This window comes from Erythrolamprus reginae, chromosome 1 (assembly GCF_031021105.1).
Source record: "Erythrolamprus reginae isolate rEryReg1 chromosome 1, rEryReg1.hap1, whole genome shotgun sequence".
Taxonomy (NCBI): Eukaryota; Metazoa; Chordata; class Lepidosauria; order Squamata; family Dipsadidae; genus Erythrolamprus; species Erythrolamprus reginae.
In genome coordinates this window covers 99,354,653-99,498,831 of record NC_091950.1, presented here as the reverse complement: position 1 = coordinate 99,498,831, position 144,179 = coordinate 99,354,653, and the positions used below count along the sequence as shown (strand labels likewise).

At 41.1% G+C, this 144,179-nt stretch overlaps 2 protein-coding genes across 2 annotated transcripts; both read left to right on the top strand.

Annotated features, from left to right (window-relative positions):
• The first annotated feature begins 3,288 nt into the window (after positions 1-3,288).
• On the top strand, positions 3,289-24,968 carry API5 (apoptosis inhibitor 5). The gene is made up of 14 exons (XM_070760746.1): positions 3,289-3,549; positions 6,793-6,954; positions 7,293-7,386; positions 8,156-8,221; positions 9,503-9,654; positions 12,652-12,858; positions 14,694-14,798; positions 15,258-15,347; positions 16,859-17,040; positions 18,622-18,715; positions 19,544-19,600; positions 19,890-19,966; positions 21,412-21,548; positions 23,132-24,968. Exons 1-14 carry the CDS (start codon positions 3,292-3,294, stop codon positions 23,209-23,211), a joined length of 1,761 nt encoding a protein of 586 aa, XP_070616847.1. The 5' UTR covers positions 3,289-3,291; the 3' UTR covers positions 23,212-24,968.
• A 4,008-nt stretch (positions 24,969-28,976) lies between these two features.
• TTC17 (tetratricopeptide repeat domain 17) lies at positions 28,977-85,008 on the top strand. The gene is made up of 25 exons (XM_070760735.1): positions 28,977-29,186; positions 46,558-46,647; positions 47,554-47,723; positions 48,013-48,124; positions 48,620-48,751; positions 50,126-50,235; positions 51,802-51,946; positions 52,229-52,368; positions 52,704-52,864; positions 53,785-53,897; positions 55,599-55,745; positions 56,522-56,637; positions 57,029-57,203; positions 58,085-58,162; positions 59,065-59,289; positions 60,573-60,759; positions 62,352-62,522; positions 63,621-63,886; positions 64,317-64,482; positions 66,795-66,915; positions 71,453-71,612; positions 72,787-72,870; positions 79,581-79,700; positions 80,411-80,554; positions 83,961-85,008. The coding sequence occupies exons 1-25, from the start codon at positions 29,025-29,027 to the stop codon at positions 84,090-84,092; spliced, it is 3,627 nt and encodes a 1,208-aa protein (XP_070616836.1). The 5' UTR covers positions 28,977-29,024; the 3' UTR covers positions 84,093-85,008.
• The last annotated feature ends 59,171 nt before the right edge of the window (positions 85,009-144,179 follow it).

Genomic DNA, 144,179 nt, shown 5'->3' with positions numbered 1-144,179 from the left:
CAATACTGCGGCAAAATTCATCCAATAACTAACATACAACAAAACAAGTGGGTGTGGTAATAATATGAAGAGGTTCCCTGAGTCACGCCGCTTATGCGACGTGTTTTATGTGAGGCAATGTCTTATATTGGAAAAAAAAACATTTGCGCTCAACACAGGTTAGCCCTGCGCACGGCCCTTCAGCCGTGCACACAGCACACCCTACTGCCGAGGGTCAAACGGAGGACAAAATATACGTGTCTCTTATGGCAGTAGCCTGGACACTACATTACAACAATGCGCAGGGTGGAAATGCACACAAATGTGCAGGGGGTCGTGAATGCATACAGGGGGTGGGAAGCATGGGGGTTATGACACACACACACGCACACACAGACTCTTTTGGTCTCAAGAGAGTAAAGGGAGGCCTGCTAGGCCCAAAACAGGGCATGAGGGTCTGGCATTTCCCCCACGGCCTGTTTTTGGTCCCAAAAGGCTGCAGGAGGCCTGCTAGGCCCAAAATGGGGTTGGGGGTTACACATGCATGCAGTGGGTGGTGGGAGCAGGCATGCATATGCGCAGGGAGCATGGTGGGGTCATGTGTACCTGTGCAGGAGGAACACATTGCATTATGGGTGCCGGCACACATGCATGCTATTGCACGCACACATGTGTGCTATTGCGCTTTTGGTACATTTTTGTTTGTTTTGTCAAGTATGTATTGGTGGTATACAAAGATATAATAATATTTATATACATAATACTAGAGAAAAAGGAAAAAAAGAGACATTAGGACAGGGGACAGAAGGCACGCTGGTGCACATGAGAAGAAAAAGGTTAGTCATCACTGTGCTAGAGGTTGCTGTCTTGTTTTCTACATAGTCTCATCCTTTTTGTTTGAACTAAAAGAATGTTAAAAAATGGATATTTTCAGGTGAAACAGATTTTGAAAGGTACCAAGGGAAGAATTGCCTATGTTTGATGTCCTTAGATACCACACTGTAATGTTTGTAGAGAATGCCCTTTCCATGCCCAGTGAAACATGATTTTTCTTTACCTCATTTAGATTTTAGAAAATGGATTTAATTTTCTCTATTAATTGCTCATCGTTTGTGTTTTCAGAGAGAGCACCAGCTTCAAGATATGTGTAAACGAATGCCCACCCATGGGTGATCATGTTGACCTCACTGTGATTTGCTACAGGGAAATAACACATGGGTGAAACTGCATGTATCAATCAAAATAGAGCTGGAAGGGATCTTGTTCTAGTCTGGGGCTCTCCAGCCCCAGGCCATAGCTGACTACCAGGCTGTGGCCTGCTTGAAACTGGGCCACTCAGGGCAGAAGGTGTTTGAAGCTTTGCACACTAGCACCCTCTGCTTGAGTAAATTGAGCTTCACACAAGAACACAAGCACCCTCCATTCATGCGCAAAGCTACATTCACACAAATGTAGGGCGTGCATGCCAGCCATTCATACAAATGGAGTGGTGTGTATGTGCGGTTGCCTGCCACTCACATGCCCAGCCCCGCCGGGTTGGACTGTCAAGCTGGAAAAGTTGGGCACCGCTGTTCTAGTCCAACTCTGGTTCAAACAGGTGACCGTATACCTTTTCAAACAGATAGTGGTCCAATCTCATATTAAAAACCTCCAATGATGAAGAACCTACAACTTCTGAAGGCAAGCTGTTCCATTGATTAATTGATCTCAGTGTTAGAAAGGTTTGCCTTAATTCCATGCTGCTTCTCTCCTTGATTACTTTTAAATCATTGATTCTTGTCTTGCGCTCTGGTGCTTTGGAAAATAAATTGACCCCCTTTTCTTTGTAGCAGCCCATCAAATACAGGAATACTGCTATCATGTCACCCCTAGGTCTTTGTATCAGACATCTTGGGGAAATACATAGCACATCATTTGTACACTGTCATTACTCTAACACAATTTATTGCAAACACTACTATGTGAGCACTGTATGTTTTCTGACCATCAACACAGCTAACAGTGATTGGTTTTTTTTAATGTGGGAAATTTTAGTCTAATTTTAGACTAAAATTAGTGTAACACTTGGGTTTTAGACTAATTAGTTTTAAATTTAAATGGGATTTCAGATGTTTTTATTGTGTTTTATATGTTGTAAGTCGCCCGAGTCCTCGGAGAGGGGTGGCATATAAATCCAATCAATCAACCAATAACAAAGCATACCAACAGAGATAGATATAAACAACAATACATTTATTACAATTGAACAACAATAAAACTTACACTAAAGTTTTTGCAAAAGAATGAATACAACCGCTGCTACAGAAAGTGTATTGAAACATTAGGATGGTTCTATGATCAAGGGTAATCAGAGCAAAAGTGACTTCTTCCTTATGGCAGGACCCGTTTAAAAATAGACCATTAAAAAGAGATAAAAGAAACAATTCACCCAAAATGCAAACCGGGAATTTAACCCCCTTATACAGTATATTGAAAAAAAAACCTCAGTACCATAGCATAAATAGCGAAAATGTGTAGAAAGATACCATAACAATCCTATCAAAAACATCCAGAGGGAAGGACTTGGGGTTTTCTTGACTTCCCTTCTTGGTGGGTCTTCCATCCAGAGATCGAAATAATGCAGAGCGATTCTCTACGTACATAAACTCCAAAAGGTAAAAAAAAAAATTCAAAATTACGTAGTGTATAAAACGAACAACGCCTCGGCTTACAGCTTTTAATGCCAGTTTCGGGGCTCTCGTTGCAATCCTGCAACCAGTAAAGCAAGGGTCCCCAAACTTGGCACCTTTAAGACTTGCGGACTTCAACTCAGAATTCTACAGCCAGCTATGCTGGCTGGAGAATTCTGGGAGTTGAAGTCCGCAAGTCTTAAAGGTGCCAAGTTTGAAGACTTCTGCAGTAAAGCTACCGTATCAGACGTCTTCCGCAATTTTTTTTTTTAAGTGGTGCAATGAGTTTAAAAAAAAACGAGTAAAAAGCCCGAGTAAAAAAGTGTAACGAGTAAAAAAAAAAAACCTGTGCCTACCGTCCTTGTCCTACTGTCCTCTTTTATCGTTACTTTTTACTTATGCTATTTTTATACAAATATCCATCCCGGCCATTGGCGATCATCCGCGTCAATCCAACCTGGTAAAGCGAAATAATGCGCCGCGCTTCTGGACGACCACCCACCCACCCGCTCCTCTCCTTGGTGACGTCACTCGCGCAGCGCCCAACTGCCACCCCACCACCAGCTGCGGTACGGCTGCACCGTCACCTCCTCTGCGACAGGGGCCGCTGTCAGTCGGGATGAATCCTGCCCTCGGCCGCCGGATGTTGCGTAGCTACTCGCGGCCTGCCTTGGCGGTATCGCTGCCTGGGGTTTGCGGTGTGGAAGAGTGGGGACTGGGGGAGAGAGAGAGAGGTGGTGGTTGTGTTCGCCGCTTGAAGCGAAGGGTCATCGGGGGAAGGAAGGAAGAGAGGGGAGGGGGCGGCCGGAGGAGCAGACGCCGAGGAGGCACGATGCCCACCGTGGAGGAGCTGTACCGCAATTACGGCATCCTAGCCGACGCTAAGGATACCGCTCCGGAGGTGAGACGCGACTGGGGTTTTGTTTTGGGAGGGCTTCTTCGGGCTCTGGCCTAAGCGGGGCCGAGAAGGGAAGCCCCCCTTGCCCGTCTCTCTTTTCAAAAGCTCCGGGAAGCGTCGCCTTGGCCACCAAAGGAGCCGTTAGGTCGATCCAAGTCACCGCAGGCCGGGGGGAAATCTCTCCTCCTCGGTGTTCGTTTTGTTTACCCACGTCCAGCTTCTCATTGCCAGTTTACGAAGGCGAGCGCCTTTGGAGGCTTATTCCCAAGTGTGGGGGGGGGGGGCAGCTGATGGAGATGGCTGCTCTCGTTTCTTTCTCCCGCGCGTTGTGCCAGAGGGATAGGATTCAACTTAAAAATATATAAATAAAAACAGTCTGCCCAATTTTGCATAAACTTCCCTATTAGCAGAGACCCTAAAATCCTGTCTTCCCTCAGTCTTTTCCCCCTTCCCCCATAAGAAAGTTGCTGTCTCCGTCTTTAAATGGTTAATTAATTAATTAATTAATTAATTAGAGTTGGAAGAGACTTTGTAGATCATCTAGTACAGAGACAAATTTCCCATGGCGTTCAGAACTAAAGCTTCTATTCTGGCACCTTGGAACATATTTTTACAATGGGACCAATCAGGCATTTACAGTAGGGGTGTCCCTCTGACCTTCCTGCCAATCATCTTAAAAGCTCTGTTGGGAGAACTGGTGCTAGACTGATGGTGGGCAGGGGCGGGGGTCGTCACAACATGAGGAACTGTATTAAGGGGTCCCGCACGGAAGCAAAAAACTGAGCCGAAAAGCGGGCACATCTGAGCCTCCACGCGCAATTCTGCTACCTGCCCTTGTGGACTTCAACTCCCAGAATTCCTGAGCCAATCGTGCTAGCTCAGGAATTCTGGGAGTTGAAGTCCACATGTCATAGAAGAGCCAACTTTGTCTACCCTGATGTAGTCCAACCCCCTGCTCAAGCAGGAGACCCTATACCAGAGGTGGGCTGCTAAGGTGGAACGGTGGTGACGTGTGCTCACCCCTGTGGCTCTGAGTGCCAGCGGAGTCCAGCGCAATTCAGCTGTGCGGAGTTCAATCGCGCACGGAATTCAATCGCGCACGGAGACTCAGATGCACCCGCTTTTCGGCTCAGTTTTTTGCTTCCGTGCGCGACTCCTTAATACAGTTCCTCATGTTGTGGCGACCCCCCCCCCCCGCGCCCACCATCAGTCTAGCACCAGTTCTCCCAACAGAGCTTTTAAGATGATTGGCAGGAAGGTCAGAGGGACATCCCCACTGTAAATGCCCGATTTATCGTATTGTAAAAATATGTTCCAAGGCGCCAGAATAGAAGCTTTAGTTCTGAACACCATGGGAAATTGTCTTTTCCCATGGCCTTAGGTCACCCCTAGTCATTTGACTCCCAAAAGAGTCCCGACCCCGTGGTTGAGAATACCATTATACCATTTATATCAGTGACCGATTAGGTCCCACAGAGTTGGCCTTCTCCAGGTCCAGGTCGACTAAACAATGCCATCTGGTGTGACCTAGGGGAAGAGCCTTCTCTGTGGCAGCCCCGGCCCTCTCGAATCAACTCCCCCCTAGAGATCAGGACTGCCCCCACCCTCCTTGCCTTTCGTAAGCTCCTGAAAATCCACCTATGTCACCAGGCATGGGGAAATTGATATACCCCTCAGCTATTATGATTTATGTATCATAATTTGGGTTGTATGATTGTTTTTTATTATAAGGGTTTTAAATACTGTTTTTAATATTGGATTTGTACTCTGTATATTGCTTGTTGTGAGCCACTCCAAGTCTTCGGAGAGGGGCGGCATACAAATCTAATAATAAATAATAATAATTCTTAACTGTATAAAGGCAGCAGACATTTTCTGGTTGCTTAGTACATAGAGAATGGTAAAAACACTGCTTATGGAAAGATTGCATTAAATTGCTTGCATACGTATATTCATTATTTCATAAGCTAACACTTTAATATGCTATCATGAATGGGAGCATATTACAGTATCAAAAGTACAGTATCAAAAACCATGACTAGCAGTAGAGCACTTAATCATAAAATGTGATACTTTCAAAGTACTGTAATATGTCTCTGTTATGGTAAATGTTTAGTCAGAAATGGCATAATCTATAAATTGTTAATAGATCATTTGCTTATGAGAAAATTTTCAGGCAAATTTATTTATTTATTTATTTATTTATTATTTGGATTTGTATGCCGCCCCTCTCCGAAGACTCGGGGCGGCTCACAACAAGTGAAAAAACAATCCAATACATAATCCAATTAATTAAAATATTTCAAAAAAAATTTAAAAAACTCTATACTAACATACACACACACAAGCATACCATGTATAAATTCAACGTGCCCAAGGGGAGATGTTTAGTTTCCCCATGCCTGACCGCAAAGGTGGGTTTTAAGGAGTTTACGGAAGGCAGGAAGAGTAGGGGCAGTTCTGATCTCCGGGGGGAGTTGGTTCCAGAGAGTCGGTGCCGCCACAGAGAAGGCTCTCCCCCTGGGGCCCGCCAACCGACATTGTTTAGTTGACGGGACCTGGAGGAGGCCCACTCTGTGGGACCTAATCGGTCGCTGGGATTCGTGCGGCAGAAGGCGGTCTCGGAGATATTCTGGTCCGATGCCATGAAGGGCTTTAAAGGTCATAACCAACACTTTGAATTGTGACCGGAAACTGATCGGCAGCCAATGCAGACTGCGGAGTGATGGTGAAACATGGGCATACCTGGGTAAGCCCATGACTGCTCTCGCAGCTGAATTCTGCACGATCTGAAGTTTCCGAACACTTTTCAAAGGTAGCCCCATGTAGAGAGCATTACAGTAGTCGAACCTCGAGGTGATGAGGGCATGAGTGACTGTGAGCAGTGAGTCCCGGTCCAGATAGGGCCGCAACTGGTGCACCAGGCGAACCTGGGCAAACGCCCCCCTCGCCACAGCTGAAAGATGGTTCTCTAATGTGAGCTGTGGATCAAGGAGGACGCCCAAGTTGCGGACCCTCTCTGAGGGGGTCAATAATTCCCCCCCCCAGGGTAATGGACAGACAGATGGGATTGTCCTTGGGAGGCAAAACCCACAGCCACTCCGTCTTATCCGGGTTGAGCTTGAGTCTGTTGACACCCATCCAAGCCCCAACAGCTTCCAGGCACCGGCACATCACTTCCGCCGCTAATTTTAATTTTTCATTGTTTACTTTAGCTCTGCATTCATAGAATTCTCTCTTTTCTAGCACAAAGATGCTTATCAAATTATCTTGGACGGTGTTAAAGGAGGTGCTAAGGAGAAGAGATTAGCAGCACAGTTTATTCCAAAATTCTTCAAACATTTTCCTGAGTTGGCAGATTCTGCTATAAATGCTCAGTTGGATCTTTGTGAAGATGAAGATGTTTCGGTAAGTGCCTTTTTCTTTTCAAAAGGGAAAATGCAGTTGTAAAATCTTTTTAGGTTATGGTGTAGCTGTTAAGATTGTTAATAATACTCCATTCCCTGTACTATTATTTCTGCTTTCTGTTATTTCTGTTTATTTCTGTTTTGCATAATTAAAATATATACAACAGTTGCTGAATTACATCATAAATCTACTAATAGTATAACATGCTAGTGCTGATTCATTAAAATCCTAAATATTATTCATGCTGGATTTTATATTGTGATGATCCTGATGCTGAATCTTCTGTAATTAAACATGTATTATCCAATTGTTCCATGTATGTGTTTTTTTGTTTATAGATCCGGCGCCAGGCAATCAAAGAATTACCTCAGTTTGCTATGGGTGATAACCTCCCTAGGGTAGCAGACATACTTACCCAGCTTCTGCAATCAGGTGAGAAAGATTATTGTATTATTTTTAGTAAAAGGCATGGTTAAATATTCATTGCTATAGCTTTCTTGCTTCAGCTTTCTTACTGTTTTCTTATCAAAAGTTGTACTGTTATATTTTTGAAGAATTTCTCTTCCCTTTATTCTCATTATTTGTCACATTATTCCTGGGTATTATATTTTCCCATAGAAAATATGATATAAGGGATATTGTGGTCTAAAAGATAGATGCTAATTTTGAGTATTAGCACTGCTAACACTAACTACATAATGGAGAAGAAACATTTGGATAGAGGACTCTTTACAGCTTTAAATTCTTTCTTAGGTATTATCTATATAATTATATGGTCACTAAAAATCAACATCAACTTGATAGAATATAACCAGTTAAGAAATTGTGCTTAAGAAACTGTCTTGGAAGTGCACCACAAAAGCTAAAACTCATATTAATAGCTGCTTATTTTTTTAAATCATGATGCCTCCAAGTTCAGTTCTATGTTTGTGCCTGGAACAAAATGAACCTTTTTCTTTTATTCTTATTGCGGTCATATACTTATATACTTGGTGTGTGTGTGTGTGTGTGTGTGTGTGTGTGTGTACATGCAAATACAAATCATTTTTCTCTGAATTTTGTATTTTCACTGGCTTGATTTCTTTGTAAGGGTTTTTCCTGGAAAACCCTTTGTGTGAAAATTCTTTATTTCCTGAATTTACAGTATTTGGCTCTATTTAACTTAAAAGAATTTGTGATATTTTGTTCTCTTTATTTTTAGATGATTCTGCAGAATTCAACTTGGTTAACAATGCTTTGCTCAGTATATTTAAGATGGATGCTAAAGGTAAAGGATGTGTTTTATATTAAAATATTTAACGTTATCTTTTTAAATACAGTGGTACCTCAGTTAACAACCACAATCCGTTCTGGAAGGTTGGTTGTTAACCGAAATGGTCGTTATGCGAAACAATTTTCCCCATAAGCAATAATGAAAAGGAATTTAATTGGTTCCCAGTCTTTATTTCTTATGGGGAAAATTGAAAATTGAGGATTTTTTCTCTCCCCCCCCCCAATTGTCGCTCACTCCCGCCCCCCTCTCCTTACCTCTTTACCTCTTGCCTTTCTGCCTTCGTCCCCTCGCCAGGGGAGCAGCAAAGCATCACTTCAGCTATGACAAGGCAGATGCTGAGTTTGCTGATCCCAGCGGCGACTTCTCTTTGAGGACACTGGCTGTGGCGGCAGCTTCTTTTCGGGGACAGCGGCGGGGGCCTGGGTATGGACATGATATTCCCACCAGTGTCCTCAAAGAGAAGCTGCTGCCGGGACCAGCAAACTCAGCGCCTGCCTTGTCATAGCCGAAGCGACGCTTTCTGTTCCCCTGGCGAGGGGACAAAGGCAGAGAGGAAAGAGGTAAAGTGGGGTTGGTGAGGGACAATGGGTGTAACATTTCGAATAATAACCGAAAATTTCTGTTCGGTATGTCAATTTTTTTTCAGTATCCGAAGCAAATTTTTGCCGAAATTTTTGGTTGTTATCCGCAAAGTATGCTAACCAAGGCGTTTGTTAACCGAGGTACCACTGTATTTTGAAATAAAATACATGATTGCGTGTACTTTGTCTCATAAAATAGGATAATCAGAAAAAAAAGATATGGCAACAATGAACAAAATTAATTGCAAGGAAAAGAGTTCAATGCTTGCACTATGATAGTTATTTAGAAATATAATACAAATCAGCTAGAAAGTTATACAAATCTTAAAGCTATACTTTCTATATTATTTCAACTTACATATAATGTAAGTATAAATAATGGATTGCATCCAATTGCTATGTCTCCACAATATTCAACTCCACTTCAACAAAGGTGACTCGGATGTTTACAAGAAAAGTCAACAAAATTATTCTATTTCTCCCATATTCCCCTTTTTAGAATCTGCTGAGCAGATTTAGGATAAAAGCAATGGGCCAGGCCAGCAGTTTTAAAAAGGGGAAGCTTGCAAGGAGAGAACTCTTTACATAAGCAAGTGCCCTCTGATATTGTTGGATGTAGCTTTAAATGTTTAACAAAAAGTTCAATTTCTTTCAGTTGTAAACAAATGAATGAATGTCTTTATCATTGTTTTAGGAACACTCGGTGGTTTGTTCAGTCAGATTCTTCAGGGAGAGGATATTGTGCGAGAAAGGGCCATTAAATTCCTCTCCACAAAACTCAGAACAATACCTGAAGAGGTGCTAACAAAAGAAGTTGAGGAGCTAATACTGACAGAATCAAAAAAGGTGGATATGTTAATCTTGTTAAATGATTGCAAAAATTTTATAAGCAGTATGAACTGTTGTACTGCATTTTGAGTGGAAAACAATTAAATTAACGATAAGCCATTCTAAAAAAACAGTTGGTGTTAATAATTATATTTTGACATTGGAAAAGAGATGTTTTCTTTCCTGAATCATGACTTCCTCCACTCAGTTACTCAAGGCCTGTACATCTCCCATCTAGACCATTGAAATCCATTCAAAAGCTTCAGCTGGTGCAAAATGAGGCAGTGACAGCAGTCTTTGGGGGCCCTAGATTGGTCCACATTACACTTCTACTCCATGAACTTCACTATTGGTCTGCTTCTGAGTGCATTTCAAGATGTTGGTTATGACCTTTAAAGCCCTAGATGGCAAAGGTCCAGGTTACACGATGAACCACATTCTGCTGTAACAAGCCAGGCCTTGTGCTAACAGAAAGATCCTATTTTGGATCCCATCAGTCAAAGAACTCTATCAGGATCCAGAGGCAGTGCCTTCTCTACTGTAGCACCTGTCCTTTGGAATATTATTATTATTATTATCATTATTATTTATTAGACTTGTATGCCGCCCCTCTCCGAAGACTCAGGGCGGCTCGCAGAACACAATACAAAAACAATATGTGTAAAAACTATAAGCTTAAATCCCATTACATTAAAAAGCAGTCAATAACTCAATCACATCCACACATAACATTTAATGGTCAAAACATTTAATGGTCAGAAAATATCTTACCCTCTAAGGCAGAGGTAGGGACCATAGTCTTGGGACCATAGTTAGGACTTGTGGACTTTCAAATCCCAGAACCCCTGAGCCAGCACCCTCCTATCCTTCCACAAGAGCCTGAAGACTGCCAATTTGCCTGGGGATCAAATGAGGGACTTACACACTGGTGGTAGCTGCTGGATTGATTGCAGACTCCAACTCTCCCTCCCCCCCCCCCCTTGCTCTCTGCTCTCTACCCATCCATCTTTTTATGATCATATTCATGTATACTCATTGTGTTGTTGTTGTAAGCTGCCTAGAATAGCACCACAGCAAAATAGGTGGCAAATAAATTTAACAAATAAATAAAGCCTACGGAGAGGGGCGGCATACAAATTTAATAAATAAATAAATAAATAAATAAATATAGCATGCATGTGTGTTATTTTTACAAATGTTGAGTACAATATAGGTGAACATGATTTTTTTCCCCAATGGGATAAACTTTCTGTTCTTTTGGTTTACCTTGCAGTTTCCATATGAAATTCCATTGTTGCAGAATGGCATAATACAACTTAGTTAAGCTTATATTGATTATTTTACCACATCAAAGATGATATGCTATGTTATCTAAAATTAATTCCATACTGTATCAAAATAAGATCTGGCGGGTTTTTCTTACTTGTATTATAATTATAAATAACTTATTCCAAAGACGGAATAGCATGATTGCTCGCATATGTATGTATGTAACATATTTTTGCTGATAATGAAAAGAGAGACTAGTGTTGAATTACCCTGATATACCCAAATATGGGAGGGAGCATATGCTTCTTTTTTGCCTCTCGTCCTTTTCAGGGGTCATATCCAAGGCAGTTAAATTTTTATAGCTGACAAACTATATTCTATATGTGTAACATATTTTTGCTGATAGTGAAAATGAAGGGAGACTAGTGTAGATGTATTTCAAGCTATTTAGCTCTCTTCAGCTAGCCATACCCTTACTGGGATTTGAATCTGGGCAGTCTCCTAGGTTCAAATTCAACAGAAAATATAAAAGAAGACAGTAGGACAGGGATGGTAGGCACAATATATATATGGGGCGTGCATAAGGACCATCCCTGTCCTACAGTCCCATTGTTTTCTTTTATCATTACTTACTACTTATGTTATGCTTATACAAACTACAATCCTATACTTGTTCAACTAGATAAATAAAATAAAAATAAAACATGTGTTTTCGTAGATTTTCATGAGTATGGGTATGTAGGTCTTGGCATATTCGGGTCTTTTCCTGTGTAATCTTACACGGGAAAAGACCCAAATATGCCATATACACATGCACCCACACACACATATACCAATTGTTTCCGTTGTTGTGCAAAATATTTCAGTTTCAGTATCCCCATTTTGTTGAATAACAGTCCAGACCTTGTTCTTATTGTTGCAAGCGTATTCAGAATCAAAACAAGACCATTCTGAGGTCAGAACACTTTTCAATGAGATAAAAATCTTGCAAATTCTTAAGGTTTAGAATTGAAAAATGTTGGCACACTCTAATTATTATAGTTTATATAGCATTAGTTCCCCTCTTAACAGTATTACATATTTCACATTGAGACGTGCCAATGTTTTTTCTTTTTCTGTTTTGGTTAACATCTATTCTGAAAAAGAATCCCTTGAATTTATTACTTTTGTGAGACCCTTAAGCTCTCATAGGATTGTAATTCCTATGCCCTATAATTCTCTGTGAAATTAACAGAGTTTTTTGTAATACTAACACGTTTTTCTCAGTTTGACTCCATGCAATTTTGAGTCTAGTTGATTCTCTTGATCATTAGCCTTTCATTGGAGGATACAGTTGTTTTAGTTGAGCCTAATAAAAATATTACCATAATTTAATACTACTGTTAAACAGCACAACAGTAAAATTACCTGCCTAAAGGTAAGAACTTTGCTTGCCAGCACTATCTTTTGCAAATTGCTTTCTCATGTTGTAATGATACTACTATTACTTGTAACCACTGTAATCAGACATTCAGTATGATATGACAAGAATATAATTAAAATTAAAATCTTTGCTTAGTTATTGACTGGACTTTGAATAAATTAACATTATGCAAGAGTACTATTAGGCTAAATGAGCAGCCATTTAAATACTGAGTACATTGCAAGTAATTACAAAATCACTTATAGGATAAAGAAAAGGAATGTGCAGATTTTTCCCTTTCAAGTGCTATGTCCTTTATTTCCTGCTTTCTTGTATTTCTTCAGGTGCTTGACGATGTGACAGGGGAGGAGTTTGTCTTATTCATGAAGATACTTTCTGGCTTAAAAAGCCTTCAGACAGTAAGTGGGAGGCAACAACTAGTTGAACTAGTGACTGAACAGGCTGACCTTGAACAAACCTTCAATCCATCGGACCCTGATTGTGTGGACAGACTCTTGCAGTGCACCCGCCAAGCAGTTCCACTGTTTTCTGTAAGTATTCATGTTAAGGAATGATGTGTCTTTCATGCCAAGTCTAAATAAAACCCTAACTGACATAGTTGGAGTGAATGCAGATAATCCTCACTTAACAATAGTTTGTTCACTGGCTCTTCAGAGTTACTCATGACCATTACTGTGACAACCCATTTGGGTTCTTAGCAAATGGCTTGCAATTACAACAATTATAGCCTTTCACAGTCACATGACGGCATTCGCAACCTTCATTGCCAGCTTCCAATAAGCAAAGTTAATGGGAAAGGCAGCAGGTCACAAATGGTAATCATGTAGTGTGCATAACTACAAGAGGTTCGTTTAACAGCAGCAACCATAACTCTTGGTGTGGCCACGTCAGGCTTTGTGACCAGATATCTTAAGAGACAGAAAAAAATGTAAAGTGGGGACTACCTGTATTCTATAAGGCAGGCCACAGCTATGCATACATTTCTTTGGGAAAAAATGATTTGTCGCTGAAAGATGTAAAAGGGTACATGGGCAACAAAGTATACTGCTCAAAAAAATAAAGGGAACACTCAAATAACACATCCTAGATCTGAATGAATGAAATATTCTCATTGGATATTTTATTTGCACAATTATTCCATTTGCACAGCAGCATGTGAAATTGATTGCCAATCAGTGTTGCTTCCTAAGTGGACATTTTGATTTCACAAAAGTTTGATTTACTTGAAATTATATTCTGTTGTTTAACTGTTCCCTTTATTTTTTTGAGCAGTGTAGTACACCTTCTCTACTAAGAAAAAATACCAAGTGGAAAGTGGAAAATATAATCGGTAAACAAGAATAAAAGATTCAAACTAAATTAAGATTGAAGAATAACAAATAATAACACCTGGGCTGTCCATGATAATAATTACTTCTACTCTTGTGGTTACAGAACAGTAATTCTGTAATATGATAGCAATTGTCCCAGATCAATAATGCTGTAATGGGACACTGCAGGTGGCCATAAATGCGATCTGGTTGGCAAGTGCCCAAATTTCGGTTTTGAGCGTGGAGCAGAATGACCATCAGAATTTAGAATCCGGCTTATAGGTATCCCCACAATATGCAAGGATTACCAATAAATGCATTCCATCGAAAATGCTAAATATTAGTAGTACCATAATACACCCATTCTTATAAATATTTTCCTGAGGGAGAGTCATATTGATAGTGTTGCTGAAAAGTCTTTTAATATTAAATATTTGCATATTACTCACTTTTGGAATCTGCTTACTTATATTACTCTGCTTACTCTTACATACAGTATTTAGGTGCATTTTATTAATTGTACCTGAACTAAAATGATTTATTCTACAATACTTTTATTTAAAATAGTTTCAATTAAATTCTTTACAGTTTTATGGGATCTAGCATACAACAGCTAAAAGAGACTTGATACATTCTTTTCTTAAATGTTCAGCTTTCAACTTCAAAATGTCATGTTTTCCTTATACCGGTAGTTATTTTACTTTATCAAAGTTTGAACTTTATTATAGGTCTGTTATTCGGTTTTATAGATGAAAATGAATGAAATATCAGCTAGCATTTTTCCCCTCCAAAATACAGTACTAATTTACTGGAGTATGAATAAGTAGTTTACTTGCGGGTGATTTTTGCCTAGAGGGTGGTTAAGTGCAATAGCGTTATAACTGTGCATAAACAGTAATATCAAAATAAGTTTCCCAAATGTTGAAGTTAATTCATTCATCGGGAAAAATAAAGCCAGGCTTACTTGGTAATAGAGAGTTGTAACAACCATATTCATACATTTTTCCCAGTGCTAATATTTTTGCAGTAATAAATGCTGTTCTGATTTGCCACAGAAAAATGTTCACTCTACAAGATTTGTGACTTACTTCTGTGAGCATGTGCTGCCAAATTTGAGTTCTCTGACCACTCCAGTTGAAGGCCTTGATATCCAATTAGAGGTAAGCTAATCTGAATATATCTGACATGGCTAGAATTAGTTAAGGCTCTCCCCAAGCTTGAAAGCCTTTCTAGGAGCCTGGGCAGGATGAAAATGGCCTTTCCCACCCCGGAGGCCAGAAATGTCCCGTTTCTAATTTCTTCAAGTGACCTGAGTTCACGTGTCTACTGATATAACTCTGCGTGCCATTTGTGGCACGTGTGCCATAGATTTGCCATCACGGATCTAAGGTATACTGCATTCAGTAAGCAGGCTTTTTTTTTTTAACAAATCAGTGTTTTTATTTATTTATTTATTTATTGGATTTGTATGCCGCCGTTCTTCGAGGACTTTTATCAGCTTCACTTAATTTACATCATAATCGAGTGAGCAAGATTTGTTTTTCAATATTGTCATCTTAAACAGTTAAAAATCTTCATTTTTACTTCATTTTCTAAAGATAGAATTTTTCTTTTTTTAGGTACTAAAATTACTTGCTGAGATGAGTTCCTTTTGTGGGGACATGGAAAAGTTAGAATCAAATCTAAAGAAACTTTTTGATAAATTACTGGTAAGTATATTCATAATCTTAGATACATTATATATGTTCATAATTAAACTTAAATTTATGATTGCTGTTCCAGAAGTGCTTTTTTTCAAGAGGCAACTGAGCTTCCTAGGATGTTGGGTTTTTTTAAGATTGGAGATAGGTAATGTCATATCCCTCCCCCTCTGTTGAGAGAGAGCTGTTCAAATTTGACATAGGTGACCTTTTTACCTGCTCTGATTTTGGACAGAGAGGATGCTATTTTGAAAGAGAGGTTAAAGAGGTCATCTATGTTGAAATCGAACAGCCCTCTCTCGACGAGGGTGGTGGGGGAGGGATATGACAGCTCCAAGAAAGCTCCACACCAATTTGCACCACTTAGGTGACCCCGATGACACAGATAAACCTCCAGATGACCTTAATGGCCCCCTAAAAGAATGCAAATGTCCTTCTGTCTGCAAGGAATATACATCCTTCCATTCCCCATCATCCAGTCAGAGATGAAGAAGCTGCATGGATGAGAAGCAAAATGTCTTCAGAGAAAAACTAGAAAGTCCAGTTGCCTCTTGAAAAAAGCACCTTTGGGACAATCATGACCTGGATGACTAAGAATCTCCATAGACATTCTGATTGTTATATAAACATTTCAGGAATTAAAACAGTTCTTGAGGTGCTAACTGGACAATCAGTGTTGAACTGTGTCATAATAGCTAATTATTTTAGTGGATTAGTTATATATAAGATGTGTGTATGTATAGAATTTTTGTGTATAAATTTATAACTTGTATAATACATTTATATAAAGTTAAATAGTAAAATATCCTGAATTTCAGTTTTCTGTGATAGTGCAGCATCTAAAAAGTAAATGATTGGCAGCTTGTAGGACTTACTTTTATATTAAAGGGTAGTGGTCCATGTACTGCGGTAATACACAGTGACCAAAGTATTGATTCTATTAGTCACTTCTACTACAGAGTCAGAATTTTAAGCAACTTTTAAAAATACATACTGGTACATAAAGGTATGTTGATATAGAAATAGCAAGAAGTGAGAATTAAAGCAATTTTCAGAAATTGGAAAGAAGAAAACTGCATATGAAATATAAAAGAATTGAAAAGCCTCTGCTACTCAATCAGACAAGTAGGGAAGACTAATAAACTACTAGGAGAAATGCTGCCAGTTATTGTACAAGGATGCTGGAATGGAATTCTTTATTACCATAGCAATCTTATTTGTAGATATTTGTTTAAAAGTACTTTCAGATGGAATCCAGGATGTTGTTCTTTTGACCAGTGCTATTCTTTCAATAGAATTAAATCCCTTATGCATTTGTGTATTCAAAACTCTGCTTTTTGAAATTTGGTATTTTTGCTCTTAGGTGGGAGAGTAAGAAAACAACAGAAGGTTCAATTTATAAATGAAAATGTCAGATAATGTTGGAAATAGCTCATTGCATATAATTTATAATAATTTGAAATACGTGAGAACTATTCGCTGAACATAAATACTATATAACTTGCATTTCTACTTCTCAGGAATACATGCCACTTCCTCCAGAAGAAGCAGAGAATGGGGAGAATGCAGGCAATGAAGAGCCTAAACTACAATTTAGCTATGTGGAATGCTTGTTATATAGCTTTCATCAACTAGGACGAAAACTTACAGATTTCCTAACAGCAAAGTTGAACACAGATAAAGTGAAAGACTTTAAAATCAGGTAATACTGTGCAGGCTTTATTAGAAGGAAAATAGTATGTCCAGATTAAAAATATGAACTATTTTTCTGTGTTGCAAACAAATTATTTTTATTTATAAAAGAATGGTCAAAGTATTTGAAAGGGAAAGGTAAAAAGAGAAAAGTATAGTACATAGCCCAGAACTACAAATTACAATTTTAGATGTAATTGGTTTAATTGTGCCCTCTGAAGAATCAGTGTTGTGATTTTACCTGTGAAGAAATGCTATTGAATTCTGAGAAAAAATTAATGTAATTATGGTTAAAATTATTTCAATAGCCTTTTCTCCACTGTAAGCTTGAGTATTGATTTCATTTATCTCAGAATTAATTATCACACATTCTAGGTCTGGACTTCTAAACAGCAAAGCTGCTGCTAAAGATTTGGGTTCTAAATAATACAAATGAAATACCTTTTTTTCTTTTAAAAAAATAACTTTATTCTGTTTAGCACCCATTAAATAGTTAGCAAACTGAAAGCAATAGCCAATAGATTTTCTGCAAAGTATTCTCTGTATGTTAATTTCCCATAACTTTTTAAGTCAAAATTGTACTGGACTAATGCATGTGGACTGTCTCCCTAAGCCTAGTTCCCAAACCTAATGCTGCTTTTATTAACAAGAAGAAAAATTAATCTAGTGGACATAAAAAATATAGCCAGCAGGTGAAGATACAATGTCAAAGTTCCTATTAAAAACATTTTTGTAGGTTTCTCAATGACAGACTAATGTTTCTGGAATGCTATTATTGCCCCATTACCTTTAGAGTACTATTAATGTCTTAGTAACTTTTTATATTCCAAGTTAAATAGTATGACTTGTGAATGTAATAATATGATAATTAAGTGGAAAAACAAAAAAAGAAAAATCTCTAGGTTTGCCTCGTCATGGATATAAAAGACCTTTGCGCATTCATATTGTCAGTAAGTTAGTAGTCAATTTCATTTGATTTATTCTTGTTTTCCATAAATATTCTAATTTAGCTGAGTCAGTGTCTGCAAAATAGCTGAGTAGACTAAGATTTTTGCCAGGTGGTGAACTAAGATGTTCAATATGGAGATTTGTGACTTACTGCCAAGCCATAATCAAAGGAACTTAATGGCTAGTTTAACTGTTTCTTTCCAATATACATCCAAAATTGTATTAGACAAAGACAGAGACTATATAAAAATAATTTATCCACGTTCCCATGATGATTGCAGCCATTCTTGATTGTCCATCGAATATGCAGAAAAACTAGAATTTCAGAATTAAAGCTAAGATATTTCTATGATAAAATAATGTGGCTGCACATTATTAAGAATTCATAAAATTCTTCTTTTAATCAGCCAATTTTATTATTGAACAGCATTGGACTTCATTGTTTAAAATGTTGCATACATTTATATCTTTGTACATGTTTCCTACTACTACAAATTCAGTGTTCAGAGGTTTTTATGACAGGCAATCTAAGTTTCTTTTTAGGTGGTCAAGTTTGTTGTTCTTTCTTTCCTAAGATTAAGAAGGCTGTAGGTTTCACCACGTAGTCCTGCATAGTTTTATATTAAACATTTCTCTCTTCTAGATTACAGTATTTTGCTAGAGGACTTCAGGTTTATATCCGGCAACTTCGTTTGGCACTCCAAGGCAAAACAGGAGAGGCACTGAAGACAGAAGAGGTAAGTCTTTGAAAACTCTGACCTTAAATGAGTCAATGTGCATTGTAAAACCTGATGGACTCTTATGTTACTTTCAAGTTCTTGAGTTCCTTATTGTTTTATCTGGATCAGTAGTCACAATTTGTAAACTCATAACAATAAAAAAGATATGATGTGTTACTCCAAATGACAATTACTTGGTTCATAACACTAGTATATGAATTTTTCTCTGTTTCCAAAAGTACTCCAAAAGTCTACTTGTTAAAGAATCTTCTGCATAATAAGATATTAAAATCTGACCAAGAACATTGATGCAGATCAGGACCCTGTCTTTCACTGATAAAAGAGTCACTCAGGATAGCAAGATGGGTGGCATATAAATTAAATAAATGCACAACTGAACTGTGAATTAAAACAGAATTATCAAGGTTAGATACTCAGAGGGAGGGAGGGAGGAGGAAATTTTGTTGATTTTACCACCATAGCATGTGGAGAATCTTCCAGAGTACAGCAGTGTGTTGTTTTCTTAGTTTTATCATTTCAAGCAATTCAATCAATGTCAAGAACTACTGTAAAGGTTGTAAATAGCAAGCTTCTTAGCACAATATTTTATAGCTGTTAGATAGCCATATCATAATTACATATTAGTTGCAGATTATTAACATGGTTTGTCAAGACTTCTGTGAGTATGAAAGCTTCCAACTAAAATAAAGTGTTTTATTCCTATTGATAAATAATTAGTACCTTCAGTGCCAAAAATTGAACTGAGGAAAATAGCAGAGGGTATTTCAATGTTTAAATCATATAGGTGTATGATTTCATAAATAGTCCCTGTTCTTTTCTTTTCAGAATAAAATTAAAGTGGTTGCACTAAAAATAACAAACAACATCAATGTTTTAATTAAGGTAAGTGTCAAATGTTGGGACAAAAATATTGACAAGCCTACTTTGTCATTCTATTTGAGCAATATGCAAAGCCTGTGACAAGTATTATGTTTATGACTTTGAAATCAACATAAGGAGAAAATGAGGTGGTTACATTTTTTTTAGATGTAGACATTTTCATCATTCTAAAATATGAGCCCTTCAGAAATCAATTGTGCTTCTTTTTATAATGAGACTTTTCCAGAAAAGTTTTTCATCATTCAAGAAATGTGATTTCAGAAAATTCAAAACAGACTTATTTTGCTTCTAGGATCTTTTCCACATTCCTCCTTCATATAAGAGTACAGTTACACTCTCCTGGAAACCTGTACAGAGGTCTGAAGTTGGGTAAGATAACAGTGCATGATCCAATCTTTTCCTTACAGTCCAGAGAATCTTATTGTCTTTCATAATGCTTTTGATGAGCAGAGAAAAGAACTTACCAAAATATGGAGAAATGAACTAACTTTTGTGCAAGATGAACCATCTGATGTGTTGGTGTAAAATATGGGTGGCAAAGTGTAAATGCAAAATTGTAGCCCAATGGGAGGGCATCAGGAGGTGTTCTGTGTCTTTGTGGTGTTGTGGGTAGAACAAGTGTTCAGACTTTTTAGGAAATTGGGAATTATAGGATATGGAGATCTGTAGTAGGCAAATTGCCTATTTCCATTCTTAAAACTTAAAAAGATCCTGGAAAAATCATGTCTTCAGATTTTGGTCCATTTTTCAAGGTCTCCTGTGGAAACAGTTTGTCTCCCCAACACAATCTATTCTATTCCCAGGTTTATTTTTTTACAGGAAAATAGCGCCATTAAAATTCAACTACAGTGATACCTTGTCTTACGAACTTAATTGGTTCCAGGATGAGGTTTGTAAGGTGAAACGTTCGTAAGACGAAACAATATTTCCCATAGGAATCAATGGAAAAGTGATTAATGCGTGCAAGCCCAAACTTCACCCCTTTTGCCAGCTGAAGCACTCGTTTTCACGCTGGTGGGATTCCCCTGAGGCTCCCCTCCATGGGAAACCCCACCTCCGGATTTTGCGATGCTGCAGGGGAATCCCAACAGTGCGAAAATGGGCGCTTCGACTGGCAACGGAAGTCCGGAGGTGGGGTTTCCCAGCAACGGAAGCCTCAGCGAAATCGCATTATTTGCGATGCTGCAATTTCGCTGAGGCTTCCCTCGCTGGGAAACCCCATTCACAGGCTCCCCTCCACGGGAAACCCCACCTCCGGATTTTGCAATGCTGCAGGGGAATCCCACCAGCACGAAAACGGGTGCTTTGGCTGGCAAGGAAATCCGGAGGCAGGGCATCCCAGCGATGGCAGCGGGTTCGTAAGGTGAAAATAGTTCAGAAGAAGAGGCAAAAAAATCTTAAACCCCGGGTTTGCATCTCGAAAAGTTCGTATGACGAGGGGTTCGTAAGATGAGGTGTCATTGTATTTTGTGTTACAGAAGAAACATAATTACTGTACACCAGAACTGCCTTTTGTTTTAAAGTAAACATGTTACTGTATTGCTTTACATCTTCTAAAATAATTTTCCAAGAAAACTGGTGATGTAGTCACTTTCTCTCAGCCCTAGGAAGGAGGCAATATCAAATCATTTATGAAACAACCTTGCCAAGGAAACTTCAGGGACTTGTCCAGGCAATCACAAAGAATCAAATATGATTGAGCTGGAAAAAAATATACTTTTTCATTGTCATTGACATATTCCAAAATTGAACATTAAGAATCTTTGAATTTTTATTGTCCTCTAATTATATTGGCCCTGACTTTTTTTTTTAAGGCAAAAACGAGCCAGTGAAGATACATCTTCAGACTCACCAGCAAAAAAGTCTCAAGCTGGCCCCAAAAGAGATGCTAGGCAGATTTACAATCCACCCAGTGGGAAATATAGTAGTAACCTGGGTAATTTTTCATATGGTAAGTATTACAATCTTAATACTATTAGAGTTCTGTCTAATTGAATGTAACATCTTATCACGTCCGATTTTGCAACTATGTGGGTTCGATTGGATACTTCATTAGGGTTTTTGTTTTGGTTTTTTAAAATATTTTTATTGATTTTATACTGTAATATAAAACATACAACATATAACAAGTGCTCAGTGATTGTGCCCACCACTAGACAAACATTCATTAGGGTTTATTATAGGTTTTACTGTTCTTATTACTAATTATTTGACTTGTTTATTGTATGTATTATTTATTGTTGTAAGCTGCCCAAGTCTCATTAGGATTGGGCAGTATAGAAGTCATAAATTAAATTAAATTAAAATAAATTGAGAACAATCAGTGTGCATCCTGGAGCTGACACAGGGCAAAGTCTCACGTGCCCTCTGATATGGCTACGTGTGCCACCTGTGGCACATGTGCCACAGGTTCACCATCATGGGTCTAGTCTGAAGCAGAACAGACCAGCTGTTTTTTAGACTGGAGCTAAACTTTTAAACTCAGTAACCATTATTACTGAGTAGAAGCAGCCCAGTTTACTATTACAAACTAATGTTTTTTCACAGCATATTAAAAATAAAACATATACAGTATATTAAAAAATACCCCATTAATGATAGGTTAATTTTATCACATTTCTCTAGGAATGGCTTTACAGGTAGTCCTCAATTTATGACCATAATTGAGGCCAAAATTTCTGTTGCTAAGTGAGATAGTTGTTAAGTGAGTCTTGCCTCCTTTTATGACCTTTCTTGCCATAGTTGTCAATCACTGCAGTTAAGTTAGTAACTTAAGTGAATCTGGCTTCCCCAGTTTATAAAATGGACATAGATACGTTTCCCTGTTGCTTGTCAGAAGGTTGCAAATGGTGATCACCTGATCCTCAGACATTGTAACTTTTGCACATGAGCCAGTTCCCAAATATCCAAATTTTGATTATGTAATTATGGGGATGCTGCAACTGACATGTGAACAACTATCATAAATCACTTTTTTAAGTGCCATTATAAGTTGAGGACTACCTGTACTCGGAGCTGTTGTGATTCTTATTAATTTTATTAGACATTGCTGTGTTCCCTGCACACAAATTGTCCTCATGTAACAACCAAAAGTGGGTCTTTGAAATGTGCTGTGAAACAATGCACTTGTAAAACAATAACAATAACAAAAGAGTCATGTGGCCGTGCCAACTTATGTTACAGTTCTGGTTACCATTTTTTAAGTAAATCAGATGTGACTATGATTTTCAACTTCCCACTTATTTCCCCATTGACTTAGTTGAAGCCAGCAATGAAGGTTGCAAATGCTTGCTGCAGGGACATCTCAGCTTTGAGGATTACTTGTATGTGGCTACATAAATGAATGTAACAGTGAACTGTGCATAGTGATATTTGTTTTGGATTAAATTGGATATTATTTGAGTTGTTCTCTGAGAAAGAGGGGTGGTTTCTAAATATGGTACATAAATGAAAAAAAAATAGTAATGCCTGCTATTCTATGTCAAACACTTTAAAATGCACTGGGACATAACTTTTTATTTTCTTTGATTTCAGAGCAGAGAGGTGGTTTCCGTGGTGGACGAGGAAGAGGATGGGGTGGACGTGGTAATCGCAGTCGTGGAAGAATCTACTGAAAGCATTTCCAAAGTCATTACTATATGGCTAAAGCATCTTTCAAGTTTGAAGGATTGTCTGTAGGGGGCTATGTTGTCTAAAAGACTTGCCTTCTGCAAAAGACTGGTTTAAATGTTCTTACACCTTTGTATGTATGATCTACTTTTCTAATGGACAATAGACTCGGTGAAACAACTGTATTTTTGGATGTTTAACAGCTGGTATTTTGAGTTTGTGTTTGTTTTTAAAGCGTCTTCAAGATTTATTCAGGAAAAAGCATGGGTGTTCAAGCTGAAGCTGCTTCCATACAGATGTTACATTCATCTATAAATGTGGCTTATAATACAAAGTGGAGTCTGTATAATAATAAAATACTAGATAATGAGTGGAAATGTTCTAATTGAAATGAGTAGGAATTTCTCTTCAAACTGAATCATATTTCCATATCGGAAAGAATTATATTGCAAAAGAGTAGTACTATAAGCCGCCAAAGGCATGGTTCATTGACTGAATTATAAAGTGTGCAACAAGATAACATGCTGTTATCTTAAACAAATCCAATCATTTCTGGAGAAACATGTTAATTTTAACATTATCCTGCTCTTCTCCATATATGGTTATACAATGTGTATTGCAAATTGATTTTTTTTTTAAAGTTTTGTACAAATGTGTCTGCAGAGACAAAAAAAATCCAGTGAAAAATAAAATGCTAGAATTCAGTCCAGGCAAGATGAATTCTGTAGCAAATATTAAGGTGGCTAATTAGTAAACTGTCTCCTGTTAATAAGATGGGGGTTTTTTGGCCTTGAACAGCTGTTTCTTTTCAAGACAGTTAAATGAGAGTTTTAAAATAAGTAAAATTACAACTTATTTGTACTTTGGTTTTAAAAGAATCCTTACAAATATCTTCCAAAATAAAAACCTCCTTATGATAGATATCTTCAAAACTTTATTTAAAACATTGTACTTTATCAAATGCAGTTGCTTCAGTGTTTGACATTTAACCTTTAGAGAATTTTTTCCAGTTTTGTTTTTGGACTGAATATTGTAAGATGCAGATGATGGTATAAATGTCTGAAAGGAGTAAAAACATTGAAATCAATCCAGCTAGAGCTGGATTTAAAGAACTGCACATTCCTTCTTAGACCCAAGCCCTTTTTTGGAAAGCATAACAGAGTCAAATATTTGTACATAGACATTTCTGACAACTTGTAATGTGTATTAGCTAAAATTAGTTTATAAAATGGACAGATATACATTTCTTTAGGTTCTGATGATTCATTTATCCTTCTCTGATATAGAAGTGTTGAGCAAAATGATACAAGTTAAGGATCTGCTCTACATTTGTTGTATTCATAAAGCGATTTTAAAATTTTCAAGTTGGATTGAAAAAAGGATTCTAATTTGAAGGGATAATTTGTGTCTCCCACTAAGCTATTATACTAAAAACTGACGAGTTCAAATCACAAATAGTGGATTAGACTTTGAAACATTTTCTATTAATTCATTATATTGGTTATTTGAACTGTCAAGTTTTTAGAAACCTAGCTTTTATGGAAATTTAACTACTTTTACTACATATAGTTTAGGTAGGGGGCTGTGTTGAGTAATAGGTTGACACTATAGGTCTCGAAAATGATGTGCAAATTGTCAATTAGAAATAGCTCTCATTTTGTGTTCAAAATGCAGTGAATTATTTTGGAGACACCCTTTAATTACTTTTTATTTGTAAAATTTCCTTTATTCTTTTGCAATAAATCCATTTTGTAATTTTGAATTTTGTTAGTGATTTGTGGTTGTTTATTTTTTAATGATATTGATAAACCCTGCAGAACAAATTATGAAGCCCTTGATCTCTGCACTTTCAAAATAGTGTAAATGTTAGCAGTGTTTAGGTTTCTTATGAATATGTGACCATGTAAAAATACAAATTATTTAGAAACAAGCACACTTCGATGTTTCTGCTTTTGTTATTGAATTCTTAAGACATTTCACAGTTCCCTTCTGAATAAAACTAGGGGAAGGGGCACCTTTACCAAAGTTAATTCTTGAAACATTCATGGATTTCCAACTGTCAAGCAGAAGCAACTAATTATTTTCCTCACACAATCTACTACTTATTCTTATTCTTATTTAGATTTGTATGCCGCCCCTCTCCGAAGACTCGGAGCAGCTCACAACAGCAAACCACAGTACAAATCCAATGATTAAAAAACAGTTAAAACCCTTAGTATAAAAACAGTCATACACCCCAAACCATACATAAAATGGAACAGCCAGGGAGAATCAATTTCCCCATGCCTGGCGGCAGAGGTGGGTTTTTAAAAGTTTGAGAAAGGCAAGGAGGGTGGGGGAAGTCCTGATCTCCGGGGGGAGTTGATTCCAGATGCCGCCAGAGAAGGCTCTTCCCCTGGGTCCCGCTAGACGCCATTGTTTCCTCAACGGGACCCAGAGAAGGCCAACTCTGGGATCTAATTGGTCGCTGGGATTTGTGCGGCAGAAGGCAGTCCTGAACGTGTTCTGGTCCGGTGCCATGAAGGGCTTTATAGGTCATAACCAGCACTTTGAATTGTGACCAGAAACTGATCAACAATCAATGCAGACAGTGGAGTGTTGATGTGACATGTGATATCTGGGAAAGCCCATGATTAGTGATGGGTGAACCGAACTCACACAATTCGGGTCCATACCGAATTTTGCGGTGTTCGGTACGCAGAACACGAACACAAATTTTTTTGAAACTTTGGGCAAAGTTTGGGGTTGTGTTCGGCGTTCGGAGCTTTGACATCACCGGCAGGTTGCTAAGGACACCAAGGTGATCACTTCCTGGATTCCATGGAATAAACATGTTTATTTTTACGTGAAAGGACCACTCTTTGCAGCGCCGCTGCGGCGTCCTTTTTTGTAAAAATAACGTTTATTTTTACGTGAAGACCTCCCTTTGAAGGAGCTGGGGAATCCCTCCTACGAAGAGATTCAAGGGGCAGAGCCTTGACATCACCGGCAGGTTGCTAAGGACGCCATGGTGATCACTTCCTGGAATCTCTTTGTGGGATTCCCCATTCAGGTTTGGTTCGGGTTCTGCCGAATTTTGCCTAAAGTTTGTCCGAACTTGCCGAACCCGAACACCGTTGCGTTCGCCCATCACTACCCATGATTGCTCTTGCAGCTGCATTCTGCATGATATGAAGTTTCCAAACTCTCTTCAAAGGTAGCTCCATGTAGAGACCGTTACAGTAGTCGAACCTCGAGGTGATGAGGGCATGAGTGACTGAGCAATGACTCCCGGTCCAGGTAGGGCCACAACTGGTGCACCAGGCGAACCTGGGCAAATGCACCCCTCGCCACAGCCAAAAGATGGTTCTCTAATGTTAGCTGTGGATCAAGGACACCCAAGTGTCTCTGAGGGGGTCAGTAATCCCCCCCTCCTGGGTAATGGACGGACAGATGGAATTGTCCTTGGGAGGCAAAACCCATAGCCACTCCATCTTGTCAGGGTTGAGTTTGACACCCATCCAGACCCTAACAGCCTCCAGGCACCAGCATATCACTTCGACTGCTTCGTTGACTGGACATGGGGTGGAGATGTACAGCTGAGTATCATCAGCATACTGATGATACCTCACCCCATGCCCCTGGCATTAACTTGACAAGCTAGTTAATATTTGCTCATTTGTCAGGGATGGACCTCAACAGGACTTTTTATTTGGTTCCAGTACTCCACAGCTAATGTATAGACATCAAAAACAAAAGGCAAGCTGTAAAGCATTTGTTTATTGTAAATCTGGTCGCTATCTGGTGAGGGAAGCTATAAGTACAAAGGAATTTGAATAGAGTTGGAAGGGACCTTGAAAGGTCTTACTCCAGCCTCCTGCTCAAGCAGAACATGTACCATCTCAGATAAGTCCAGTCACTTTAAAACCTGTAATGATGAAGCACCCACGATTTCTGGAGGCAAGTTGTTCCAATGGTTAATCGTCCTTACTGTTAAGGAAGTTTCTCCTTAATTCCAGATTGCTCCTGTTTGATTAGTTTCCAACCATTATTTCTTGTCCTACCCTGTGGTGCTTTGGAGAATAATTTGACCCCCTCTTTATGGCAGCCTCTCAAATACTAGAATACTGCTATCATGGCACTCCTACAGAGCCTCCGTGGCACACTGGTCAGAGTGCAATACTACAAGCTACAAGGGTCGCCCAGAAAGTAATGCACCACATTTTTTTTCTTCAACATTTATTGAACACAATGAAACTTATACACAAGAAAGAATGGTGTTTCTTCTACACTCCCTATTTTTCCATGTAATCTTCATTCCATTCTATGGCCTTCCTCGAGTAAGAAACAAGGTCATGTATGCCCTATCGGTACCACTCCATGTTCTGGTCATGAAGCCATTTCAGGCTTCTAATGGCCTCACCCTGTGCCCAGCAACTAACCGTACGTCTGTCGACTGCAGACTCCATAAATTTTACACAAACATTTATGAACGTTTCCAAGAGTTTCTTTCTCTAAAGTGAGAAATTCAATGACAACACGCTGCTTGCAAGGTCCATCATTTAGACACCATTTCAAAACACTGCTGTAGCTACGCTATGTCTGAAGAAACAAAATTTACACACATACACTCCTGACAATCCAAATAATGTACTGTATATCTAAAATTTCATATTTGCACCATTATTGTTGGCTAAGGAAAAAAATGTGGCGCATTACTTTCTGGGCAACCTCTTACTTCCCCTGATCACTGGCTGCCAGGAGTTTGGCAGGTCGAATCTCAGTAGGGTCAAGGTTGACTCAGCCTTGCAAGGTCGCTAAAATGAGGACCCAGATTGTTCAGGACAATATACTTAACCTCTATAAACCACTTAGAGGGCTGTAAAGCACTGTAAAGTGGTATATAAATCTAAATGCTATTGCTAAACCTTTTCTTTAGACTAGCCCAGGAGTAGGCAAAGTTGGCTCTTCTATCACTTGTGGACTTCAACTCCCAGAATTCCCGAGCCTATCATGCTAGCTCAGGAATTCTGGGAGTTGACGTCCACGTCATAGAAGAGCCAACTTTGCCTACTCCAGAGTTAGCCAGACCCAAAACCTTGCAGCCTTCTTCATATAGTTCAGTCTTCAGGATACATATCAACATTCCTCCGCCAAAAAAAAAAATGAAAAAAAGGAATTGGGCAGGACTCGTTTCCAAAACAATCCATCGGCGCTTTTTCCCCCAGCAGTTGCCCGATAATTACTCGCAGTCCGAAAGGAGGCCAACTCCCTTGGCTGAGCCAACGGTGACTGCGCGTTTTCAAGCGCCGCAGGGCGGGTGCAACGCCGGAGTTAAATTCCCCTCACCCTCCGCCAACAAAAAGGGGCGTGGAATCTCGTTGGGCTTGAGGGCGCCAAAGAGCTCCGGATTGGCTGCTGCCTCTGAGCTGCACGTGGAACCGCAGGACGGGCGAGGAAAACAAGCGACAGACCACGCCTTCTCCCTTGGCGGCAACGCCCTCTCTTGCCACATTCTTCCTCCCGCCTCCGATACTCCTCTAGAGATTTTTTTTTTAAAGCGAAGAGTCGCCATCCTACTGCCATCATACACGTTACACGGAACACTCCCGCCGCAGTTTTTCATCCTCGCGTCAAAAACAGCGTGCGACCCCTATATGCATACATGTCTGCTCCCCAATATCGCGTCGCTCGAACTCTTCCTTTTTAAAAACAAAAAGACCCTCGTTAGGATGTTGACAGAGTGCGTGAGAGAGACGGATGCATTAGCTTCTCCAAAATGGCGACTTGAGCCCTTCCGGTTCCGGGTAAAGGCGGGCAAGGCTTAAGGTTGTGGAAGATGGCGGTGTCAGCAGGAGCGTCCGGGTGGAGCGGCCGAAGGCTGGCGTGCGCCTCCCTGCGCTCGTACTTCGGTCTCTTTTTGCTGCTGGGCTTGGCGCCTCGTCCAGGCGCCGCCACAACGCACTGGGTTGTCACCGAAGACGGCAAGATCCAACAGCAGGTGAGAGGGAGGGTTTGGGGGCTTTCCCCCCCCCCCAGGTCGACGCAAAGAAGGTCCCTGTGAAAACATTTCGCCCTTTCTCCCGTTCTTCTCGGGCCGGTGGGAACAGCCGAGGACTGCGCCGTCTTCTAGGCTAGGAAAAGCCTGAGCTGGGGCAGCTTCCCCTCGACAGTTGCCAGGTAGGTAGGTAGGTAGGTAGGTAGGTGGCTATGTAGGGAAGGGCTTGCCCACTTCAGGAGGACGGTTGAGGCGAGAGTTCCGAGCCGAAAGTTTTTCTCCCCTCGCGAGTCGAAATACCCTTAGAGCAGAGGTCTCCAACATTGACGATTTTAAGCCTGGCGGACTTCAACTCCCAGAATTCCCAGCTTTGCTAGTTGGGGAAATCTCTCAATTTCGCTGGCTGGGGAATTCTGGGAGTTGAAGTCCGCCAGGCTTTAGAGTTGCCGAGGTTTGGAAACCCCTGCCCTGGAGGGTATATTTTCTCTACACCCCCCCCCCTCTTTTTTAAATTCTCGAAAGAAAGAAAGCTTGCCTAGTTTTTCTGTGAACAGTTTGGCTGGATCCATCAAAGCAGGCAGTCCCCAGTTTCCTCCCATGGGCCAGAGTGAATTCACAAGGAAGGCAGGATGGCATCAAACGGGCATCTCTTCTCCTGCGTGTGGTTGTCCTAGCCCCTAATGCGTGAAGGTTTTGTTTGGCTATTGAGATACAAGTAACTCTTATTGAGACAGGAGTGAAAACACAGAGCTTCCCCCTTTTTTTTCCCCCGTGGTTTTTTTGGGGGGCGGGGGTAGTAAAATGCAAAAAAGATAGAATATTAAGTTTTCTGTATTATTTTAGAAAACTCTTGAATCCTTAATAATTTGCTGCTTTTATGTGTGCCATTGTCTACTTATAATTATTTGATTTCTTTCAATTGTTTTCCCATTATTCCATCTTGAGGTAATGGCTAAAGCTAAATATTTTTCCCTATTATGTGCTTGGTACCCACAACTGCCATTCAAGTCACCTAAGAACACTTTTGCAGACTTTTTCTATCTTTCTTTGCTGAATTAGACTACTTAATTGCAAGTGCAAATCCTTAGTAATTGCAAGCTAACATTGAAAGGGAGGGGGAAACCATCTAGCAATACAGTTGCATCTCTGGAAATTTTACTGCTTGCTTCTTATGCATTTTTATCATTACTTTGCTTAATAGTTTTATTCTTTTAAAGCCTTAATCAAAACACTATTTTTTTTACATGAAAAGACAATTCTGACAGGGGAGTGTAAATTAAACATTTACTATATTCTCAGCTGTTCTCCATTTTAATGACAAATTATCCAGGGGGGAAACTACATTCTTCAACATAAAGTTTACATCTCTCATTTTCCTGCCTATATATGGCAGTGAGAAGCTGTTGGTGGAGAATAAAGTTTCAAATGCTGCTTTCTGTTCTCATTGCAGTGAACCAGATGCTTATGTAATCTAATACAAGCATGACATCTCTTTGCAAAAGCCATTCTAATTCATTTTTTTTTAAAAAAAAACATCTAGGTTCAAGAATAATTTCTATCTGATAAACTAATTAGATTGAACACTGTATTTTCTCAGATTTCCTTTGACTGTTTCATTCAGATGATTCAATGAGCAGCATTGTCAGCTTTACCTTTGCCCCTTTCATTCCATTTGCTATTTAGTGCCAGTAAAATTCAGTAAAAGATGGAGATTCTTAACAAAGTTTCAGGAGTTTTGCCATGCAGGGACAGAACACTCTGGTGTTTACTGTTATGAATGCACAAAATCAGATTGCTTTGTCATTTTTAAAATAAATTTAATCAATAATAGTGCAGATAATAACCATCAAATGGCATTTGGTCCTTAACAAGTAATGATCTATAACATATTATTTATTCCCTAATGTCCTCGTATCTTTTTGTCATACTGCACATGCGTTATATGGCTTTTTAAAAGTAATTGAGAAATGTATGTAGAATAGTCTTGCTATGGGTCAATCCTGTGACCAATAGCTATGAAAATTTATGAAATTTCTTAATATAGGAAGCTTTGAAGATAATTCTATATTTTATTTTTCTTCCATGTTTCTATTCTCTTGCTGTCACCTGGGGGTTTTTGTGCCTTAGCTCAGATTCAATAATATAAAAGAACCAACGAAAAATATTTCAGTTCCTATATTAGGAGGTATAAATTAGCTGTTGAGTTAATAGAGCTACAGCTGATGATCTAATTCATATCCCCTATTCGGTAGCTCAAACCTGAAGAAAAAATTGCATTTTAAAAAATGTTGCCTTAATTAATCAGTTTGTGTTGTAGAGAATACAAGGGACAGAGTATTTTAATCCAGATCACTGAATATTGTTTTCGACTTTTCTTTTTACAGTGAAATACACTGATCATTATGGAGAAATCTGCCTCTTCTGAAATTTTTAAAATTGCATTTCATTAAGCAATTACTAGATGATATATAAATGCTGATACGCATGGATAAATCTATTTTATTGATGCAGATAACTAGACATGTGATATAAAAACTAATGTCATTACAGCTTTTTCTTCATTTTTCCCATGTTTAGTGTTTGGCAGCAGAAGGGACCATTATTATCCAAGAAAGAGTGTTCATATCTAGGTTTTGCTTTGTGGTGTTTGTGAGCATTAAGGGGCTTGTGGACATTTGGGGGATTTATCACCTGTTCCCTATTCAGATAAATTTAATTTTAAATGAAATTTATAATTGTGCTGCAAAGGATTCCCCATATAACTTTATTTATTTCCAGCAATACCCCTACAGGCATTAGAAGGCAGTAACATTAGTGGGTGGTAGCATTTTGTTGTTTTCTTTGTAATGTGTTCACATTCGACATTGACCTCAACACCTAGTAACTATACAGTGGTTCCTCTGCTTAAGAACTTAATTCATTCCCTGACCAGGTTCTTAAATAGAAACATTCTTAAGTAGAAGCAATTTTTCCCATAGGAATCAATGTAAAAGAAAATAATGCGTGCAAACCCATTAGGAAAGAAATAAAAGCTCTGAATTTGGGTGGGGGGAGGAGGAGGAAGAGGAGGATTGTCGCTTCCAAAGGAAGAAGGTGAGGGGAATAAAAAAAAATCCAAAACTTTAAGGCTTAAAAAAAAAAGGGACTATGAGGTAGCGAGGAGGAACATGCGCCTCCAATATACCCGGCGCGAGGCTGCCTCCCATATACTGCGCCAGAGAGAGAAACCCAGGTGGGCGAGAGGAGGGAACCTCCACTGCTTTGACCAAAAGGCAGCGGTGGCGGCGGCGGCTGCTATCTGCTGCCTCTTCCTTCCCATGCTGAAGGGCTCCTCTCTCCTCTCGCTCGTTCATTTTGTAGCCGGCACCTTTCCTTCACTGTGGTGACTCCTCAGTTTAGGAGAAGCCGAGTTGATCTGGCCGGGTGAAGCGCCCCCTTTTGCCTTTCCACGTTCCTTATGACGCTCCGGGAGGCAACCTCGCGCCAGGTGTAGGGGAGATAGCGGGAGGGAATCACCACAGCAAAGTGGTTTATTCCCTTCCCAAGCGCTCAGAGAAAGGAAAATGCTCCGTTCGCTCTGGGCTGCCAAAGCCTCATTAAGTGCCACCAAAAGGCTCCTCTGGCAGCCCAGAAAATCCCGAGGTGCCCGGGATTAAAAGGGGAACGGCAGGAAACTGGCCTGGCCTTTGTGCCGCTCTCAAATTTCCTGGGAAATTTTTCCGAGCTCAGGTTCTTAAGTAGAAAATGGTTCTTAAGTAGAGGGAGAAAAAATCTTGAACACCCAGTTCTTATCTAGAAAAGTTCTTAAATAGAGGCGCCACTGTACGTATATTGTCTTTATAATGATATGCTATTAATTGGAGATATGAAGGGAACATTTCATGCAAAGATGGCCATAATAAAGGACCAAAATTTATTTATTTTTATTTAGTTATTAGATTTGTATGCCACCCTTCTCCGTAGACTCGGAGGTAAAATGGTAGGGACCTAACAGAAACAGAAGAGATTAAGAAGAGGTGACAAAATTACATAGAACAACTATACAAGAATGAATTTAACATCCATTATAACCATAATGGGATGGTCACGGACCTTGAGCCAGACATTCTGGAATGTGATATCAAATGGACTTTAGGAGGCCTGAGCCACAACAAAGCTAGTGGCATTCCAGCTGAGCTATTCAAAATATTGAAAAATGATGCAGTAAAAGTGCTACACTCAATTTGCCAGCAAATTTGGAAAATTCGACAGTGGCCACAGGATTGGGAAAGGGTTAAGATTAGGGTTAATTCCAAAGAAAGGCAATGCCAAAGAATGTTCAAACTATTACACCATTGCACTCATTTCACATGCTAGCAAAATTATGTTCAAAATCAAGCTAGGCTCCAGCAGAATGTGGACCAAGAACTACCAGAAGTACAGGCAGGATTTTGAAGAGGCAGAGGAACTAGAGTTTAAATTGCCAATTTACACTGGATCATGGAGAAAGCTAGGGAGTTCCAGAAAAGCATATACTTCTGCTTCATTGACTATACTAAAGCCTTTTATTGTATGAGTCACAACAAATTATGGGAAGTTCTTAAAGAGATGGGAGTACCAGACCATCTTATTTGTCTTGACAAACCTATATGCAAGAAACAACAGTGAGAACTGGACACTGATTGTTCAAAATTAAGAAAGTAGTTTGGTAAGGCTGTATACAGTCACCCTGCCTATTTAACTTATATGCAGTGCACATTATGAGAAAGGCAGGGCTAGATGAATCACAAATTGGAATTAAGATTGCCAGGAGAAATAACCAATGACCTCAGATATGCAGATGATACCATTCTAATGGCAGAAAATGAAGAGGAACTAAAGAGTCTCTTGGTGTGGAAGAAGATGGAGAATGCAAAAGTTGGCTTGAAACTCAACATTAAGAAAACTAAGATCATGGCATCCGGCTCTCTCAATTCCTGGCAAATAAATGGGGAAGAAATGGAGGTAGTGATAGAATTTATTTTCCTGGGCTACAAGATCACTGCAGATGGGGACTATAGCCAAGAAATTAACATACTTGCTCATGGGGGAGAAAGCTATGGCAAATCTAGACATACTAAAAAGCAGGGATCACCTTGCCAACAAACGTGTATAGTCAATGCTGTGGTTTCCCCAGTTACAATATATGGCTATGAAAGGTTGCCCATAAGGAAGGCTGAGCGCCAAAGAATTGAGGCCTTTCAACTATAGTGCTGAAGAAGACTCCTGCAAGTTTGTTGGACTGCAAGGCGATCAAATCGGTCAGTCCTAGAGGAGATCAACCCTACTGCTTTTTAGAAGGCCAGATCCTGAAGATGAAACTCAAATACTGTGCCCACCAAATGAGAAGGAAGGACTCGCTGGAGAAGAGCCTAATGCTGGGAATGATTGTGAGCAAAAGAAGAAGGGGACGACAGAGTAGGCTGGATGGAGTCACTGAAGCAGTCGGTGTGAGCTTAAATGGACTCCGGGGGATGGTAGAGGACAGGAAGGCCTGGAGGAATGTTGTGCATGGGGTTACAATGAGTGGGACACAACTTTGTGACTAACAGCAACAAATGGTATTATATTCTTATAGCATTTAATTTTTAATTAATTCTTTATATTGATATAATATTTTCTTATGATCTTCCATCCAAATAGTAACAGGTCTCACCTTGTTGAGTTTTATCAAAGCCAGACAAAGTCATAGGGAACAGTTTTGCCCATTGTTGCATTCAGTTTGTAAATGGACAGACTTTCCCCTTGCAGCCATTTTCTTTCAGCACCCAAAATTATTTATACAAACAATTCTGTATAAAATTATTATTTTTCATCTATCTAAACTAGGTGTTTTTCTTATGTTCCTTTTATGTTTTCTTTTTTATTTTAGATGATAAATTTTTGATTGTTGCTGTTCCTTTTCTTTTTAAAAAATGTTTTTTTTTACACCACAGCTTTTCTTAATATAATCTTTCTGTTGATTAGTGAACTAATTTCCAAAATTCTCACCAAAAGCCATGATTGCTCATTAATTCTGAAACTCAGAAACTTGGATAGACAAAATATATTTCATTATACATAATAGGTAGCATGTGTAAACTAGGAAAGTTTAAATATTTTAAAAATTGATGATTGAACATAGAAAGCCAGAACTTTTACCAGTGACCAGTTAGGTCCCACAGAGTGGGCCTTCTCCGGGTCCTGTCAACTAAACAATGTCATTTGGTGGGACCCAGGGCAAGAGCCTTCTCTGTGGCGACGCCGGCCCTCTGGAACCAGCTCCCCCCAGAGATCAGAATTGCCCCAGACTCCTCGCCTTTCTTAAGCTCCTTAAAACCCACCTCTTTCGTCAGGCATGGGAGAATTGAGATATCCCTTTCCACCTAGGCCTATACAATTTATGCATGGTATGTTTGTATGTATGTTTGGTTTTTAATAAGGGTTTTTAGTTATTTTAAATATTACATTTGTTATATGCTGTTTTTATTATTGTTGTTAGCCGCCCCAAGTCTACGGAGAGGGGCGGCATACAAATCAAATCAAATAAATAAATAAATAAATAAATAAACTTTAATTGATATTTTGGTCACAGCTTTCCTACTTGCGTATCAGCAATTCCAATTATTGTTCTTATGTTTCCAAATTTGTTACCTTCCAGTGAAGAGAGTTTTTGCTGACATAGAACAAAAGTATCCAAACATTTGTTTTAAGAAAATGCAAATATGCCACAAATTCTATTAATTTTAACTTGAAAAATAATTAATTCAAACTGCAATGCATTTTAAAAAAATAAACACTTCAGTGGAATTGAGGTAAAAACTGGAGAGGATCCGATTTGGAAACATGAAGATGGAAGAGAATATTCAAAAATTGTCAACCTGGATCTAGGTCAAAGATAACCAGAAGGGCCCAAATGAATACCAAAGAGCCAGAGAACCTTGGTATGGCTTTTCCTGACCACTGGATTGAAACTTCAATGCTGTACAGCTATTTTAAATTGTAGCTCTTGAGAAATTTCAGTTCTTTAGGAACCCTGGTAAGGAAAAACATAATCATCAGTCTCTTCCACAATAAGTATAGTGTTGGCAGACTCTGTTGGCTTCAAGTTCTTAATGCCAGCCCAGAGGGTTGGCATTTTATTTTGTACTTGACCAGGAAGTATTAGGATCAGAGGCTGGCTGGAGTTGAGGAAAAAGCTTGTGAAACCGTTCTTCAGAAGGTTAAGGTCTGCTTAAGCTTTTCCAAGAAGCACGGCTAAAATAGTTTATTGCAAATTTCAAAGGAACATATGTTGGTGACATAAGATTGGCTTCCCTCAGGAGATGTTTGCAAGCAGCATTTACGGATCAGATTGTATACTGTCCTCAGAACCAACAGTACAAGTCATTTTTCCTGCATAGAGTGTTTTTGTTCTTTGTTTTTTTAAGAATTACTTTTGATTTAGAGAGAATTAAGACTTCACAAGGTTTGCCAGAGTTTACCTGAAACTTGTCTTGACAAAAATAAAAACATATTTCAACCTACTTCTTTTTTAAACTTCTCTTCTGAAATCTTTATCCTAGAACAGAAGCAGCTGCAAGGCACACACTCACACGTCTCATTTATTTATCCAGACAAGAGGCAGGAAATAGCTGTGCGAAAGAAGATTTCCTCTTCAGTTTGCAAGACATTTATCCTGCTTGGATTCAACAAGCTCAACGGCCTTAGATTTTATCTTTCTAAACTTACAGTCTCTGGTTTCTCTGAAAATAATGAGAAACTATATAAGATATGGGAAATGCTTTCCTACTTTCATTTGTCTATGAATAAGGGATTAGTCAGATAGGCCAGGTGAATAGATGACAGTTTTCTGGTCATGGAAGACCTGAATTAGGCAATTCAAAAAATATTATTGGAATGCTATATATTTTTCTAAGATTAATTTTATCTGCATTTACTTTATATAATAACTCAAGATGACAACATATATAGCGCTGCTGCTTCCTGTTATATTCCCACAAGAACAAGCCAGTGAGATGACCAAGTCTTAGGCTTCCATGCCTAAGGTAGAAAAAGAGCTCACAAGACCTAGTTTCAGGAACATAATAACATGCTGAAGGCAGGATGATACTCTCAGGAAAACAAAAAAACAAAAAAATTTAACTATAGTTTGAATGACATGTTGGGAAAGCAATGCTTGAGTGTTTTTATATATATATTAGAATATTAATAATGTTAAGATAAGGATTAACTTTAAAATGTGTCCTTAGAGCTATGCTAGGCATTCGGCAATTTATAGTTTTAATTATGATTAGATATTTTCTGAAAACCAGTTAAAATTTCTTTAAACATAAAATTAGGAGGATGATCTTCAAAAAGACACAAATTGTCTCTTAGTAGTGAGATTTATATTTGCATCTTCCGATGACCTTTTCCAGAATCAGGATTGGAGAAATTACTGTTAATAATTCAAATTATTCAAATGATTTATTATTTTATATTGCTTATTTGTTTTATTGTACACTATCAAAAGAGATGTAATATGGGCAATGATATAAATTTAAATAAACGTCAATGGTAAATGGTATTGTAATTTTTATTGAAATGTTGTGAACCACCCCCAGTCCACGGAGAGGAGCAGCATATAAGTCCAATTAATAAATAATAAATAAATAAATATTATTAAAACAATAATATTGTTAAAATTTATTTTTAGAGTTGACCAAAATAATACAATTTTTTTTTATGATCTAAACTCCTCATAACATAATCATTAAATAAAATTTTACAAAAAGGGGTGGGATAGATGAATCAAAGAAAGTCTGAATATTATGCAAAACATAAATCATGAGTTTTTGGCAGTTCACTCAGAAGGTGGATTTTATAAATTGAGTACAATCGTTTTTTAAATGTTCCTTATGGACACGGTGAGTTACTCATGTCTGTTGTATTTAAAGAAAGTGGAGATGATTGGATTTCTACTAGGTAGAGATAGATAGGGAATGAATCTAGTTTTCCTATTATAGAAGTAATCACAACTTTTGTAAATTATAATTCAATAATAATATTTTAACTTTAGTGGGAAATTAGCTGAAATCTCCTCATTTTACCTTGTATTGAAAGTTACCTAAGAAGAAAATACTGATGTCACTGCTATGGTTTTGTTAGCTAATGATTCTGTTTTTATGCGGATCCTAAATTCCTTAAAAGTAATATTGCAATATACAGTCATACCTCGTCTTACAAACCTAATTGGTTCCAGGGGGAGGTTCGTAAGACGAAAGGTTCGTAAGACGAAACATTGTTTCCCATAGGAAACAATGTAAAGTCAATTAATCCGTGCAACCAAAAAAAACCCCCGCAAAAAAACCGCTGTCACCTTTTAAAACACCCTGGGGGCTTTTCAGCGACCTCCCGAACGCCGAACGCCAAACCCGAACTTCCGGGTTCAGCGTTCGGGAGGCCGCCGAGAAGCCCCCAGCCTGTTTTAAAAGGTGACAGCCGGGCGGCAGGGCTTCCCAGCAGCCTCCGAACGCCGAATGCGGAAGTTCGGGTTTAGCATTCGGCTTCGGGAGGCTGCTGGGAAGCCGCGCGGCTGTTTTAAAAGATGACAGCCGGGCTGGGGGGCTTCCCAGCAACCTCCCGAACCCGGAAGTTCGGCAAAAGTTCGGGGTTCGGGAGGTTGCTGGGAAGTCCCCCAGCCCGGCTGTGACCTTTTAAAACAGCCGCGTGGCTTCCCAACAGCCTCCGAACGCCAAACGCGGAAGTTCGGGTTTGGCGTTCGGCTTCGGGAAGCTGCTGGGAAGCCACCCGGCTGTTTTAAAAGGTCACAGCCGGGCTGGGAGACTTCCCAGCAACCTCCTGAACCCGGAAGTTCGGCAAAAGTTCGGGGTTCGGGAGGCTTCTGGGAAGCCCCCCAGCCCGGCTGTCACCTTTTAAAACAGCCGGGCGGCTTCCCAGCAGCTTCACGAAGCCGAACGCCAAACCCGAACTTTTGCGTTCGGTGTTCAGAGGCTGCTGGGAAGCCTCGCGGCTGTTTTAAAAGGTGACAGCCGGGCTGGGGGGTTTCCCAGCAACCTCCCGAACCCGGAAGTTCGGCAAAAGTTCGGCGTTCGGAGGCTGCTGGGAAGCCCCCCAGCCCGGCTGTCACCTTTTAAAACAGCCGCGAGGCTTCCCAGCAGCCTCCGAAGGTTCAGAAAAAATTTGCCTCTTCTTACGAACTTTTTTCGTGTTACAAACGCCAAACCCAAACTTCCGGGTTCGGCGTTCGGAGGCTGCTGGGAAGCCCCGCCGCCCGGCTGTCACCTTTTAAAACAGCCGGGGGCTTCTCAGCAGCCTCCCGAACACCGAACCCGGAAGTTCGGGTTTGGCGTTTGTAACACGAAAAAAGTTCGTAAGAAGAGGCAAATTTTTTCTGAACCCCGGGTTCGTATCTCGAGTTGTTCGTAAGATGAGGGGTTCGTATCTTGAGGTACCACTGTATAGTTCTTTTTGAAAAATGTTGCTTATTGGCACAGGTTTTGAATTTCAGTGAATATAATATCTAATATCCATTGACAGTTATCAACAGTATCTTAAGCTAAGCTACTGCTATTTAATCCAACATTTTCTCTTTGGAAAAGAAATCATATTTTCTTATATGATTTATAATATGTAAATTGGATTGAAAGTAAGGATGATATGGATAAAATTCTGAAGAGACTGTAAAATATTTAATACAAAAGAAAATCTAGAAAAGAAGTTACATGAAATGTATGCCTCTTTAGTTCTACAAATATATAGATTTGAGAATGATTGTTGAGTTAGCTCAGTGATCGTCAAATAGTGGGGGCGCCCCCCTAGGGGGGCGCAGAGCAATGCCAGGGGTACATGATTCCGGGGAATGTGCTTTTTTTGCTGCAGGGAGTAGGACATGCACTCTATCTGACACTTTTACTAGTACTTCTGTTGTGTTGTATCCAGGGCAGCCCATTCTAAAAGAAAACATCTTGCGAGTTCAATCAAACTTCTTGAACTTGTGACATGTTTTCTTTTAGAACAGACTGCCCTGGACACAATGCCGAGGAATGCGACAGAGGTAGCAATACAAGGGTCAGGTAGGACGCATGTCTCACAGTGGGGTGCAATTTGGGGAGTGACAGATCGGGTAGGGCAGGCTACAAGACGCACGTCCTACATGGGACTTGTAGCTCCATCACATTCCTCATGTTGTGTCCACTGACCCTCCTTGGCCTACAGCTCTCGGGTTGGAGTGGTGAAATGTCTAGGAAAAACTTTCCTAGAGGCGGCATAACAGAAAATAATAGAGAAGCACTGGGTTAGCTGAAAGTGCTGATAACTACTTGAAGCACAGACTAATTTCCCTCCCTAGTGCTCTGGAAATCTCCAATTCCTTGTTCCAAAGCAGAATTATTATTTTCTCATACTTTTCTCCCTTAGCTATATTATCTATCATGTTAAGGTGACTCTGTTTCTTCATATGAACAGTTTATTTTCATGAAATGCTTCCTTTTCTAAATATGCATCACCAAAAGATCCTATTTCTTCAGGACCTTGGTCAGCTCACTTGTTAAAAAAGCAATAGGAAGGCACTGCAAATACTCCCTTGACTTAAATTTAACCCACGTGGGTTGTTCCTTTGTTATCAAAGCATGTTCTCATGTGTGTTTTGACTTTAAAATAATTATGTTATTTTATTTTTGTTTCCTTGCTTCCTTTTAGGTTTCATTCTACTTCCACATTCACCTGTTTATTGGTTTTTAATCTATTCATGTCATTGGTCCTCCATGTACATAGTCACTGTAGAACTAACTTAATTACTGCTTTTTATTTAAAAAACCCTCTTGGGATGAAAACTTTTCTTCACTTTTCCATTCTGTTGCGTAAAAAAACACTGTTCTGTTCCTGAAGTGTTAACAGCTTGGCCAAAACACTGTATTTTAATTGTAAATGCAGAATTTGCAGAATTTTTAATGGTATTTTAAATAAAAGTCAGAAATTAGATGCCTCTGAAATTAGACTTTTCTATCAAGTGTATCCATTAATTTTTCCTAAACGTTTAATTTTTCGCACAATTAAAACTTTTGAATCCTTTGTAATGTTTCTTTTTTGTTTTCAATGGAACTTATTCTGGGAGAGCCTTTGCCTGCGTAGACTCGTTGCTCCAGAGATTGCAGGTTGTGAGTTCCTCCTGGTGAAGTTGGACTTAGGGGCTCAGGTGGGCTTGTTGCTCATGTACCTGCCTCCCAGCTGCGTGTCAACAGCCCTACCTGTGCTGCTCGAGGAGGTAGCTGGGCTGGCGGTGGGGTTCCCCAGATTTATTGTCTTGTGGGAACCCCACCTACCGTCGCTCGGTGAAACCTCTGGGCTAGCACAGGAATTCATGGCCACTATGACACCCATGGACCTGACTCAAGTAGTACAGGGTCTGACTCACGAGGGAGGGCACACACCCGACATGGTATTCCTCTCTGAGCAATTGAGTGATGGTCTGAGACTAAGGGGCTTAGAAGTGTTGCATTTGTCACGGTCAGACCATTTTCTACTGCGGCTCGACTTCCTGGCTCCAATCCTTCCCCGCAGGGAGGCAGAACCGAGTAGGTGGTTCCGCCCCAGACGCATGATGGACCCAGAGGGCTTTCAAAGGGCGCTTGGGGTTATTCCAGATGCACTCGTCCACAGTTCGTCAGAGTCTCTTGCTGAGGCCTGGAACAAGGCTGCAGCAGAGGCTCTTGACTGGATTGCGCCGTTGCGACCTCTCCGTGGCATTAGACCCCTTAGAGCTCCATGGTTCAACGAGGAGCTCCGGGAGTTGAAACGCCAGAAGAGATGTCTAGAGAAGCGATGGGGGAAGAGGAAGTCCGAATCCGATCGAACACTTGTAAGAGCTCATATTAAGACTTACAAAGTGGCGCTCAAAACGGCAAGATGCGTGTATCATGCTGCCTTGATTGCATCAGCAGAATCTCACCCGGCCGCTCTGTTTAGGGTGACCCGCTCCCTTCCTAACTAGGGGGGAGTTGGGGAGCCCTTTCAGAGTAGTGCCAAGGATGTTAACACATTTTTCACTGATAAAGTCGCTCGGATCCAAGCAGACCTCGACTCCGATTGGATAACGGAGTCGACTGACGAGTCAGTCGAGGTGACTGGAGCTCGTACATGTCCATCTGTCTGGGAAGAGTTTGATCTGGTGACACCTGATGAAGTGGACAAGGCCATTGGAGCTGTGAATTACACCACCTGCTTACTGGATCCGTGTCCCTCCTGGCTGGTCTCGGCCAGGAGGGAGGTGACACAGAACTGGGTCCAGGAGATTGTCAACGCTTATTTGGGGAGGGGGTCCTTTCCGGCTCCCTACAAGGAGGCACTTGTGCGCCCCCTCCTCAAGAAGCCTTTCCTGGACCCAGCCATTCTTAACAACTATCGTCCAGTGTCGTTTGGCGGGACCCAGGGGAAGAGCCTCCTCTGTGGCAGCCCTGAGCTCCCCCCGGAGATTAGAATTGCCCCCACCCTCCTTGCCTTTTGTAAACTCCTGAAAACCCACCTCTGCCGTCAGGCATGGGGGAATTGAGACATCTCCTCCAGGCCTATGCAGTTTATGCATGGTATGTTTGTGTGTATGTCTTGCTTTTAATAAGGGATTTTAGTTACTTTTAAATATTAGATTTGTTGTATATTGTTTCATTATTGTTGTGAGCCGCTCCGAGTCTACGGTGAGGGGTGGCATACAAATCTAATAAATTATTATTATTATTATTATTATTATTATTATTATTATTATTATTGATTATTTATAATAAAGATTCTTAAAATTAAAAAAAATTAAATTAAAAAAACCTAACTTTTTCTATCTATAGTGCATTCAAATAAGAATTTAGCCTTTCTGCTGACATTTGAAACTGTCTCTTCAGAGCCAACTGAGCTAGTACAGTTTCGTTTCTGAACAAATACTTTTGTTCCAGTCATTGATCAGAAACACATACAGTAATACCTCATGATACAAACTTAATTGGTGCAAGCAGGAGGTCCGTAAGACGAAAGGTTCGTAAGACGAAACATTGTTTCCCATAGGAAACAATGTAAAGTCTATTAATCCGTGCAACAACAAAAAAAAAAACCCCAAAAAAAACGCTGCCGCCCGGCTGTCACCTTTTAAAACAGCCGGGGGGGTGGGGGGGCAGCAGCTGCCACAGCCGCCGGCTTCCCCGCCGCTCGCCCACCCAGGATGCTGACCTGCTGCCTCGCGGAGAAGCCGGGCAAGAGCGATCTTCTGCCCGCCATGGGCGAGCGGCGGGGAGTCGCCCATGGCCGGCAGAAGATCGCTCTTGCCCGGCTTCACCGCGAGGCAGCAGGTCAGCAAGAGCGATCTTCTGCCAGCCATTGGCGACTCCCCGCCGCTCGCCCATGGCCGGCAGAAGATCGCTCTTGCCCGGCTTCCCCGCGAGGTTTCCCCAAAGCCGCCGCCCGCTGGCTGCGAGCGCTCTGCCAGGCGGCCAAGAAGCATTCAGGGCGAAGTGACGTGGAGGAATGGGGAGCTGAAACCGGGCGGTTTCAGCTTTCCATCCCTTCACGTCACTTCGCCGCTAAATCGTGTGGCAGCAAACATGCTTTGGGGTTTTGGCTGGGGGGGAGGGAGTTAGGAAGGTCCTACTTCTCCCCCCAGCCAAAACCCCAAAGCCTGTTTACTGCCACATGGTTTAGCCAGGACAGGAGCGAAGTTTGGGTTTGGCGTTGGGCTTCGGGAGATGGCTGGGAAGACGCGCGGCTCTTTGGGAGGGGCTGTCGGGACAAGGAGCGAGGGGGCTGCGAAGGGGCGCGCGCAGCAGAGCTCCGGCGGAGGAGCCGCGCACAAAGGCTGAGGCGAGGCTGAGCAGGAGGCGAAGCCAACCAGCGAGGCGGTGGGCTGGGAGCCGCAGGCGAAAGGAGCTCGGGCATTGTTCTCCGGACCCCGCCCGCAGCCTGGAGAGGGAAAGAGCCGCCGCGGGGCTGAGCGGGCGGGGTCCGGAGAACAATGCCTGGCGCCGCGCTCCGATGCCCGAGCTCCTTTCGCCTGCGGCTCCCAGCCCACCGCCTCGCTGGTTGGCTTCTCCTCCTGCTCAGCCTTGCCTCGGCCTTTGTGCGCGGCTTGTCCCGACAGGCCCCCACCCCAGCACTTTGAATCCCGCCGCTTCTGCTGGATACGGGCGGTGGGTGGGACAGGCGGCGCGGAAGCCAGGGGCTGTGGCAGCTCGCCCCGCCCACCGCCCGTATCCAGCAGAAGCGGCAGGATTCAAAGTGCTGGGATGGGGGTGTCCCGACAGTCCCCATCCCAGCACTTTGAATCCAGCAGCTTCTGCTGAAGACGGGCGGCGCGGAAGCCAGGGGCTGTGGCAGCTCGCCCCGCCCACCGCCCGTATCCAGCAGAAGCGGCAGGATTCAAAGTGCTGGGATGGGGGTGTCCCGACAGTCCCCATCCCAGCACTTTGAATCCAGCAGCTTCTGCTGAAGACGGGCGGCGCGGAAGCCAGGGGCTGTGGCAGCTCGCCCCGCCCACCGCCCGTATCCAGCAGAAGCGGCAGGATTCAAAGTGCTGGGATGGGGGGTGTCCCGACAGTCCCCATCCCAGCACTTTGAATCCAGCAGCTTCTGCTGAAGACGGGCGGCGCGGAAGCCAGGGGCTGTGGCAGCTCGCCCCGCCCACCGCCCGTATCCAGCAGAAGCGGCAGGATTCAAAGTGCTGGGATGGGGGGTGTCCCGACAGTCCCCCACCCCAGCACTTTGAATCCAGCAGCTTCTGCTGAATACGGGCGGTGGGTGGGACGGGCGGCGCGGAAGCCAGGGGCTGTGGCAGCTCGCCCCGCCCACCGCCCGTATCCAGCAGAAGCGGCGGGATTCAAAGTGCTGGGATGGGGGGGTGTCCCGACAGTCCCCCACCCCAGCACTTTGAATCCAGCAGCTTCTGCTGAATACGGGCGGTGGGTGGAACGAGTGGCGCGGAAGCCAGGGGCTGTGGCAGCTCGCCCCGCCCATCGCCCGTATCCAGCAGAAGCGGCGGGATTCAAAGTGCTGGGGTGGGGGGTGTCCCAGACCTGCTGCCTTTTCCCGTGCCCGCCGCCGGCCCGATCCTGCGCATCCTGCTTCCCTCCCCAGCCAAAAATACAAAGAGGTCTCCGGCGGCAGACCGCCTTTGTGTTTTTCACTGGGAGGGGGGAGCAGGAGGACCTTCCTGACTCCCTCCCCCAGCGCCGGACCTCCTGCCCTCCCTCCCAGCCAAAAAACCAAAGCGGCCTCCCAAACGTTTTCAATCTTACGAACCTGCCGCCGCCGCCGAGAAGCCCCGCCGCCCGGCTGTCACCTTTAAAACAGCCGGGGGGCTTCCCAGCAGCCTCCCGAAGCCGAACGCCAAACCCGAACTTCCGGCTTCGGCTTCCGGGAGGCTGCTGGGAAGCCCCCCAGCTGTTTTAAAAGGTGACAGCTGGGCTGCGGGGCTTCCCAGCAGCCTCCCGAACGCCGAACCCGGAAGTTTGGGTTTGGCGTTCGTAAGACGAAAAAAGTTCGTAAGAAGAGGCAAAAATTTTCTGAACCCCGGGTTCGTATCTCGGGTTGTTCGTAAGACGAGGGGTTCGTATCTTGAGGTACCACTGTATTTTTGTGACAGATAGATTCCATTTGATTATCATACTATAAATAAGTGTTGAATGTGGTACCTGAAGTATCACTACAAAGGGGGAGGGGGACTAGCATGTTTTAAATCTGTTTTAGATGAGCCTCTCACATGTTTGTTTGTTTGTTTGTTTTTTGTTATTAATGTCCAGTGAATAGTGTTCTCTATTATGTAGTAGAATATTCTTTTCTCTGCTTTTGAACAATTGGGAAATTTGATCAATAGTTTACATTATTTGAAATTGTTTCCCCTCTTACCAGAATATTCTCTAGAGATATTTTTATTTTTTATTTTCTCTTGTCTAGACAACAGCACACATCAGTTATCATTTTGCATTTTATTTGTTCAGTTGTTATTTTTTTTAGTTTGTAGCAATGGCAAAAAGATACAAGAAGTAGGGATGTGTGTTTACTAGTTTTGGAATCTTAACCCTAAGTAGTTTAAATTGCAATTCTTTGTTAGGTCCAGAACTGTGCTTAATACCAATTTTCTAACTAGTAATATAAAATGTGTCAAAATTGAACACACCATATCTTTTTCAGCCATATAGAAACCATGCTTAAACTTAAGCTTAAATAACTGAGATGTGAAGTCCAAATCCAACAAATAAAAAGTCTTTTGTAGAGGTCCATGAGTGTTCAATATTCTGAAAATATTACAGTGTGATTTACTAGACTAGGGTAGTTTATTCAGAAGGATGCAAGAAAGTCAGTTTGAAGGAAAAAATAATGATTATTTTGGACTGTTTTACAGGTTGACTCACCAATGAATCTTAAACATCCTCATGATTTAGTAATATTAATGAGACAAGAAACAACTGTCAACTACCTCAAAGAGCTGGAGGTGAGATTGATATGATTGTATTACCAAAATTGACTTTTTGGCAAACAAAAGTAGAAACAATTTTCTTTGTCAATGTGAATTTATAGTCTTAAAAATATTAAGTTTATGTTTTAGCCTCAGTTGTACATTTTTAGTAGTGTACATTTACTTTGTTATGTTACTTTGTTCATCCAGAAGGATGCATGTCCTTTTTGAGAGTTTAACTGAACTGGACTATAGTTGTATAATAAGTTACAGGTGGGTGGTTGTTAACTTTTACACTTACGGTTCTTCCTTGTGCCCATGTACCAAATAAGCAGAAAGTTACTTTTAAAAAACAATAGGCCAATTCAATTGCTGATTTTTGATGGAATGGTTTAGGTGCAAAATATCTTAATTTTCAGCAGAATTATCTTTGGCATTTTTTTCTTTAAAACAAATAATAACACAAACCTAAGATTTAATGCTTCATTTTAACTTTTATAATCATAACCATTGACGATCTCAAAAAATAGGCAGATGACTTTCAGATCATTAACTACTACCCTTTCCCTGAAAATAAAACATTCCCTGATAATAATAGTGAGTGCATGCACTAAAATAAGCCCCCCTCCCTTGAAAATATTAAAATGCATGCACAGGCAGTCCCTGCTATTTGGTTAGGTTAGGGAGACAGAACTGGAAATCAGGTAAGACAGTGCCCCAAAATAAGTGCTTATTTCCGGGGTCAAAAAAATGTAGGACAGGGTCTTATTTTCTTATTTTCAGGAAAACACAGTAGTAATATCACTGGGCATGAGGCTAAGGAACAAGATATAATTGCCATGTCACTTTCATATAAACATAAATGAATATTTATTTTGGTGGTGTTTGTATTTTCAACAATGCATTTTATTTTATTTTGCATTTTTTTAATGTTTTTTGTAGAAACAATTAGTAGCTCAGAAGATCCATATAGAGGAGAATGAAGACAGAGATACAGGATTGGAACAAAGGCATAATAAAGAAGATCCTGATTGTATTAAAGCAAAGGTGCCCTTGGGGGATTTGGATCTCTATGATGGCACATATATCACCTTAGAGAGCAAAGACATCAGGTACTAAGAGAGCTAATTGCATTTAAAAAATAAAACAGCTGTAATTTAAGAAGGGAGGGCATATCCCAACAATTCCTAGCTGGTAACAAGCTGCTTCATTAATTGGTCATTATGTTAATTAAAGCTGTTTTGGGAGATGAAAGAATGAATAATGAAGTGATATAGAAAAATATGTTTTAGTAGAGTTATTTTTGGCAGCATTCCTACATTGATTTTCCTGATTAGTATTTTGAAATTTAGTTTATTGCACCAAAACTCTGTTATTTATTTATTTATTCTTATGCTTTAGTCCTGAAGATTATGTAGACACAAAGTCTCCTTTACCTCTAGACCTAGAAGAACCAGAATGTACTAAAATTTTAGATCTACCATACAGCATTCATGCATTTCAACATTTACGAGTAAGTAATTGGTTATATTAGTATTTGAAATACTGCAGACTGAAAACTTTACAGTGGTGTTATTAGCACAGTAAAAAAGAATTCAGAAATCACACAACTATTTTGATGCAGATCTTTAATTCTCTTTAATTTTTTAAACAATTATCCCTATTTTTGGTATTGTGTTATATTGTCAATCTCTTCTTGGTTTTTGTATGTTTATAAACACTCCTGTGCATAAACACAATTAACTTTATATCCTTCTGAGTTATTGAAAGAGCAATGCGTTATGTAGAATAATAAGCCTAAATTTTTAGGATTTTCTAATTGGAAACATAATTTCCTTGGCACCATGGTTCTATGTAACTCAGTTACCTAATATCGTTAGGTATTTAGCACATCAATTGTGCCATAAAGTCTAATTAGATTTAAGGGAACATAGAATTTGGGGAAATTGTTTTTTCAAAAAGTCATCTTAAGAATTCAAATGCTAATACTTTTCCCCTTTTCATCTAGGGTATTCAAGAAAGAGTTAATCTTTCTGCACCCTTGTTACCTAAAGAAGATCCTGTATTGAATTACCTATCAAGACGATTAGGAAGAAGTATAGAAGAGATAGGACATCGCATATATGAAGGTCTCTTGAAGGTATTAATACAGTCACTATTTTGTCTAAATCAGCATCATCTAGATGCAGCTTTTCAAGTCTGGGTAGCCTGAGGCCTGATTCATCTTTCTATGTCCTTTTGACCACAACTGCTAAAACTGATACTATAGTTTCTCATCATTTTGAGATGGGGAATTTATGAAGAGAATGGAATAACTCTTATAACAAGGCATATCCCAGTTATAAAATAAGTCCTCTCACAAGGACATACAGCCTGGGAGATACCCCACTCAGCAGTAGTGACTGCGAAAGAGATCTTGGAGTCTTGGTGGACAATCAACTAAACATGAGTCAGCAATGTGCAGCAGCAGCCAAAAAAGCCAACTCAATCCTAAGCTGCATCAACAGAGGAATACGCTCCAAGACCAGGGAAGTACTAATACCACTCTACTATGCCCTGGTCAGACCCCACCTGGAGTACTGCATCCAATTTTGGTCACCTCACTACAAAAAAGACATCGAAACTCTGGAGAAGGTGCAAAAAAGAGCAACCAAAATGATTAGGGGACTCGAAACCAAGACTTACGAAGAGAGATTGAGAGAACTGGGCATGGACAGCCTAGAAAAAAGAAGGTCTAGAGGGGACATGATAGCAGTTTACAGATACTTGAGGGGTTGCCACGGTGAGGAGGGGGTCTCTTTATTCCCCAGGGCACCAGAGGGCCGGACGAGGAACAATGGTTGGAAGCTGACCAAGGAGAGATTCAACCTGGAAATAAGGAAGAACTTCCTGACGGTCAGAGCGATCAACCAATGGAACTGCCTGCCAGGGGAGATGGTGAACTCCCCAACTCTGGACACCTTCAAGAGGAGATTGGACTTCCATTTGGCTGGGGTGCTGTAGGGTTTCCTGCTCAGGCAGGGGGTTGGACTCGATGACCTAACGGTCCCTTTCAACTCTATTAATAAAATTAAAAAAACAAAGCCTAACATGTATTTGTGTATTATTATTATTATTATTATTATTATTATTATTATTCATTAGATTTGTATGCCGCCCCTCTCCGAAGACTCGGGGCGGCTCACAATAGTAATAAGAAACAGTGTAACAATGGGACAAATCTAATAATAAAAAATATATATAAATGTGCTATAACTCCCTCTAGTTTGCAGTTATCATTCTCATCACAAAGCGCAGCTTTCAAAAATTGCTTTACTCTTTAAAAGGCCTGATGCAGTACATACATGCAACAGTATGATATCTGAAAAGTATTTGTGGGGGGGGGGGGAGCTCCAACAAAGTTATAGTCATATACGCAAAGATTATAAGCATGGAGTGATGTATAAAATTTGCTTGGGCCCATATTTAGCTAAAAGAACATCGTTTCTTTCCACGTTGTTTATTCCTTTTACAGAATTCTTCATCTTGGGTGTTATACAATATGGCTTCCTTCTATTGGAGAATAAAGAATGACCCGTATCAAGTGGTAGAATGTGCAATGCGAGCTCTCCATTTTTCTACAAGGTAAGATACATATAGGGAAGTGATAGATAGGGAATAGATGGGAATATTTTGAATATATTCAAAATATATGCAAATTAGGTTAATTGAGTGTGGTTTTCATATCACTTAGAATTGATAGGAAATGCAGTTACATAGACTCTCATATACTAACTTATTACTAAGCCTAAATATGATTTAATTTCTAAAATACAATATAAATGGGGAAACTGAGAATTACAGGGCTAATTATATATACTATTGCTGTTTGCTCTTGTTCGGTTTCAGTTGGAATAGACAAATATCAAGATCCTGGAGGAAACGTATAATATAAATTGATCAATGAATAAATACAACATTTACTACATTTCAGTAGTATTACTTCATCTATATAATACATTGGCTCAATCATTTTTTATTAGCTACTTCTGATGTACAGTATTGCTATTAATTATTTTGAACCAAATTATTAAATATAAATTATATGCCATGATACTTTTACATAATGCTATCTTTCATACTACTCAAAGTGAGAAGTCTTTCAGTGCAGCTGAAAGTGCAGTCCTATTAACTTTAAAATGTTTCCTAGGCTAGAACATGTAAATGAAGGTAATTATAACGTACTGTATTCTGCCAGTAGGGTAATTTTTTTAATTAAAGTTATTGTTATAATTCAGATATATACAAACTTACACAGATTCATTCATACTTAAATTTTCATTCTGCTATTAATTGGAAGTGTTAGCTGTATTGTTGCCTTCTTAGCCTCGGATTAAACAGGTAGTCCTATCTACAAAATATCTGTTCTTCAATCCATGTGCTTAAAGTTACTTTTGAGATAGCAAATTATATATAATTTGCAATTTGCAATAAATCCTTCATATTGGGTTGGACCATCAGTTTATCCAGCCCTGTGTATAGTTAACACTACCAGTTTGAATGAAATGCATTTCTCCATAGTTTCAGACTACTTCTAACTTCTGTTTTATATACAGTGATACCTTGTCTTACAAACTTAATTGGTTCTGGGACGAGGTTCTTAAGGTGAAAGGTTTGTAAGACAAAACAATGGAAAAGTGATTAATGCGTGCAAGACCAAAATTCAACTCTTTTGCCAAAGTCCTTGAAACCCCACCTCCAGACCTCTGTGTTTTTGCGATGCTGCAATTTCACTGAGGCTCCCCTCGCTGGAAAACCCCACCTCCAGACTTCCGTTGCCAGCAAAGTGCCCATTTTTGCGCTGCTGGGATTCCCCTGCTGGGATTCCCCTGCAGCATCACAAAAACATGGAAGTCCGGAGGTGGGGTTTCCCATGGAGGGGAGCCTCAGGGGAATCCCAGCAGCACAAAAATGGGTCCTTCGCTGGCAACCGAAGTCCGGAGGCGGGGCATCCCATCGGCGGCAGTGGGTTTGTAAGGTGAAAATAGTTTGTAAGAAGAGGCAAAAAAATCTTAAACCCCGGGTTTGTATCTCGAAAAGTTTGTATGACGAGGCGTTTGTAAGACGAGGTATCACTGTATTACAAATTTATTAGCTATTTAGAAAGAAGAAAACCAATAATCATAATTATTTGTCTCTTTAATCTTTCAGGCATAATAAAGATGTTGCATTGATAAATCTGGCGAATGTATTACACAGAGCACATTTCTCTGCTGATGCAGCTATTGTAGTCCATGCTGCTCTGGATTACAGTGATGTCTTCACCAGCTATTATACTTTAGGAAACATTTATGCAGTAAGTAAGACCTTAATTTCAGTTCTCTTGAATAATAATATTGCATTATTTTACTCTGTTACAAATTATTCTGTCTTAAGTTAGTGGATCATTTATATTCTATTAAGGAAGGGAAACATAAAATTCACTGAACTAATAATACAGTAACCATAACTCTATCTCCCACACAGTCACATTGTTAAAGTAGTAATTAAGATAATAGTTGAAATTTCATAATTGATTTGTCTATTATAACTTTTATTTCAGCTGACACACCTTTTCCCCTCTCAATCTTTTTTTCAGATGCTTGGGGAATACAACCACTCAGTTTTATGTTATGATCATGCTTTACAGGCCAAGCCAGGGTTTGAGCAAGCAATTAAAAGGAAGCATGCTGTCCTATGCCAGCAAAAGCTTGAGCAGAAACTTGAAGCTCAACATAGGTAGGCCTTTCTCCATTCTGTAGTCATCAGAGGAAAACTAATGGGTTTTTGCACGTACAGTATATCATATTTAAATATTCTTGTATCAGTTATATATTGTGATTTAAAATATTTTTAACCTTATTTGAAATAATCATTTGAAATTCATTGTTGTTTCTTGGTTTCCTTTTCCTTTTAATACTGTTAATTTTTGAGATAATAAAATTAATTTAAAAAATGAAAAGCAATATACAATTGGGTCTAGTAACAACAATCAAAAGCAATATATCAAATTAGTACCAAAGTTCATTTAAATTTAAAGCAAGCTGAATGGAATTTTCTCCGATGTTTTTAAGATCTCTTCAGCGAACATTAAATGAATTGAAAGAATATCAGAAGCAACATGACCATTACTTAAGACAGCAGGAAATCTTAGAAAAGCACAAACTAATTCAGGAAGAGCAGATCCTGAGGAATATTATCCATGAAACACAGATGGCAAAAGAGGCACAATTAGGTATCTGTTTATATAACAAACGTTCTTAAAGAAACATGAAAAATATGCAACACCCATATCTATTATCTAAAGAATTTCATTCTTTCAGGAAAACCAAGGTTTCTGTATTCAAATATACATTGAGCAGAGTACTTTCCACGTAAATGTTAGCATGATTTTAAAAAATTGTTAAGTTCAGGTTTATCAAAGTCAGCATTTCTTTACAGAAAAAAATTGGAGAAATATGAAGGCTTTCAGAATCTCATTTCAAGGATTAAGTCCTCATATTCTTCCAAGAAAGCCACTGTCAAGGCTGACTCGTCCATCTCTACTCACAGCTTGACATCAGAAATGAAGGGAGGCTGGGAAGAGAATACTTGCAATGTATTGGGAGAGGCGGAATCTATGTGAGCTGTTTGCAGTTGAGAAGAACCTGATATTTCAAGGCCATGTGATGGGAACAATCCAAAGGTGCAGACTGTTTTCCCCAAATAAAAAGAATATGTTGAATTGGTCAACAATGGACAACACAGGGGGAAATTAACTATGCTGTTTTTTGCATGAAAACCTCACAGTTAGTTTTACGTCTTCTGTGCCTGTATGGATCTATCAGTAAAGTTATACTCTTAGCATAATAATTTCCCAGGAGTTTCTTTTGCTGCCATGCCAAAGGAACAGTTGACATCCATCCTTGCAAGGCGATGGGATTATTTGTAGCAACATTGCCTAAATTGTGACTTCCTTCTGAAATAGGTAACTACATTTAAGGCAGAAGTATGCAAATCTCTATAAAATCAGAAGTTCTCTGAATTATTTAACGAATTCCAGAGAAACCTAAACTATGTTGCAGATTTTTGTCCTGTAGCTCATTATAGCTGTAGTCAAACAGATATTTCTAAATATTTTGTCTGACCATATATCTGCATGTTTTTATCTTTCAGGAAACCATCAGATTTGTCGTTTGGGCAATCAGCAGCACAACTTGCATTGCCAGTGGGACCAACCAGTTCGGTATCACCGTGGTGATATGTTTGAAAATGTTGAATATGTTGAGGTTTGTCTACACTGAGTTTGTATATGTGAGCCATGATTTCTAAAAGTGAACAAAAGCCATCATGTGTGTATGTGAGGGTGGGGGGGGTGAGAGGTGTTAATTTGTTTCCATGAAGCTACCTGTCAAAATTTAGGAATGCCAATGTCTAAACTGCTCCCTAAAACTCTATTTGGATTCTAAGTTCCATTCACTATTAGATTCCTGAACACTGCAAACATACAGTTGAATCTGATGGGATTATTCCAGAGTATCCTTTAATGTAATCTTAATCTCTGTTGGAGAAAATCCTTTCTAGTTCTCAATTCTTTATATCCAAATGAAGCATGTTGATCAGTCCTTTTGAAACTAGTGGCTTTTTCTGACAAACTTTCTCTTTCCACACAATATTGTCACATGTTTTTAACTCATAGAAAAATTGAGTTTCTTCAGTACCATGATGTGAAGATAGGCATTTTTCTTTCCAAGATATTATCTTTCTTGAAGCTTATGTAAAGATCAGATGCCAAGCCAAAAACACTTTACATTTTATTTTCTTTTTAGATTTTTAGCTCACCCCCACATTTATTATTTTATAAGTAACCCAAGGTAGTAAACATACATAATACTCCTTCCTTCTCTTATTTCCCCACAACAATATTTTTAGTTCTGGAAAAGAAATGTAAAATGTAGCACACCCCTTGACTTTTCACTTTGTTGTTGTTGTTGTTGTTGTTATTATTATTATTTATTTATTTTTTTATTTGTTTGTTTGTTTATTTATTTATTAGACTCGAGGCGGCTCACAGCAATAATAAAAACAACGTACCATAGCAAATCTGATATTTAAAAATATCTAAAAACCCTTATTTAAAAACAAGACATACACACAAACATACCATACATTATAGAGATAATTATAGAGATAGAATTACATAGAGATAATTCTCAGAGGCCTTCCATAAATTTCCATCTATTCCCCACTCCTTCCTAACAACCTATTTCTGAAATACTGAAGTTGAATATTATTAATATTTAACTAATATATCTTTAAAAGGACTGAAGAGAAAAATCACTTTTAATAAAACAGTTCTATCTTACTGTTAAAAATCATCATTCTCCTGTACTTATCAATGTCCTATTTAATGTTAAATTTGATTATTTCAACCCCAAATTATGGATTAAGGAGTTGTATATTACTCAGATTTTATTACGATATCCTATAGTTTCTTTAAGAAAGTAAGAAATAAATGCCATATTCTTTCATGCTATCAATTGCCTAGAAGACTTTCATATTTAGCACTTTAACATTTCTTTTTTTAGCACTTATCTGCCTCTCCTTAGGGCTTCAGAAGCAAATTCAGTGCCTAATTGAAGGAAACAGAGTGGGAGAAGATTATCTGCTCCTAGATCCACAATCCTCTACCAGACATAGGTTCCCTTGTTTGCTTGAATATGCATAATAAAATTTAAAAAAAGTACATTCAACAAGTGTTTTCAGGAAATGTAAAAATCAAGTGATACATGTATCTAAGGAATTTCTTTGCCTCCTAAGCTAATTCAAGAACAACCCCCAAAATCATATGTATTACTTGTTAGTTTAGATAGTTTGTGAATGTTCCAGAATTTCCAAGCATAATTGGATCAAGTTAAATTATTTTTTTAAGTTTTCAATGTCCTTGAGGTGTCCTTCATTCTATCCTTCATTCTCATTGTTGTTTGCAGTTTGGTGGTGATTCTTCAATTGCTACAATGGCATCTGTGAATTCTGAACTTCAAGTCAACAGCAGTGACTTCAGCCATTCCTTGGAGTCCTCCCCTTGGGTCCATTCTGTATTCTCATTATGGGGTTTGGAAGCTGATGATTATAGGGTAAATGATAAAATGGCAATGTTACTTTTCTTCTGGCTTAGACGTTGTGAAAGCTTTTTATATTGTACACAGTATTTTGAGCATATAGTACACATAATACAATAGTAAGATTTCAGTTAGTCTGGCTTTCCTTTCCAGTTTAGATATTTTAAATTTGTTATAATGTGTAATATAAATACACAGTTTTAGGCTGCCTTAACATGGAATTGGGTATGTCTAGTTTAAGGAAAAGAAGGAATGGGGTGCCATGATAGCAATGTTCAAGAGTTGCCACAAAGAAGAGGGAGTAAAACTATTCTCCAAAGCACCTGAGGGTAGGACAAAAAGCAATGGATGGAAACTAATCAAGGAGAGAAATTTCCTGACAGAACAATTAACCAGTAAAACACCTTGCATCCAGAAGTTGTTAATGTTCCAACACTGGAAAAATTGGTCAACCAGTTATCTGAAATGGTGTAGGATTTCCTGCCTGAGGAGGGGATTGGACTAGAAGACCTCCAAGGTCCCTTCCAACTATTCTATTTTATTCTATTCTAAATAAGAATTAAATTGGATAGTGATAATGGTGCCTAGAGCTTCGTAAATTGCTACTTGATTTTTGAAAATATTAGCCTGCTAGGAACAGGAATCGAGCTAGATAAATTGGAATCATTATCATTGGCCACATTTAAGTGAAAAATTTTGTTCCGTGTTTTATTATGTCATATCACAAGATTTATCTAATATCAAATAAATGATTATTAACAAAATCACATGATTTTTCCCCCTTTGATTAGGATAAGCAGAATATTATGTGGCCTAAAAGATCAGATTGTGTAAAGTCTTATCCAGCTATCCCTTCCCCAGAGGACTTGCCAACTTATATCCTACATCCAGAAAACAGGGATCAAAGGTAAAAAAAAATAATACCTTTTTATCTGCTGCTTTGTTGTACTTGAAGCAGTTTATATTGCATACTTTAAAACATCCTAATGTGATTATAAAAATATACAACCTCTAAATTGCTGTAAAGCACAAACTGCACCATAAAATAAACAGTTGTGAAATTATGAATCTTCATCAATTATGAAACTGCTGTCTTATTAATTACATAGATTTTATTATCTTTTTCAATTTTCCATTAATTATGTGACCTCATGGGAGAGGTCAAACTGCTCTCTTGATTATTTCTAATTAAAAGTTCTGCCTCTGCTAGTTTCCCTTCATGGATTTAGCTAAACTGTCTGGGATTATTACTCTGCAGTTTGAATCATGTGGTTATTCTACTGTGTTTTGATTGTTAGAATTCATTCATTACTTGGCAGTCCAGGAGAAGATCTCACACAGACAGAATTTAATGAGCCAGATTGTTCTTCCATTACTGATATTCCTAACAGTGACTCTGTGTATTTCTGGATCAAAGAACTAAATAGCCATCTAGATCTAACAGAAAAGATGCCAGATGATTATGCAAAGCAAGTAAGTTTATTGATTGTGAACATATGTTAGTTTGTTAGCATGCACATTGTCCATGTTTTCACAGTAATATCTTCACATAAAAATTGAATTTATAAATAGATCAACTATTAAAGAAGGAAAACTATTACAAAATTGGTGTTATAGTTGATAATAAAGAATAATCTGCACTGCAATTCTGTTGTTTTCAAGGGGATTTTGTATACTTGGCATTTTTCAATTGTTGCATGATGCATGCAGCTATTGAAACATGTCCTATATATAAAAGGATGGCAATAAACTATGAGCCAGTGGTAATTTACACTTTGTATCAACTATAATGTTGTAAACTTTGCTGATGGTTTGGCTGGAGACAATGAAACCATTGGTTTGAAACATCTTTACCAACCTTAATGCTCTGATTCCAACACCTACCATTCAGTGATAATAGTCTCCTAATATTTAAATACTTTACATTAGGTAATAATTGTCAGTTCATTTTCTTCTGCCTGTCTATTCACCATGAGAAATAGATGTAACTGAAGTTTTGGGGGAAGAGAATGCATGTAATAAATGTTGCATTGGGCACGAGATAAGGGCATACATATATTGTGCAATATTAGATTTGTACCCCATTTTAATTGATGCTTTTACAGACACATGTAATATATAGCTAAGGCAAAAAACAAAAAAGAGAACCATATACCATTGCACAGTCTCTGCCCTACTGCCAGGCCCTGTAAAAGGCTGACAGATTCAAAACCAATGTAATATCTGGAGACATAATGTTCCAAAGAGTGGGCACCCCAGCATTTAAGATTTTCAATTAGTTCTATAATTTATACAAATCTTTTCTTCAATAAATGTTTTTTTATATTTTCTGTTTAAAACAATTTTTCATGCAGATCTTATATTCTCGTGTCAACAATCAATCAATTACACAACAGCAAATAGGATCACTCATCTATCATGCCATTTTAAAGGTGAGTACAATTCTTTATAAGGAAGCCTTTGAGTTTTTGTTTTTAATTAATGGTGTGATTTATAGCAGTAAAGCAGTACAGAATGTTGATTACTTCCTGACTTAACAGTAATTAGAAGGATGTTTATGCAAAATAATTAATACTATTATGTTCTGAGCTTCAAGCCAACAGAGGGCACTTCTGTTTAATGTACTTCAGTCTTATCATTTTCCTTGCCTTCTGGGCTTTTCCAGGTCTGTTTTTACATCTGTTTCAAGTAAGGACCATAATGTACACAATGCTCCAGGTTCTGATGTATGATAGATTTATATTGGCAGTTTTAGTTTGTTTCTATCCCTTGCATGGAATATACAGCCACTGCATACTGAATTTTTGTCTTCATTTAGGAGAAAAGGTTATTTTTGTTTTCTCACCTCACTAAAAAAGTTTTTCAGGAATACAAAGAAAATAAACAATGTGGGGAAAAAGGTTATTCTCATCTGAAAAATGCAAGTCATGCTGTTCCACTCAATTTTAGTTTTTACCTGTTTTACAAATAAGTGGTTTCTTTAAAAAAAATCTAGCTTGTTCACTATTGTAAAATTAAACCTATCTCCCTTCCTAGTCCTTACCCTATTTTTCTTGTTATATTAATAAATGCTACTTTTAATGTAAGGAAAATCCAAAACATATTGCTTTAATCTCTCTCTGGAAAGCAAGGAAATGCCTCATTCCTTCTAATAAAGGAATTTTGATTGTATATGCAACTTTTTTTTGTAAGCAAGGACACTTTGTTAATTAATGTAAATGCTTTAGACCTGTATTTGCAGCTAGATTAACAAAGGATAAACACTGCAACTAACAGAATATAATTAATAAGGGGGATGTTTCCTCTTTTTTTCTTTTTTTTAATCTACTTTTAGGCAAGGGAACCCTTATGGCTGGTACTCAATGAGGCTAGCCTTTATTGGCGTGCACTTGGAAATGGCACCTTTGCCTTCACCTGTTTACGAAAAGCATTTAACTTGACCCCTCATGAATATCAAGATATCCCTTTAGTCAACCTCGCAAACCTTCTCATTCATTATGGCCTTCACCTAGATGCCAGCAAGCTTCTCCACAAAGCTTTAGCCATCAATGATTCTGAGGTAAGTTATTTTTCTCAGCAGAGAAAAGCAAGATTTCTTGTCTCCATTTTTGCTCTTTCATAAGAGTTTGAATTGGAAATGTGGAAGTACTCCTTTTATCCAAACTTTGAAAAGCAGGTGTTGTACTACAGGTAATCCCCCTCTAGGTATGACCATTCATTTAGCAAATTTTCACAAGAACAAATTTATCCAGACAGAGTATTTGCCTTAGAAATCCAAAAAGAGGCCTCTGTAGCCATGTGATTAAGATTCAGTCACTACTACAGGAGCAGCTGTTTTTATTTCTATGACTTCCCTTTGCCATTCAGGGTTACGGCATGCAATTTCCTGAAGCTGGCAGGGTTGTTGTTTTTTCCCTGGTCATATGGCCAAAAAAGATCTGGTTGTCGAGTTTGTTTTTGGTTTTTTGGCTACCTGGAAACATTTGATATGACTAGCAATTAAACAAGCAATTACAAGCAGAGAGCTGTGGGAGCCTGCTTGGAGGCAATTAAGCTCCTGAGATAAAGGCCGAACAGGAAACAGCTGACAGGTAACCAACAACAGCAGGGAAAGTCTGTCCTCAGTTAAGGATGGCAGTGATCAATTAAATTTTTTTAGGAATTAGTAAGTAAGTCAGATCTTCATTCATTTAATGATCCTTTTGATTCAATTAATGAATTTGATTTTAAAAATTCATAAAATTGAGTGATTCATATGACAATTTTTTTTACTTACAATCCTTGTGGGTAAGCTCCATTAGTGTGGTACCTTGAGGATTACCTGTCTTTTGTACTAAGAAATTAATGTTTGTGTGACTCTCACTTCTTATCTAGTGTAAACCAGGAAAACAATGAAAACTAAACTTTAAATACATAACATGAAAGTAGCTATTTTCTAATTTTGGCTTTTTTTCCCTCGTCCAGAAGGTTTTGAATTCCCTGGAAAGATTAGAGTTAAAGATGGTTTCTGAACTGTACTTAGGATCCAATATATATTCAATATACATCCAATATACATCCTATTAGTTTGCCACTCAATATTTTTAATCTTTATTTGAAATTGAAGTTATCTTAATATAAGAATGCATATAGTCTAAAAAAAAGAATGTCCAAGCAAGTAATTACTGTAAAAATTTCAGTTCTTTTTATTGCTTAACAGTAGAAGAGTTTTTGAAAGATTGGGAATTTTTTTCCTGAATCGCTTGGAAAAGTTAAAGCTACATAATTAGTATATGCAAGTAAAATTCTGGCCTTTTCTCCCATGTTTTCATATTGAGAAAAGGTTTTTTTTTCTCCTTTTAGCCTCTGACTTTTTTGAGCTTAGGAAATGCTTATTTGGCTCTGAAGAATGTCAGTGGGGCTTTACAGGTTTTCAGAAATGCCCTAGATATTGCCACCAAATGTCTTGAGTGTGAGAGGAACCTGCAGCTGATCCGTTGTTTGCAGTTCTATCCATTTCTGTACAATATCACGTCTTCCACCTGCAGTGGTAAGCTACTATTGAAAATATTCCCAAATTAATATTCTGACAATGTAATGCTCAATAACATTTTTTCAATAGTTTCTAATAGTTATGTTTGGTCACTATGTTTGCCCAGTGTTTCTCAAACTTAGCAACTTTGAAATGCAACTTTAAAATGTATAGATTTCAATTCCCAGGATTCCCCAGATAGAATGACTGGAAGGAGAATTCTGGGATTTGAAATCCACTCGTCATAAAATTGCTAAGGTTCAGAAATATAGTATTATGCATAGCAATAGCTCCTGCAGAATTTTTTTCATTTAAGTTTTGTTAAGAATAATCGTTTCTCTTCTTTTTTTTACCAGTTTCAGTACCTGTGCACTATAGCAATAGCACTTAGATATATATACTGCTTCACAGTGCTTTACAGCCTTCTAAGCAGCTTATAGAGTTAGCATAATACCCCCAACTATCTGGATCCTTATTTTACTGATCTCAGAAGGATGGAAGGTTGAATAAACCTGGAACCAGTGACAAACTGCTGGCAGTCTGCAGAATTGGTATGCAATACTGCATTCTAACTACTGCGCCACCATAACTTGTATGTCTTTTTAATTGCTTATATGCCAAGAAATGGCAGAAAATCATACCTCTAGTTCATGATTTCCATCCAAAATTAAGCAGCATGATTTATTTAGTACAAAAAATAAAAAGTTTGTTGCCAAATTTCTCTGCAATTTCTAGAACCTCTAGTTAAACTGCCAAAAAAGAGAAGATTTGGCAGCTACATGTGATATGAGTTGTTCATCCCCATCGTCATAGAAAGCTGCCAGTACCTGTGCTACATCCTACCAGTATTCTTTTCCATAAACATGCATATATGAGTGTCGCTTGCAATGCCTTTTGACATAATTGCTTAAAAGTGCTGTCAGATTGGCAGGAGAGACATATTATGGATCTTGTCTCTCAAGACAGCTTTTTCTGCCATAGCATCTTTAGAATGTTGTCATTATCCTCCATTGTGTGTAAAAATGATTAGTTTTGATTATACCATATTCCTTAATTAAAGTTTTGCATAAACTAGCATCAGATGCTCCTTTTGTTCTATAACTAAATGGAGGCAAAGATATTAAACAGCATATTAAAGTAGAGTTTTAATTTAGTGTATAAATCTTAGATCTTGTTTTAGTTTTAGCTTTTCATAATGTATTTAATTTATATGGCATGTCAAGTTTTTCACACTTTACGTTTTTCCAGAGATGGGTATGCCATCCTCCTGAAATGCTATTTGATTCGTAATGGAGTTCAGCCTTGAATATTAAGGAGGAATGGAGAAATATTTGCCTTTTCTTTGTAAGAGTTCCTGGATAGGCTGTGGTATCACGTCAATGCCATGAGAAGCTGTCATTGTGCTCTTAGCATGGTAAAGATGTTAAACCACCAAGGAATCTATCCAAACAGTGCTGTAGGTTGACATCCATTAATCTCACATCATTGTATATATTTATTCTTCCCTTTAAGCCTTTTACTCCTGTATATCAATAATTCAAGAGACGTAGCAAGTGGTTTGCCCTGAGGGAATCATGTCTACAATCTCTCTTTCTGTGCATATCTCACAGGTTACTGTCATGAGAAGAGTCAAGATGACAACCGTGCTAAGCAGAAGTACTTTAACCCACAGGATTCTGATATCATATTAATAGAAGAAACTCTTAAAACAGCTGCTGAAGATGATTTGACAGATCAGGTTCATGGTTCAGCAGGGGATTCATCCTCTTTGACTTTAGAAAGTAAGTGAATACTCAGAACTAATATAATCTTTAGGCAAAGGCAGCCATGTCTGGCAGTGGAGTTTTAATGACTTAAAAATAAATCTAATTCATTTAATATTTGTATATTTAGTGTTCATAAGTAATCCTGCTAAACTTTCTGCTTTGGTATAAAATAGCTTGAGCCGGTGATCCAGGTCCTAAAAAGTTCGTTTAAGTTTTAAATTCACAGAGACCTAAACCACTGACTATTTGTCAGAGTAACTCTGCAACACCTATACAAACAACTAGATCGCAAGTTACAGTGTTCCCTCGATTTTTGCAGGGGATGCATTCCAAGACTGCCAGCGAAAGTCGAATTTCCGCAAAATAGAGATACGGAAGTAAAAATACAATTTTTGGCCATCCCTTAATACTTTAAACCCATAAATTGCCGAAGCCATCATTTTGAGTTGGAGACTTTGGCCTGCCACAGGTAGAATAATATTGTGGGAATTAGGGAGGGGTAGTTGTATGCGAGGGAAAAATAATGCACAATAATTAAAGGTAATCGTTTAAGAGAACCCAAGTGGTCCATGTGATGAACTTGTGGTTGTGGAGACAAGGGATGAATCTTAACCTGGGTGGAGAACTGTAGGAAAAGTAGAAGTTTCTTGAGAGAGTTAGAATTTCTCGTAATGTATTCATTATACCTAGTCATTTTTGTTTGAGCTGGGTTGATCTGTTTGTTTTCTTGACAGTCCATACTATTTTCAGTTTTCTCCAATGTCAAAATTAAAGCAATATCTTTTCTAACTTGTTTCTTCATAGTCCACTGTAACCTTCTGTACACTATATCATCACTATAAAATAAACTATTTTGTGTTTTGCCTTTTTATTGAAATAATATTTATTTAGCAGACCAATACTGAGTTTTTCAGAACAAGAAAAAGCCTTTACAATGCAAATGGCCTTACTTAAAAATAAGTCTTGAAGCTTTAAGAATGCAACATGCTTTTCTACCGACCATTTGGTTTTGAAGTGGCAGAATTATCACACTTTTTTAGCATAGCACTTAAACATAAAAAAAAACTTTTGAACAAAACTTTTCAATATATTTTGTTGTTTCTGCTGTCATAGGTACTGTTATTGCAGAAAACAATGACTCAGAAGAAATAGAAAACTTGGGAGATGCTCAGATGTCTGAGGAGATGCTAGCATTAGTGGATGAGTTTGAGAACTCTTGGCCCCTTGAAGCTTTTGAAGGGGCACTGGAAGTAAAAGGCCATCGGATGGACTTGCAAGGGATCCGTGTCCTTAAGAAAGGTTCTCAAGATGGACTTGCCAGCTCCTGTTTGGGAGATTGTGGAGAGGATGATGATGATGATGATGGTGAAACTGAATGGGTAGGGACTCTTAATATCTGGCTAAAGGAATAAAAGTTATTATAATCTTAAAGATAACATTTATAAAATGACGTACCATTAGCATATGTCACCAGAGAAATTTCCTAGAATGTATAAATGCACTTCAAATTTATACTGAAAAAGTGAACAACAAGAAAGCACATTTTATCAAACTTTTCTAAGGAACCTTCCCTACCTAATGTGTTATTCAATTCTGAGCTAAATAAATTATTGTTATATGCTTATGTTTGTATGTTTGATGTATTAAGATGTCAGCAGAATTAGAGTAACCAGAATTATCAAGAAAAAGGAAACAATCTGGAAATTGCCCTTGAAAATCAACTTTGTCTGAAAGGAATCCATTCTTCATTCTTATCAGCCTGCCTAATGCTTTTAGTTTTGTTACATTCACCATTTTTACTTTTGACAGATCACATTTCAAGTAAAACGTGTAAAGAAACACAAACCAGAAAATATAGACCCACAAGAACCTGCTGGAAGAAATGAAGAAGAAGGAATAGTTGGAGAAAATGAAAATCTTTACCAAATGGCACTGGAAATCAGTGGGCCAAAAATACCTTCCCCTGGGCCACCTGGTAATATGCTTTCTTTTTTTAAGAACAAGACCAGTACTTTTTCAGAACATCAGGATACACTTGATACGTACGTTAAATAGGTTGTGATAAAAGCATCCTATACACATTGTGCAATAAAATCCTTTGCATATTCATTCAGAGATATGTCCCAGAACATGCAAAGGACTTACCAACTATATGTGTCTAGCTTTGCAACCTTGGGCTTTTTGACAAAGAAAAAAGAAAAACACTCTCCTGGGAGAACACACTAGCATTTTGTTATAAACAGTATGTATTTTTGTATTATGAGATGCAAATTTTCCAAATACAGTGGTACCTCGAGATACGAGTTTAATTCGTTCCGGACCTGGGCTCTTAAGTCGAGCAGCTCTTATCTCGAACGACTTTTCCCCATAGGAATTAATGTAAATAATTTTAATTGGTTCCAGCCCTCAAAAAACTCACAAAGTTAGTCTAAATTATGCAGAAAGACATGTTTTTAATGAAGAAATGTACATGTACATATAAATGAATAATGAAGTTTCTTTCACTTAACTTGTAAACTTTCTTAAACTTTTAAATTTACATATGTTCAAATTCTCTGCCACCCAATCCTGTAGGACAGAGGTCCCCAACCCTTTTTGCACCAGGGACCGGCTTTAAGCGATCAAGAGAGGAATGGGTGAATGAATGGACGGAGGGTGGGAAGGAAGGAAGGAAAGAGGGAAGGGACAGGAACAGAGGAAGGAAGCAAGGAAACTTATGAAAGGGAAGAGTAAGAGAGGAATGAGTGAAGGGAGGGAGGGAGGGAAGAAGGTGGGAAGGAGAAAGAAAAGAAGAAATAGAGGAAGGGAAGGTAAAAGAGAGAAAGAAAAAGAGCAAGAAAGAAAGAAAGAAAGAAAGGGGGAAGGGACAGGAACAGAGGAAGGAAGCAAGAAAACTTATGAAAGGGGAGAGTAAGAGAGGAATGAGTGAAGGGAGGGAGGGAGGGAAGAAGGTGGGAAGGAGAAAGAAAAGAAGAAATAGAGGAAGGGAAGGTAAAAGAGAGAAAGAAAAAGAGCAAGAAAGAAAGAAAGCTGCAAGCACCTCCCCCCCCCGAGCCCCCCAGGCCGGCTGCAACCTTTTAAAACACGCGCGCCGCTTCGCAGCTGTCTCCTGAAGCCGAACGCGGAAGTTAGCGTTTGGCTTCAGGAGACAGCTCCTTGGCGCTTGTATCTCGAATTTGGGCTTGTAAGTAGAACAAAAATATCTCTCCCCTCCCAGCTCTTATCTCGAGTTGCTCTTAAGTAGAGCAGCTCTTATGTCAGGGTTCCACTGTAGCTAAAATAAAAATAATGTCCATAAAATTAGCCAGAATTGAAGTTATTCAGGTTTACCAGATAGTTGTGCATTTAATTTGAAAAAAAGACAACTTCAGAAGTTTTATATAACAGATGTACAACTGATCCTCAAAGTTCTGGCTATCATAGCATCGTATCTCACAATAATCCCATTTGTGACTTTTCCTCCCAACTTTCCACAAACAAAGTTAATGGGGAAACCAGCTGGGAAGGTTATAAGTCGCTCTTGCTTTTTTTAATGCCCACGGCACCCCACTTGATTGACCCTTCCAAGGCATTCCCTCCCCCCATGGCACTCACACACACACACTGCCCCATACCTGGGACTCCCACTTCTTCCTGCAAAGGCTCCATGCATGTTGATGTTATGATGACAACCTGGAGTGCTGGGATTGTTAAATGGGGCAGTCGCATGTGATCACGTTTTATGACCATATTGCTTAGTGAGAACAATTCCAGTCGTAATTGCTGCTAAAATCCAAGTGCAACCTATATGGCATGAAGCTGTGAGGAGATAGGGCCCATATGCTGGATAGCTGCAGGACAGATCCATTGGGTGAGTGTGGGGAAGCAACATAGAAAGAGAGCAGTAAAAGGGAGGAAAACACTGGAGAAATTGGAAAATAAGGTATACTTTATACCAGGGTCCCCAACCCCCTGGAGCCGTGGACTGTTTGGAACCAGGCTGGCTAGAGCAGCCATACACACAGCTTAACTTGCACAAGCAGCGGGCTGGCATGTAGCTTGACTGGCAAAAGCAGAGGGCCACTGTATGCTGGCCCACTGTGTGAGTAGACTGGTTCCCCTCTCCGGCCTCCTGCTTTTTTATTTGTTTGCTTCACAATCCAATACCTATTCTTTTGATCCTGATATGGTATCAGGTAGTTTGTACTATTCCAATAATTGAATTTCTCATTATACGTAGAAAAAAGAATTTTTAAAATTGAAATGGTGGCTCTTTTTTTTTCAAAAAGTTGTCTTGCTTCTTTGCAGGAAGAAAGAAAGACTATCGCAGCTTGGGCTGGCCAAGTCCTGATGAGTGTATTAAGTTCCGCAGGATGGATCTTACTACTGTAGCCAGCACATGGCTAGCTGTTTCTGCTAAAAATATTGAGTGAGTATTTTTGCTCTAAACAAAATTAGGTCAGTACATAACTGGGACAGATATGAATAGCTTAAAATATTCATCTTAATGGGCTGGTACATTAAATTGTGAATGTATTTATATCCTTTCACTTATTTGATAATGCTATTATTGGAGCTAATAATCCACAGAGGTCTGAGCTTTTGAGTATCTTTGTTCTAATGTCAGACATGTCATCACCAGCATGATGCACTGTCTTGCAGAATATCATAATTTATTTCCTAATGGCTTCAGAAATGAATGGAAGTTAAGGGTGAGCAGTAATTTAATCAAGTTATGTCCAAAACAAAGTTTGAATATTTACAGGAATATCTTTCCAAATGAGATTTAAAAATATCAAGTGAGATTATAAAATTTGCAAGGAGATGCAGAAAGGATGCTGGAGGAATTGTAATTTTACATCTATTTTGAATCAGTTATGACAACCAAGAAAATATAGTTTAGGTTTATGTTTGATGCTGCTTTAAACCTCATTCTGAGGTTTACCGCTCTCTCAGCCCACAATATCAGATTCAGACAACAAGCCAATTAGTCCATTCCTGTCACAACCAGTGGCTCAGCACTTGGTTAATTAGGGGTGAAGAGGGCTGTCCCTGCACTTCCAAAAAAAGAGGGGGGGAAAACTGCCTATAATAAAGCATGAGTTCTGTATCAGGCTGTGATTGTCTTATAACTGGCCTAAGATTAAGTATTACCATCATTGTCCAGTGCCTCAGATTTGATACAGTCCTATTTTAATATGAAGTCCCTGAGGCATCTGTAAAGCATGGAACCAAATATTATCAGTATAATGATGTCACTCAGTTTTATATTTCAGCTCCAAGGAAAAAATGAAATGTGTTCCAATAGGCTAAATCTCAAACCTAACAATACAGAAGTTCTTGGATATGAAATCCCACTAGCTTCAGATTAAATCAGATTTATCATCTTTAACTCTGCATTGGCTCATGTTTCCCTATGTAGAGTTAGTCCATAATTTAGCAGTCATAGGAAGCTGCCAGAAGTCCAAAATGTGTGGATTTCTCTTTTAACTTACATCTACTGTGAGGATAGAGATAGAGTAATGTTCTGCTCAGCTAGCATTTATTGTTTGCTTAATTTGTTTTATCTACAGGTAAGCATTTGAGTCTGCGAAGAGGGGCGGCATACAAATCTAATAAATTATTATTATAATTAAATTATATTATCATTAAATTTGGTGGGTAAATACAAAAATGACATTCTCCAGATGGCATCTGTAGAACCATATTAGGAAGATGCCTCTGGTGGAATACAGTGTTTAAATCAGGTATGTCTTTCTACTAAAATATGCTAGATATTTGTGGCGGAAGCATCAAAATCTAATACCGTATATACTCGACTATAAGTCGAGTTTTTTAGCCCAAAAAAATGGGCTGAAAAACCCGACCTCGACTTATACTCGGGTGACTGACAAGTCACCACAAGAGGGCGCAAGCAGCTTAGGGAAAGACAGCTGTCTGCCTTTGCTTCAGCTTGAAAGAAGCGGCAACTGCCCGGTTAAGAAGCAAGAATCCACCCCCTAGCCAAACGGCTTTTTTCCTGTTTAGCGCGGCGTTCGAGCGCTAAACAGGAAAAAAGCCGTTTGGCTAGGGGGTGGATTCTTGCTTTTAAGCGGGCAGTTGCCCCCTTTCCCAGAGCGATATCCTTAGCGGTCTCCAGGAAGCGGCTTAGGGAAAACAGCCGTCTGCCTTTGCTTCAGCTTGAAAGAAGCGGCAACTGCCCGGTTAAGAAGCAAGAATCCACCCCCTAGCCAAACAGCTTTTTTCCTGTTTAACGCTCGAACGCCGCACTAAACAGGAAAAAAGCCGTTTGGCTAGGGGGTGGATTCTTGCTTCTTAACCAGGAGCAGTTGCCCCCTCTCCCAAAGCGATGTTCCAGGAAGAGGAGAGGCAGGCGCAACCAAAGCAATGTTCCAAAGCAGTCTCCAGGAAGCGACCAAGGGAAAGGCAGTCGTCTGCCTTTCCTTCAGCTCTAAAGAAGCGGCAACTGCCCTGCCTTCCCCCAGCCGAGCGCTTCAAGTTAACTGGCTGGGGGAAGGCGGGGCATTTGCCTCCTCTTTCGAGCTGAAGGAAAGGCAGACGACTGCCTTTCCCTCGGTCGCTTCCCGGAGACCGCTTTGGAACATTGCTTTGGTTGCGCCTGCCTCTCCTACAGCGGAGAGAGGCGGCAAATGGCCAGCCCTTCCCCCAGCCGCTTAGCTGAGAGCTTCGGGAAGGTGCCACCTCTGTAGGAGAGGCAGGAACATCCGAAGCACGTGGGGAAGTGGCTGTGGGAGGCAACGATGTTCCTAAGCCAGTGAGGTGGGGGGGGGTGGCGAGAAGATAGAAGCAAGAATCCCCCCCCCCACTTTGCCAGCTTTTTCCCCCTCTCCCCGCAAGCAAAAGAGCCAGCCAACCACTCCAATGCGGCGCTAGAGGGGAAAAAAGCCGGTGTGTGTGTGGGGGGGTGGATTCTTGCTTCTGTCTTCTCAATACCCCCCCCGCCCCACCTCTCGGGAAGAGAGCGACAGGAAAGGACGCGGTTTTCTTCTGCCGGGTCGAGGACAAAGCGGGTGTTGAGGGCGGCGGGCGAGCAATTTGTCAGTGGCGAGAGAAACATTTCAGCGGGGAGAAAACCCCAAGCTGAGAGTGCCTTTTAAAATCACTCTCCTCTCAGCCTCGGCAAGCTGCCGAGAAGTGGGGTTTTCGGAGTGGGGAGGCAAAAACGCTCAGAATGTCACCACCGAGGCATTTCTCCAAGGGGCGGGGGTCCCTAAACTTTCCTTTAACCCCAGCGGACACAAAGATGGGAATGCGTGGTCGTCGCCAGCCACTCATCTGCGGGGGCTGCCCCACGCCAAGGCAGAATTAAATTCAACAACCAAAATATTATATTTTTAAAAAACATACTTTTTTGACAGTTTGTTTGCCTTTTAAGACATCTGTCTGGCTGTGCCTAATGTCAACAATATAAAGTTTTGCCAGGTGAAAAATCTTTTGCCAGATTAGCTATGGATCCCACTGAAGAAATTTTAAAGAGTACTCAAAAATGATTCTTCATTTGCTTTGTAACCTTAAATAAAAAAAACAATACAGTATTGACTCTGTAATTTACCCGGGGAGGGGAGAGGAGGGGGGCACAGACAGACAGGAAAGGAAGACAGACAGACAGACAGACAGACAGACAGACAGACAGACAGAGACCTATGACCACAAGTGAGCTCAAAATTTGTTGTTAAGCAAAAGCATTGTTAAGTGAGAATCACTACATTTTACTCAATCCATGACATTTCCTAGCTCTAACAGTGATGTGCAAGCTAGGGAAGTACCGGTACATCTGAAGACATGTGTAATGTTCTGGTTATGGTTAACTGTGTGGCAGAAAGTGGACTCTGGGTTTGTTTTTCCTATTACAGTAAGTGAGGTTGAATGTACCATATATAATTTTACAAGAGCTCTCTCTCTTTTTCTCTCTGTATATACACATCCAGTTTATATAGTAGATAATGTACAGTATATTTTTGTGTGCCTGTGTGTAATATTTATTTACACATATGGCATATATACATAGAATTAAGTATATTTTGGATGTTCAGTAATAGTAAATATAGAGGGAAATTGTATCTCTTTGAGGGAAGGAGAGGTCAAGTATCCTAACCCTAACCCAAACCAGCAGGAGCAGGGGATTGAGGTAAGTACCTAGGTACTTGCATTTTTTTTGCCTATACCTGCCTTGGGGGAATATATACCTGTTTACCCTCTTTTAAACTTACAGAGCTAGTTTACTGGCTTTCTTTGAAATAAATATTCTAAAACATTTAATCTACTGATGCCTCAATTGATGTAATTTTATTGGTTTCCATTTTTATAAGTTACCAGTAGCCGCTGCAATTTCCACCCTCGACTTATACAGGGGTTTATAAATTTTCCCAATTTTTGTGGCAAAAGTAGGCGCCTCGACTTATAGTCGGAGCGACTTATACTCGAGTATATACGGTAAATATAATACAGTAATAAGTTATCAGCAAGGATGTCATACTCCAGGAGAATGTATTAAATCTGGAACTTCTTGCTCATCCACTGGAAATCCATCCTACATTAGAAAGCAGAGTGTCATGCTAAAGAGTACAATATTCTTGCATTCAGATATTGCTGTTAATCCATCCAGTTTTGTAGTAACACTTATCATCATTCAGTGTTCTTGGTATTTGAAGGGGAAATTCCAGTTACCAGAAAACCAAGGCTAGCTTAGGAAGTGGAAACTATACCAAATCAAATTCATGTATAACAGTCTTTCCCTTCCCTTTAAGAGTGAACTGTTCCATAAACATTTTTTGTGTAAGCGAATATTCCAATATGATAGAAACATTAGAAAATCTTTTGCAAAATGTGAGTCAGGTATACAGCTTCTGAAATAAATCTCAGTTAGAAATGGTTTTATATATTCATTTAGATATGCAGATATATCTTTTTTCTTTAATATCTTAATAATTCTCTGTCTCTTGTAGCATCACAGAGCACATTGATTTTGCCACTCCCCTGCAAGAGCCCGCCATGGAGCCTCTTTGCAATGCCAACCTGCCTGCCAGCATGCATACATTGGATCATCTCCATGGTGTTGCCAGTCGAGCCAGTCTTCATTATATGGGAGAGAGTCAACTGAAAGAGGTAGGGTTGTGCTCTCATATGGGCTTGGGGTCAATCTAAAAACCGCATCCGTAGAACAGATTCACCTGAAATCAGTATTATTTGATTTATTCACGGAGTTGATGATTTCTGTACATCCATACGAAGTTCAGCTGATAGGAAGCTACAAGTCTTTTTCTAGATATACCTTCACTTATGGTTAACAATTTCTGTGCCACTAGTTGCTGACAAGCATGTATGCATGTTTGGAAAATAAGATTGCATCATCAGATTTCACAGAACAAATACTGTATTTTTTGAAGTATAAGATGCATCTTTTTCCTCCCTAAAAGGGGCTGAAAATTTAGGTGCATCCCTGATTCTCAAAGTAGCTTTTTGAAAGATTTTTTTCCAGTCCTAACTAGGTGCTAATAATATTCCCAGCTCTTACCTTGCATTTGTTACTCTCTGCAAAGAATGTTTTCCAAACCCTAAGTCTTTGCAGTTTTTTTTCATTGCTCCACTTGCTCAGAATGTTTCTTTCCAGCCCTAACGAGGTGCTAACGATGTTTCCAGCTTTTATGGCTTGCAAGCTCTTTCATTGTTACAATCTCCAAATAAAGTTTTTTTAACCAGGGGATAAAATAATGTGCTGAAGCTGACCAGACTAAGGACACTACCCAGTAGGCAGGGTTTTTTTTTTCCTATTTTCTTTCCCAAAAAATAAGGGGTGTCATATACTCTGGTGCGTCTTATACTCCAAAAATATGGTATTTGTTTAACTCTCCTATTTTTTGGCATGAAATCTATGATTTTGGAAAATTTAGTTTGGAGAGAACAACATTATATTGGGCACGTGAGGAAAGAATTAAATTACTTTGTGAATTACTGATCCATAAAAATATGTACCCAATTTAGACAAAGATGTACTATCTAATTTCTGAAAAATTCACCATGGTTAATTGATTTTATCATGGGATCTGTTCATGAGTTTCTTAAAGTTTTCTAATTTGAGGATTCCAGATTTTTAAATCCTAATCATTGAACTAAACATTCTTAAAAAGATTTTCATATACACAGATGTGTATTAATTGCAGAATAGAAATCTTCAAGAATACTGGACTCAGCCTTTCAAAAGGAAAGAGATTATCTTTGTTTCTGTCAGGCCAATTTGATGGAAATTATATCAGAACATTTGTTTTTTCTTGATTCACAGGTACTGCAGAATCTTGGAAAAGACCGATATCCACCACAGTCTTTAGAACAAGTTGGTACTCGAATAGCCAAAGTACTTGAAAAGGTAGCTACATGCATTTGAAACAACACAAGTTTAGATTTTCCTAGTTTATTTCAATGTGACTGCGGTTGTGATATGTAGAATTATCTAAACAGCCATGCCTCAAAATAATAAATTCCAAGTACATGTATATTCTAATTATAGTTTCCCAAATTGCCAAAATAAGAGCCAAGTTGCCTACACATATAAAGAGAACAAAGTTGGGAAATGCTCATTTTTACAGATCAAATTAGAACTGAGCCACCTTCTTGCTTATTTGCTAATTAAGGGGGGAGGAGTATCTGGAAGCAAGATCAAAACCATCCAGAGTTCAGTATCATCTTTGAGGCATCTCACTTCAGGAAAATGACTTGCCTGTAGTACAATCCTAGCAAAGTTGGGGTTTTCTCCATATTATCTGATAGAGACACTCTAGCACCAGCTTAGGAAAATCATTACTGGAAATTGGAAGCCTTCAGTGAAAACTTTACTTACTACTATCAAAATTCCTTCTTCATCCTAAGTTTTACAATCTAACTTAAGTTCTCAAAGCAACTTGCTACTACATTATGTTCTGATAGCAATTAAAGTCATCTCAATAGTAGCCAAGGATGCCCTGAAGTAGAATATGAAACATGAAATGTGCACAGTGTATGTGTATTACAGAAAGCATTGCTACACTTTTGAGCCTTCAGGTTGCCAAATGAAAAACTATATTACTGTGTTAGTTGAGCTTTGCAGACAGATTGCCATGTGCAGTGTGCATATACATTTTAAAAACCCTTATGTTTTAATTTGAATGATTGATGGAGTCAAGCTTTTTTCAAGTTATCATTTGTTCTTCCTTTGTTCTTAATTTTCAAGACGTTGCTGGATCTCAGACTTTGCTTAACTTAGCACCTAACAATAGCCCTTAGACTTTTAGATTGCTTTACAGCTCTTTCTAAACAGTTTACAGAATCAGCATATTCCCCCCAACAATCTGGGTCCCCATTTTACCCACCTCAGAAGGATGGAAGGCTGAGCCAACCTTGAGCTGGTCAGGATCTAAATTCTGTCAGTCAACAGAACTCAGCTGCAATACTGCATTCTAACCCCTGCCCCACTGTACTCTAGATCTCTAAATCTCTAACTCAGATTGAAAAGTTTAACCAGTCTACACTTCAGCGTTATAAATGTTGGCAGGCTGCCAAGCATCCAAATTACGATCATGTGATCACAGAATCATGGCCATAACCAATAACTACTACCGTGTTTCCCCGATAGTAAGACCCCTCCGATTGTAAGACATATGGGGGGTTTCAGGGGGGTTGGCTAATATAAGCCATACCCCGAAAGTAAGACATATGTCTTACTTTCGGGGAAACACGGTACTAAAAGCGAGGGAGCTGCGCGCCCAGGAGAGTCTCCCTTACGCAGCCTGGTGCCAGCTGGCAGTGGCGCGCTGCACCCAGAGCTTGGGCCACCCGGCGGGCGAGGAGGCGGCCCTGGCCGAAGCGGCGCGGCTCTGGCTGCGGCACGAGTGGGAGCATCGGCACCGAGGACAAGTCCAGCTTCAAGCCTTACGGAGGGAGCTCGGGCTGTGGCGAGAAGACGGGATTCCGGGTGCTGAGCGCCACCCGCCCGCCGTTCACGCCAAGGACAGGCAGCCCCAGTTCCAGCGCCTCGACCTGCTCGCCCGGCCTCTTGCCCGGCGGGGAGAGCAAAGGCGGCGGCGGGAGTAGCGGAGGCGAGGCGGAGAATAAAGAAGCGGCGGATAGCTGGCGAGGCGCCGGCTAGAGGGCTGGACCCCGCCACTTTGCCGCTGCTCCCGCCGCCGGCTTTGCTGGGGTCGAGCACCACGCCCGGCGGCAGGAACTGCGGGGGGTAGCCGGCGTACGCTCCGGCTAACGAGCCCGGGTAGCTCATGCTGGCCGGCGGCGGCCACGGGAAAACGGTCTGGCCCGGCTTGTAAGGGGAGACGGGCGCCACCAAGCCGGCAGAGCCCCGCCTTGGAGCCCTCGTGGCTTTGGCTCAGCTCGGTGGAGAGGCCGCTGGAAGAAGCCAAGGGGCAAGGGCACATCCGACGGCGCGTCCCGTTTGGCTTCTTCCAGCGGCCTCTCCGCCGAGCTGAGCCAAAGCCACAAGGGCTCCAAGGCGGGGCTCTGCCGGCTTGGTGGCGCCCGTCTCCCCTTACAAGCCGGGCCAGACCGTTTTCCCGCTGCCGCCGCCGGCCAGCATGAGCTACCCGGGCTCGCCAGCTATCCGCCGCTTCTTTCTCCTCCGCCTTGCCTCCGCTACTCCCGCCGCCGCCTTTGCTCTCCCCGCCGGGAAAGAGGCCGGGCGAGCAGGCCGAGGCACTGGAACTGGGGCTGCCTGTCCTTGGCATGAACGGCGGGCGGGTGGCGCTCAGCACCCGGAATCCCGTCTTCTCGCCACCGCCCGAGCTCCCTCCGTAAGGCTTGAAGCTGGACTTGTCCTCGGCGCCGATGTCGCTGAGCTTCAAGGGTGCGCCTTTGGACGTCTCTTTGTCGGCGCCGCTGGACGCTGGAGAGCTTGGAAGAAGGCGACGGGTCCAGGTTGCCGATCAGGAGCAGCCCGAAGACGAGCCGGCCCCGGGTGCCCGGGACAATGTAAGACATACCCCCAAAGTAAGACACAGTGGGGCTTTTGGGGGTAAAAAGATAGTAAGACACTGCCTTACTATCGGGGAAACACGGTACTTAATGCAATCATAACTGTGGTCAGTCGTTGTACAACTATTCATTAAGTGAGGAATACCTGTACTTAGTTGGAACTTGCACAGGATTCATAGATTCTTTCAGTAAATGCTTTTAAGTTTCAAGGGGTACCAGTCTCTCCAAATGCCATTTATCAGGTATCAGAATGACATGGTGATTCTGCACAATCCAAATGGATTTCCATCTATTCAGAATGACTGCACAAAGTGCAGAACAACAGTTTACCTTTTGCTTTCTTGTAACCATACCAGTTATAGGTTCCTCTTGAGTTTTTTGAAAATTTGGATATTTCTTAGGTCGTGTCTGTACAATTTGTGAAGGATTACATTGATAATTTGAAAATAATTGTGGGCTGTCAAGGAAAATTGGGTATGCTATTTGGTGATCAGCTGTTTGGTGGTGAGCAACCCAGTAACAGTGCTGGAGCTAGTAGAATTGGTAAGAACAGGAGGCATTGGAGAGATATTTCAGCCAGTCTTTCAAGGCAGCAGCAATGGTGAATTTATTGAATTTTTAAAAACACCAGCAGGCCACACGAGGCTGCTTGACAGGCTGCCTTAGAAGACATAGAAACTCTGGGAGGTAGAGGGTACCAATTCAAATAGTGAACTGGTTGAGAGCATTGTAGAGCCTCAATTCTCCTGATTTTTTTCCTTGACAAATATAGGGATGGCTATGAGTGAAGTGAAAGAATGAACAAACTCCCATCTGGAATATTTTTCTGAGTGTTCAAAATTTTGCAGAGTTGTAACTTCAGATTCTGAAAGAGAGTATATCTACCTCACTGAGATCTTGACCCCAGGAGCCAGATGAATAGGACAGGGATAGTGTAGTGGTAGCTGATCAACTTCCCAATATCAATCTGAAAACAACATTGAAATTTGTATTTTTAACTGGAAGCCTGATCATATTTTCATTTCTACTTTGTTTGCTAGAACCACTGGAGAATTAAATAGAAATTGACTCTCAGTGTTGTGTGAACTGAAGCATGCCATTCATTTTGACTAAATGATTTGAAGAGCATGTTTTATGGAGCACCATCCAGACTGCTAGTCCTAGTAGTAGGCATTGGCCATCAATTATTTTCATAAATACAGATGGCAGGGTGGACATCAGTCTCCAGAAATGCCCATGAAAGCACTTATGGTTTCAAAATCAAGTCATTACTGTATGGGCAATCAGACATATGGTTCCTACAAGTAATATTGAATGCTGGCTAGATATTGTACTTGGGATTGCGTCTAGCTGAGCGGTTGTGGTTCCTCAGTCTTGAAATACCTCTAGACTGGATGCAGCCTGTTTCTTGGTTTATAGGGCGTGTAATGACCCAATGCCCTTGGCCCTCTTTTTTTTCTGCAGATAAATGAGATCTTGTTGATGCATTGATTCTAAGAGATATGGTTGCATCTGGTTGCATCTGGTCTAAAGGTATTTCAAGACTGGAGAACCACAACTGCTCAGCTAAACCCAATCCCAAGTACAATATTTAGCCAGCATTTGATATTACTTATAAATAACCAGGTGCCTGATTTGGGTTCTTAAAGTATACAAATTAGATCTGGACACCAGCACTCTCAGTTTTAAGGTATTCATCAATATGGTGGTATCAGTAAACCAGGTCTTACAAGGAAGAAAGACATTCCACTCTTCATTCAGGATTTCCACAATTCATTCAGGATTTCATCTGCAAATCCTTTCTGGGAATAATCCATCGGAGTCAGCTCATTCCATTCCAAGTCTCGTGTTAAGAGCTTGATCTCATTTACATAACCAGCTATTAACTGCCTTCCCTTATGTAGCTCTCTAATATCAATTTGTTATAACTGATTTTGCTAGGTCTTCAAACACCAACTTGAAACGCTTGATAAATTTGTCATAATTAAACAGTAACTACTGAAGTTACAGATCGGCAGCTCATTTTACAGTTCATCCAGGTAATAAGGTGGCCCCCAGCTTTAACTTGGTCTGTGAGAAAGTCTTCAGGGCATTATAGCATGGTCCTGGAAGCACTCATAAATTCTGTTACATGGTCATAGAAGCTGTACATTCAGTAGTTGAATTTCAACTTGTAATTCCTCAGTTTCAGTGACTGAAGTTAAAGGAGTCGACTCCTTTGGTTTGCGGATAGCAGTCTGTTTTGTGCTGTCAATTACACACACATAACTAGCTTCTATTACAATCATAAAACTTTCACCAAAGTAACATAAAGCTTTCATCATAGAAAACAAGCATAAGCAGTTGCTTTAGAAAAAGTGTACAGAAAGACAAAACTCTAATTCAGGGAGATTCAAGGATAGTCTTTTTTTTCAATCCTAGGTTCTAGGTAGTCCAGCAACAGTGTTGTTTCCGAGTAAGAGCTGGATCAATCCTAGGTAGCAGCAAATGTTTCTCTTCCAGGGCACAAAGAAAATATATCTGCTGAGAACTCTGTGTGGCATCAGGGAGAGCACCCAGCCAGTTCAACTCCATCCCAACTATACCACGAATTAAGGGATTGTAGGGTCATTAAAAAGGGTGGGGTCGAGGTAAACCAGCAACAATGTGCAGTCATGGAAGCCATCTCTCATTCAAATCCTTACCACATCTTAACTGATTGAGTCAGACTTCTTTCCTGTAGGTAGATGGATTGAGTTCCTTATATTCTGTTCATAGTTTGCAGTATGTTGCTGGGTTCAGGACTTTGCTAGCTTTAGCTGTGAGTCCAGTGACTTATTCTGCACCTGTAGCTCCTCACCTGATGTCAGCCAATACTCAGTCAGATCAATTCATCAGCTTCTGAATCTAATGATTCAGACTGTTCTCTAATAGACATATTTTTATTTCCTTTTTGGAGTATGTCAACATCTCAAAGCAATTCAAACAACCATACATTTTTTTAGGGAAGACCACCAGTTCTTTGTCCTGAAAAGAATACAAATATACTAGTGTCCATCCCAAGCTCCCTGCCTGCTTTGCAGCTCATCATCATCTTACTACTTTCAAGAAACTCCATTGGAGAAAGGCTCCCAGAACACTTGGATTCTTAACACCTCCCTTAGAAACTTCAGAGATTTTCTGCTTTTGTTTATCAGTCTGTCTACCTATTATGTACGGTAATTCTTATTCTTCAAAGCAAAGCATTTTTCTCCAACACCATCACTATTTTTTTGAAGAAAATGTATTAGAAAACAAAAGTTGCAGGTGAATTTTTATTGTTAAATATGTAAAAAATACACGAGCAGGGTACAAGCATAAAACGTCCTATAGGCTACATTGGGACAGCCAATAGAGGGGATGTCTTTCCACTGATCTTCATTTATATCTGTATTTATGGAATATGCAGATTTATTGATATTGGTCTGTTGTCTGTTTTATGCTTTGTTTTTTCAGTGAGCAGCATGCATGTCTCACCTTCCTCTTTGGTGTAGCTGGATGTTTTGTCTCAATATATGTATTTCTCTGAGAATTGGCTGCTTGCCTTTTGTGAAATGGTGTTTTGTGTTTGGTGCGGAAAAATATGTCTTTCTACTTGGGTTCAGACTCCACCTTTGCTTTGTATTGAAGTTCTTAGAGAAGTTACTTTGTCATCACCAGTTTTCATTTTAATATTGTGGTGTTTTTGATTTCCCACTTTGGTAGCTATTGATTGGATTAACAAGCTCTAGTACTTCAGGAATCATTCTGTGAGAGTGGCATCACTATACTGTAGTGTCAACATTCCAAATATACCCATTAGTTCAAAAACAGATTCTTGAGAAATTGAGTTTTAGTCACCACAAAGTGGCAGTATTACTCTGCTAAGCAAAAATCAAAGTTTTTATCTTGAAATAAAAATTAAATTACTTGTAACCATAATAAAGTTCAATATACATCCTCTGACAGTATGGCTCCCGATACGAAGTGCATATTACTAAGAGAGAGGTGTTCTGAGTTTCTCGATATTTGAATAACACTGGAGTGGTAGTGAAAAATAGTGAAAGTGTGAAGCAAATGTAGTCAAACATCTGATGACAGTTTTTTCATGTTTTGTGGCAGAATCAAACTTCTTGGATCCTTTCCAGCATGGCAGCTCTTTACTGGAGAGTAAAAGGTCAAGGGAAGAAAGCAATTGATTGCCTGCGGCAAGCCTTACATCACACGCCATATTACATGAAGGTAATAAATAATACTGGAGACAATATGTCTGTGATTATAGTTTGTTTTATTTTTATTTTTTAGTAATATACATGCTTTCACTGATTTTTAAGAATTTTAGAATGATGTTCATATAAATTAATTATGGAATAGACAATTTTATATGGTCTGGCAGCAATATTGATAAAATATATAAATGAGAATGGGAGTGCAGAGATATTTCATTCACAAAAGCAGAGTGGTTTTCTGGTTGTTCTATTTCTGCACCAAATAACCATTGGAATTCAAAGTACAAATTGCAGTGGGGAAAGGGCAGACCCCCGCAAGTGAATGTCCAGTCTTAGTCTGTGTTTTAGGTTTACAATACACAGAACAAATTTGGAATGAACTATAATCATTGCTTCCCTAATAGGATGGAACACGTTTAAGATTTACTGTATCTATCCTGTAGAAATGAACTGATTTTTCAAGTGTCATTTTTTTAAAAAATGTATCCTCGTATCTTCATTGATTTAATTGATTAATAGATATTAGTTGCAGATTTTTTTCGTAAACAATATGTTGATTAAATAAGACAGGAAAACTTGGAACAGCTGATTGTTCTCCTTTATTGATTAAAATCTGAGTATCAGGAACATAAATACACTCTCCTAGTTCTTTAAATATCTGTTATTTTAAATAACTTGATTTTAAAAAACATTTACTTCTCCTGGATTTGTTCTACTTTTCAGGATGTGCCTCTTATAAGTTTAGCAAACATCTTCCACAATGCAAAGCTTTGGAATGATGCTATCATTGTGGCTACAATGGCAGTGGAAATCGCCCCACATTTTGTCGTCAACCATTTCACTTTGGCTAATGTTTATGTAGCAATGGTGAGTAAATAATTGCTAAATTCTGAATCATGTCTTTTTATACCATCTTAAGCCTCAGCTTAAAAACAGGAGACCGCAGTCCATTCCTGCAACACATAATAGCAGTTTGTAAAAGAAAATATTTTTTTCTTTTTTAAATGTTTCCATCCTGAAAGTTTTCAGTAAATTTAACTGCAACCCATTTAACATTTCAATATGCAGAACTTTTTGAACTTTGCTTTGGGTTTCTCACCCATACTTTAATTTGGGGAGAGGATGAGTTGTTCTCAGTATCCATGTGGTCTTTCTTCTTGGATTTGAATTCTGAATCTTCACTTGCCCCCTAGGCTGTTCTTTTTGAGACCAAAACCTGTTTAATTTTTTCATAAGTTACACAAACTTTCAACTTGCAGGGAATCCCCATATGATATGCAGTCTCTTAAAATAAAGAATCATATTACTGGCATTTATAATCATGGTCTTCTGAATTTGTTTCATATGATTGAGGCACAATTTTGGCCAAACAGACTCTTCTGTAATTCCTGGAGCCACGATAGACATAATCTTCTGCCTTCATCAATCAGCACTGTTCCTAAAGGATATACAGTGGTACCTCAAGATACGAACCCCTCGTCTTACGAACAACTCGTGATACGAACCCGGGGTTCAGAAAAATTTTGCCTCTTCTTACGAACTTTTTTCGAGTTACGAACCTGCGTTCGGAGACTGCTGGGAAGCCGCGCGGCTGTTTTAAAAGGTTCGTAAGAAGAGGCAAAATTTTGCTGAACCCCGGGTTCGGTTCGGGAGGTTGCTGGGAAGCCCCCCAGGCCGGCTGCGACCTTTTAAAACACCCGCGCCGCTTCGCAGCTGTCTCCCGAAGCCGAACGCGGAAGTTCAGCTTTAGCGTTCGGCTTCAGGAAACAGCTGCGAAGCGGCACGGGTGTTTTAAAAGGTCGCAGCCGGCCTGGGGGGCTTGCCAGCACCCCCCCAAACACCGAACCCGGAAGTTCGGCAAAAGTTCGGGGTTCGGGGGGGTGCTGGCAAGCCCCCCAGGCCAGCTGCGACCTTTTAAAACACCTGCGCCGCTTCGCAGCTGTCTCCTGAAGCCGAACGCTAAAGCCGAACTTCCGCGTTCGGCTTCGGGAGACAGCTGCGAAGCGGCGCGGGTGTTTTAAAAGGTCGCGGCCGGCCTGGGGGGCTTGCCAGCACCCCCCCAAACCCGGAAGTTCGGCAAAAGTTCGGGGTTCGGGGGGGGCTGGCAAGCCCCCCAGGCCGGCTGCGACCTTTTAAAACACCCACGCCGCTTCGCAGCTGGCTCCTGAAGCCGAACGCGGAAGTTCGGCTTTGCCGTTCGGCTTCAGGAGACAGATGGGAAGCGGCGCGGCTCTTTTAAAAGGTCGCAGCCGGCCTGGGGGGCTTGCCAGCACCCTCCCGAACCCCGAACCCGGGTTCGGGGGGGGGTGCTGGGAAGCCCCCCAGGCCGGCTGTCACCTTTTAAAACAGCCGGAAATCCGTTTTTTTGCGGGGGGGGGGGGGTTTGGTTGCACGGATTAATTGACTTTACATTGTTTCCTATGGGAAACAATGTTTCGTCTTACGAACCTTTCGTCTTACGAACCTCCTCCTTGCACCAATTAAGTTCGTATCATGAGGTATTACTGTATGCTCTTCCTTTGCTATAGGGAATATGGGAAAGAAATGCTGGTTTCAACCCTGAACTAGGTTTGTCCATTTTCGCCATCAGATTATGATATAAATTGATTCAGATGCATGACCAAGAAATATTGTAAGCTACTCCTGTTGTGCCACCTCTGTATCCTGAGGCATCTTGAGCTTTGCAGGGCTACCTCAGTGGACACTTCTCTAGCCTTCTCCATTCATAATGCCATAATTTTGATTCCCAGAGGCATGCAGCAGAATAGTCTTGGCATCATTGGCTTCATTCATAAAAAACATAATGAAGAATTAGTTACCTATTTGAAACTGTGGTTCTTCTGGTGATGGTCATCTGTGAATTCACATAACCTCACAATCTTAGTTGTGTACTATATTTTTGGGAGTATAAGATGCACCAGAGTATAAGATGCACCTTAGTTTTGGGGAAGAAGAACAAGGAAAAAAGGCCTCTGCCCCCATCAATTTGCCAAACAGCAAACAGCACAGATGGGATTGTTTGCTGTGTACCATATTTTTCAGAGTATAAGATGCACCTTAGATTTTGGGGAGGAAAATGGGGGGGGGGGGGGGGGAATCTGCTTACTAGGTATTTATCTGGATAGCATCCTTAGTCTGGTCGGCTTCAGCACATTATTTTATCCCCTGATTAGGGCTTTAAAAAATCCTTATTCAGAGAGTAACAATGAAAGAGCTTGCCAAGTCAGTAAGAGCTGGGAACATAATTAGCACTTTGTTAGGGCTGGAAAGAAACATATTCAGAGCAAGTAGAGCAATGAAAAAACCCTGCAAAGACTTAGGACTGGAAAAACATTATTTGCAGAGAGTAACAATGAAACAGCTTGTAAGGTGGTAAGAGCTGAGAAGATCGTTAGCATCTAATTAGGATTGGGGGGAAAAGCTTTGAAAAAAAGCTATTTTCAAAGTATAAGATTGGGTAAAAAAGTGTGTCTTATATTCAGAAAAAAAAATACGGTAATTGCTTTTCACTCCCTTGGTTTTGTCATTGCTATTTTGAAATGGGAAGGAAGAAGGACCCACATCTGGCTGTATAAATGTGTGACAATAGGACTCCCACCAAAAGTACTTTAACTGTGAAATATTCCAGTAGCACTAACGTGCAAGTGTAGAACCTCTTATGTGCACATTGTAGATGCCTACTAAAACTAGGTAAGGGGCAGTAGATATTTCATTCAGATTGTGCATAATCAGTAGGGTTTAATTTAACTAAGAAACTTGAAGCTTAATTGAGGAAGAAGTATATAGAGTTTGAGTTTTGACCAAGAAAAGAGAGAATGAATATTTAAGCTCAAGAGCTAAACAAGTTTTTTCACTAGCACTAAGTTATAACGTAATGGATAATTAGCCATATTGGGCTACTGGAGAAAAGACAGAATATGTTTCTAATAAAGTAATGAGTATTAATATTTGCACGGTTGTGGCCTAAATATTTTAGCAACAATATTGTAATTTACAATTGAACCTTTATAGTGTTCTGCGCTATTACAGTATTACAGATTATTCTATTGCAAGAAAATCCATATAATCTTCTACCATGACGGGAAAAATATTATTTTTAAAAAAAAAGAAAATCTTGTTATGTTCATTCACCTGGGCTTAGTATTGCAATACTTGAAGATTCTTTAAGATTTAGCACACTCTATCCCTAATAATTTAACAAAGTATGGTATATACCACTGTAAGATATAAGTTACTTTGAATGCTGATCATTTTGGATCTTGGATTCCTACAGGAGGAGTTTGAGAAGGCAATGCGATGGTATGAATCTACACTGAAGCTTCAGCCTGAATTTGCACCAGCAAAGAATCGAATTCGTGCCATTCAGTGTCATTTACTCATGAAAAATGAAAGACATTCTCCTTAAATATTACAATCTTCTTTCCTTTTTTTTCCAAGAAAGCAAAATCATTGTTCATTAATAGACTTGAAATGAAGTGAGCTAATAGAAATTGGAAAATACAATTTCTAATAAGAATTGGAGGTTGGTTGTATTATTCAGAAGCAAGAATATCTTTGGATAAACTATAGTAAACGTTATACCAGACAAATGTATAAATAAATATTGAGCCCAGAGAACTTCCATGTGCCTGTGTCCTGAACATCATTAGATTTTCCACAATATTTGATTGGATGCCAGCATAAAATTTAACCCGCTTCTTGTCTTAACACATCTATGAAAATGCAAAGCACTTCATTGCACCAGTCACTATATGTAAGAGGAAGGCATAATTAGCTTTTCATCCATTAGGAGCTCATATTCTACTACTTCACCCAGTCCATACTTTAATCTTACCAAGTCAGAGAAAGATACTGAGATAACGCAGGAGATTGCAAATCGTTTTAGTACATTTTAAGAACAAGCAGCCTTCTATCTATTGTTGCTTTTATTGGGGAGGGTGGGGTGGGGAATAGTGAAAACAACATTGTATGAAATCATTTATATTATGGTTTACAAGAAAAAAGAAGAGCAAGAAAGAAATGTAATTTCAAAGGTTTCTTTTAATCCCTTATATATTAGAAGCCCTTTGCAGCCTTTAGCCTGTCTTTACTAATTCTTTTACCCAACTGAGTGTAAACTGCAAATGTTAAAGGCATATGCACACATGTTCTTTCTCTCTATGTCTTAAGCGAGAGAGAGCATGTTAGCAAATAGGACAAGTGGTCTGTTTCTTAATCAGCATCCAGTTTGGCCAACTAAAGGACCAAACTGCAGATTTCATTGTTGAATCAACAAGGGCACAAAACTTGAAGCAAAAATAAACAATTATTAATAAACAGAATTTTGATTCCTTTCTTTTTTATGGTGAAATTTGTGTTACATGATACATTAGTACCTTAGCCCAAAATTCCACGTTCCATGACCTTTATTAATATATATACCAGTGATGGTGAACCTTTTTTCCCTCGGGTGCCGAAAGAGCATGTGTGTGTGCCATTGCACACACATGAGTGTCCACACCCATAATTCAATGCCTGGGGAGGGCGAAAACAGCTTCCCCCCACCCCCTGGAGGCCAGAAACTGCCTGTTTCCCAACTTCTGGTGGGCCCGGTAGGCTTTGAAACAGATGTCCAAGTGCCGCCTCTGTTGTTTGATGCAAGCAGGATTCCCTTGGATACCATTTGTTGGGGTCAAGGGATAGGGAGGGTTTTGCCTTCTGCTCAAAATCTCCATGTACAATTGGTGGGCCACTGTGACACAGAAGGCTTTGACCTGATTCAGCATGGCTCTTATGTTCTTGTGTTTCACCCTCCCCAGGCTCCAAAGGCTTTCCTGGAGTCAGGAAAGGGTAAAAACACCCTACCCCATCCCCCTGGAGACTCTGGAAGCCAAAAACACCCTCTCAGAACCTTTGTGCCAGCCGAAAATCAGCCGGACGGCACAGACATGCACGCTGGAGCTGAACTAGGGCAACAGCTCGCGTGCCAGCAGATATGGCTCCGCGTGCCACCTGCCACATTTAATGGGATAAGATTTTTGCTTATACATGTAGAATCTGTCGGGATTTAGAAGACCCCCTTACCTTAGACAAGGCGCTCAGCCCGTGAGGAGTGAGCCAGGAGCTTCCAGAGGTAATGAATAGTGAAGTACAGACAAGCATGTTCGAATGAACAAGTTACTTTTTATTAGAAAAGTATAAAAACAATAAATGTCTGGAGAGACATGAAAAGCACATCCTCTGGCTAGGATGTATAGAGAAAAGAATATGTCCTCTGAATAAGGACAGCCCTTCTTCTTGGAGAAGAGCAGGATGTGAGCAAACAATTACATCACACAGGAGGAGCTACCTTACTAGACAGAATTAACTCTCTAACTACTGGATGTTTCTCAATGTCATGGGGGCTGGCAATTTCCAGCGTGACACCCCTTCTTTGTCAGTCATCAGAGACAAGAGGGACATCAGGACATCAAGACATCAATTCACTTAAGGCACAATTTGTTGGTGAGGTATTCATGTTGATCAGCTGGCAATGGCTTATTTAGCAAGTCAGCGATCTGCTCAGTAGTAGCCACATACTGAAATTTCACGAAACCATCTTTCACCTTCTCTCGGATATTTTGATACCGGATGTGAATGTGCCGTGAACGAGCTCCAACAAATTCAGCTTCAGCAATGAATGCAACTGAAACATTATCCTCCATAATAACAATTGGTGTCATAGGACCTTTCCAAATACTATCAATGAGAGGAAAAAGAGACATTAATGCATTACAGCAATCAGAAACACATGCATATTCAGATTCAGTTGAAGAGCAAGAAATAAACTTCTGCTGCCTAACTTTCCAAAAGAAAGGACAATCATTTAAAAACATGATATAACCAGAAGTACTTTTTCGTGTTTCTGTGTCACTTGCCCAGTCAGCATCAGCATAACAAATCACTTCAGGGTACTCAACATGATCTGGCTCAAGGTACAGCTTCTTGCCTTTCGTGAGCTTCATGTATTTGAGCAGCTTCTTTATGCAAGACCAATGAAACGTGGTAGCCTTTCCAACGTATCTGGACAGTAGATTCACACTCAGTGAAATGTCAGGTCTCGTCCAGCTGCTGATGTACAATAGCGATCCAATCACTGACCGGTACAATGTTTTGTTCTCAAAATCAGGATACTCTTCTCGGGTTAACCTGTAAAAGTCAGTTTGCATAGGAGAACGACAAGTATGCGCATCAGACATGTTACAATTTTGTAAAAGCTGGTCAACCTTACTTTCTTGTGAAAGAGAGAACCCCTTCTCAGTTTTCTCAAACTGAACACCTAGATAATCATTGATATGCCCTAGGCTTTTCAAGGTGAAATGTTTCTCAAGGCCCTTAGCAAAAGTTTGACTAGTGCTTTCATTGAGACCTACATAAACAATATCATCAACATAAACAAGAACAATTTCATAAGTCTTACCTTGCCCTTTTGTGAACACGCATCCATCAGATTCGGACTTAATAAAGCCCATTGAATTTAGCTTTTGGGATAATAATTTGTACCAGCAGAGGGCGCTCTGTTTGAGGCCGTATAAAGACTTGCTCAGAAACCAAACCTCTCCTTCTCGGTTCTGGAATCCAGGAGCACCCTTGACGTAGATCTCTTCATTCAGATCAGCGTTCAAATAGGCAGTCTCTACATCAAACTGGAAAACTTCTAAACCCAAAGCAATAGCAGTGATTAGGGCAATCTTGACACTTTCATTTCTGACTGTGGGTGAGTATGTGTCAGTGTAGTCTTCGGGATAAACTTGAGAAAATCCTTGAGCTACAAGCCTAGCTTTGTACAGCTTTTCCTCATTAGGCTTTTGTTTGACTTTATACACCCAGCGTGTGCCAATGACTTTCTTCTTGTTAGGAGGCTCCACCTTCTGGAACACATTAAGTTTCTTTAAACAGTCCAGTTCGTGTTCCATAGCCTCATGCCATTTTTCTTGTTCAGAGTCAGGCAAAAGTTTGATCTGGTGAAAATGATCAGGTGGAAGTGTAAGATTGTTACACATGAAAAGATAAGGAGAGTCAGATACTTGCTGTGCAAATCTCTTTGGAGGAGTTCCTTTGGTAGTTCTCTTGGAACGTCTGGGAACGCTGGTCCATTCATCATCATCATCTCCGCCTTCAAGTTCATCACCAGAGGTTTCCTCGGCAACTGTCGAAGGCTGTTCAACATCTGGAACATCAGGAATATCTGGCACAGATCCTTCGGTATCAGGACTCTGGACACTTTCCTTAGGGAAATAAACTGAAGTATCATTACTATGTATACTGGACCAATTTGTGTCTTCCTCAAATTTGGCTGAATTAGAAATATAAACTCTGTGATGAGAGTCAGCAAATTTGTGGTACTTGGAGACTTCATCAAAGCCGATGAATCTCATTCTTTCTGACACAGGACCTCCTTTTCTTCTCTGTTCAACTGGAATGTTAACAGTGGCATAACAACCAAAAATGTAAATGTTTTGAATGTCAGGTTTCTTGCCATGGAGCAAGTAATAAGGAGTGTCTTGAATGACGCTACTCCATGTTCTGTTAACAATGTAATTAGCATACCTTAATGCTACGCCCCAGTATGAAAAGTCCACTTTTGCATCCTCAATGAGACAACGAAACATTGTCTGCAGGATCGCGCCTCTGTGTTCGCATGCATCGTTGTGCTGCTGCGCTCCTAACGATGAGGTCTGCCTGAGGATCCCATTCCTGGCCATCCATCCTTGGAACTCTTGTGACATAAGTTCGCCTCCACGATCACTTTGAATCCGCTCGATCCAGACGTCGTGTTGGGTAAGTATATCTGCAGCAAAGCCTTTAAAAGCCTCAAACGCCTCTGATTTTTGTTTTAAAAGAAAAACATAGCCAAATCGTGAGTAACTGTCAACTACAGTTAAGAAGTACTTACGTTTACCAACAGTAGGCCGAAATGGACCGACAACGTCGGTATGGACCAATTCAAAGATGCGTGTACAGAGCCGGACAGCAATTTTTGGAACTGGGGAATGACGGGATTTTGCGGAATTACAAATTTTACAATCTAGGTAAACCTTGCAAGCCCCATCAATTGTGAACCCATCAACATATTCAGACATCTTTGCTAAGACGGGGTAAGAAGCATGCCCCAAGCGACGATGCCATCTGTGAATGCACCTGGAATGAAAAGATTTGTTTGTTAACATATGTTTAACATTTTTAACAGCATTAGGAACCTCAGGGGTTTCATTGGTTTTAGGAACCTTTGAACTAGCGGTGGCCCCAGGGTTTCTCTCTGGACCTGTGCAGTCGCCCTTTGGAACGCTTATACTTACACTACCTTTGCTGGCAGGTTTGGGTTGCAAATAAAAAACACCTTTGATGGGGATGGCAGTAGCAAGAAGTTTGCCATCCTTGAAAATGTTGGTGTCAACAAGTTCAAAGTTTATTACAACCTTCAATTCTTCTTTCAGGCAATATCCACTAAGAATGTTGTTCTTGGCAGTTGGAACGTAGAAAACATTTGAGATAAGGGAGTCCAGTTCTTTGACGAAGACTTTTCCTTTTCCTTCCACCTTGGAACGTAGATCACCAACTCCATACACTTCTTTGACATCTGTCGGGTGTAGCTCACTGAAGGATTCCTTCCGGTACGCGATGTGTGCCGCTGCTCCACTGTCTAGGGTCCATAACTCACGAATGTCGTAGAGTGGACTCTTGTCAGGAACAATGCTGAGGTGGATGGTACCAACATAAGTAGGTTTCTCATCTTTGGAGTCTTTGGGAGTTGACTTTGCAGTTCCAGAACTCTTTCTTCTGGATCCTTTCTTGTGTGCGCCTTTAGGCTGGGTTGGATAAGGTGGATGATCAGTCTCGCCAGACTTCACACTTTGCACATCAGGAGATTTGCGAGTGTCATCCTTCTTAAAAGGTTTCTGGCGTGAGTACTTTGGAGTACTTGTTTTCTGCTGACCGCCCTTGGCCAAGTTAGATTTAAATGCTGCTGACATAGGTCTAAGGCCAGTGTTCAGCAACTCTGCTTCTTCAGTTAGCATGTTACAGAGTCTCTGAGTAGATTTCTGGGCCATTGGGAGTATGCTGAACTTGTAAATAACTTCCTTCCATTCAGGACCAAGGGAAGTTATAATAGCCGCATTTACTTGATTATCATCATAGCGGTATCCTCTTTCTTCTAAATCTTTATGCATTGTAAGGATTTTAGAAAGGTGAGGTGCAAGTTCGCCCCCTGTTGGAAGTTTAGTATTATTAAACTTGGCTATCAGTATGTAATTGCTTTCATCTGATATTGGCCTAAACATGCCATCTATTGACTGCAATATCTGAGCTGAAGTGATGTCATGTGTGTCATATCTCTGTGACAACTGTGAATCCATGCTCATGAGAATGAGTAGCTTGGCTTTTATGTCAGCTTCCCTTTCTTCTGCAGTCCAGCGCCTTACTGGTGGATTATGAGCAATCCCATCTATGTCATGAGCCAGTAGGTGCAAATTTATTCTGTGAAGCCACTTCCTATAATTGTGTCCATTAGGTAACAGCACAAACTCACCTTTCAGAACAGAGGAGGTGATGGTCTGTCTTGTTGATGCAGTCTGCTGGACCGCTTGGAGTGGTTGGGGTTGAGCCCCTACCCCTCCTGACAAACCTTGTGGCTGTACCATCTGGGGAAGTTGTGCAGGCATCTGCGGAATAAAAACTGGAGGTATCTGCGATGAAACAGAAGTACCTGGATTAAATGGATCTTTTCTTTGCATTTCAGCAGCCATGTCTGCCTGGGAAAGTCCCTGTCTGGCTTCTGGCAATGGTTTTTCCTTTCGGACGTTCCATCCACTAGTGGCCGCTGTTGCGTAACTTGCAGCAGTGGGGGAAAGCCTCCCCCTTTCTCGGCTTGCAACGGCTTCAGAGTGCAAAGGGACCATTTTTTTATCTTCGAGCTGGGTAGCCCTCCCTTGTTCAAAAGGAATGTGTTCTATGTGAGAGCGTGATGGGAAAAAATGTGTGACCACAGGAGGATTTACGATGTGCCCATGCGTATCTTGGGGTGAGTGGGAGGAATGGATTCCTTCTGTCTCTCCCTGTGGAGAATGAGCACGTGAACTGCCTCTCAGGGACATAAACTCCATTTTTTCTGCAAGAAGTTTAAGCTGAAGTTTTTTTAGAGATCGTAACTCAGTTCTGACTTCATCAGCCTTTTTAAAATAACTGAAATAAATTTCTTGCTGCTCTATAGTTTTCATTGTAGGAAGGTTTTCAAAACGGAGACAGACTGATTCTAAAGAATTTATCTCCTTCTCATCCTTCTCAATGAGCTGCTCAATTTTCTGCAGATTTAAGGAAGTTCCTTTTATTTTAGCAGAAGTGAGAGAGCTAAAATCATCTAGGTGCCTTGTCTTGGTTTTAGCCTTAACGTGGGTCCCGGATGATTGCGAGGGGAACAGAGTTAACGTCTCCTCCTCCTCATCTTCGCTAGGATTAATGGAAAGACTGCCGGAGGGCTCACCCTGGGTAGATTTACAATCCTTTTCCCTGGTTTCTACATCATCAATGAAGTAAGATTCACTTACGGTTCGTTGAGTGCAGGGGTCAGCTAGAAGAAGCTCCTTCTCACCTTGCAGAGACATGGTTGGATTCCTTTTACAATCGGTTACACGAATTGTCTCCTTGAGTTGGGCCAACTGGTCGCTCGTGAGAGAATCAACGTATGACTGCGTGAGAGGATTACGTTTCTTTTTCGCTGGCATCAGGGAAAAAATTCCTAGGAAGCTTACGGGGTGTAAGCGGGGTCTGTTACTTCAATAATAACCGTGCTCGGCCACCATGTCGGGATTTAGAAGACCCCCTTACCTTAGACAAGGCGCTCAGCCCGTGAGGAGTGAGCCAGGAGCTTCCAGAGGTAATGAATAGTGAAGTACAGACAAGCATGTTCGAATGAACAAGTTACTTTTTATTAGAAAAGTATAAAAACAATAAATGTCTGGAGAGACATGAAAAGCACATCCTCTGGCTAGGATGTATAGAGAAAAGAATATGTCCTCTGAATAAGGACAGCCCTTCTTCTTGGAGAAGAGCAGGATGTGAGCAAACAATTACATCACACAGGAGGAGCTACCTTACTAGACAGAATTAACTCTCTAACTACTGGATGTTTCTCAATGTCATGGGGGCTGGCAATTTCCAGCGTGACAGAATCATCCCTTGATTTTAACTCCATACTTATTACATGATTAAATATCTAAAATTACATTTGAAAGAAGGCATCAGTTACAGACATTTCAAGGAGAAAAATAGTTTGAGTTTGAGCTTTGCTATTATACTTGATTTGCTCTACAAATCAAGCCATAGGTCATTACTAAATACATTAAGATGATTTGTTTAGTTATAGATGAACACAAGGCATGACTGGCCAGTTGTGATTTGTATATTAAATCATGATTAAGCCACAATTCAGCAAAATATGTGAATCCAGGCAGATATTCTGTTAACCCACCATCAACAGTTCCATTGTTTTTCCATTTCTAGACTAATAATACACAACTTGACTAAGATCAGTTAATTCAAATTCATGGGAAAGTTTTCTGTCAACTCAGTTGTAAGGAAAGGCTGTGCGTTTCTTATAGACAGATTCTATAATGCTGGTAAAATTTGAAAGCAAGATTTGGTAGTCTTCATTAGAGTTGAATTTAATTGGATTAATCTGAATCCAATGTTTGCTTTTTACTCAGTCCCAGATTTGCCAATGACAGTGATTCAAATATAGTTTGTTAAGAACCTGTTAAAATTTTTAATTGAGATAGCTCAATATCTGGCATACAGTGTCTTCCTTAGCAGTAGTTGCAATCACATTTAAAATACTGACATTCTTTACTGCCAATTTATACACTCCAGAGCTTTTTAAAATGAGAAATGTGAAAATATGGTGATATTGCCTAATCCAGCATATAAAAGTACGTTTCATTTTTGGTTTTGAGAGCAGGAAAATTAATACTGTTTTAAATAAATTATGTATAAATGTGGGGAGATTACAGGACTTAATACAAGATATAACAAAAGGTAAAGGGGTGAGTTACAGGTTTATTTACATGAGTGGAGTGTACACATGTACTGTATTTGGCAGAAGAGAAATCAATGTTATTACAGTTTATGTGTGTTTATATACATACATACAGTACATTAATAGTATTGCTGAATACCTATCTTACATATATCTATATAATGTACAGTGATCCCTCGATTATCGCGAGGGTTCCGTTCCAAGACCCCTCGCGATAATCGATTTTTCGCGATGTAGGGTTGCGGAAGTAAAAACACCATCTGCGCATGAGCGCCCTTTTTTCATGGCCGTGCATGCGCAGATGGTGGAGTTTGCGTGGGCGGCGGGGAAGACCCAGGGAAGGTTCCATCGGCTGCCCAGCAGCTGATCTGCTCGGCAGCGCAGCAGCAGCGAGCAGACGAAGATCGTGGTTCCCCCTTTGCGTGGGCGGCGGGGAAACCCCGATCTTCGTCTGCTCGCTGCTGCTGCGGCCGCCCAGCAGCTGATCTGCTCGGCAGCGTAACAGCAGCGAGCAGACGAAGATCGGGGTTTCCTCGCCGCCCACGCAAAGGGGAAACCCCGATTCGGCTCCTCGCTGCGCTGCCGAGCAGATCAGCTGCTGGGCGGCCGAAGGAACCTTCCCTAGGCCTTCCTCGCTGATGCCCCCGCTCGCCCGCCTGCCCGCCGCCCGCCAGCAAGAGGGGGAGAGATAGAGAAAGAGAGAGAAGGAAAGAAAGAGATGAGAGAGGGAGGAAGAGAGTGTGAGAGAGGAAGAAGCAAGATAGAGAAAGAGAGAGAGAAAGAAAGATGAGAAAGGAAGGGAGTGACGTCATCGGGTGGGAAAAATCGCGATATAGCGTTTCGCGAAGAACGAGATCGCGAAAATCGAGGGATCACTGTATACCTATTTTACACACAGTTGTGTGTAAAAGACCCGGAACGTAAGCAAAAAGAAACAAAAAAGACAACTGAAATTTGGAAGGAAACTTGAATATAATGATGGGCAACAAATACAGTGTTCCCTCGATTTTCGCGGGGGATGCGTTCCGAGACCGCCCGCGAAAGTCGAATTTCCGCGAAGTAGAGATGCGGAAGTAAATACACTATTTTTGGCTATGAACAGTATCCCAAGCCTTCCCTTAACACTTTAAACCCCTAAATTACCATTTCCCATTCCCTTAGCAACCATTTAGATTATTACTCACCATGTTTATTTATTAAAGTTTATTTTAATAAAATGTTTTTTAAAGGCAGACAAAAGTTTGGCAATGACATATGACGTCATCGGGCGGGAAAAACCGTGGTATAGGAAAAACAGTGAAGTGTTTTTTAATTAATATTTTTGAAAAACCGTGGTATAGACGTTTCACAAAGTTTGAAAATCGAGGGAACACTGTAATTATTTATTAACATAACTGCTCTGTTTGTCTCCATCAGTGCCACACTTGATATGTAACATGAAACATGTATTAGAGAAACACTGTAAGAGTCCTGTATCATTTTTCCAGGGAAAAAAAAATATTCCATTCACTTACATGAGTATTGAAAGGTTGCTTAAAAAAAACCTAGATCAATCTAACAATACTGTAGTACAGAAACACATCTTCATAAATCAGTTTCTAGTTAAGGTGACAACAACAAGATTTTCAGAAACCCTGAATGCATTCTCACTCTCCCACTATTCTCCATCAGTTAAATTGTTGAACAACAGATTGTGATGAAAATAGCAGCCAACACATCTGGAATCCTCCAGGTGGCAGCTTGAATCCATATTTAGCATCACTTTTTCTTGTAAGATTCTAAAAATAGATACTCCTGCATAAAATAGGATGGGCAGTTCCCTTACCTCCAGTAGCTAAATATAGGAGAATGCTACTTCTTACTTGAATGAAAACCAGAAAAAGGTATCTCTCTTTCCTTTTCATACATATACGTACACCATTTTGTGATTATTTCTTTGTTTTGATTTTTAAGCAGGGGTGAGCTGAGTTCCTCAGGGCTGAAGTAGGTGAAGAAATCTTGTTTTCTTCCTGCCAAATATCTCTTTTTCTCTTTGTCTTTTTGACACTGCAGCAGGCATGGGAAATGGGACAGGTATTCTCATATTAAAAATCTAAACTTAACCTTCAGAGATTTTGAAAGTAGGCCATGGACTGCCTGCAGCCTTAGTATCACAGGCTGTCCGTTCCACATCTCTGCTTCAGTAATGCATTCTGAATTTACAAACACAGGTGCAAATCCAGAACAGGTTACACGAGTTTTCGGCAATACTTAATTTGTGATGTGCATGGAATCTTTAAGTATACAAGATGTACCTAGTGATGCCTCAAGTCTCATGATCCACTAGAAGCTGGCCAATTTGGCTGGTCATTCCTTTTGTTCCTCTAGATGTGAGTTTCCTTGCCTACACTATACAGTTATAGGCAAGTTTACTGCTTTAGGTAAAGGGTTTGCCAATATGCCAACCTTTTCTCATACCCTATTTCATGAATCCTTAAATAGACCTTTCAGAGATACATTTCAGAGTTTTAATCAACTATAGCTTTAAGAATAAAATGTATCAGCCTTGTTTAAAGGATTGATCTGGTCCTATTTGAAAATAAGGCATTAATAAATAGGAAAAATAACAGTCCAGTGAATATTAAGTTCATTATTTCTTATACACCGTCCTAGAATAAAGCAAATTATTACAAAAAAAGTCTGATATACCAAAAATTCGAGATTGTTTTTTTAATTAGCCACAGAAGAAACTCCAATATTAATAAATGGCATGTAGTAGGAAAAAATTGAAAATCCGCAGAATCATACCATTTTGCAGTGGAAACATTAACTGAAAAGAATTGCCCTATGAATGCCTTTGTCCTAGCTTTGATCAACGTTGAACACATTTCATCCACCTATGTTCATGGCTAATGCTTAAATCCAAAGTACCAGGTTATATACAGTATTTTTAAACACTGTCATGCAGGTCTTTTTATATCATTAGATGCATACTGAATGTTTAGATCTGTTCCTATGACATCTGAGTCTTTTTTACAACATCACCACTCTACAACTCCTCATTTAAATCGAGTAAAATTGATGTTTGGGATCTACAGGAAACTAGATATTTATATGATATGATCATTAAAAGCATATTTATTTTTCTCCTTTGAATCAGAAATTGTAACTCCCTCCTCTTCTACCCCACCCCCCAGAGTGGTATTTTTCAAGCTTTGATAAAAACTTGATTAACAAAGACCCTGGAAGATAAAGATGATTGTCTCCTAATGTATTTTCTCAGGGGTGGGGTGGGGGCAATATAAAAAAGGGGAGGATTGCCAACTGCAAAGAAATCTTAAGGACAACAAAAAAAGGGAACAAGAATTTTCAATCCAGGCTAAGTGCTGCACAGGCAGAAACCTTGCTCTGACGTACATGAAAACCCTGCCAGGATTAACTCCTTCATGCCAATGAAAGCCAGGCTCCTCACAGTATTTGTCTTACCACGAGTTTCATACTCTTTCCATTAGAGGTCATGAAGTGTTGTTTAATTCTGCTGTCACGTTACATGTAGATATTGGAGACAAACATTTGTACACAGCATTAATGGATGGGTTAGAAAATCTTTGTCCACCCATTGATTCTTTTTTACAGGTGATACACAGAAGTCCATTAATTACAAAACAGGAGAGAGATTTCCTTTCTGAGATTGATATCCTCAGTAGCAATTATTTTTTTTATCTCCTTTTTTTGGTAGCCAGAACAAGCCTAGCCATCTTTTATTCAAAATTTCAAAGCAAATTCAATTCAATTCAATTCAATTTATTAGATTTGTATGCTGCCCCTCTCCGAAGACTCGGGGCGGCTCACAACAATAATAAAAACAATATTCCAGCAAAAACAAATCTAATATTAAAAAGCACATAAAACCCTATTATATTTTAAAAAGCAAACAACATATACATACCCAAACATAAATATAAAAAAAGCCTGGGGGAAAGGTGTCTCAACTCCCCCATGCCTGGCGGTATAGATGGGTCTTGAGTAATTTATGAAAGACAAGGAGTGTGGGGGCAGTTCTAATCTTTGGGGGGAGTTGATTCCAGAGGTCCGGGGCTGCCACAGAGAAGGCTCTTTCCCTGGGGCCCGCCAAACGACATTGTTTGGTCGACGGGACCCAGAGAAGGCCAACTCTGTGGGACCTTATCGGTCGCTGGGATTCGTGCGGTTGCAGGCAGTTCCGGAGGTACTCTGGTCCAATGCCATTCAGGGCTTTAAAGGTCATAACCAACACTTTAAATTGTGACCGGTAACTGATCGGCAGCCAATGCAGGCCACGGAGTGTTGCAGAAATGTGGGCGAATCTAGGAGGCCCCATGATGGCTCTTGCGGCCGCGTTCTACACGATCTGAAGTTTCTGAACACTTTTCAGAGGTAGCCCCATGTAGAGAGCGTTGCAGTAATCGAACCTCAAGGTGATGATGGCATGAGCGACTGTGAGCAGTGACTCCCTGTCCAAATAGAGCCGCAACTGGTACACCAGGCGAACCTGGGCAAACGCCCTCCTCACCACAGCTGAAAGATGATGTTCCAATGTCAGCTGTGGATCGAGGAGGACGCCCAAGTTGCTAACCCTTTCTGAGGGGGTCAATAGTTTCCCCCCCCCCCAGGGTAATGGACGGACAGATGGAATTGTCCTTGGGAGGTAAGACCCACAGCCACTCTGTCTTGTCTGGGTTGAGTTTGAGTTTGTTGACACCCATCCAGGCCCCAACAGCCTCCAGGCACCGGCACATCACTTCCACTGCTTCGTTGACTGGATATGGGGTGGAGATGTATAACTGGGTATCTTCAGCATATTGATGATACCTCACCCCATGCCCTCGGATGATTTCACCCATTTAAGATGATCTTAAATGCTGTTAAGGGAGACTTATATTCTCAAAGTTTTTTTATTCTTCAAATAAGACATAGCAGGATGAAAAACTCTTTGCAGATGGGACAGTTGCAGGCTATGAACTGAATACTGAGACCATATCTCTAGTTCTATCTACTAGTTGCTCCCTCCTACAAAATTGCAGTACAGATTTCCAGAATCATCTTTGTGATGGCATGGAAAAGAAAAGGACAGGAACAGAAGAAAATGAACAATACTTACATTGCTTTCTACAAGATCCTACATGAAGCTCTCTGGGATAATTTCAAATATCTTTGGCTTCCAAAAAATAAATCTCCATTTGACCAAATATGGCCTGTCTCCTGAAGTCATTTTGTAGTGTGACATCCAGATGAATCTGAATTGTATCAACTAGAACTCCAGGCAGGATGCCAGCTAAGAATTCCAGTTGTAATCCCAGCAAATCCAAAAAGCACCAGTTGATGGTGACAATTTTGTTTAAATAAAAAGCACAGAAAATAATTTTGCGATGATTATGTTCTGACTAGTGGTTTTCATGGCATTACCCATTGGCAAGCAGAAATAATATCATTTCTTACACCACACATTCAATGGGAACGATATTACAAAAACAAACAGAGGGAGGGTATACTGAATTGTATCTCAGACCAACTGCATGATGTATGATTGTATTTTCCCATACTGCAATTTCTGGAGCTTTATGTGAATGAAGCCATTGGAGTTTAGTCATTATTTTTTAAAAAACCTGTTGCTTAAGGCAATGTGTGAAACCAAGCTGTGTGTCATAGTTTCATCCATCAGCCAGGCTAACTTTGCCACTCCCAAAGATTTCCTCCTCCAACCATAAAAGACTGGTACCTTCTTCTAATCCTGTGGGGTTTGTTTATTATTATTAACATTATTGTCTTACACTAGCACAGAATTACTCAAATCTAAGACGGACTGCAGACTTAAATATTCACAACTCAACTCAGTGGCGCCCTATGGTGCACGTACACTTCGAGCATGCGCCGCTCCGAGTCTTTGGAGAGGGGCGGCAAACAAATCTAATAAATAAATAAACTTTTAAAAAACAAGATGATGCCACCTATGGCACTACCAAGGGAACCGTCTCGGGGACTTGGCAGGCCTCGGTCTCTGCCAGTTCCAGTGACCCAGGCTGGCAAGTTACTACCGGTTCCATAGAACCAGTCCCAACCGGGAGGAACCTACCTCTAAACCTAATGCTAAAAACCTGCATCTCTCTACTTTACAAAATGCTTAGAGTACACTCAGCAGCCTACTTAAATTGTAGCCAATGATGTTCACCATTGCTACCAACACCTGCAAACTAATCCTGTGTGTCCAGTAACATGGCTCATTTTGTATCTTTCTGAAAATAATAAAACAGAAATAGACATTTGAGTTAATTCTACTGTTTAGAAAAACAACTTATAGTCAGAATTAAGGGCCTCTCATGAACATTTGTAGAACTCATAAATGTCTGCTATTAGCCTTAGGGAGAAATAAAATACCTCAATTATCAGGAATCGCATCCTCATATTCCAGTTCTGCACAGTATTGCATGTTTACTTCATCTGCGTTTTACCTGTTAGAAATTATTTGAACTGGGAGTGATTATTTTGTGACCAGGCATCAAATTGCTTTGGTGTATATGGAGATTCTCAATCATCCAGGACATTGTCTCCAAGGTGCTTTTCCAAAAGGTTTTCCTGATTTTTTCCTTGAAAAATATTTTGCTTCTCATCCAAGAAGCTTCTTCAGTTCTCTTCAAGGGAAAAAAACCCCCCAAGATAATCCAAATGCCTTTTGGAATGAACATTCGTTATTATCTTATATGTCCTTTCTCATGCAGATTGACGAGGGGAATCCAGGATAGGTCACTCTTTAGTCTTCTAGCTCTATGACTGCATTGATTGAACTGAAAACATGCCTCCCTCATCACAGTCTCCATTTTGGAAATGAAGTCAACGCGAATCAAGAAGAACTCTACTTGAACTAAAGAGAACTCTGGAACAAGAAACAAGTAGCCACATCCACGAAAAATGCCAACCAATTGACCAATTGCCACTATCAGCCAGCAAGCTACCAGACCACACACTGGGCAGGGCTGAAATCCCACCGTCAATCCATACGAGAAAGGTTGTATCAGGTAACATCCATTCTCCATGCTCTGATTGATGGGAGAATCCAGGATGGCATTCTCAAGGGCAGGAAACAGTCTGGCCTGAAACTTCAGCCTCCACTAAAACCCACTGGAGGACCCACCTGCCAAAGGCAGCATCAGATGAGGCATAAACATTAAGACAGTAGAGTTTGATAAAGGGAGACAGGAACATGTCCAAAGATACTTCACCAGAAGAGCCCTTCACTCCTGCACTCGAAATAGAATACTCTATGAGACTAGACTTTCAATCCTGGGCCTAGAAAGCCTAGAACTAAGACACCTTAAACAAGATCTAAGTATTGCCCACAAGATCATATGCTGCAACGTCCTGCCTGTCGGCGACTACTTCAGCTTCAACCACAACAACACTAGAGCACACAACAGATTTAAACTTAATATTAACCACTCCAAACTTGACTGTAAAAAATATGACTTCAGTAACCGAGTTGTCGAAGCATGGAACTCATTACCGGACTCCATAGTGTCATCCCCAAACCCCCAACGCTTCACCCTTAGATTATCTACGGTTGACCTATCCAGATTCCTAAGAGGTCAGTAAGGGGCGAGTACAAGCGCACTAGAGTGCCTTCCGTCCCCTGTCCTATTGCTCTCCTATATCTCCTATACCTTTCTTCTATTCCTATATCTCTTCTTCTATTCTTGCATTGATATGTTCTATTAGATATATGTTCTATATCTTCTTTTCTATTCTTTCTTAGGTATATTTTACTATGAGTATCTCCTCTATAACATTCATCATGTATTTTACTATGCGTGTGTGTGTGTGTGTGTGTGTGTGTGTGTATATATATATATACCCACTAAAACCCTCAATGTGTATTGGACTAAATAAATAAATAAATAAAAATAAATAAATAAACAAACAAACAAACAACCAGGTCGCAAATCTTCTCCACTGACACCTGAGAAGCCCAGACCATGGAAGTGGCCACACTCCTAGTTGAGTGAGCTGTGATGTCCCCAGGCACCAAGACCAATTGAAGCTCGTAGGCCTTGGCTGTACATGTCCTCAGCCACGCTACCCACTATGGAAGCGGTTACCGTTTGGCCTAGAGTTGACAATAAGAACAAGACAAACAACTTCCGGAACAACGAGGTCCTGGAGATGTAATCACGGAGCGCCCACATTACATCCAGAGTACACCACTTGCATTCCAAGAGGTGACTTGGTCTTTGACAGTCAGACAAGATCAACTCCTGGGGTTGGCGAAACCAGGAGTTCATCTTGGGGTTAAAGGCGGGATTCAGTCAGAGGACCACTCTGTTAGAATGGAGTACACAAAGGTCCCTACAGACCAACAGTGCTGCCAACTCTGAGGTTCTCCTTGCTGTTATTACAGCCACCAGGAAAACCACCTTATGAGAGAGAAAATGAAGGCTGGCCTCCCTAAGCAGCTCGAAGGGGGAAAGGGTGAGGGCCTGCAGAACCTTCAAGAGATCCTAAGGGAAATCTGTGAACCACAGGGGCCTAAGGTTAGAAGCCCCCCTGAGGAAGGAGCTCACCCTGGGGTAATTAGCTGGGGAATCCTGAGAGCAGATCTGCAGGACTGAACCCAACGCTGCCACCTGGCACCTCAAAGTGTTGGGGGAAAGACCCTGAAGTAGTCCTTGGTGGAGGACGTCCAAGACATCTGCGACTGACACTACACTGCACCAGATTGAAAAGGAATGTCAGGTCGCCTTGTAAATACGAATTGTGGACAGCTGCCTCACTGCCTGGATGACTCAGTTGACCCCCTGAGAAAGATTCTGACCCCTCAGCATTTGCCACTCAACCTCCACATGGTGAGCCATGTAAAGTTGATAGACTCCTGGTGATGTTTTGACAAGGTCCCACTTGTCATCTTCAGGCTGGTGCTTTCGGCTTTGTGCTTGGGTGAACCATTCGGAAAAGACACGAATATGCCAAGACCTACATACCTATACCAGTGAAAATCTATGAAAACATATACATACATACATACAAACATACATACATACATACATACATACATACATACATAACTAAGAAATTGAGGAACAGAAAATATAAACAAAGGTAAAACTACTCAACTGAGCAAAGCAACACTGAAAAGAAATAACATGCTTCCAAGACAGCTGACTGTAGTTTCCTGCCAATGTTTTGTATCAGTTCCAATGCTCCCCATCAATTAGGAAATCCTTGTTATTCTTAGTAATTGAAATCAACTGAAAATGAAAAGAATCCTTTCATTCATTGGAAAAAGATATTTTCTAAGAACTATAGCATCCCAGTCATCAACAAGCATGCACGCTTCTTTATCCACTATACGGTGGCATGTAAATGGATATGGGTTGCAACTTGGAGGTGGACATGCTGTTTTTCTTGTGTATTCCTAATGGTTTTTACATGAGTAAACTTTGTTTGGAAATCCAACTGCATTATTAGATTTCAATTATCCATAATCCAAAGTATGATAATTTGAATCTGTCATTGTGCTTCAAGTGATACTTCTAGGTTGATTTCTTTGATGAATCATTGATTTCCTTGGCTCTCCAGTCCTGTTTCAGCCATCAGAGGAGGGCTGATTATTGAGGATTCTTTCTCCAATTTGAAAATCACACCCAACTTTTCCCAATACAATCTATACACAAAAATGTGATCTCATTTTAGAATCAAAGAATCTTATAGCTGAAAGTGATCTTCCAATCTCATGATGCTAAACCTATGGCCATCTCTGCAGGCACATTAGCCATGGCCCTAAATCATCTCCACTGTGCATGTGCACCTGCGCTGGCCAGCTGATTTTCAGATGGCTTCACCATGCCACCCTTCCCCTCCCAGTAGTTTCCAAGCGGCCTGTTTTGGATGCCAGGTAAGTACAGGGCTCGTGCAAAAAATCATTCCCAATCACCCCAGTTCCATGCCCCAATCACCCAGGTGCCATGCCTGTCAGTAGCCAGCATCCAGTTCTTGTGCACCTCCAATTATCCTCTAACTCCCCTAGTAATGGGGTCCAATGGTCCTGGCTGGGGAAGCATGAGTGAATGGTGTTTTCTAGATGCCAGTCAATTGGCATCAGGTATCTGCGTCAGCCAGCATCAACTGGGTGGTGCTGTCAATTCTCGGAAGTATCGCAGCCTGATGACCTCAGAGGAGTGCCCATTTTACTCTGGAACGCTGCCTCCCCTGCTGATTGCTACGTTACAGCCACCGTTGTTCCAGCTGTACTGCAGTCCCCAGGTATGGCAAGCCCCAGACTAGAGCTTGACAGGTGGCTCCCCTGTACCAGGGGCACACTTGGAAGACAGGAAACAGAGGAGTTAATAACTGTTTGACATGTGTCAGTCCCTCCTGGTTTGTTGGGATACCCTTGGTGGAACCACTGTAACAGTTTAGCAACCCTGACTTCATCCAAGCAAGTGGATGAAGTCATGCTAAAATCTGGCGGTGAATCGCACACCTCCATCTGAGATGATACATGATGGCACTCCATGGAGATGGTAGATGTAGTTAATAAACAACTTAGTCAACTGCCATACCAACAGTATCCCAACACATGACATGAAGTGGGCCTGTTTTGAGAACAGGTCTATGACTGTCCATATGACTGTGTCCCTGTTGTTTTCTGGTAGATCTACCATGAAGTCCTTGGCAATCTCCTCCCATGGACAGATGAAATCAGCCACTGACTGTAGCAGACCCAGTGGTTTTCCAGACTGTTGCTGCACAAGTTGGACAGCTCCTTATGTATGCCTCAATCTCCATCTGCATGTGAGGCTACCAGAACTGCAGTTTTGTCAAATGCAATTATTTTAGGAAACTGAAATGGCCCACCTGCTTGTCATTGCCATTGTCACGATGTGACACCATGAATCTGAGTGTACATGGGATATATAACTTGTTGCCCTTCCAACTAACCCATTCCTGTGCATGCACAGCTCTCAATTGTCCAGTAATCATGGGTCGCTCCTCAACGCTGTTTGAAATTCATTTGTAAGGCCTTCTCCTGTATTTTCTGTAGTTACCCAGGCCAATGGGTGGTCTAGTGGAATGGTGGCCTGCACAACATCTTCCTGTTGGCTATGGTACTGAGACATATATGACAGGGCATCAGCTTGAAAGTTCTTTCCAGTGGGGGCATATTTGAGAGCAAAGTTGAACCATTGAAAGTACTGCAAACACCTCACTTTGTCCAGGCATACAAGGACCCTCTGGTATGGGTGTTCATGCATTATTTCATTGATCAACTGCATGAACACCGCTAGGGCTCCCTGCAACCCAAATGGCATCATTTGAAACTGATAGCTTCCCAAGGGGCAGTTGAAGGTGGTTTTCCAGTTATCCCCCACCAGATCCTAACCCAATAGTAGGCTTTCCTTAAGTCCAGCCTAGTGAAATACCTGCCCGTCATCAATGGTGCCAGCATATCTTTCATCAGAGGCAGCGAATAGAGATGTTCCACACAAACTCCATTCAGACCCAAATATCCTTTTTTTTTTTCATGGAACAGGACAGGGACTGCCACCCATGACCAGCTTGGTCAAATGAACCCTTGAGCCAGGTTTTTGTCAATATAGTGTCTTAATTCCTCCATCTCCTTTGGCGTCATTGAATACATCTAGGGTTTGGGCAATTTTGCCCCAGGTATTAGTTTGATGGCACCTGCATGGTCCAGTGGAGGGGTAGCACCTCACACTCTGCTTCACTAAAGGCATCCCTAAATCATTATATACCAGAGGGAAAGTGTACTCCCCTTTACCAGAGTCATTTACCCCAGTCATTATCTGTTCATGAGGTAGAAGTTCAGGGCCATTTGCTATCCATAATTTTCAGAAGCCTTCCTACCATATCGTGGAACCCCATTTGTCCAACGATGCTACTCCAAGTATCAATGACTCATTCATCATCACCAGCACGATGAACCTGATGAGCTCCCAGTGTCCACCCATCTATAGCCTGTTTCAATAATATGGGTAGCAGGACACGCACACCCCACTCCAAGCACAGAGCCATCTATATGTTCAAACCAAATGGGTTTAGCCATCCTCAGTGCTCATATCCCTAGTTCATTGACTAGAAATTGATTGATGAGACATCGGGTACACCCGGAGCCAATCAAGACCCCATATCTGACCCCCTTGTCTGCATTTGGCTTTTTGATAATGACCAGAGCAACAAATTGGGTTATTCACCATTGGGTCTTCTGGTCTGCCATTCTCACCATCGTAGACCACTAGCAGGACTTGCGCCTTCACTGGAGATCCACTGTCCTTCATCTGCTGTATGCTGCCTTGCTGGTCAATCCCCAATATCATCTGGACTGTCCCCCTGGATCATTCAGGGGTCTATGGCTCTCCATGGGGTTCCAGACGGAGATGACAATTTCCGTGCCTGCAGCCCCAGAGTTGTACATTCCACTTAATGAAGGTCGGTTGGTATACTCCATTGGATCTAGGATGACAGTACCAGGCTTTGTGGCAGTCATAGGTTTGTCTGTGAACTTCCAGGATCCAGGGATCCCCCCCCCCTTGGCCAGAATTCACATAACTAGTCTAATTAGATGGCAGACCTGTTGGGACTAATAAGCATTCCGGCCATGTCCTTAGTCTACCCGCAGGAATTCACAGACGTATTCTCTCACCATCCAGCCACATTGTTTCAGGCACATGAGTTTATCTTCTGCTTGTTGCATCTGGGACCCATCCTCAAACTGGGCCCATAACACTTCCAAGGCCCATGTCTGCTAATTTTCTGGCAGTTTTTAAGGAACAGGAGACATGGCTTGAGTATGAAATGAAGTAATTTAGCTGCTAGTGGCTATTAGATACCAGTCATATTTCCAAGCTTGGTCTTGATGGTCAAAATGACTATTGAGATTAGCATGCTTTGAAAATATACTTTTTTCTGCTTTTTATGATTGTTTCAAATATAAGAATCTGTACTTAAGTTCATGCTTCCAAGTGAGGATCAAAATTGAACCTTTGCAAGATCACTTTAGCAAAGGAATCAGTCTAAGTGAATTATTGATATATTTAGCATCTCAGCATTTATGTTCATTTTCACAGTTTTCATCAATAATAGAAAGTACAAGATTTCCTTTCATATTATATTTATATTATCCTAGGCCTGATGTAAATAATACTTATTTTTATTTATTTTATTGTGTCAAGTAAGTACCTATTTGATAATATACATAAGTATAACATTATTTGAATGAGTACAAATACAAGAAACATTTGGACAGGGATGGTAAGTACGCTGGTGCAATTATGCACACCCCTTACAGACCACTTAGCAATGGGGTGAGGTCAACAATATGACACTGTAGATGATGGGTGGGTTGATATAGGGCAGTGATGGTGAACCTTTTTTTGGTTCCTGTGGCAAAAGGGTGCATGTGTGTGTGTGCTAGCATGGGTGCGAGTGCCCATACCCATTCCCTCCCCCCACTCATGCGCACACACACCCCACGCTGTCCCTACACATGCACACAATCCCCCCCATATCCGCAAATGCACACAGGCCTCACTGAAGCCTGGGATGGTGAAAAAATGCCCAAATGGACAAACCAGAAGTTCAGAAAAAACAGACTTCTGGTTTGCCCCTTGTGCTGTGTTTCAAAGTCTGGAGGCTTCAGGGAGGCTTCCTAAAGCCATGGAGTGCAAAAAAAACAGCACAACAGGGAGACCGGAAGTCTGTTTTTCTGAACTTCTAGTTTGCTTGTTGTTCTGATTTCAGGTTAAGGCAATTAATAGTTGAAATAAAGGATTGCTAAATGCATATATTTGTAAAACACAACAACTTTATTCTTCTTTCCTCTTCTTCCCCTCAATCATGCAGCGCCTTCTTTTCTCATCTCTAGTTTTAGTATTAAAGTAAAGCAACTTGAAAGTCATATAAAACATTCCACAAGTCATTCTAAAATTTATGGGCTAATCAGTGTTAATCCAGAGTCATAAAAGCAGGCAATAAATTCACACAATGTATAGCTTACGCTCGGAGCTGGTTAGGGAAACCCCCATGTTGAAACTGCAAGATTGACGACTCAGTTTTCTCTTCCGCTCACACCCAGATGTGAAGAAATTAATTAACCAGTTCCATTCTTCTAATATTTCTTCCCTAACACTTATTCTCTTCTCCTCTGCAAAGCGTCTGAAGCAAGGGTTAATCCACCTGACATCTTCTTCGCTAGAACTGGAATGCATCTGCATGTCACCTGCCTCCTCCCTTTCTGTCTGTAAATCAGGCCCTTCTACCAATTCATAATCGCTTTCCACTTCGAAATCTGAAAAATATGCAGGCTGAACAGGAGTATACACAACACTTGTTAGGCAGTTTTTTGCATTCCAGGGCTTCAGGGAAGCTTCCCTAAAGCCCCCGGAGGGCGAAATGGCCTTCCCCAAAGCCAAAAATCAGCTGCATGCATGCTGGAGCTGACATAGGGCAACACCTCGCGTGCCCTCTGACATGGCTCTGCATGCCACCTGTGACGCATGGCAGGTTCACCATCATGGATATAGGGGAAAGAAATACCCACATTTTTCAGAATTCACGAAATCAATGAGCATTCTGCTGTAGTAGATGTTAGCCACATTGTTTCTCAAAGCCTAAGCATCCTTGAACCTATTTCTATTTATAAATAGCTCTAAAATCACAAAATGGACATCATAGAAAGTTGTACGCTTCTGATCACCAAATGCATCAATGGCAGTAGCTGGCAGTTCGTGACATTATACACCCACGTACGTACTCTATGTCACCAAGTAAAGCAATGGATGCACATAGAGTGAGAACTTAATTCTCCCAGATAATATACCAAAGCTTGATCTTGGTGGAAACTAAAATTCCTGCAGCAGAAAAACTACAGCATGCGAAGACATCTAGAGGAAAAAATTATTTGCAATAAAGGAGTAGCTACAGATTTTAATTCACAAACCAGACATCCTTGAAAGTGTATCCTGTGAGTGCCATGTTTCATTCTAGGCATAATTTCCTTTGCCCTCACCCTCAAATTGAATATATTTACCAAAAATCAAAGCAACCTTTCTATATCTACTTCAGAGTATTGCGTATATCAAAATAGCATGGTGTGTGTGTACCTACAGCTACACACCTATTTCTCAAAGCATGCTAATAATATGTATTTTAAAAGCTTCCATAAATTCCCTTGAAACGAACTGAACTTGCTTCCAAATAAATTAAGATGTTCCTTTCCAAATGTAGCCCAAGTCTCTATAAATGAAACATACAAAGCTGTAAAGTTGAAGGTAATTACTATCCAGATTTCAAAATATTTGTTCTCTCTCCAGCCTTGTATTTTATCTCTCAGGATTCTACACGTCACTACAGCAACATCCATAGCTCCAGCAAGGACTGCCTCGCTGAATGTGCTCTGCTGTTATTAATGGAAGGAAGCACTGTTACACCTTCTTCTAAATATAGGCAATCTGTGTGTGCCTAATGATACAATGTGAGAACTGAGAAGGACCAAAATATTGACATCCACTAGGTGTATATAATTTGTTTTCGTTCCCGCTCTCTTCCGAGGTATTATCTAAACCTTCATGGAAAATCTGTTATTATTTCACAGGAGGAATGTGCAAACTGTTATTTAGATGTGAACCTGTTAGATGGAGTTTCCTGTTTGTTTTCCCATGCACTAGCCAAGCCGTGTCAACGAGAAAGCATTTGCTGAGCTATTTTTAACTTCCCCCTTCCTTCTTTTTATGTCTCTCTGCAAAGAGCTGCACCTTTTCATCAACACTGCAGGAAAATGGCATCGGGAGCCCAGGGATGGAGGAGTCTTCTGGGGACACAATTTGCCTAGTGTGCAATATGGGAAGAGAAGGGGGGATTGGGGATCAACCACACCTGATAAAAGGAAGCAGGCAGAATGGAGAATCAGGTCTCTTACCATTAGCAAGAGAAATGGTAATCAGGGAAGAGAGGAAATTTGAGCAGGAAACAGAACAGAAGGAAACACAATGACCTGGTATTAAAGAGAATATGTGAAAGCAAGGGATAATTCCAAGTTTTCTTCTGCGAGTGTTTCTCTGCTATCTTTCCTCTTCTTCATTCATCAGTATGCCTTTCTATGACCCTGATACCATAATACCCAATCAGCAACAATCCTACTCTACCACTGATACTGCAGTGATATTGGCAAACCACAATCACACTAAGTCATCCTTTTGGAACACAAAGTCCCCACTCATTTTCTCCAGGAACAGCCAAGAATTCTATAAGCCCATGTAGTGATAGGGCTTTAACAAGGATAGAAAACAAACGCAAACAGAATGCCACATGTGCCATCACAACAGGATGCAATGTAAGTAGCCAAGTCATAACATTCATCCATCATTGCACGTGTCACCCTTTCCCTTCTTTCTTGTCTTCCCTGTGGATGCCTAGGTATGGATTCAAAGACAAAAAACCAAAAAATGTTTTGGAGCATGTAGAGTTGTACGCATGAAGCCCATCTACAATTATTTGAAGCAGCAGCATCCCTTCCTGGGAGTTGCATGGCTCATTTTTGTATTATGTTTGGAAAAGGCACCTTTGGTTTAAGAAATTGCAAGTAGATGGTGACGAATCTCTCCACATGCTCCAGGGTACATTTTTCCTTTGGAAACAATGCATGTATCACCATACCTTTCACAATTATTCAAGGAGACAGCAGTTAAGAATTCTGGATGTATGGAATGAGCTGCCAATGGATTATGGAATGCAAAAGCTTACTTTTTCATCCACTCTTCCTCTCCAGTTTTCCCCAAAAGATTAAATAAGAAAACGGAGTGGCTTTTAGTACTGGCGTGACATCAGTGGCTAGGTATAATTTAACCTTCTGCAAGACTAGATCTGTTTTGGGCTAAACCAAATCTTGAGTTGATTGATTGGACCAAGTGATTCGAAGTTCATTTACACATTCTTCAACACATTATTTCCTCGTCTCCACTTCCTCCTAGGAATATGAAGATTTATGATTCTCCCAAAACAAGATGTGTTCTGAAGAGAGATCATTTGACATAGAAAACAGGGTTGGAAGAATATTTGGAGATCTTGAAGTCCAACTTTCTGCTGGGGCAAAAGACCCTATACCAGTGATGGCGAACCTTTTTTCCCTCAGGTGCCGAAAGCACGTGCGCACACAATATTGTGCCTGCACAAGTGCCCACACTCATAATTCAATGCCTGGGGAGGGTGAAAATTGCCTCCCCTGTCCGCCCAGAGGCCCAATGTAGGCCAGAAACAGCTTGTTTTGCAATTCCTGGTGGGCCCGGTAGGCCCATTTTTCACCCTCTCAAGGCTCCAGAGACATCCCTGCAGTCTGAGGAAGGGGGCAAAAACGCTCTTCCCCATTCTCCCAGAGGCCCTTTGGAAGGCGAAAATGATGTATCATGTAATGGCTACCTTGTATCTCTGTAAATAGTTTGTTCCTTGTTAAAGCGCTGTCTGAGCCAGAATCAGGAAGTCGCTCCTGATTGGCTCAGACGCGGCTGCTCTTGCTTTGGCGGGAACCGCAAATGTATAAAAGGAGCGGTTTCTCCCAGGTAGAGCAGACGGTACTAGCTGAAAGTCACTTATCTATTCTGAGCTGAATAAAGGTACCGTTCTCACCTAACCCTGTCTCTGGGTTTACTTCACTGGCGACGACGGACGAAAGAAACCACGCGTGCAACATGAACAACCTCCAAATCGGCCGGGCTCCTGAGTTCTTCGATCCCGAGAAGACTTCCTGGGATGACTACTTAGCCAACTTCGAGATCTTCCTCGAGGCAGCAGGAATACGGGACGCCGACGCCGATCGGAGACGGGCCATCTTCCTAAACTACTGCGGTCCAGAAATCCGCGCCCTCGCCCAGACTTTCACCGACCCGCTGCCAGCAAGATCCGTCGCTTGGGATGTCCTGCAAGCCAAGCTCGCGAGCCATTTCAAGCCAACAAAACCAGCCATGGTTTTCCGGCACCAGTTCTCCAGAATGGCTCAGCGCGAAGCGGAATCAATCAACCAATTTGCAACGCGACTTCGAACGGTACTTGCGAAATGCAAGTTTGACAACCCGGAAGCTCGCCTCACCGATGCCTTAGTTTTCGGCATGAGAAACGCCTCGGTCAGGAACAAACTCCTCACCGAAGACAAACCGAGCCTACAAACAGTGATTAAGCTAGCACAAACCGCAGAAGTCGCCGACGCCGCTGCGAAAGAGCTGAAGGAACACGAAAGACAAGAAGTCATCGGAAAGATAGACTCCACGTTTTCCCGCGCCGAGGACCCAGACGACCTCAGCCCACCAGCTCGCAACGAGGACAGCTGTTTCCTGCTGCAAGACCAGCCGAGACAACACAGATTTCCTCACCCCGCCGCCCCCTGCGCCGGCTGCCGAGGAAACCATCAGCGCCAACAATGCCCCTTCCGGGACGCCATATGCCGCCGCTGCAACCGACGCGGCCACATCGCCGAAGCCTGCAGAGCAGCTGCACCGGAGGAAACCTTCTCCGCTCCGTGCCATCAACGACCCCAAAATCATACGCCTCAGCCGCGAGAAAACTGACCTTTCCGTTTTTCGGGCCGAAAGAACTACTCAGCCGCTAACCGCGACTACTCAAGAGGTAACACTAAATTTTCCGTGAATAACACGGCAACAAAAAATGGGGGCAAGATTGTAATTTCATTACTACTGAACAATAAGCCATGTTCTATGGAGCTTGACACAGGGTCTAAATACACCATTATGCCATGGGAAAAGCTTAAATTGTACATGCCTAGCCTATCTAAATCTGAGCTTTTGCAAACCTCATTGGTAATTAGAGATTTTCAAGGGGGAATAATCTCTGTTCTGGGCAAAGTGAATGTACCTATCGTGTTTAAGAATATTAAATGTACCCTGCCTATGATTGTTGTTACAGGGGCTAAGCACTCTCTCCTGGGGTTGGCTTGGATGGAACCTTTGGGAATTGAAATTTCTGGTATTTGTAATGTTAACTGTGATAGCATGCCTAACTTCTTACAAGAGTTCCCTGAAGTGTTTAGCCCCACCTTGGGATCGTATAAAGGGCCCCCTATCTCGTTTTCTATTGACCCCAAGGTCCCGCCTGTCCGGCTCAAACCTCGCAGGGTACCCCTTCCGCTCCTCCCCAAACTTGACCTGCAGCTGGATAAGCTCATAAGCCAAGGCATTTTAGTTCCTGTGGAGCAGGGACCATGGGAAACACCCATAGTCACGCCTCTAAAACCAGATGGCTCCTTAAGAGTTTGCGCTGACTATAAATCCACGCTAAATAAGGCCCTCCAACATCACCCTTACCCCATTCCGGTGGTACAACAACTCCTGCACTCCCTGGGGGAAGGGAAAAGGTTTGCAAAGATCGATCTCGCGCAAGCTTATCAGCAGTTACCTGTCGATGAACCGACAGCAAACGCGCAAACAATTGTGACCCACAGGGGTGCCTTTAAATGTACCAGATTACAGTTTGGAGTAAGCATAGCCCCAGGGATATTCCAAAGCATAATGGAACGATTGTTATCAGGGATTAAAGGGGCCATTCCCTATTTTGATGACATCTTAATTGCAGGGGAAAACCAAGAACAGCTCAACAAAAGGATAAGGGAAGTACTTCAGAGATTTCAGGACAAAGGGTTAAGAATTAAGCCTGATAAATGCGTCTGGGGAACCAACAGTGTAGAATTCCTAGGTTATAAAATCGATAAGGAAGGTATCCACCCCACGACCGAGAAACTGAGAGCCATTAGAGAAGCCCCAGAGCCACAAAATAAGACGGAATTGCAAGCTTTTTTAGGCCTTCTTAACTTTTACTTCGTCTTTTTAAAACAGAAGGCAACAGCAGCAGAGCCTCTACACCGCTTACTCCAGAAAGAAACCCCTTGGACTTGGGGGAGAACTGAACATGAAGCCTTTGTACAAATAAAACAATTATTAACTTCTAAAAGTGTGGTAGTCCAGTATAGTACTTCACTACCCATCAGGCTAACGTGCGACGCCTCCCCGTACGGCGTGGGAGGAGTCTTGGCTCACGTCTTGCCTAATAATACAGAGGCCCCAATTGCTTTCTTTTCTAGAACGATGACCAGCACTGAAAGAAATTATAGCCAACTAGATAAGGAGGCTCTAGCTTTAGTGGCAGGGGTGAAGAAGTTTCATAATTACCTTTTTGGGAGAAATTTTGAATTGGTTACCGACCACAAGCCCTTGCTAGGTCTCTTAGCCCCCAACAAGCCTACTCCTCCATTTATGTCCCCAAGACTAATCAGATGGGCCCTTTTCCTCTCAGGATACCAGTACGAACTCATCCATAAAGGGGGTAAAACCATCAACCACGCAGATGGTCTCAGTAGGTGCCCCATGGCAGAGTTAGTGGAGGACCCTGCCCCATCTGCTGATGTTTTAATGATAGAGCTCGAGGACAACCCACTAACTACTGCAAAAGAGGTGGCTGCACACACGCAGCAAGATCAAATCCTAAAACAGGTGGTAAACTGTGTACTTAAGGGATGGCAAAATGACTCTGTAAAACCTGAATTGTGTGACTTCAAAACCAAAAGACTAGAATTGTCATATGTAAAAGGTTGTCTGTTGTGGGGGGATAGAGTGATCATTCCTAAAAGCCTAAGGGTAAAAGTACTCGAAATGTTACATGTGGGCCATCCTGGGATTGTCAGGATGAAGGGCCTAGCCAGGGGGCACTTATGGTGGCCAGGTTTGGATGCTGATATTGAAAACTGGGTAGCCAAATGTGACCCATGCCAAGAATCACGGCCTAACCCCCCCCCAAAACAACTCCAGCAGAGTGGGAGCAACCTGCAGGGCCATGGTCCAGGGTCCATATTGATTTTGCAGGGCCAGTGGGGTCACAATACTTCTTAATAGTAGTGGATGCATTTTCCAAATGGGTGGAAATCATAGCAATGAACAACATAACCACAAGTGCCACCATCAAGGTGCTGCGCAGACTGTTTGCTACCCATGGTTGCCCTGATATCCTAGTGTCTGACAATGGGCCACAATTAACGGCCAGGCAGTTTGAATTGTTCTTAGATAGTCTTGGAGTCAGACACGCACTCATCTCGCCTTACTCGCCCTGGGCTAATGGGTTGGCAGAACGCTACGTTCACGTGGCAAAGGAGGCATTGCGCAGATCAGGCCCTGGTGATGTACAACAAAATTTGGACCAGTTTTTGTTAACCCAGCACATTACCCCAAACACTCACACGCACGTAAGCCCTGCTGAGTTACTAATGGGAAGGAAACTAAGGTCCCCACTAGATAGGTTACACCCAAGGTTTTGTACAAATAACCAAATGTATGTACACCCTGAAAGACAAATGTATTTGGGTCAAAATGTGTTTGTAAAAAATTTTGATGGAGGTGTAAACTGGATGAAGGGAATTATTGTTAAACAAAGTGCTCCTAAAACTTATGTTGTAAAACTGGAGGATGGTCGAATGTGGAAGCGGCACATTGACCACATAAGAAAACGCATGGAAAACTCCCTGGAGCAAACCGCTGACACAGACTCTCCCATTTCAACAGACTTTAACACGCAACCCGATTTCATAGACATTCAAATGAACTTATCGGGTCAGAGAGACTCCTCCAGCGACGCTGAACCATCTTCCTCATCCGAAGTCAGCGTTATGTCTGCCAGGCCGAATCAGCAGGCCGAAGCCCAAAACAGGCCCCAGCCGCGCCGGGGGAGCAACAGCGAGCCGACCTCCACCGTCAGCGGCGAGGACACAACTGAACTGCGCAGGTCGGAGCGAGCTTCGCGGAGACCCAGCAGATTGGAGGACTTCATCATATGGCTTTCGTGATGGATGTATCCAAACTAAGGAGGGAGGGGTGTTGTATCCTGTAATGGCTACCTTGTATCTCTGTAAATAGTTTGTTCCTTGTTAAAGCGCTGTCTGAGCCAGAATCAGGAAGTCGCTCCTGATTGGCTCAGACGCGGCTGCTCTTGCTTTGGCGGGAACCGCAAATGTATAAAAGGAGCGGTTTCTCCCAGGTAGAGCAGACGGTACTAGCTGAAAGTCACTTATCTATTCTGAGCTGAATAAAGGTACCGTTCTCACCTAACCCTGTCTCTGGGTTTACTTCAGAAAATGCCCACTCAGAGCGTCTGCATAAGCTGAAATCAGCTGTGCTATAGGTTCGCCATCACTGCTCGATACCATTCTAGACAAATTGTTGTCCAAATTCTTCTTTAAAACGTCTAGTGAGGGAGCACCCACAACTTCTGTAGGAAAGCCATTCCACTGATTGACTGCTGGATTGTGGCAACCAAAATTGGACATAGTATTTCAAGTGTGGTCTCTTCAATGCAGTATTAAAGTAGTACTAACTCTTCACGTGAACTCAATACTTTCCGTCAAATACTAAGCTGCTTTTCTGGTAGTTGCAGCAAATGCCTGGCTCATACTTAAATGGTAGTTCATTAGGATATCCACATCAAGTTCTGGTCTATTATCCCTTTCATAAGGGCCTTCTTCTCAGTGTACATTTGTAATTACAAACTGCCTACGGTCTGAGTATGTACATGGTATAAGTAATGGAAAAGCAGATCTCCATCAGAGATACCCTTATGTTAGTACCATTATTTTGGAGTAATTCAGGTTGTGTTTTTTAATAAACAAAGAACAAATGTCTCTGTACGTGTGTCAGAGAAAATCTTTACTGCACTATGCAAAGATCAAGGTGATAAACACAAAAATACAAACCTGCATGTTCCCCATCTATTTTGTGTCCCGGCTACCAAACAGACCATCTGCCACCATTAAGTAGTGGTCCAGTTTTTTGCAGCACAAATTTCAATTCTGTTCTGGGTAATGAAAGCCATGAAAATTCATTGAGCACATATGGTAACCACAGTGAGCATAGGAAATGGATCTCTGAAGCCCACATAGTTTCCTCATATGGACAGCAGTATATGTATGAACAAAAGAAGAAGGGGATGATAGAGAATGAGGTGACTGGATGGAGTCACTGAAGAAGTCAGTGTGAGATTAAATGGACCCCAGGGGCCTGGAGGAATGTTGTCCATGGGGTCACAATGGGTAGGTGTTCTGTCGGGCTCTCTGGTAGACTTCTCCCAAAAATTCACAGGTACAAATTTCAGACACACACAAGTTTGAAAATTCAAAACAATGTTCTTTATAATGAAAAGTCACTTACACTAAGCCCTCTTTTGGTATAGCAAAGAGCATTCGTCTCCAAACAAACTGGTAATTTGTACAAGTCCCTTATCAGTTCTGTGATACTTAGCTTGCTGTGAGGCAATTCACAGTCCTTCTTCTTTCACAAAGTGAAACACACTTTGCTCTGGTTTAGTTTCAAAGCGGGGGGAAATCAGCACACAAAAGGTCAAAGTCAGTAAAGCAGTCACAAAACACAACGATCAGATAATCCTCCACAATGGCCAAACCCACAGGCTGCTATTTATAGCAGCCTCACTTATTACCACAGCCCCACCCAACCACAGATGGCCTCATTTTCTTTGATAATAATCTCTCAGTTGTTGTTGCCTATGCATCACTCTCCGCATGCGTGGCTGTATCATTAACTCTTGTTCTGAATCCAAGGAGGAGCTAAATAATTGATCTCCTTCTGAGCTGTCTGCCACACTCTCCTCCTCCCTGTCACTCATGTCTTCTTGGTCAGAGAAGCCTTCATCATCAGATTCCACCGGGAGCAAAACAGGCCTGCAGCATGTGGATGTCTCCCCAACATCCACAGTCCTTGGGGCAGGAGCTGGGCCATAACTAACCACAACAGGTAGGACATGACTTTGTGACTAATAACAAAATGTGTATGAAGATATAAGAACTGTAACAGATAATCAGACTGAGCTCAAGGGAGAGGTCAAGCATGTCATCAGTTTGGACTCCTTTCACACCCACAAGATATCTAAATCCACCAGCCCACCTTGAATTCTATTTACTCTTTGTCTACCATCAATTTGCTTTGGCCCTTAATAGTTTAGATTCTTGTTAGTTGTAATCATTGAATCACCTTGCTTCCTGATTTCTTGTGACTGACAAGAAAGTCATTAAGTCTTCTAGTTCTACTATGAGTTATTATTGACTGGCAGCTGGTCTTATGATTTTGAGGCCTTTCTTAAGACTTTCTGCTGAAAATGACTTTCTTTAAATGCAAGCTTTCAGACATAACAGCTTGAGACAAACCCTGGGATCCCTTCTACTGTTTTACTTCTTTTTAAGATAAATATCCACTCATTCATAAAAACCACCAAGTACATAGCAAAATCATTTAAAAAAAATAAACTTACAAAATTACCTGCTACAAAATCAGAGTGAAGAAATCAGGAAACAATGGTTTATTGTTACAATTTCACACATTTTCCATTTAATAACATCATAACTACACCCATATTACTATGGCTAAGCCATTGCTTCCTGAATTTTATTTGTTGAGTAAACTACAAGGGGGGGATGTTTGTGTTTCTGTCTATCTGTCAGTCAACCTTCATGGAACAAAGACAAGACCAATCCATATAGGACTGTCCCTAACCAAAAAAATACAATGCATTTGCAAGTTAAGCAATTGATCATGATGGACACAACAACTTTCCATTTCCAAATAAAACCCATGGATGTCCTGTAACCAAGACTAACTTGATACAGGTACATTTAACTGCAGCATATGAAATAACAATGCTGCTTATTCCAGTTACCAATTATTTAATTATGCTTTTGATCAGTGTTTTGCTTAGCTGGTTTGCTTGCCAGATGACGCTAGTTAACTATATTGATTGACTGGTCCCTATGCTTTCTCAGCATCATCACCCTCCTTACACTGATGCAAATCTTACCCAGTGCCTGGGATATATCCTCAGCACAGGTTATCCAGAGTGCATGTCAGTTCAGTGAAGCAACAGAAGTGATGTGCCGGTGTCTTGAAGCCATTAGGGTCTGGATGGGAGTTAAGAGGTTAAAACAAGACTGAATGGCTGTAGGTCTTTCCTGCTAAAAGCGATACCATCTGCCCGTCTTTGGTGCTGGGAGGGGAAGAAATTTCCCTCTCAGATAGGGCTCACAATTTGGGCGTCCTCCTAGATCCACAGCTGAGGCTACAGCAACATCTCTCAGCTGTGGCTAGTTTTTTTTTTTTGCACAAGTCCATCTTGTCTACCAGTTGCAGCCCTACCTTGACCAGGAGGCACTTCGCAGAGTCATTCATGCCTTCATCACCTCTTGTCTTGACTATTGCAATGTGCTCTATATAGGGCTACCCTTGAAGAGTGTTCAAAGACTTCAGCCGGTGCAGAATGCAGCAGCGCATGCAATAATGGGTGTACCAAGGTACGCCGGTATTACTCTAACTTTACGTGAGCTGCATTGGTTGACAGTCGGTCTCCGAACTTAATTCAAGGGGTTGGTTATCACCTTCAAACCTCTAAATGGCTCAGGGCCAGACTATTTATGGGACCTCCTCCTCCCTCATATCTCGCTGCAGCCAGTAAGTGCCCACAGAGTTGGCCTTCTCCTAGTCCCGTCCATCAAACAATGTTGGTTGGCAGGACCACGGGGAAGAGCCTTCTCTGTGGTGGCTCCGACCCTTTGGAACCAACTGCCCCCAAGGATCCGCACTATCTCCACCCTACCAGTCTTCCAGAAAGCCATTAAGACCTGGCTTTTCCGGCAGGCCTGGAATTAGGTTGATTGTAAGTATGTATGGTTTTTTATGTCATTACTGTTTTATTGTATTGTTGGTTTTTATTATTAGATTCTAACTGCTTTTATTGTTGTATTTATTCCTGCTGTTAGCCGCTCAGAATCCGTTTTGGAGTGAGCAGCATATAAATAAAATAAATAAATAAATACGTGGACAGCCTAAAGCAGTGATGGCAAACCTTTTTTTCCCCTTGGGTGCCGAAAGAGCGTGGATGAGTGCTATCGCACATGCGTGAGTGCCCACACCCATAATTTAATGCCTGTTTCCCAACTTCTGGTGGGCTCAGTAGGATAGTCTTTTGCCTTCCCCAGGATCCAAAGGCTTCTCTGGAGCCGGGAGAGGGTAAAAACACCCTCCCCCATCCCACTGGAGGGTCTCTGGAAGCCAAAAACGTCCTCCCAGAGCCTCTGTGCGAGCCAAAAACCAGCTGGCCAGCACACACATGCAGGTTGGAGCTGCGCTAAGGCAACAGCCTCTGTACCAGCAAATATGGTTCCGCATGCCACCTGTAGCACCCGTGCTATAGGTTCACCATCATTGGCCTAAGGCATTTTCCTGCCTGAACCACGGACTAGATGATGCACAAATGCTCATTCTCCATATGAATTGGCAACTGAATCTATTTCAGATCTGACAATTGGACAGCAACCTAAACTGCATCTATGAGCAACCATAGGAGCCCACGTAGAAAACTGCTGCCATTACCCCATTGCTTGTTCCTACTATCAGCATTTGCTGCCAAAAGTCTCTATTGGAAGAACCAGGCCTCCCTATTTTTCATATGGAGAGAAAATAATAGGAAATGGCTGTTCTATACAATGAACAGAGCCATACCGGCTTTCCACTGTTTTGATTTGCTAGATTTGAAAATCTGTGATAATCTCCATAGGTTTCCAGGATTATCAGATGGAAGATTTCACTTTCTGGCTTCAGTGATCCACCAGGAATAGAGCCACATCCTATACGGAGGCAAAGGTTACTAGTAAGGCAGCATCAATTGAGCAGACCCTTCTTAAAGAGCCATAAGCCTCCTATAGAAGATGGCAAAATGAATAATACTGCATACTATTAACTGCGGTCATTGAAAATCCAAATCCAATTGCAGTAATTGAAAATCCAGTAGATGGCAGCAAAAAGAGCTTTCCAGGTGTATCTAGCTTAGGGGTGCCAAACTGGATTTCTTCCAGGGCCGGATCAACATTGTAGTTCTCCACCGTGGGTGGAATTGGGGAAGACTGGACGAACGCCTCCTGCAGCACTCTGCCAGGCAAAATGGGGCATGGGGGTGGGCTGCCAAAGGCACTGCGGTCCAGTCCTTTGCTACTTCCAGGCCGGCCCCGTGGACCTTAAGTTTGACACCCCAGGTCCAGGTCATCGCATGGTCCTTTGGATTATTACAGTCTTATCTGGTAGCTCAGCTATAGACTACAATGTTTCTCAACTTCATGAATTTTAAGATATGTGGGCAGAATTCGCCAGCCAGCCTGACAATTCTGGGTGTTGGAGGGGTGGGCTCCTCCCAGTTTGGATCAGATCACCGGAACCATTAGCAACCCACTGGTAATGTAATTTAGGTGTCACATATCTGGTTCTGTCTGTGCCGGTCTGTGCGTGCTGCCATCTTTTGTTTAGAATTTTTGGTGATTTTTTTTTCATTTTTTCATGGCTTCTCCTCGTCCTGTGCTGTGAAAAAAGCCCTCCCACCCACTTGTGATTTAATACCGACCTTTATTTCTTCATCCTAAGCACAGCTGAACAGTTCGGAGGGGGCGGCATACAAGTCTATTATTATTATTATTATTATTATTATTATTATTATTATTATTATTATGTCAGTACAACACAGCAAACGAGATCACTATGCTGGATTTCGTATTTCATCACCAGTCAGGTGCTTCCCAAGCATCTAGGACTGTGTGATGTAGCGGCGAATTATGTTTGCCGATCCCAGTAAAGCGGCCTTTTGCAATTGACAGATGGAGATTTTGTCAATTCCGATGGTTTTTAAATGTCCGCTGAGATCCTTTGGTACTGCGCCCAGCGTGCCAAGTACCACTGGGACCACTTTCACTGGCTTATGCCAGAGTCGTTGCAGCTCAATTTTTAGATCTTTGTATTTCACTAATTTCTCTAGCTGCTTCTCCTCAATTCTGCTGTCTCCTGGGATTGCGATGTCAATGATCCATACTTTCTTTTTCTCCACAATCACAATGTCTGGTGTGTTATGCTTCAGAATTCGGTCAGTCTGAAGTCGGAAGTCCCACAGTAGTTATGCTTGCTCATTTTCGACCACTTTTTTGGGATTATTATTGTTGTTGTTGTTGTTGTTATTATTATTATTATTATTATTATTATTATTATTATTATTATTATGTCAATACAACTCAGCAAACGAGATCACTATGCTGGATTTCGTATTTCATCACCAGTCAGGCACTTCCCAAGCACCTAGGACTGCGTGATGTAGCGAAGAATTATGTTTGCCGATCCCAGTAAAGCGATCTTTTGCAATCGACAGATGGAGATTTTGTCAATTCCAATGGTTTTCAAATGTCCGCTGAGATCCTTTGGCACTGCACCCAGTTATTATTTTATTATTATTATTATTATTATTATTATTATTATTATTATTATTATTATTTTTCAGTCTAAAACACCTGAGCATGCATGAATTGAAATTGCAGGAAGGGACACATCCAGTGGTGGGCTACTAGCCAGAATGCCTGATCGGGCTCACCTCGGCGGCTCTGGAGGTCCCATGAGTTTCAGCAGTTATGCTGCTGCGCTCATACAGATAGCAAAATTGTGCACGGAGACACATGCCCACCCATGTTCCAGTGAGGATATTTACTTCTGCACATACGCGGAAGCAAAAAACTTTGCCAATGGCACACCTGCGTTCTCCATGCATGATTTCGCTATCTGCACAGGCGCAGCAGCATAACTCTGCTGAAACTCACGGAACCTACAGAGCCGCAGAGGCGAGCCCAATTAGGCATTCTGGATAGTAGCCCACCACTAGATGCGTGTAAAATGTCGCAATGCACACCAGTAGCGAAGGTAAGTGGAACCCACCACTGGAATCCACCTTTTAAAAGTGACTGAGGCTGTGAAATACTGCTATAGATCACACTCAAAGCAATGGCCCATTACCATTTATAGAAATTTAATTAAAGTACAACATACTGTAAAGCTGGAGAACACTGAAAATTAAACAGAGAAATAATTATAAATGGTTCTTGAAACAAAATGTCTGCAGATGAATTCTTTATTCAAATTACTATTAATGATGCTTTCTTTCAGAATACTGAATATTCTATTCAGTTACTCTGTCTGTCTTGTCTGTCAAACAAACATGTTTAGTCTTTGCTAGGCTAATATATTTTCATGCCAGGTTCTTATATCCAAGTGCAGTACAAGGTTTGATTAACTCCACTATAACCCAGGGAGTTAAATTGGCCTGAAAGAGAGTGACTAGTCCAGAGTCAACCTCTATGGCTGAGGGAAAACTAAAAACTGGGCCAACACTTTAAACCACTACATCATATTAGAAGGCGATTCCAATCACTATTTCTTTTCCTTTTGGTTATCATTTTTTGCAGACATTCCTCAGGATGCTACTATATCCTTCTTGTTTTAACCATGGCCCATGTAGCATTCATTTATTGTCTGAAAAAAGTATGGCAACTTTTGATTCCAGAATTCTTTATCCAGCCGACCATTACATTGCCTATTTTTAGGCAATTCCTCATTCAACGGATGCAGAATTTGAACATCTGGCTGCTCTATGGAGAGGCCGCCTATGGCCATTTGCTCACAATGACTTTACAGCATCACTGAGCCATCACTGAAGTTACCCAAAAGCCTTTCCTCATTACTTTTACTTTGGTTAGATGACACTTAAGACCCCCTAATTTTGCTTAAGGCTGATCAATATAGTCTGAGCAAAGCCCCCTAATTTCTCAAATTTTAATTTACACATTTTGTTCGTTGGTTTTGACACACCTCTCAGAAGTAGATAGATTAGGTAGGTAGGTAGGTAGGTAGGTAGGTAGGTAGGTAGATAGATAGATAGATAGATAGATAGATAGATAGATAGATAGATAGATAGATAGATAGATAGATAGATAGAGATAGGTGGGTGGGTGGGTGGGTGGCTGATGAAGGTAGGTACGGTAGGTAGGAAAATGCTGGGGTGTTCCTCCACAAATTACACATAAATACCCCAGCATTTTTCAGCCCTTCTGTTATTTAGCAATCTGTTATGGCGAGATATTCAAAAACAAAATGAATATTGTACTATTTTCGCTTTGAAACAATGTTTTTTTTTTCTTTTATGTACAGTGAGAGGATATGCACCAGGGCAAATTCCTTGTGTGTCCAATCATACCTGGCCAATAAAATTCTATTCTATGGAGAATCTCTTTTGTTTCCGCCAATTCACAAACGGATCAGAAACCCCCACCCTCCAGAAAGCGTGTAGACTTGGGATTGTCTCCTTTCTCCCCAATATGGAGACGGGAAAGGACACCGGGCTTTCCTATTTCAACAGAGCAGGCGGGAGGGGTTTTTTTTGGGGGGGGGGGGGTAATTTTGATTCAGGCGACGGGTTTCTGGAACACCGCAATGAAGCGGCCAACTCGGTGGAGGACCCACCTCTGCTTCTTCTGCTGCTGCTGTGCGGGCGGCGGCGAGGAATTCTGCTGGGCCCCAGCGCTGCAAGCTGGCTCGAGCAGCCTGGCACCGAGCGGAGGGGGGGGGGTGGAGGGAAGCGGCCAGATGGCAGGCCGAGGACGGGAGGGGCCACGCTGGAGGCAGCCGCGGGGAGGGGGGAAGCGAGACACCTACGCAACCAGCGAGCGAAGAGGAGATCCTTGGATGCAAACACGGGCGTCCTCCTCATCGCTTTCCCTGTTCCTCACATGCCCGTGATTCATTTCCACATGCCGCACACGTGACATGCTAATTCAGGGCTACTACACAATTCCGAGGCGGCGGCGGAGAAAAAGCAGTGAACCAGAGGCATTGCGAGAGAACTGCAGCTTGGCGTGGGGGGGAGGAAAAAAACGCGGGAAAGGGGGGGCGCCGCGAAATGGGACAAAAAGCGGGGAAATGGGGGGCGTTTAAGCGCGGCCGCAGCATCCCGCTGAGGTCAGGATTGTCCCACTCTCCATTTTTTGCCATCGCCTCCCTTTCCCCCTCTTTTTATTTCTTCTGAGCGGCCTCCACCCACCGCTCACCCTTTCTGGGGACACAGGGTGACGGCAGACCCAGGCGCCGCTCGCCCACGCTTCCCAAACAGCCGCAGGAGGGGCTGCAGAAGGCGGGGCGAGCGGCCGCCCTCCTCTGTCTTCTCCGGAGTTGAGGCGCTGAGGAAGGGTTGGGGCTATATTTAAACACAAAACAAACGCACGATCTTTATTCGCCGGGGACAGAGCGGGGGGGGGGGGGCAAGGTTAACTACGCAAACTACGTTTTTGCTATTTTTCCTTTCTTTTTCCAGCGCCTCCCCCCCCCCTCCGCTAAGCCTAGCGGGGACTGCAAATCCTCTGCACGCTTCTTTTTGAAGTCAGCCTCTTGTGATTTGCCTCCGGAGTAAAAACACGACTGGAACTGGACTGAAAACGATATTTAGGAAACCGGAATGCCTTCGGTCGTGTGCGCCATTTTAACCATGGGGGAACTCCCTCGGTGGAAGAAACCGCGGTCAACCCAAGCGACTGCTTTCGCTTGTTGGGGCGAAACCTGAGGGGATCCGCGCGTTTCGCGGATGGTGTAGTGGTGCCAAGGGATTGGAAGTTGTAGTTTTGGGCGGGTGGTGGTGGAGGAGGGAAGAGTTGCCATATAGGAAAGAAATATCGCTGTATTTTTCAAGCTTGACACACTCCATCTCCACACACCCATCCTCCCCCCAAAAAATACTGCTCAAAAAAATAAAGGGAACACACCCTAGATCTGAATGAATAAAATATTCTCATTGAATATTTCATTTGCACAACAGCATGTGAAATTGACAATCAGTGTTGCTTCCTAAGTGGACAGTTTGATTTATTTGAAGTTATATTCGAGCCATGGGGCAGCAGGTAGAGTGCAGTACTGCAGGCCACTAAAGCTGACTAGATCTGCAGTTCAGTGGTTCAAATCTCATCGCTGGCTCAAGGTTGACTCAGCCTTCCCTCCTTCCAAGGTGGGTAAAATGAGGACCCAGACTGTGGGGGCAATATGCTGGTGGCTCTGTTAGCCACCCTGAGTCTAAGGAGAAAGGTGGCAGAAAAAAATTGAATAAATAAATATTCTGTTTTTTAAGTGTTCCCTTTATTTTTTTTGAGCAGTGTATTTTTGGAGATATTAGAAGAGAGGAAGAATATTTCTCCAAAGGAGAAATGGAGAAATGTGTTCTTTAAGGCAGAAAGCAGCCCGGGGCTTCCTGCATAGTAAAACAGCCTCCAGCAGATGCCTGAAGTCTTAAGAGATGGATTTTTTTTGGTACCCATTAAGAAATCTGAGTCAATCTATTCCCAATAAATCGCCTTCAGTTCCAGTTGATGGGATTAAAATTTACATTCTCCTCCCCCCCAACCTAAATTCTAAGAACAGGAAATGACCTCTAGGACATCATAATAAAATTAATCCAACCATTAAAATAGCAAAAGGCACAAGCCTTACTACATTGCACAACCCCCCTGCAGCATCTCAGAATCCTATAAAGATTCATCCATTCTATGCCTTGGTTGACCAAAAGATCAACCACCCCATAAGCATGCTTCTGTCAATGAAGTTTCTGGAATCCAAATAAACCTTTTTCACCCAGTTGGCCACCATTTTGTTTCCAGTGCTTTTCTCCCTGCCTGGAACTGGACTGGATTTGTCTTCCAGCACAGTTTGATAATTGCAAAATCTTGTGAGACACAGCCTTCGCTAAAGTAGCACCTTGGAAGAACAGTCACACATTGGCAGTCTAGTCCTTTTCAATGGTTTCTGTTCATTTGTGTAACTTGCCAGCACATCAATTTGGTTCTTGCATGCTGAACTTTGGTTTGACTAAGCATGTTTTTTAACCAATTGGTTGATTTACAAATCAAGACAAGTGTTCACTTAACATACTAAATCAAAACCACATTATGGTTTAGTGAACTTAGCATTAGATGTAACAGTAGTGTAAGAGGTCCCCCCTCTATTTTATTAAGAATAAAGTATTCTTTATTCTTAATATTAAAAAGAGGCAGGGATAGAATATGTCCCCTGAAGAAGAAATGTAGAAAAATCAAAGACAGAAAGCAGCCCCAGCCTTCCTGCCACAGGGGAATACCCTCAAGCAAAAGCTTGAAAAGGCTGATCTTTTGGAATTGAGATTTTGTATCCATTCAGAAAGACTGAATTAAGTTTATTCATAAGCAAAGAGACTCCAAATAACACCATATGCAAGCCAAAGCTGACAAGATTAGCTTAGACCAGTGATGGCAAACCTTTTTTGGTTCGCGTGCCAAAAGAAGGTGTATGGTTGTCCTAGCATGCGTGCACTTGTCCATACGCCTTCTCTCTCCCCACGCAGGCATACCCCCCCCACGCACACTGCCCCCCCACGCACACTGCCCCCCCACGCACACTGCCCCCCCCCACGCACACATGCACACAGGTCTTTCTGAAGCCTGATAGACACTGGAGGGTTCATACCAATATGATCCAGAGAGGATCATACCAGTGGAGGATTCATACCAGTATGAAACCACTGGTTTTTGGTGATTTTTTTCTGGCGTCACCATGTCAGAAGAAGCCCTCCCGACCTCTGACCTCTCGTCTTAATGCTGACCTTTATTCTTCATCCGAAGCACCGCTGAGGGCTTCTTCCACATGGAGGCGCCGGGAAAAAAATTGCCTAAAATCAATGGGTTCATACCAGTATGGCTCTCCGGACCACACCGGTATGAACCCACCACTGCTGGTAGGTGAAAAAAAAATGATTGGATAAACTGGAAGTACGTTGTTCTGAACTTGCGGTTTGTTCGTTGGGGGGGGGGGGTTGTTTGTTTTGTTTGCCTCCAGGGCTTCAGGGAAGCTTCCCTGAATGTCTGGAGAACAAAACGGCCTTTCTTGAGGCCAAAAATCGGCTGGCCAGTGTGCGTATGAGCACGAGCTGAAACATGGAAAAGTCTCACGTGCCCTCCCTTATGGCTCTGCGTGCCACCTGTGACACATCTGCCATAGGTTCCCCATCACGGGCTTAGTCAAACATCTAGGACAGCGATGGCTAACCTTTTTCTCATTGCCTGCTGAAAGTATACGCAATGTGCACGCAACACACACACACATACAGTCGCCCCCTTTTTACACATGTGCATGCGACCCCCCCCCCCCATGCTCTCCTACAGAGGTCCCCCAGAGCCCAGGGGAGGCTGTTTTCACCTTCCTGGATGCTTGAGGAAACCCTCCAGAGCCTGGAAAAGGTGAAAAATGGGCCTCCAGAGCCCAGGGAGGCTGTTTTTGCCCTCCTAGAGGGCAAGGAAAGCCTGGGGAAGGCTTAAAACAGACCTCCTGAAATGGACCCATTACCAGCCTCTGGGGGGCCTCCAGAGCCCCCGGGAAGGCAGTTTTTGCCCTCCTGGAGGCTCAAGGAAAGCCTCCAGAGGCTGGGGGTGTATTTTGTCCTCTGCACATGTGTGGCAGATAACCCAAAATCAGCTGACCAGCAGGAGGCACACACACGTGTGCAGTGGAGCTGAGGCAGGCAATAGCTTGCCTGCCCGCAGAAAGGGTTCTGCATGCCACTTGTGGCACATGCACTATAGGTTCGCCAGCATGGACCTAGAATTTGCATTCCTCTTGCCTGTAGAGCAGCCATGACGTACACATGACCTCATAGGAATCTGGCAACAGACATTAAAATAAAAGGACATATTCTTACACAGGAACAGACATCTCAATCACAGAGTCCCAAAGAATGTATAAAAGCACACCTATCTAAACCCCATTTTGTCAGTAGCCCCAGAAACATGCTGCTATCACTGAAGTTTCTGGCATCCAAATAAACAGGCCTTTTCTGCAGCCAGCCTTCCTTTTATTTTCAGCATCTTTCTCCTGGATTGGAACCAGACTGTATTTTTATTCCCACAGTAGATTTCCCACCAAGTATGATGCATACATCTGCAAAGCCAGGGTGGCGCAGCAGGTAGTGTGCTGTACTGCAGGCCACTGAAGCGGACTAGATCTGTTGGTCAGCGGTTCAAATCACATCACCGGCTCAAGGTTGACTCAGCCTTCCATTCTTCCGAGGTGGGTAAAATAAAAATTGAATAAAGAAAATAAAAGTGCCTTCTTAATATAATTTTACTATTCCATGATATTTCCACCTTTATATTTTGTAACTGTAAATGTATTAAGACTGAACATGTAGCTCTTTCCTAGCACAAATTCTAAATGAAACTAAGAAGACCATTTTAGAATAAATGAGGTGGCTTTCCTAAATTCATCCCTGCTATTTTAAACAAATTATTATTTCCCCAGATAATTCTGAGTATTATTTAATATCCACTGCTAATACTGTATGTTCTAGTGGAATTATTTTAGGAAGTTCTTAGGAGTGCCAGGAAAAGAATCCCTCTCCCCCTCTGGCTAAAGATTGTCAACAGAAAGACATTGCATTGACAATAGGGGCATTTTTCATCGAAGCCATGGTTTTCCTTAATTGTAACATGGTTGTAAAATACGGAGCTTTGGAAAGGCTGACTAAAGAAAAATTGATGCTTTGGGTTTGTCATGCTGGAGAAGAAGAAATATTTCTATAGGAGTAATGTTGAAAATGAAGTTAAATGTCGCGAACACCTAATGCAAAAGAAACAATCACTGGAGAAGAACGTGATACTTAGAAAAATCAAAGACAAAAAAAGGAGGGCAATGAAGATAAGGTGGATAGATACTATCACTGAACACAAGACTGAACTTACAAGAACTCAAGTAGCTATGAGCAGGCAATCTAGACATTGTATCACAAAGAATTAGGCATGATTAAATGACTGAATAACAGTATTTGTCAGCAATGATTTTTCTTTAGAAAGTTAATATTGCACAGTCTACCTAGAACTATAGCAGTCAGCAAAAAGTAGCCAAAACCAGTATCAAACTTTATCTTCCTAATCCATAGCTATAGTATCTGCACTTAAAGTCTAAAGGAATTGTTCATCCATCTCAGAGGTTCCATGAGCCTTTAGGGGGGGAAATGATGTAAAATTTAAAAATCACAGTGGCTCTGCCCTCTCCTGCTCAGCTTCTGACAAGATAAAGGACAAACTCAACTATGGATAACAAAAAACTTTTCATACTAGATTCAATTGCTTACAGCCCATCCTTGAATTACTAAAGACACTATAATAGCATAATGTTGATTGTTGATTCCTATCCTTCTTTGATTGCATCTGTTCCCAGTCACCTAATCTCCCTACAAGATAATAGTAATAGTGCTTATCAGAAGTTTTAAATCCTGAGGTTTGTATAAAACATTTCAGTTTAAAATAACTGCAGCCATCCATACATTCATGGGCCGACCTCACTAGTATTCCTGTTCCCTGAGGTCAATGGCCCCAGGCCTGTCGGAAAAGCCAGGTCTGCTTTCTGGAAGGCCAATAAGGTGGGGGCAGTGTGGACATCAGGAAGTAGCTGATTCCAGTGAGTTGGGGCAACCACAGAGAAGGCTCTCCCCCGTGGATCCGCCAGCCAACACTGTGTAGCTGAAGCGACCCGAAGAAAACCAAACCTATGGAATCTAACCGGTGGTAGAAGGTGGTCTCAAAGATACTCTGGCCCTGAGTCATGTAGAGCTTTAAAAGTAATAACCATGACCTTGAATTGTGACCGGAGACCAATAGGAAGCCAGTGCAGCTTGCGAAGAATTGGTGTAGTGTGAGTACATCATTGTACTCTATGGCAATAATACATTTCTTTTATGTACACTGAGAGCATGTGCACCAATGACAAAGACGCCAGAGGGACTTGCCTGGGAAAGTGTGAATAGAGCACCGCAGTAGGCAATAGGATGTGGAAGAAGAACAAGGTGGCAACAGCAGCAACTTTTGGGGCATGTTCGAGACCTCTGGTGTTTTTAAGCATCCTCCAGCCAGCTGCCACTTCTGGAAGCAGCTGGCAAAGAGGCTTCTCATAGTCACACCGAAAAAGAGAGCTTGCCTTCCAGAGTCTGGACCAGCCGCCGCAGGAGGAAAGTAAGCCTGAAGAAAGGGGTGGTCATGGCAGAGGAAGCGGGGCTAGGATTGGGGCCTCTGAAGGAGTGGAAACAGGCTGATGTGTGTGACTGGTGAAGGGAGAGTGGACAGTGATTGGGCAGCGGCTCTGGGGCATGGCCAGAGCTGGGGAATGGTGCACTCAACAAAAATTAGGTGGGAGGCAGCTTCAGGGCCTCGGTGAAAGGCGGAGGGCGAGTGGGTGGCATGCTGATGCATTGCTTACCTTTGGTGAGCTAATCAGGCCTTGGCGAGACGACGAGTAAGGTAAATAGATGGGCCGCATGGTGAAGGCAACATACACAGGGTGGGGGGGGGGCAAGGCCTTACTGTATGACAGACTACGTTGAATGTGTATGATTGTATACCATCATTGTCCTATTGTCTTCTTTTGTTACTTTTTATCATTACTTATCTAATGTTTTATTTGTACAAATTACCACCCTATAATTGTTTGACAAAATAAATAAATTAATTAATTAATGTTTTTTTAATTGATTTTATTTTTCTACTATTGGATTTGTAATACATTGTATCACTGTTATGTTGTGAGCCGCCCAGAGTCTTCGGAGAGGGGTGGCATACAAATCTAATTAATGATGATGATGATGATGATGATGATGATGATGATGATGTGAGTGACAAGTGGCCAGAAGGAGAGAGTGACCAGAAGGGGCAGGCATAGGTGCAGTCAGCCAGAGGTGGTATCTACCATTTTGGTGAACCAAATCAAATTGCCATTACTGGTTCACCCGAACTAGTCCGAACCATTTGAATATCACCACTGGAGTGGTGTCACCATTTTATATATTGTATCTGTAGTAATGGTATACACTGAAAACACGTCCTTACCTCCCGCTCCAGTATTGGGTTCCTACCTGGTACGGGCCACATTGCGCACCGGTAGTAAAATGGGAGATGCACAGGCAGCTTCGGGTCGCCGGGGGGTGTATGCACATCACAGCAAGATTTTGCTTCTGCACATGTGCAGAAAGCAAAATCTTGTGAGGGGACACATGCTAGAGAGATTTTGGCTATTTTTTGCTTCTGCGCAACAGTCGCTGGAGTGAAAAATCACATGATTAGAACTGTGTTTTCTGGTTGGAAAGAGACATGACAAAATCCTCATTTTGTGAACACAGTTGGGACTAGTAATTTGGTTGTTAAGGAAACCAGTTGGTAAGTGAAACTATGACTGTGCTTATGATCTTACCTCAGCTTTCCTTGGCTTTATAGCCCACAAAGATCATAAATGCGAAGGTTGATTATAAAGTTATTTTTTCATCACAATCATAATTGAGCCGCCCCGAGTCCTCGGAGAGGGGCAGCATACAAATGTAATAAATGAATGAATGAATGAATGAATAAATAAATAAATACATAAATAAATAAATATATACATACATACATACATACCGGTACATACATACATACATACATACAGAACAGATGCTTGAAAAACAAGCACTACCTATACATCCTTTGCATGATCTGCAAGTTTGATCCTGAATTATAACTTTTTGCTGAGGCAAACTGATTTCCCTCACTGCGGCAGCTACATTTGACTGAGCCCAGGGCAATAACTTGGTCCTCCAATTAGTTTGCTAGGTAAGAGAAGCAGTTTTATTCACATAATGATTGAGATGTTGTTCTCCACACCCCTTAAATCATATGGAAGGAAGGCAGTGTGCAACTTCTGGATACTTAGACTACTGCTGCATCCCTGCCCTCTTTGCATTTTTATGCTGACTGGGTTCTTCCCATTAGAATCCCTCCTGGGCGACAGGAAATAACATAGAAAATAAGACAGGTGAATATTTCCAAAGAAATTCATAGCAATAGCCAGAACTATAAGTTGTGACTGTAGCTTTCAAAGTTATTCAGCTACATAACGGTAGCTAATCAATATGCAAGGTGAATTGGGAGGTACAAGATGACCTTGTAGTGGACCTATATCCCTGTCTTAATCAAATAGCCATGAAAATAGAGATATATGTGATATACTCTATAGTCCTTGGTTAAGAACAGTAATAGAAGAGACTGGAGTTTCTGCTGCTAAGTTATATAGTTATAAAGTGCAACACCATGTGAATGCATCGCTTAGTGACAGAAATTTCAGCAATCCATGTTGTAATTAAGGATTTAGAGTCAGTAAGCAAGAGCCTGCTTCTGACTTCCTGTCAGCTTCACAACTAAGGAAGTCAATGGGGTAGCCACCAGGAAGTCCCAAGTACCAGGTGACTTACAAGCAGATGAGCAAGCAAATGGCTGCTGTGATATAATAATATAATGCAAGCACTGGTGGGCATGAGATGGGTGTTTCAGAGGGCAGAGAGTGCTGCAGTTTGGTGCAAACCTGTCCAGGCTGGTGTAGATAAGGATAGGGGATGGGAGGGACGTGGTAAGCCTACAGAGAAGGACACACTGCAACTATCATAGGTATAAGTGAGTTGCCAAGATCTCAGATAATGATCATGTGACCGGGGAGGGTTGGTGTTGCTGGGATGTCCAGAACCTTGAGGACCAGTTATACCAGGGATGGAATTCAAAACTTTTCCCTATCGATTCTGTGGATGTGACCTGGTGGGCATGGCAGGGTAAGTATACTGCAAAATCTCCATTCCCACCCCACTCCTAGGGAAAGGATATTGCAAAATCTTCATTCCCACCCCACTCCTGGGGAAAGGATTTACAAAATCTCCATTCCCACCCCACTCCTGGGGAAAGGATATTGCAAAATCTCCATTCCCACCCCACTCCTGGGGAAAGGATATTGCAAAATCTTCATTCCCACCCCACTCCTGGGGAAAGGATATTGCAAAATCTTCATTCCCATTCCACTCCTGGGGAAAGGATATTGCAAAATCTCCATTCCCACCCCACTCCTGGGGAAATGATATTGCAAAATCTCCATTCCCACCCCACTCCTGGGGAAAGGATATTGCAAAATCTCCATTCCCACCCCACTCCTGGGGAAAGGATATTGCAAAATCTCCATTCCCACCCCACTCCTGGGGAAAGGATATTGCAAAATCTCCATTCCCACCCCACTCCTGGGGAAATGATTTGCAAAATCTCCATTCCCACCCCACTCCTGGGGAAAGGATATTGCAAAATCTCCATTCCCACCCCACTCCTGGGGAAAGGATATTGCAAAATCTCCATTCCCACCCCACTCCTGGGGAAAGTATTTGCAAAATCTCCATTCCCACCCCACTCCTGGGGAAAGGATATTGCAAAATCTCCATTCCCACCCCACTCCTGGGGAAAGGATATTGCAAAATCTCCATTCCCACCCCACTCCTGGGGAAAGGATATTGCAAAGTCTTCATTCCCACCCCACTCCTGGGGAAAGTATTTGCAAAATCTCCATTCCCACCCCACTCCTGGGGACAGGATATTGCAAAATCTTCATTCCCACCCCACACTGGGGCCAGCCAGAGGTGGTATTTACCTGATCTCCAAATTGCTCAAAATTTCCACAACCAGTTCTGCAGAACCTGCTGGATTTCACCCCTGAGTTATACGTATCATTCACAGAGCATTGTTGTAACTTTGAACAGTCACAGGACAGAACTAATGGTCCATTAACCAAGGACTACTTGTATACTGTTTGGTTCAGTATGTCAAGGGTTTGAGAAACTGGAGCCATAGAAGTCATTTATTAAAAAAATAAAATAAAAATTTGGTGGCATTTTTGTCTGCCAACATTAGCAAATGGCCATTTACTACAAGATACAATAGTATTCAAGATACAATAGTACAAAAGATACAATAGTACAAAAGATAAAATAGTATCTTTTACATACCAATTGCTGTATAGGACAACAATTGTTATACATTCTCTAACAAAATAATAACAACAACAGAATAATAACAGAACACTGTCAAGATATGCTGAAGGATATCCAATAAAAGGATAACAGCCTTTAGGAAAGAATTTTTGCTTCCTTTAGCAACTGTATTTAGGTAGCATATATCTGAATTGGATTTCACAATCCTTATTCAGGTAAACATTATTATCTTCTGCCTATATAATATAAAGCAGTACAAAAGTACAATGCCTATAGAATAGGCTTCATCAACCTAACATCCTCCAGATGTGTCGGTTTGCAATTCCAACATCTCCAACCCAAATGTTCATTGGCTACATTGCCTATGAAAGCTAGATTTGGGAGTCCACCAGTCTGGAGACCACCATGCTCTGGAAAAGACCAATACAGAAATGGTCATACGGAGCACAGATTTAAATAGCTGCCATTGATTGGCTGATTTAGCTTTGGGAGATGTAAACTGCTGTCAGTGGCTGGCTAGGTTACAGGGAAACCCATAAAAGCGGCTTCCCTGCAGCCTGACGGCAGTTTGCATTACATCCAACTAGGAGAATAAATTATTATTCCTGTGTCTCACTCTTTTTTCCCCACACAAATTTAACAGTTTTCTCTCTTGCTGGAGCATCTCTCTCATTGAAGCTCACCAACCACAAGATCAACATTTGTTTCCTTTGCTAAGGAGTACTTTAAGCATAAGGGAGATCAAAAATTGCCAGTATTTATTTAACACAAAGATCCCAGAAAGAAAGTTACAGCTTGAAATATCCCTGCAGGAAATGTTACTCTATAATACATATGTGAGCAGCTTTTTGTTGTTGTTGTTGTTGTTGTTGTTGTTGCTCCGTCAAGTCAGTATTGACTTGTTGCCTGAATAAATCCCTGCAGTTTTCTTTGCAATGTTTGCAGAAGTGGTTTTCCATTGCCTCCCTCCTAGGGCTCAAAATGATGGACCCAAGGTCATCGAGATGACTTTGCGCCCAAGGTGGAACTAGAATTGATGGTTCTCCTGGTTTCTAGCCTAGTTGTTTCTAAACCACTATACCACTACTAACAATTCAAACAAATATAAAAATGAAAAAGAACAATGCAACAATGTACGGACAAGAGAAAAATAATAAATATATAAGCATATGAAATCCATCATAAAATACACAGAACTCTCATCTGAGGTAATCCCATTTATCAAAACTATCAGTCACTGACTGGTTCCACTATAATCCCATGCCTGTAAGAGAAACCAAATCTTGAGGAAAACCAGCAGGATTAAGGCCACCCAATCTTTGGGAGGAATGATACTCCACTGTGTGTGTGTGTGTGTGTGTGTGTGTGTGTGTGTGTGTGTGTGTGTGTGTGTGTGATGGTAGAAAAGGCTCTCTAGTGCCACCAGATAATATCCTAGGCTGACAGGATTCACAAGATGTTCCTCCTGTATGTTTTAGGACAACTTGTAGATGGCCTTGGAAACTGGCAGACTCTTTTACTGTAGTGCTCAGTGATGACGTGGTAAATTTGAAAGTCCAGAACTTCTCCTGGCAACCACCTTAGCAACACCCCTAAAAGAGCCTATAGCTAAACTCACAAAGAGATACTCAAGTTTCAGGTTTCTTGTGTGGCTCCACTGACAGCAATATGACTGAGGAGCTTTGGGTTCACTTCACCAGTCAGCTATGAAGTAGACTAAATGACCTCAGGCCAGTTTGTATTTAACAAAAAGATTTTGTGTCAGATCAGGCTTGTTCCCCATTCAACTTGTTTGCCATTTTTTGTGCTGCTTCATTAACTACTTTCAGACTTGACAAACTAGACTTATTTTCCCTACAGCTTTTGTCTCCTGTGTGCTCATGTCTTCCTTTTCTGCTGTTCATCAATCTTCATCATCAACAATGACAAAAGAAATCTAAAATATATCCTAAAAATGCTCCAGTTCACAGCTACTTCAAAATGTTTCCTTGCTTTCTCTCAAACTTTATGTGGCCTTGTGGGCCCATTTTGAATTTTGAGCACCGGTGGGCATTGTTGTAAAATAGTTTACTAGTTAAAGACCTGGTCATTCATAAAATAGCTGCTACAGGAGACATAAGGGACAAAGCTACTCAGAAAACATCAGAAAACTGCCTATCATTCTTTCTAGTCTTCATTTCACAGCCACCCCCAAGCCCTGCTTATTATCTTTACTTACATTTGTACTTTTTTCTAAGCAAGTTCACACACTTACAAAATACTTTGTTGTAGCCTCTACTTATGTTTTGGGGGTTCATAAAGTTGGGACATGGGGATGCTGTGGGGATATGGTGGCTCAGTGGGGACTCAGTGGTTCAGTGGCTAAGACGCTGAGATTGTCAGTCAGAAAGATCAGCAGTTCGACGGTTCGAATCCCTAGTGTCACATCATGGAGTGAACGCCTGTTACTTACCCCAGTTTCTGCCAACTTTGCCATTTGAAAGCATGCAAAAATGCAAGAAGAAAAATAGATACCACCTTGCTGGAACGGTAACAGTTTCTGTGTGTCTTCGGCATTTAGTCATGCTGGCCACATGACCACGGAATCGTCATCAGACAGTGGTGGCTCTTTGGCTTAGAAATGGAGATGAGCACTGATCCCTAGAGTCAGGAACAACTAGCATGTATGTGCTATCTTTATCTTTAAAGTTGGAACTGGACTTAACTGTTTGCTTTTATAATAATAATGATAGTTTCCTATTTTCTATCGTTAAAAGTTTTTATTCTACAAATATTAAAAGTTGGTTGGAGAGAAAGATTGTCAGATACAATACATACTGGCATCATCTGGTACCATGTTGGAAATCTCTAGTCTTCTTATTTCTCTATGAAAGCTAAATACCATCTCTTATAAGTTCAAAGAGCAGCAACTCAAGATACAGTGATTGTTTGTGTGTGGCTGGAAGGCCCCTGGTCATGGAAGGTAATTTCAGTTCATTGAATGTTCAAGTTCTTCCTGGATCAGAGATATATTGTTTATATATTCATATATCCAGCAATCTCTTCCTGCAGAGTTTAAACATTTTTGGCTTGACAGATGAGATCTTACTCTGGTTGTACCTACCACAGGTAGTTTTTTACTTATGATCATTTGTTTAATGACCATTCAAAGTTACAACAATATTGAAAAAAGGGACTTACATCCAGTCTTCACCATTACAATCACTGCTGCGTTCCTACGCTAACATGAATTTGGGTGCTTGGCAACTGGCATATGTCTTATAATGCTTGCAATATCTTGGGGTCATGTGATCATCATTTGTCATTTTCCTATGGGGTTTCCAACAACAAAGGAGGACAGAAGGGAAAGGGGGGGACATGATTAAAACATTTAAATATGTTAAAGGGTAAAATAAGGTTCAGGAGGGAAGTGTTTTTAATAGGAAAGTGAACACAAGAACAAGGGGGGCACAATCTGAGGTTAGTTGGGGGAAAGATCAGAAGCAACATGAGAAAATATTATTTTACTGAAAGAGTAGTAGATGCTTGGAACAAACCTCCAGCAGACGTGGTTGGTAAATCCACAGTAACTGAATTTAAACATGTCTAGGATAAACATATCCATCCTAAAATAAAATACAGGAAATAGTATAAGGGCAGACTAGATGGACTATGAGGTCTTTTTTGGCCATCAATCTTCTGGGTTTCTAGGTTTCTAAAGTCAATGGAAGAAACTAAGTTTGCTTAATGACCATGTGATTCCTTTAAAGACCATGGCAAGAGAGACTGTAGAATCTCATCACCGGCTCAAGGTTGACTCAGCCTTCCATCCTTCCGAGGTGGGTAAAATGAGGACCCAGATTGTGGGGGCAATAGCCTAGCTCTGTTAAAAAAGTGCTATTGCTAACATGGTGTAAGCCAGTGTTTTTCAACCAGTGTGCCGTGGCACACTAGTGTGCCGCGAGACATGGTCAGGTGTGCCGCGAAGCTCAGAGAGATAAAGAAAACAAGAGAAAGAGAGAAAGAAAGAGCAAGAGAGAAAAAGAAAACAAGAGAGAAAGCAAGCAAGAGAGAGAAAGAAAGCGAGAGAGAGAAAGAAAGAAAGACAGAAAGAGAACAAGAGAGAAAGAAAGCAAGAGAGAGAGCAAGAGAGAGAGAAAGAATGCCTGGGATAAACATAGATCCATCCTAAGATAAAATACAGGAAATAGTAAAAGGGCAGACTAGATGGACCATGAGGTCTTTTTCTGCCGTCAGTCTTCTATGTTTCTATGTTTCTAAGAAAGCAAGAGAGAGAGAGAGAAAGAGAGGGAGGGAAGGTGGGAGAGAGAAAGACATAGAGGGAAGTAGGGAGGGAGAGAGAAAGAGAGCAAAAAAGAGGAAAGAAGCAAGAGAGAAAGAGGGATGGAGAGAGAGAGAAAAAAGAGGGAGAGAAAGAGGGAGAGAGAAATACTGTAGAGCAAAAGGGAGGAATAGAGAATTTTTTTGTCCAAACTTTTTTAGCGCCCCCCCCCTCAATGTGCCCCATGGTTTTGTAAATGTAAAAAATGTGCCGCGGCTCAAAAAAGGTTGAAAATCACTGGTGTAAGCCACCCTGAGTCTAAGGAGAAGGGTGGCATAAAAATTGAATGAATGAATAAATAAATAAATAAATAAATAAATAAATAAATAAATAAATAAATAAATAAATAAATTGAGTGCAAGTCACTTAGCGACCACATTTAATGACAGACATTCTGGTCCCAATTACAACCATAAGCTGAAGACTACCTGTATCTAATTACAGTAATACCTCGTCTTACGAACCTAATTGGTTCCTGGGGGAGGTTCGTAAGACGAAAAGTTCGTAAGATGAAACAATGTAAAATCAATGAATCCGTGCAATGAAAAAAAAATGCAAAAAAACACCGCCGCCCAGCTGTCACATTTTAAAACAGCCGGGGGGCTTCCCAGCGTCCTCCTGAACCCGAACGCCAAACCTGAACTTCTGGGTTCGGTGTTCGGGAGGCCGCCGAAAAGCCTCCCGGCTGTTTTAAAGGGTGACAGCCAGGCGGTGGGGCTTGTCAGCGGCCTCCCGAACGCCAAACACGGAAGTTCGGCAAAAGTTCGGGTTCGGGAGGCCGCTGAGAAGCCCCACTGCCCGGGCTGTCACCCTTTAAAACAGCCTGGGGGCTTCTCGCCGGCCTCCCGAACGCCGAACCCAGAAGTTCGGGTTTGGCGTTCGGGTTCAGGAGGACGCTGAGAAGCCCCCCGGCTGTTTCAAAAAGCGACAGCCGGGCAGCGGGGCTTCTTGGCAGTGGTGGTGGTGGCGGGTTCGTAAGAAGGAAAAAGTTCGTAAGAAGAGGCAAAAATTTTCTGAACTCCGGGTTCGTATCTCGGGTTATTCGTAAGATGAGGGGTTCGTATCATGAGGTACCACTGTACTTCAGTAAACTGAAGTGTGAATAGCATTTTATTTAATAGTGCTTGAATCCATAATGCCAGTAAGCTGCAATTCAGAAGAAACACCATGCAAGTCCAAAACCAACACTGAAAAAACCACAACTGATTTAGACATACAATGTTTGCTTGCAAAGAGCAGTGGACTAGAACTGAAGTGCATAAACTGTTGATTCCATTGGAAAGACCAGTCTGAGATGACACAGGACAGCATAAAGAGCAATTCTAGTGACTTCTGGAATGACTCAGTTAATGCTGTATGAACTGTACTTCTTCATTAAAGATTGAGTAAAGTAGGTCCTCACACAAACAGGTAGTTTCTAATGAGGGAGGTGGGAGGTACAGTAATGCATTTGAAATTTGCATACTTTTACCTAATCTCTATTGGTAGCAATCCCTCAAGGTGACCAGAAAAGGAAGATGACCACCATTTTTTTTTCAAAACAACAAGTACTATCAGGATTTGAACAGGAGATAATAGATATAAATCATTTGTCATACCATTCTCATCAGTTGAATCACTACTCTATAGGAAATAGCTTTATGTTATTGGACTGCTTAGCCAGAATGCTTTTCTCTCCCAGTATTGAGAAGCTTGCTCATCACATGCTCAAAGGCATCCCTATAAATACTGTGCACTCAGAAAGGCTGAGCCTACAAGTAAAAATTAATTCTGGGACTGGTGGGGATGTGGTTGCATCAAGAAGAGAGGGAGGGAGTAAAAAGAAAAACTCTTCCTCTAAATTTTAGAGGAAAAATTTCAGACATCAGACACAGCAGATCCCAGGCAAGTTAATAAAATGTCTCTACAATAATGCAGAATCGTAGGAACAGTATATGGGATGAATCTTAATTTCCACAGTATATTGGAAATCAAGCTGTGGAAATTGGTGGGCTTTATCCCACGCCTACCCTCAAAGTGCTTGCCGATGACGTGAGCATCTCAATCTGCTTCGATACTCATGAACGCAGTGGGGGCGGTAACTAACCAGCATTAATTAACACAGAATGCAAGCGTGTGGTCTCGTGCCTGACATCATGCACGTAGACACACACAAACAAAAAGATTTCTCTTCATTTTCTTCCTCCACTAACCGTGTTTATCAGCTCCTGATTTCCAAGGAAGGCTGTCTTTCTTTCAGCTCCTATGCCCTTAAATTGAAGTGGGTCATTTGCCTACAATGGACATTTTGTTCCGGCACTTGCTGCCCTGTTTTTTTAAACCACACAGGCAATGCTTGGAGAGCTTGAGAGCCTCTTCGGTTCCAGCTGCTCGGGGTGTGGAAGGCGTGCTCGCATGATAGCAAAGGGAGCCAGTGACAGCCACAAGAGGGCATGCGCTGTTTTAATTCATAAAATGTGCATTCATTGACAAAAAAGCAGCAGAATTCTTGGTGAATGGTGTGTGCCTAAGTTAATGCTGCAGGAGTCTAGACACTCACAAGTGTTGGGAGGGCTGGTTGCAAAGGAAGAGAAGGACAATCTGGGCCTGAAATCTGCAAAGTGCAGATGTCCGGTGTGAATTTGTAAACCATTTTTTAAAAAAAAAAATTTATTATTCTAAAAAATAAAATAGTGAAACAAACAAAAAATGAAGCAAAACAAAATAATACATTCAATCCTATCAACAATAAAATGGAACAAAAGATAGTGTTCCATAAAAGAGGGGGAAAGTGATAAATTAAATTTAACATGTAGGATCCACCCTGGCTGGATGCTGAATGAAAAGGAAAAGCAGTATTATTATTATTATTATTATTATTATTATTATTATTATTATTATTATTTATTGGATTTGTATGCCGCCCCTCTCCTCCCCTCTATATATATTATACTTAGCATGTAGAAAGTCCACAAATGGTTTCCAATCTTTTATAAAGCTGTATAATCCATTATCTCTAATCAAAGCGGTTAAATTTCACCATCTTTGTTAATTGAGTCAGTTTCAAAAGCCATTCTTCAACGGTTGGCATCCCTTTTTCTTTCTAGTAATTGGCAAGTACAATCCTTGCAGCTGTCACCATGTTAAGGAATAGCACCCCAAACTGTTTTACTGGAGGATCCGTATTGTGGGGGCAATATGCTGGCTCTATTAAAAAGTGCTATTGCTAACATGTTGTAAGCCGCCCTGAGTCTAAAGAGAAGGGCGGCATAAAAATCGAATAAATAAAATTAATGAATAATAAATAAATTGTCTTGACCATCATCCCTACAAAAAAAGCTTCAGGTTTCATTAATATTTGTATCTTAAAATATTTTTTGCACTGTCATTATGTTTATCCAGTATGTTTTCACATATATGCAGGACCACCACATATGATGAAATGAACCTGGAACATTTCCAGCACTTAGTAGAAATCCCTTTATACATTTTCGTTAGTCTATCTGGTGTCAGTTAGCAATAATGCATCATTTTATAAAAGTTTTCCTTCAAATTATAATTTAATGTAAATATTAGTCCATTCGTCCAAACATTCATGCATTTATCTAGCATTATATTATTCCCCCCCCCCCAAAAAATTGCCCATTTTACCATACACTCTTTAATGTATCCATCTTCTAGGTTTCATCTTTTATATACAGTACTTTAGAAATCAAGTGGATGCAGATCATTTTTGACTTGATGGCTAAGACATTACTCGGGTTCTAGCCCCATTTCCAAAGGGCATACTTTTCATTGCTTTCACAGCTGAGCAAAAGGAGGCAGCTCATTTTTCAACATGATTAAACTGAATTCCAATGCATAATTGAGGTATATTCATGATGAATGTTGAGGAGACGTACACGTACACACACATGATGCATGAATGCATCTACTAGCTATGTTCTTCAAGACATGACACAGTTTTTATATTTCTCAATCAGAGATGGTACAGTGGTACCTCTACCTAAGAATGCCTCTACTTATGAACTTTTCTAGATAAGAATCGGATGTTCAAGATTTTTTTATCTCTTCTCAAGAACCATTTTCTACTTACAAACCCGAGTCTCTGAAACTGTAACCGGAAAAGGCAGGGAGAAGCCTCAGTGGGACCTCTCTAGGAATCTCCTGGGAGGAAACAGGGCCAGAAAAGGTAGGGAGAAGCCTCCGTGGGGCCTCTCTAGGAATCTCCTGGGAGGAAACAGGGCCTCCACCCCCCCTGTGGTTTCCCTAATCACACGCATTATTTGCTTTTACATTGATTCCTATGGGAAAAATTGCTTCTTCTTGCAAACTTTTCTACTTAGGAACCTGGTCACGGAACGAATTAAGTTCTTAAGTCAAGGTACCACTGTATTCTGCCGGTCCTGACTGGTTTGGCCGAACCACTAGCAATGACTGCAGGTTGGCCCACCTACCCATCTGGATGTAATGCCATCCTATTTAGCCATGTTTTTGAGGTGCATGCATGGAAGGCATGCATGACAATAAAACATGTGTGGGTGGCTGTGTGGAGGTGTCTATATACAGAAGGCACACATGTGCGGAAGGTGCACACTCACAAGTAAATACCACCTCTGCTCTTAATCCATACTTAACCCAATAAGTTGTTGTGGTTGGCTCTGGGCCAGCTCCTGCAATGGGGAATTTGGACGTTGGTCTAGGGGAATCCTCAGGTTCACGGAGACTTGTATTATTGCCAACAGTGTCTTGATAGTGAAGATTCATTGCCAAGGTCAGACGGTAGAGAAGCAGAATCAGACGGAGAGATGAGTGCAGCCAGCCCATTAGTTAATGACCCAATTAGTGAGATGTCAGACGCAGAGGAGGATCGGTGGATAGATACCAGTATGCGCAGGCTCATGGCTAGAAGGGACCAACTGCACAGGTATCATCGGAGATAAGGGAGAACACCTGTTGCTGAGGCAATTAGGTTAATGGGGTTGATGATAAATTACAGGTGTTGGGGAGTCCGCATGTGGGCGTTTATTTGTTTGCAAAAGGATCATTGCCAAGGTTTGGACTATTCCAGGAATTCTGTTGACTATTTGGACAATTCACAGTTAACTCTTGTGGACTCAAAGAAAGGGGAGCTTTGCGGAATCACAGCTGCCTTAATTGCTCTCTTTTGTTCTTGCTTTTGACTGCATTCCAGGACTGTTATCTTGGTGAGAGAAATTTGACTCTGCTTAAACATGTGTGCTTTTAACACTGTTTCAGATAAACTACTTTTATTTCTTCTGAGCCGGTGTGTGTGTGTTTGACTTTGCATTTCTCCCGTCATAACATAAGTAATGAAATCTCTGCTTATTTTTTGTCTCATTATTCTATTGAATGTCTTAAAGCAAAAAAAATCAAAACCTGCTTTATGCTTTCATACGTTTTTCTTTCAAAAAGAGATAATACTCCACAAATGGATCCACACAATTAGTCAAGGAGTTTGTAAATCACACTTGTGAAAAAAAGGAAAATGGAAAGTGTTTTATGAGTGGGTGTGAATAAGAACCAAGGAAAATCACACATGAATCAAATGCTAACTGGACCAGCATTTGTACACATACAAACAGTATGTGGAAAAATCTGAAAGGGTTTCATAGATTGAGCGTACATTAGATTAGATTGGTTGTGTATGGAGATACACATAGAAAATTAGCATGCCGGTCGCGGATTGGCCAGAATGCAACCGGCAAATTCACGGAGCTGTTGGAGCCACACCTCCAAGGGAAAAGCCTTTAAAAGCAGCTTCCCCTTGGAGCGCGACTCCTTGACGTTTCCCCCGCTACAGCTTGATCTTGCAATAAAAGAAATAGCAACTACAGCATCTCCAGCTTTTATTGACTGATCTAACATTGGCGACAAGGGTGCTGAAAAACAAAGGCATGCATTGGTCACACCATTTTGTCTGGTTAGCAATGGCCGAGTTGAAAGAATGGTCCGAATGACCAAGAAAGCTCTTGGTAGTTTGGGCCCGGAAGACTGGCAGGAGTGAATAGAACAGTTCCTACTTGCCCAGCATATCAACCCTTGTGCATCAACAAATAAAAGCTCCACTGATATATATATATATATATATATATATATACATATATATATATATATATATGACAGCAAATTCATAAATAAAGTATGCATTGTTGAAATATTTACTCCTGTTTGAATCTGCTGCCAGTCAATGTCACTGAAGGACTTCAAATTGTAGTAATGAAAATAAGAAAAAAGCGTTTCTGTGCATTTTCTTTATGCCTGTCATACCAGTCAACAATCTTTAGTTTGATTTAATCCTCAGCCTCAGTCTCACGGCTGGAAATCTGATTGTGTATTCCTCCTTCTTCTTTCCTGCCACC

Coding starts and splice junctions, on each gene's coding strand:
- API5 (XM_070760746.1), top strand. CDS start 3,292: ATGTTGCGTAGCTACTCGCGGCCTGCCTTGGCGGTATCGCTGCCTGGG. Junction 19,601..19,889: donor ACATCAATGTTTTAATTAAG/GTAAGTGTCAAA, acceptor TTTTGCTTCTAG/GATCTTTTCCACATTCCTCC. Junction 21,549..23,131: donor CCTGGGTAATTTTTCATATG/GTAAGTATTACA, acceptor CTTTGATTTCAG/AGCAGAGAGGTGGTTTCCGT.
- TTC17 (XM_070760735.1), top strand. CDS start 29,025: ATGGCGGTGTCAGCAGGAGCGTCCGGGTGGAGCGGCCGAAGGCTGGCG. Junction 48,752..50,125: donor TATATGAAGGTCTCTTGAAG/GTATTAATACAG, acceptor TTCCTTTTACAG/AATTCTTCATCTTGGGTGTT. Junction 56,638..57,028: donor CCAGAAAACAGGGATCAAAG/GTAAAAAAAAAT, acceptor TTTGATTGTTAG/AATTCATTCATTACTTGGCA.